At 32.7% G+C, this 144,179-nt stretch overlaps 8 protein-coding genes across 9 annotated transcripts; 4 read left to right on the top strand and 4 right to left on the bottom strand.

The window, feature by feature from the left end:
- Positions 1–9,290: 9,290 nt before the first annotated feature.
- LOC132730100 (potassium voltage-gated channel protein Shab-like) lies at positions 9,291–12,359 on the bottom strand. The gene is made up of 2 exons (XM_060715952.1): positions 12,156–12,359; positions 9,291–10,826 (listed from the first exon to the last, which is right to left on the bottom strand). The coding sequence occupies exons 1-2, from the start codon at positions 12,357–12,359 to the stop codon at positions 9,642–9,644; spliced, it is 1,389 nt and encodes a 462-aa protein (XP_060571935.1). The 3' UTR covers positions 9,291–9,641.
- Positions 12,360–21,086: 8,727 nt separating this feature from the next.
- Positions 21,087–46,175, top strand: LOC132730105 (uncharacterized). The gene is made up of 12 exons (XM_060715959.1): positions 21,087–21,233; positions 21,589–21,712; positions 25,276–25,403; positions 25,932–26,051; positions 27,099–27,178; positions 27,887–28,445; positions 29,300–29,373; positions 30,095–30,178; positions 30,533–30,665; positions 41,471–41,593; positions 42,275–42,405; positions 43,704–46,175. The coding sequence occupies exons 1-12, from the start codon at positions 21,158–21,160 to the stop codon at positions 43,818–43,820; spliced, it is 1,749 nt and encodes a 582-aa protein (XP_060571942.1). The 5' UTR covers positions 21,087–21,157; the 3' UTR covers positions 43,821–46,175.
- A 15,823-nt stretch (positions 46,176–61,998) lies between these two features.
- LOC132730119 (uncharacterized) lies at positions 61,999–67,621 on the bottom strand. The gene is made up of 7 exons (XM_060715974.1): positions 67,060–67,621; positions 65,585–65,749; positions 65,141–65,216; positions 64,658–64,717; positions 64,057–64,116; positions 63,463–63,510; positions 61,999–62,542 (listed from the first exon to the last, which is right to left on the bottom strand). The coding sequence occupies exons 2-7, from the start codon at positions 65,678–65,680 to the stop codon at positions 62,448–62,450; spliced, it is 435 nt and encodes a 144-aa protein (XP_060571957.1). The 5' UTR covers positions 65,681–65,749; positions 67,060–67,621; the 3' UTR covers positions 61,999–62,447.
- A 1,355-nt stretch (positions 67,622–68,976) lies between these two features.
- On the top strand, positions 68,977–71,731 carry LOC132730114 (uncharacterized). Its single transcript, XM_060715969.1, has 2 exons — positions 68,977–70,401; positions 71,151–71,731. The coding sequence occupies exons 1-2, from the start codon at positions 69,530–69,532 to the stop codon at positions 71,428–71,430; spliced, it is 1,152 nt and encodes a 383-aa protein (XP_060571952.1). The 5' UTR covers positions 68,977–69,529; the 3' UTR covers positions 71,431–71,731.
- Positions 71,732–84,592: 12,861 nt separating this feature from the next.
- On the bottom strand, positions 84,593–94,772 carry LOC132730103 (sex peptide receptor-like). Its single transcript, XM_060715956.1, has 2 exons — positions 94,730–94,772; positions 84,593–86,652 (listed from the first exon to the last, which is right to left on the bottom strand). Exon 2 carries the CDS (start codon positions 86,611–86,613, stop codon positions 85,312–85,314), a length of 1,302 nt encoding a protein of 433 aa, XP_060571939.1. The 5' UTR covers positions 86,614–86,652; positions 94,730–94,772; the 3' UTR covers positions 84,593–85,311.
- Positions 94,773–97,249: 2,477 nt separating this feature from the next.
- On the bottom strand, positions 97,250–98,784 carry LOC132730120 (sex peptide receptor-like). The gene has a single exon (XM_060715975.1). It carries the CDS (start codon positions 98,747–98,749, stop codon positions 97,442–97,444), a length of 1,308 nt encoding a protein of 435 aa, XP_060571958.1. The 5' UTR covers positions 98,750–98,784; the 3' UTR covers positions 97,250–97,441.
- Positions 98,785–106,176: 7,392 nt separating this feature from the next.
- On the top strand, positions 106,177–133,382 carry LOC132730104 (uncharacterized). 2 transcript variants are annotated; one of them, XM_060715958.1, is made up of 6 exons: positions 106,177–106,692; positions 108,148–108,277; positions 128,043–128,075; positions 128,586–128,608; positions 129,845–129,937; positions 130,795–133,382. In XM_060715958.1, exons 1-6 carry the CDS (start codon positions 106,543–106,545, stop codon positions 130,855–130,857), a joined length of 492 nt encoding a protein of 163 aa, XP_060571941.1. In that variant the 5' UTR covers positions 106,177–106,542; the 3' UTR covers positions 130,858–133,382. The 2 variants fall into 2 exon arrangements, with proteins under 2 accessions (XP_060571941.1, XP_060571940.1); XM_060715957.1 differs by lacking the exons at positions 106,177–106,692; positions 108,148–108,277 and adding an exon at positions 115,177–115,936.
- A 2,499-nt stretch (positions 133,383–135,881) lies between these two features.
- LOC132730117 (uncharacterized) lies at positions 135,882–140,927 on the top strand. The gene is made up of 3 exons (XM_060715973.1): positions 135,882–136,070; positions 137,292–138,134; positions 138,614–140,927. Exons 2-3 carry the CDS (start codon positions 137,358–137,360, stop codon positions 139,070–139,072), a joined length of 1,236 nt encoding a protein of 411 aa, XP_060571956.1. The 5' UTR covers positions 135,882–136,070; positions 137,292–137,357; the 3' UTR covers positions 139,073–140,927.
- Positions 140,928–144,179: the final 3,252 nt, after the last annotated feature.

Here is a 144,179-nt window from a genome sequence, read left to right as displayed (position 1 = left end):
CAACACACAATTAATACAATTACAGTAATGAACTAACCCAATTCTTTTTCGTGCGCCGGTATTACGTTACTAAGTAAACTTAATGACCACTCTTTTACACGACACGTCGGTTACTCGGCTTTTTCTTTTGTTTTCTTATTTGAGACAAATTTTCCCTTCAAGTGATATATAATTCATTTGTTTTTATTGATAACTCTCACGACAATAACTGAAGTGCACGATTTTTTGGACAACCCTTGTAGAGCTCAAAAATCAAAGAGAGAAAAACAGAATCCTTAAAAAACGTCTAAGACGTCAAAATATAGATATGTTGCAGACTCGGTTTATAATAATAATAATAAAAAAATATCTTTATTTAAAGAAGGTTACACATTAAGAACATACAATAACAATCATATATATCTTATTCGCAAGTTAATAGTCACTAAATAAACGTGTTTTCCATACACTAAAACATCGTACATAAAATGCAATTATATAAAAAATCTTGTCATTTAAAGTAAAGTATGGAGAAATTGGTGCAGAATTTCAAATGATATTTCAGCGCACTGCTTTTCGGAAATGCGTCTGCATAAATTATATATACCAATTTCAACAAGTTACGCAATAGTAGCCTAACCGTCTGACATATATAATTGCGGCATGAACAAGCTTTTTTTATCTTGCAATTTGACAAAACAATGTTGTAAAATGTGTTATTAAAAGCAGTTTTGATAAACGTTTAATAGTTGTTTTCTGATTATTGATATACTTATCTATTGTTTCTATTCATCGTTTTCTTTTGCTTATATTTTTCAATGACATTTTCCGTTTCAGTATGATTATATAGTATTAGAAAGTGATTTGCAAACATTGGTACTGTTATTGCGAGCAGAACAACACCAGCTACGGCGCACAGACAACAAATGAATCTACCAATTTTTGTTTCAGGATAAATGTCACCATAACCAACCGTTGTCATGGTTACAATGGACAAATACCAAGCGTCTGGTATGCTTTCTATTTTTGCGTTATCTTCTGCTATGTAGATACATGTTCCAAAAGTGCACATTCCAGCAAATAGAAACAATATCAAAATTACTAGATCCTTGATATTTCTACGAACAGAATACGCCAAAACGATTCCAGCCTTCATATTCAGAACCAAGCGGAAGAAACGCAAAGATCTTAATGTTTGTAAGTAAGCCAAATAATCAATCCAACTATCGTATCGTAAGTGTGGAAACATCAAATAGAGAAAGAAATAAAGATAAGAACCCAGAAGAGACAGTGCATCTGAACAATCTATCACTGACAAGAAATACACTTTAAAATTTGGACATGTAGATAGGCGTAACACAAATTCAATAGTGAAGAAAATTGTTGTCAAACCCTCAAAAATGATCAGGGTAAACATTTTAATTTTGATATTCGGAACTATGAAATCTTTTTGCGATGTAAATATTTCAGCTACGGGAATAGGCTTTAAAGTTTTTGCGTATGGGTGTTGTGGGTATTCAATTAAGGAGGATGTATTTTTATCTTCTGTACTGTTTTCAAAGTCGTATTCGGCAAGCCAATCTGGGTAAGATATATCGGCCTCTAATTCCTCAACTTTATTCATCGTCATTAATCGTTTATGAATAAATGTAAACACAAAACGTTTCAATTTTCCACCATCATCTTTGCTTTCCCTCAGAAGTATATTTTCGATGTCACTCAAATTAAGCTTTTTAATCAGACTTTCTGAAAGTACAGGGACGTCACCTAGAATACATAATTCCTCAAGATATGGTTTGATAGTCTCATAACCTTCAATACCTCTAGAATCCATGTACTGTAGACGCTCACAGTTCGTCAATTCCCTGTGGAAGGATTGGTCTGTACTATATGCCAGAACAAATATGGACATGAGAACCATAATAAATGCCACTAATAAGTAAATCTGAAATAAAAGACAACAATCTTACAACCGACTTATAGATATCAGTTTATTTGTTATTCGTGAGGAATATATTAAAGTTTTTGGTCATTTATATAGTGATGTTTATCACATGTATCGAATTCCTTGTAAAAAATGGTATTGATCAGTTATTAGATAATTAGAATATGTACATAACGATTGTGAAGTGTTTATCTCGTTCATATATATACATCAATGACAATAATACTCAAGCCACATTTCATTAGTCTGATATGAAGAATAAATGTGTTAAAAGCTTAAAAACTTAACAATTGAGTTTACCTTGCCGGCGACAGAAGGTCTGTTATAGTTAATTGTTTCCCAAATGTTAGTACGGAATCTCTGTAAGCAACCACTTGACGGTGATACTGGCTTACGGATTTCTTTGCTCTTTACATACGTCTGTCTAAACTTACTCAAAGTTTCTTGTTCATCTAGAAATTTCTGTAATCTAAGATGTTTTTATTTGCTAAGAAATGATGCAATACAAGCTATTCTTCAATGATTTCGATTATTTGAAACATTTGAGGTAAGAGAAGTTTGCACAAAAACAGGGAATGGATAGCTTGCCTCTAAACAAATTCAAATTTCAGCATTTGGAATGAGAAGCAAGATATGTCTGGCAATTTGGTGACACTGTAAGACAAATGTTACTTTGGAGAAATAAAACTGTTTTGCGTTTTGTTGATATTAACACAATCATGTTTGACATTATCAAAATATAATAACAGTTATTTTTACTGTATATTATTGAACGGAGAGTGTGTACGTATTACAGTTCTTCTTCTATGTTTAGCAAAGACTTGAAATGCTAGTGTGTTTTATGTGAATTGAAAATAAAAGATAAACGTGTGAAATAAGGTTGTCAAAAAAGACTGTATGTACATAAATGTTTTAAGAAATGAAAATTTGTGTAAATTATGTCTACAGCGAACAATAGAAGAGGAATGTCATCCCGAAGTATAATATCATAAGAATCAAGTATATATCATATAGGTATATAGCAAAACTAAACATAGTTAGACTCATATTTACTTGATGTTTTATTCGTCTAGAAATATACATCTTTTATATAGACTGGCAAGTAATTTAATCTGAGCGTTTGATAAAAGGCTGGTTTTATCAAATGTTAACTTGATATTAGATAGATCAAATATGTTGTCATATTGAATAACCATGCTTATATATCCCAGTCTTATAATCAAACAAGGGAGACTCTCTGACTGATACTTAATTAATATGTTTGTTTTGTTATGTTGTGCTGTTTGCATAAGATTGATTTATAAACTAATGTAATGTTACTTAATTACGAATTTACTTTATTATAAATTATTAAATGCCTGGAATCGGCGTAATATTCCGGACTTTATACTAAGTCTCTCTTATGTGACCAAATATGGCTTTTTTATGGACTTTACAGCAATACATGTAATTGCAATGCAAGAAAGTCTAATTTATTTCTTCAGTTCTTCAGATTACCTGTTGTAACAGCATTCTGACAAGGCTTCCGGTGAAATCTCCCAATACTCCAGTTCCGCCAGGAACGCACCTGGACATGACGTCATCGGTATGTGTAATTCTCCATTTTGATAAAATGCCAAAATGGCGGCAAAACTTTCTGGTGTGCGATTTATCATAAAGCATTCTGAATTTGATTCTGTAGATCCTAAATTGTAGATTCTCTTCAAACGAGATTGGGGTCCAGTTTTTATCATTTGCTTTGGAACATTGTAGATTTGTCCACAGACGTTAATTTTAATTATTTCCATTTTCAACAATTGATCCGATAGTATTGTTTGAAAATATTTAATAAATAGTTGTTTTATTTTAGATTATTTGTGGGCTCTAATATTGTTTCACAGTTACTGTAAACATTCAATTCTTTGCAATGTATCCAAAGGAACGCATTCTGTTCACGTCACCAATTTAAATCTATAACACAAAGTATTTTGTAAATAATATATACTATATTCTTTGCATGTTTTCTGTAAAATGTAAATAGTCGCATATTGACTTACTGTAAAGAACTTATCAACTTGTTGTAGGCAGCTCCTAAAATATCTAAATTGCAAATTTCATGGTTATATTGTTCAAAGCCATATTCTGTTATAAAATAGTGTTTGGTACGAAAAAATGGGACATAGGAATCAGAAAAAATATCAATAAAAAGTATAAAAAAATGGATATTAAATTGCGTATTTTTCGATTATAAGTTATAAGTTTATAATTTTCAAAAACTAGTATTGCTGCATTAGCGAAGAGGCTCGTATGGATAAAATATTTGCATCTAGTGATCAAACAAGGTTTTTTTGGACATTTTTCTCATAAAAAATGAAAACCAAAGAAGCAAGTATGTTACATAAAAATAGGTAGACAACATATAGAACATTTGAATTCAAAGTAATGTATCTAGTCATGATAATGATTAAAACTCCATATAAATTATTATTCAGATGAAATATGATAAATAGGTAGTTTTATTTAAAAAGGACTTAACAGATCCAAATACATTAGTAATGTCTGGTGCAACGTTAAGAATAAGCAGGAAAAACATATAAAAAGTGTTTTATTAAGGACGTAAGATTTACCTAGTAGCTAAATAATTCCATAATTGTTATTATGTTTTCGCGAATAATGTAAATTCATATCATTGTTTTAATTTTATAATGTTAATACGATAAAACCAACAAAACAGTATTTGAATGTGATAAATTATAAAAGTAATTACGTTATGAATATGTGGAAAAAGTAATTACCAATATGAGCATATTCCGTTTAAATATTTGTTCTTATACAATAAAGTCATGTGAATGTCCTAAGAATCAGATTTGATATGGACGATTGTGTTGAAAACGAATCTAACTAATCAGCCAGTACTGATGGAACTCAAGTCAGCTTGAATACATTATAGTTTCAATTAAACCGATCTCACTGTTCTTTGTCTGTTTAATTATCCTATTTAATTATTTACTTAAGAATTAGATGAATGAAATGCTATTATAAACACACGATTACAATCTTAATCACCTCGTTATTCAATTATTCAAAATGTACCTATGTGTTGTACTTTTATATATGATATTCCCAAAGGAGCTTTTAAAATTTGTCATTAATTATGAATATTTTTTTCATATTGGAGGTCCTCTGGAGAATTTCCCATTCTAATAATTTAGGTTTAGAATGTAAATATTGTTACTATGTGTAGTATGTTTGAAATGTGAAACTTTTCATTAATTATGAAATTTGTTTTTCCCATTTGGTGGTCATGGGAGAATTTCAAGTTTTAACAGTTTGATGATAAGTTAGCATTACAATTATTTTCTATATGAACAAATATCTTAGCTTCCTCTTTAATATCTATTCAAATATATCTGTATACAATATGAAAGATTTAATATAAAAATCATGTTCTACGATTGGCGTTGTTGTGGCAATATCCTTATTAATGGTAAAAATTCATTTAAAGTGTACTAAACTAGAAGTTGCAAGGTGAAAATTTTGAAGGCAATGTTTTTTTTCAAAACAAAAGTTGAAAAATTAAGAATAAGAACTCACCTAGCCATATTACAATTTTCCACACTATAGCTAATACTAGATGAAATATGAAAATGAATTTTTTGAAGGGAAATATATTAAAGGCATATTAATGAAAAATATACGATTTCTTAGAATTTTATTTTACAGCACTAATATTTTATCACAAATGTAACAATATTATAATGTTCACCTTGGCGATGACATAAGGTCTTGTATAATTGATGGTTTCCCAAATGATGGATCGGTATCTTTGTAAACAACCAGTAGCTCCTGAAAGAGAAGAACGTTTCGATATATCGTGTTTGTCTAGAAATCTTTGTAATCTATTTGTAGGGAATTATTGTAATGCTTACTTGTCTTCACACCGTAAAAACTTGAAACGGGAGACAAACAAATTATATATCTGAGACTCAAAGACTCGACGGTTTCAAATTAAAGGTCAAAACATATTTATATACGAGTAAATAAGGAACTTGAACATTTTGCACAAATAACAATATGATGGATACTTTTTTCTGGGGTTTCATATTGTGGCAACAGGGAACATGTTTTAATTTTTGCTGATGATACAAAAGAGAAAGAAAATCAAAATACTCGGCAATCTGATTTATACTCGGTGGCTACACCATTCGTACAAATCAGGTAGCCTTATGCTTCGATGTTATAGAAATATGATATTTCACTCTTATTTTGACAATGTTAAGGCTTTAATGCTTTTCATGGAAACATTAAATTAAATGTTTCTTTAATACAAAAAATCTTATTATTTGCTAATATAGATTACCTGCTATCATAAGAACAACACTTTGTAGAGGCTTTCAGTGAGATTTCCTAGAAATCCAAGTCTGACATGAACGCACCAGGACATGCCGTCCTCGGTATGTCTGATTCTACAAAGGTATGCCTATAAACACATTCCGTTTGCTACCTCACCGATTTCAAGGTTAAAAGCTTTCATCTTATTACTCTGTAGCTTTGTAATTGTAAATAGTCCTCTTCGTTAATAAATTGCAACCGGAGAACACAGAAAAAGTGTCAAACATTTTCTGAACTAATTTTATATAGATGGGAGCAATCAAGTTTTGATGTTATACGTTTGATTTTTACCCGAAGACAATATTAATTATGATATTAGTTTATTCCCATGGGATTATCCATTCAAACTGATAGGGCCCTTGAAGATAAGCCAATCAGCGACCGTTATCAGTTCCACGCTTCTATTCATCCGAATTCCGCGTTTTTCATTAAACAAGGTTTATAGCAACATTGCACCGGCATTTGTATGGACTACCATATTACGGATTAAGAAGGGAAATATTGCTTTGCATAAATCAACCTTTACTTGTATCAAAACCTATCATAACATATTATTTTTGATACCAAGATTGAATGAAAATGTGTGGTCCAAATATTCAATTAGATTTTTTTCATGACAAAAGTTTATGGGTTGTGCTTTTCTAGCAGACATCATTCAATCATATTTCTCATTTCAGTCTCTAAAAAGTTTGACATTTAAAGTTCTTGATTATCAACATACATTTTATTCCGCTATTATTTGATCTTAACACCTGTGATTGCTTATTTTATCATAATCGAGAACTTGTTGTGATTTAGAAATCAAAATGATGGTCTTACTTGGCAAAAATAGGTCATCAATACTCACACAATATACTTCATCAACTACTGAAATTATAAAACACAAAAAAAATAGTGAAAAGAATTGCATTAAAATGATACACTATAAGGCTTCAAAAGTCAAATACAAAAAGGAATTAAATTAAAATAATACATGACAAGGCTTCAAAAATAAAATACAAAAACGAATTGAATTGAACTGATACATGACAAGGCTTCAAAGGTCAAATACTAAAATAATTGAATTAAAATGATACACGAGTAGACTTCAAAAATTTAATACTTTAAAGGATTGAATTTAAATGATAGATGACAACACTTCAAAGGTCAAATACTGAAACGAAGTGAATTTAAATGATATATAACAAGGCTTTAAAATTCAAATACTAAATCAAATTGAATTAAAATGATACATATCAAGGCTTCAAAAGTCAAAAACAAAAACGAATTGAATTAATCTTATACACGAGAAGGCTTCAAAAATCAAATATTTAAACGGATTGAATTTAATTGATACACGAGAAGGCTTCAAAGGTCAAATACTAAAACGAATTGAACTAAAATGATTCATGACATGCCTTCAAAATCAAATACTAAAACGAATTGAATTAAAATGATACACCACAAGGCTTCAAAAGTCAAAAACTAAAACGAATTGATCTGAGCTGATACACGAGAAGGCTTCAAAATCAAATACTAAAAGTAATTGAATTGAACTGATACACGAGAAGGCTTCAAAAATCAAACACTTAAACGGATTTAATTTAACTGATTCATGACAAGGCTTTAAAAGTCAAATACCAAAACGAATTAAATTAATATGATACACGAGAAGACTTCAAAAATCAAATATTTAAACGGATTGAATTTAACTGATACACGAGAAGGCGTCAAAAGTCAAACACCAAAACGAATTGAATTAATATGATACACGAGAAGACTTCAAAAATCAAATACTTAAACAGATTGAATTTAACTGATACACGAGAAGGCTTCAAAGGTCAAATAGTAAAACGAATTGAATTAAAATGATATATGACGTGGTTTCAATAATCAAATACTAAATCAAATTGAATTAAAATGATACATGACAGGGCATCAAAGATCAAGTACTAAAACGAATTGAATTAAAAAGATACATGACAAGGCTTCAAAGGTTAAAAACTAAAAATAATTGAATTGAACTGATACATGAGAAGGCTTCAGAAATCAAATACAAAATATAAAATTGAATTAAATTGATACATGACATGGCATCAAAAACTAATACTAAAACGAATTGAATTAAAATGATAAATGACAAGGCTTCAAAAATCAAATACAAAAGCGAATTGAATTAAAATGATACATGACATGGCTATAAAAATCAAAAACTAAAACGAATTGAATTGAACTGATACACTAGAAGGCTTCAAAAATCAAAAACTAAAACGAATTGAGTTGAACTGATACATGAGAAGGCTTCAAAAATCAAATACTAAAACGAATTGAATTAAAATGATACATGACACGGCTTTAAAAATCAAGTACTAAAACGAATTGAATTAAACTGATACGTGAAAAGGTTTCAAAGGTCAAAAAATAAAACGAATTGAATTAAAATGATAGATGACATGTCTATCATAATTTTTTTAAACATCAGTAACATACTTTCTATATGCATGTATTTCATTACGTTCAGTACAAAGTCCGTGTCCGTATCATTCAGGGTTTCCCTGCTATCAACCTTGCTATCAAATTAAAACTATCATGTTGTGAGTTTTCAAAGGGTTTACCATAAACAAGTGTGAGTAGACAGGTTTGAGGAGAAGCAAATTTTAACAAGAAACCATTACATGAAGCCTTCGGAACCGTTTTCATGTTCATCCACTTTTCTGAGGTCGAACATAGGCGAAAATAACTTTACAATTTATTACTTAGGAAACTCAGCATCGCATATTCTTACGAACGTTTTCAGTTTGTAACAGAAAGATGTAAATGCATAAGATAAAACCCCACCGTGCCGGCGATTGGATCTTTAGACTTCCCGGTTATAAGCAAAAGTAACAACGCTCTAGTTTATTGAGCTAAGGATTCGATTTCACGACGTGATTGTCAGAGGTTGTATTTACACCCGAAGTATGTGGGCACTCAATTATGACAATATTAAAAAAAATAATAGTTACATAAAAAAAACCATTGTCTACAAAAATTGATGTTATAAAACAAAAACATCTACCTTTTCCATATAAATATCTTTAATATGTTTATAACAATGGTTGTCTTAAATAGACATTTGTTTATGTATTTGATAAATAAAAACACGCTTTTTGAAATTCTTTTGAATACATTTCTGATGTTTTCGTATCTACCACTTTAATTTACGTTAAATTTAGATGATACCAAATTGAATTAAAATATATATGACCGACAAAAGCACAATATTTACGATTTAATCAACAACTCAGGTTGAACCATACTATAATAAATTCATTTTAAGTAAGTGTTGACTATTATGTGGTTTCCTGTTTCTTCATAAACTTAAGTCTTATTTTGTTTTCGTAGCAAGTGCTTTATTATCATCTTTCTTTTGCTTGTACTTTTCTATGACATTTTCAGTTTCAATATGGTTATATAGCATTTGGAAATGATTTGTAAACATTGGAACAGTCAGAGCAAGCAATATTACGCCAGCGACGGCGCACAGACAACAAATGAATCTACCAACTTTTGTTTCAGGATAAATGTCACCGTAACCAACCGTTGTCATGGTTACGATGGACAAATACCAAGCGTCTGGTATGCTTTCTATTTTTGCGTTATCTTCTGCTATGTAAATGCATGTTCCAAAAGTGCACATTCCAGCAAACACAAACAATAACAAAATGACCAGATCCTTAATATGTCTACGAACAGAATACGCCAGAACGATTCCAGCTCTCATATTCAGAACCAAGCGAAAGAAACGCAAAGACCTTAATGTCTGTAAATAAGCCAAATAATCAATCCAACTTCCGTATCGTAAGTGAGGGACTGTCAAATAAAGACAGAAATAAAGATAGGAACCCAGAAGAGACAATGCGTCTGAGCAATCAATCACTGATAAGAAATATACCTTGATATTTGGACATGTAGAGAGGCGTAACAAAATTTCTAGAGAGAAAAAAATGGTTGTCAAACCCTCTAAAATGATAAGTATATACATTTTAATTTTAACGTTTGGAATTGAAACATCTTTTTGCAGAGTAAAAGCCTCAGCTAGTGGAATCGGTTTTACTTCATGATGGCCAACCTTCAAATGTGGTGGTTCATAAAAATCTTCGAAAGTTGTATCGTTATTAAACCAAAAGTCGTCTAGCCAATCTGGATAAGGTATCTCAGCATTTTCAGATTCATCCCTTTCATTTATCTCAGTTATCTGTTTATGGATAAGGGTGAACATGAAAGTTTTGAAATCACCTTCTACATCTTCATTTTTCTGAACAACTGAAAAATTTCCGACGTCACTCAAGTTCAGTCTTTTGATCAGACTTTGTGACAATTCAGGCACATCACCTAGTGTACATAACCCTTCCAAGTATGGTTTAATAAACTCATAGCCGTCAATGTCGGTTGTGTCGATGTACTGTAGTCTCTCGCAGTTGGTCATTTCCCTGTGGAACGATGAGTGTGTACTATATGCCAGGACAAATATGGATGTTAGGACCATTAGAAATGATACGAATAGGTAAACCTGAAATATGTGATATCAATATAATTATGTATTAAAATATTGTCTAATGCACTTTAAATATAAGTGATATTTACAAAAAATCATTTTGACGTTTGCAATCGTTCCTTTAATGTAAAAGATGATTAAAGTTGCTAAATCATTTGTATAAGCAGATGCTATTATGACAATGTGCTTTAAACTTATTTTCATGTATACAAAAATAGAACTTTACGGACAAGGTAATGTAGATGAACTTCTAGTATAACATAAATGGACAAAAATTACCAACACTAATCAGAATTTAAATCAAAATCGTGAACATTTGGGTGTAAATGTAATAATTATAAGAGAAATATATACTGTAAAATCATTTTTATTCGTGGGGCACGAATTTTCGTGGTTTTTGTGGGTAGGTCAATCCACGAATTTAAGATCCGACGAACTTTAATCCCAACAAATACTTCTTACCCTGTCTCTGTTCTATATATTACAAACATGCGTCGGCTCTTTTCCGGTCGATATTTCATGAAATGGATGAAAGTCCAGACAGATAGCCAGGTTATTGACATATTAAATCCGTTTGCAATATTTAAGAAACTTGAAAGAAACTCGATTATATGTCCTCAATTTACTGTCACAAATGTCGCATATACATACTTGATCGTTGTAGTCTACTAGGACTTGATTGTGTTAACAAGAATACTTGACATAATCGAGTAAATATGGGAACCCAGGCAGTGCAATAATTAGCGCTAATAGAAATTGTCAGTTTGCTCTTATTAATTAAAAAAAAAGTATTTGATGTTAATGTCGTAAGTACACAAAACTATAAAAAATACGATCGCTAAAACAGATTTATTGTTCTTTCTTTTGTTGTTTTTAAATGCTCCAGTTTATATGAATTTTAATCAGTATTTGTGCGAATGCTATTCCGTAAACATCAAAGACGCCACCGACTTTTACAAGATCCACATATACTCGTGTTACTTACCGAGAATAATTTATATGCATGTAAATGTACACAGTCAGTAAAAATGTTCGGCGATTAAGATTACTTTGCATTAGATTACTGAATTTTTTTTAACAAGAAAACGAAAATCCACGAATTTAAGAACCCACGAAAATGCCCGTTTTGATAAAACCACGATCTTTCATGCCCACGAATATAAGTGAATTCGCAGTATATAAAAAATCAAATACTATGATATCTTAAAGAAGTATAAAGAAGTATATTTTTGCTTTTATTTAAATTGTTCATTGAATAAAACAACAACAAAAAAACCATTACGTGAGTTTTTAAAGCTGAAATGATAGAAACATTTCATTCAACTCATTAAATACTTTATATACCTTGCCGAGGACAGAAGGTCTTGTATAGTTGATGGTGTCCCAAATATTAGTTCGGATTCTGTGTAAACAACCAATGGACTTTGGAGATACTGTGGTGCTTTGTTTGCTCCTCACATATTTCTGTTTAAATGTCCTTAGAGTTTCTTGTTTGTCAAGGAATTTCTGTAATCTAGAGTATTTGTACTTGTTATCGATTGTCGTCATGTAAACATAAATTCATACCAAAACTTCGAAATGGCGATACATAAATATTTTAATGTGCTTTAAGCTTTGATAATTCGTGAAGCCTTATCAATTCTTTTATTGAATTGATAATATAGTTAAAAGAGTTTCAGATTTTTATCCGTTATTACTTTAATGCTGAAATCAAAAAGTGTCTCCTTTTAAAGAATTTTATTTGTAAGATATGTGTAGATAAGTTAATTTCTTTCCTTTTTTGAAATTTTTAATGTAAATTCACAAATTTAAATTGCAAGCTAATTATAATTCTATATTCTTATTATGACACGTTTTAGGCATTCTGACTGTATATATCGATACGTACAGATCAAATTTAAAGATTACCTGTTGTAACAACACTCTGACAAGGCGTCCGGTGAAATCTCCCAATACTCCAATTCTGACATGAACGCACCCGGACATGACGTCGTCGGTATGTGTAACTCTCCATTTTGATAAAACGCCAAAATGGCGGCAAAACTTTCTGGCGTGCGATTTATAATGATACAACTCGACTTTGACCCTTTGGATTCTGAATTGTAGATTCTCTTTAAACGAGATTGAGGACCAGTTTCTATTACTTGTTTTGAAACGTTGTAAATTTGTCCACATACATCAATTTTAATTCTTTCCATTTTTAACAGTTGATCCAAATGTAAATATTATTATTTCTTTTTTTAACATTTATTGTTAATAATATATAATGAACGTTTAGCTAGGCAATAGTTGTGTCATATATCTAAAGGTGACCTTAGAAACACAAATGGTTCACGTAATCATCAAATTCAATGTGAAAAGCACCATTTTATATATATTATCTGCATATTTCTGTAAAAAAGAAAATAGACGCTTTATTGATGATACAAAGTATGTCTAAATAGATCGCAATTATTTCTAAAAAAATGTTAATTTTACTGTAAGAATTCTATATTGCATATTTCATCCTCATGATCACCCATTCTTCTTTTGAAATTATCACAATGAATACAAACAAAACTAATATCATAGTCCAAATAATGATTAAAAATGTTAGAAGTAAATTATTTAAGTAAGTTACCTAAGCGCATAACGATGCAAACATTCATTTTAAACTTTTTTTAAAAGAAATGCCTATATTACATGAAAGGACGAATCAGTCTGTCCATTCCCTTTTTGCTATTTTAAGTTTATATTCTATTTTCAAATATCAAAGTTGTATGACAAAAAACAAAAATGAAAGTATTTTAAAAGTTTAAAGTACATAAAATATGATAATGTAATACATGCTTAAAATATGAAAAAGCGAAGAATGACTTATATACCTTGCATTAAAATTCCAAAAAAGCATGTTTATATCAAAACGACGAGAATCAAAATGTGTTAAGAAATATTAAGCCAGAATGCATTGATTTTACTAAAATTATTCAATTTAAGTGCCAACAGTAAAGATTAGAACGTGTTTGTGAGATATAATTGTTCGCATAATAATCCAGAATAGAGTTTTTAGAATTTGTCGTAAATTATTCCGTTTGTTTATTCCCATGACAAAAATATCCATTAATTGTAGCGTGATGCTAAATCGTATTAATAGTTTTAAAAGTACGATCTGAAATCTGGTGTTTGGGTCGATAATTAAGTTTTAATGAGTTAACTTAAATGCGAGAGGTCTCTGTGGCCAAGTGCCTAAGGTTGCTGATTCCGAATCACTGATTAATTAATCACTTCTGTTGGTTTAAATCCAGGCGGTGACTTAAACTCCTTCCTGGCGTGTGAGGAACGTACATGTGTCCAGCTTTCTTACTGCAGCGTAGTGATACAATAAAATTAAAATGTCTTAGCAGATTATCAAATTATTTCCTTTGCAATCTGACCATTTCCCAAGGTGTTCAGAACAGACTTACAAGAGTTTGTCTGGAAAGCAATTCGAAAAAAAATATAATAAGGAAACACACTCTTATCGTCCATACCTCTTGTCCCGGCTTAATTTAGCACGAAATCGTTATATGAAGTTGAATAAATGCATGACTGTAAAATAGTTTTTAAACATTTTCAGGAACAAATACAGGATGTTTACATCATGAACTTCAAAACACTTCAATCATATGATAACTGTAAACCAATTAGCTTGACCGTTAAAAATAAACTTTAATTAACAGTACATAGATATGCTAAACTTACGTGACAAACTTACCTTATAAAAATACAGCAAAAATGTATGAAAATTTCAGACACGGTTTGACTGAGCCGTGAGGGATAATGGAAAAGTGCAACATCCGTCAACCCCACTCCCAGCATCGGCTTAAGCGGTATTCAATTTTCAACACATAATGTGCTTACAAAGACTGGAATAAGTAAAACATTAAAACCTTTTTGATCCAAGAAATTGAAAGAATTTTGAAAAATTCACAAGAGAATGAGGAAAGCTTCGAAGCTTAGTTTTTTTAAGATAAAAAAGACAAAAGGTATATCTTATTATGATTCTATCATAAAAAAATATATTTTGCTTTACACTTAGTTTTATCCTGGTTCATAAACAACTGGTTTAGCTAAGATACAATTTTATATATAAACCATAAAGATATATATATACTCTATTTTCATCGCATCTCTATGTTTCGTTTTCAGAAAGATGTGTATTATTGTGAAAATTATTATCTTCCAATTCTTTATTGCGCTATTATCCTATGGCAACACCTGTGTCTGCGTATTGATATCTTCTTTATTATAAACGAATCATTTTTGTGATTTAATAACCAATATTGCGTAAAAGAAAAAATGACAAAATAGGAAGTTTCGACCTAAATAAACACATCTTTTTTTATATTAATCATCAATTATTCTATGAGATGACTTTTTGACTTTTTTAATAAAAGAACATGTTATAAATTACTTCTTTTAAGAAAACGTTTCTTGCGTACATATATTTGTATTATGTAAGTAAATCGAGATAATTTCAACAATATCATAAAATATGTGGTTTATTCAGATGATATATGATACAATATTAGCGTTTTTTAAGTGATATAATATATCACAGATTTATATTTGCACGTGCATTAAATCAACGTGCCAACCCTAACATACCCACAGAAGATGTTCTTAATATGATGGACACTGTCCTTGAAAATAACACTATTTCATTTGATGGAAGAAAATTTACGCAGACAGAAGGAACAGCGATTGGCTCACGATTAGGGATGAATTACGCATCTACATATCTTGGATCATGGGAATCACAGCTGATGACGATAACAGATAAACTTCCGCTTGAGTATTTCCGGTATGTTGATGACGTTTGGGGCCTTTGGACGCACGGTATCGAGTCGTTAAAAACATTCCATGACCTTGGGAATAACCTTCATCCAAGAATAAAATTAGAATTAAGATATTCAGCTGCAAAACTTGAGTTTCTCGACGTAATGACGAAGATTCAGAATGGCATTTTAATAACAGACCTATACACTAAACCCACAGATAAACCTGTACTTGCATAAAAATTCGTCTCATCCGGAATCGACAAAAAAATCAATACCATATGGACTTGCCCTCCGTGCTAAGCGAATATGTACTAATGAATCGACTTACAAACAACATAGAGAAAATATTAAAACTCAGTTACAGAAACGAGGCTATGAAGATCGACATATTGAAACAGAATTAAATAAAGTAGATAGTAAGAAAAGAAGTGACCTATTACAGTATAATGAAGATAAAGAAAACACTGAAAGAATCCCCTTGGTACTGACATTTTCCAGAGCGCTCCCGAATGTAGGACAAATAGTACGAAAACACCTACCTGAATTACACTCCTCAGATAGAATGAAGGAAATATTCCCGAATCCACCAATTGCGGCATTTAGAAGAGATAATAACCTACAAGACATTCTCGTTCATAAGAAACACAATAAACTATTTTTTCAACAGCCGAATTCCTGTGCTCCTTGCAGATCCAAAAAGTGTGCGATTTGTCCGTACGTTATTGAAGCAGACACATTCATTGGTGTGAACGGGGCCCCGTATAAGGTTCGAAATCAGATCACGTGCAAATCTACGAATGTTGTGTATGCAGTTTATTGTAAGCGTTGCGAACGTTATATTTATGTTGGAGAAACAGGGGATACGTTGTACCAAAGACACCTTCTAAATTTATCCAGAATACGAACCAAGTACAACGATCCGTTAGCGGCGCATTTTTACACGAATGACCACACAGTTAAAGATTTTTCGATAATGGGGCTGGAAAAGCTATACGGTAATGACCAATACAGAAAAACAATAGAAAATTTGTGGAAAAATAAATTAAGAACCTATAGACCGTATGGAGTTAATACAAAAGAATAACGCGGCAGACGGCAACCAACGCCACGGCGGGCGTCGTTCATTGACGTTACGTCACTTCCATTGTTTTGTTTGATATATTTGTATGTGAAATAAATGCTGCTGAAGAAGGCCGCAAGGCCGAAAGCTACGGCAAATTTAAATAGCGTTTTTGCTTATAATATATATGATACAATACTTAATGAATTCTTCTATTCTAAAGCATAATAATGAATGTTATAATACAAGTGTCAATATTTTGCATCAAATACACATAATTTTACTCCTAAAGGCAAGTGAAGTAATTAAGCCTTTGATATAAAACGCTTCTTAATGCGTACGAACATTATAGCAGTCATATTTCTACATTACTTTAGTTATTAAAGATAAATCAAATTGAAAATAAAAAATAAAATGCGCGCAGATGTACATAAACGTGTAAAATCAAGCGGGCGCTCGCCGTTGTTGCACATTTTAATATGCTTGTAGATAGCCTAAGAGCCAGAAGCGATTTAATCAGAAATTTTGGCAATATCCGAAACTTACACCAGAACAAGTATTATAGTCTCTTCTTTACAAAAAATCCGAATCGTACACAATTTTGCTTTCACAACGCTTCAGAATCCAAGATGGCTCCAATATGGCTGCCGATTTTATGCAAAACGGATATACATCTTATATTATGGTAAAAAGGGGCGCCAGGTAAAATGGCTGACAGCAATGACGACCATTTACAAAGTTTTGTTACAGCAAAAGTTTACATTTAAGTTCTGTTAAGTCTTGTGTTAATGTTTATTTTTTATTTATGTTTTTACTTTTTTATTTTAATATTGTACACTCAGAAGTCACTTGGTAAATATTATAGGGAACAAGACACTTCACATCTCGAATTTTGAGGAAACTTCACCCCTCAAGACACATGTGTATATCATTATTTTAAATTTAGTTTGATGACATAGCATAAATTGTTCCCTTTTAGAAAAGTATCCTTATAATGCCCCAAGAAAAAAAGTCCATTTCTCCGGCATACATGTATAATCATTCAAAACATTTTTTTTTTTTTAAAAATGAGGTGTAAAACAAACTTTCATTATTATTGATACTATATTCAATATATATAAATAATTCTTTTTTGTTAAATAATTGTGATATATAAACATTCATTGTGTTTTGTATGCAAAAATAGGCCCTATTTTCCAATTTTTTTCGAATTAAAAAATCTTCCACAGCAGCAAAAAGACCTCTCGCATGCTTCTTCTTGTAGAACAAACTCCTCACAGTGATTACCTCCTTTTACAGAATGCAATCATTGCCTCTTCGCAGACGTCACATGATCATGAAAGTCACATGACGTAACGTCGAAATTCAAATGTAAATATCGACCGTCATATAGAAAGTCTAATGTCATTTTTCTCTTTCTGTTTTATTTTTAACTTTTCGTACTTACGTCCGTTATATAGTTCATCAAAACATTATCAAAAATTGACAAAATAATGAAAATTAAATTCAAAAGCTAAAAGATATAAATTATCAGAAATGCTGATATATCGAACCCAGATAGGCACTCGGTTCCACAACCTTCTGTGATTTTAATTTCTTTTAAAAAGATTTTATATTATGTATATAACGAAGTATTTTATATACATGTACATAATATATATATTTTTGTAAAAAAATTAAAACCATAGAAGGTTGTGTGATCGAACCGTGGTGGCAGAGATATCTGTACTGATAAGGGGAGATCACTGCGTATGAGATTGATTATAGAGATGTGCGCAGGGAACAATCTAATTCACCATATGGTCAGACACTCACATTGATATTCCCATAGACTTGCATTATAAGAAATGGTCCCTAATGATAATCATACCTAAAATTGAGTTTCATGCTAAAGAGGTGATTTTTCTAGCAGAATGAAATGCCTAACACATAAAAAATGTTCCTGTTATATAGGGGTAGCCAACCAAATTTTTTGCAAAATTACTTCTAAGAGGACTACACCCATCCCCCTCCCCCCCCCCATTTCGTTGAAATTTTCTGGTGATTACAGGACTGACATACACTTTTATAAATGCAAATACCCAAGTCAAAATTATCATAGAGACTCATGAAATATTTCATTTACTTCAGAAAACAATTTTAGTGTTACTTTCTATGGTAGCACTGGGAGTAGCACATATAAGGTATATAGCTGTAAAACGCCATTGAATATGTATTCTATATGTAGAAATAGGCGTTAAATCAAGTTTTCAAGTTTCAAGTTTCTAAATTGGTTTTTATACTTAAAAATACCCCATTTTCATCCAATCTCCTCATGTATAAATTGAATATCACACGGTTTTCCCTGCATTTTTTTCAGCCATGTGAAGCATTTTGTTTACGAATGAAATCTTTTAATTGTGTAATTTAACAGACCTTTTGATTGGTTATTTTGTAAGGTTATAGGTTAAATAATATTATGACACGTTAAAGGTTAAATTATATTACTACGCTAGTGCTTAAAAATAGATAGTTTTGGCGCAATTCTTGTTACAGTTTTGTCAGACACGTTTGAGATTAGACGCTTTTTCAAATTTATCAAAATTGTTCGAGACAATATAATTTTTATAGCTCTTGATTTTTCTATTTACAGATGACTGTGCAAGTTCACATTTTATCGGATTCCATCGCTAAGTTTGTAGATGGAATTCAAAAGTTTATGCTCTCCCGGGCATCAATCTGGTTCGCTTGACTTCTAAGATTCAGCGGGATCATTCTTTGGTGAAAAACATTTTACTATTATTCATGTTGGTACTAATGATATAAACTCTAATGATAAATTGTCTGTAGATCAATTATCAGTTATTTCAACAATTTGATCAGAGTCATTCGTGATATTTTTCCTACACACATTATTTTCTCTAGCATTCTGCCCAGGCCTGCCGATTATTCTCAAACAAGTGTTAAAGTCAAATTAGTTAACCAAAGGTTAGAGGCTAAATGTAAGGAACGTAAATGTCAATTTGTTCATTCATTCCGTCCGTTTTTTTCATGTCGGTGAGCCAATTTCTAATTTGTTTGCAGTCAGAGATGGTGAATTACATTAAAATTTTGAAGGAACTCGTCGTTTACGTAACTTCTTCATTCACACTGTTTCACATTTACTTAAGGGTAAATTTGCTATGTAAACCAGGTAAAAAAATTTTGGACAGCAAGTGGTGCAGATGTGTTATTTATACAAAAATATTATATATTTTTCTGTGTTTATTGAATTGATCAATAGCTACTGTTGCTTTTAGGGGTATAACTTGTGTTTTCTTGTGTGTATATATAGTTCATTGATATAATATGTAGTTTGTGGCCTTCCTTTTAAAGGAGGTGTTGTACTTCTTTAAGGGCTTCTGGACAAGTGGTAATGGTAACTATAGACGTTACCCTAGCTTGTTCTTGTTTGGGTTGTTGTTTGTCTGATATCACAATGTTATATTTCAATGTATATTTATTGTACAGTGTTTGTAGTTGCTTTTTTATGTTTGTCTTTTTTTAAATTAAAGCTATACGCCTTCAAATGTTCCATATAACTTTTAAAAATTAATCTTAAGTTTATAGATTGTTGATGGTTATAATTTACCTTTTTCGTGAGTCTTTACGGTGAAGGGTTTTAAATGGCTTGCTGTTTTAATGTTTGTATGTATATATATCTTTTAATTATGGAATTTAACAGACCTTTTGATTGGTTATTTTGTAAGGTTATAGGTTTAATGATATTATGACACGTTAAAGGTATTACTACGCCAGTGCTTATAATTAAATAGATAGTTTTCGCGCCATTCTTGTAACAGTTCTGTCAGACACGTTTGAGATTAGACGCTTTTTCAAAATTTGCCACTCCCACCCACCCTAGTGTTGTTTTTAATTTTTGCTGTTTTGTTATTTTTCATTTGCACTGTTTATAATGTTTTTAATTTGCCTCGATCGATCCTTGTATTGTTAAAGTTTATGTACATAATGTCTGCTCTATCTGTAAAGTGTATACTTGTTATTAACATAGTAATGAGCTTTTCAGTATAAATTGTTATAATATATTATATTTGGAGGGTCTCGTGTTTCTTTCTTCTATGCGGATTTGTTGTATTTCATACTTGTTGTTTAAGCAGTTATAGCTAGGTCACTGTAATATTATTCTGTGAAAGGATTTGATACATCAGGTGACTTTCTGTTCTAATGGAATTATCTTATCTAGTTCAGTTTGATAAGTTATTAATGAAGTGAATAAATTATTATCATTCTTTTGTGTTTAACGTGTCTGCTTGCTCTATCAAAAATATTATTATTTATTATTGTGTTTCTGGCATAATTTTACCATGCGATACCCTGACCAAATAAAAGGTTTTCGGATGTCCGGAATGTGACGACTTTTTAACAGGACCGCCCTGTTCTGGAAATTAGCTACACTTTTCCGGTAAAAGTGTCACATATTTCCGCGTACAGTAAGAATATCAAGAAAAATGGAAAATAAATGGAAGAAGCGTCTTTCCTACATAACACTTGGTTTATTTTACTTTATAGGCGGTGTAGAATATGGTAATTGATATTTAAATGCTGTTGTCATTGAGTTCAACGTCTCCAAAATTACAGATTTTGCATTTTTGTACGCGGAAATTGCACTCTCAGTCTCTTCTTCTCAGTCTCAAAGTCTTTAAAACTGTTGACAGATTTCTAGTTTGCTAAAAAGTAATAAATAGTATTTAACCCCATTAAGAGGTTTTCAGTACTGGTGTTTTAGTAAATTATTTTGAGTCAATTAAATTAATTTGACTTATGCATTGTTATGCCCCTGATATCACAGACGCTCGGGGTTCAGATCCTGTGTGTGCCTGATATTCACACTATTCTCTTTTTTATATTTAATAGCTATTCTCCTTTTTATATTTCATAGCTGTGATTTTACCAACACTGTGGCTGTATTTAAAGACAGACTTTGGTGCCCAAGAATACATGCTTGGTTTACTTCTTTCTGCATACAGTTTTGCTGCAATCATATCTGGACCTATTTTGGGAAGGTATGATTAAATGCTTCCATGATTAAATTCTGCTGATTTTTTTCGGCTGGGTTGCACAGGTGTAAACCGGGGTTATAGTAAGGTGAACGTCCGGCAGTGGACAGGCGGGGAAACATTTTCATAAGAGTTTTCTCAGCAACTACTTATAATTATGACAGCCTCTTGATATTTAATATACAGTAAAAACTGTATACAGTGACCTTCGATGGGAGAAAAGAAAAAAGTTTATTATAGACAGGGAGTCACTGTGGACAGTCTCTACATAATTCGGATATAATCGAGGCTTTAGGGAGAAGTTGGGAGATTTATTAGGTGTCATCTTGAGAATTATAAGCTAGGAATAAACAAGAAAAGAAATAAGAAACACCTCAAATAAAACAATTCTACTATAAATCTACTTTTCATCCATGTATAACAATAGCAAACACAATATTTACATATACTATTTACATATACTGTATACAGGTAGTGAGTATGTTAAGCTGGTAACAATATTCAGGGCAGAGAGAGCAGTGCCACTTGCCATATTGGCAATGAGTCAGGCTGGTCATCGTCTATAATTTTTGTTTAGCAATTTGCGCACAAGCCAGAATGTTAGAGACATTTAATTTTGTATAATCAGTATTTTTACTTGACGAAAATCAATGTATTGATAAAACATTAGATACAAATCTTCACGTAATTTCTACAGATTAATGCTCAAAAAAAAATTTAACAATCGAGTTTTCGAACATAAACACACCTTTAAGACGTTCGGCATTGTTTATTTTTACTCGCCAAAACACCGCAGCAATTATGTATATGTAGGTGTCTTTAATTATGCAATCGGCGAAAATTGATTGAATCTATTGCCATTTTGTGTAATTGTCAACAAACAGCAACAGTGTATTAGTGTGTCGCCGGTTGGTCAATGCAAACTGCCGTAGAAACAACGCGCGTTCTGATTCGTCAATTACATGAATACATAATGAGAGAGATATACATAGTGAACTCTTGTCTTGCGTGTATTAGACTTTGTTTGATGCTGACACGCGTATTAACTAGCGGATTAATGGTAATTGGTTGTAAGTGAGAGGTTAACAAATTGTTAACAGACCTAGTGGCGTAAATAAGTATGACAGATCATTAACAAAAAATCGGGCAACTTCAAAATCGCTTTGAAGTTTGTTTTAGGCGAAGTCCCTGATCCGAAGGCGACTTCTTCGCCCAAGTCGCCCCCTAGCTCAAGCCCTGCTCCCCTTGCAAAAGTTGCATTGCACGGCTCATGGATGACTAAATCATGATCGTTGTACAGACTAGACAGGGAGTCGCTACTTACAGAAAATTTACTGGTTTGGGAGATAAACTCGGCCGAAAATCAGTGTTTTGGGGGTACTTTGCATTTATTTGTTTACGTATTCTGATGAATCTTGCACCATAATAAACTTCAGCTCTTCGATTTTCCGGTATCACCATAAAAGTTATATTTAGAAACATAACGGGTTATTTTGAGAGGCCCTGGAAGAGGTAAGTAAAAAGGATATTTTTAACGCGTGCGAGTAGATAATTCCGGCTCTTTGCTTTTCTTCTTAAATGAGTAAGTGAAAACGTAAAATAACATGTTTAGACATTTTATTATTCCTTTGCTGTTCATTTATGTCAAATAAAAAATATTTGTTACCAAAATTGTTGAGCATTACGTTAGTATAATGAATATCTATGATAACACGATGTTTATATGCAACGTACTATGTAACATATAAACCATTTTAACGTAAAAACACATGCATTATCATTTATTAACGTGTAACGAAATATGTAGTTAAAGAATTTAAAAGTGATTCAAATTTATTTTTGCTCAGCTTAACAGAGTGAAGAAAAAATTAATTTTGTGATATTCAACCTACACATTAATATATAAAAGGAGCATTTGACACCAGTTTTTCAATCCATTCCACTTAAAGATTAAAATTGTGTAATCAGCCTTTTTTCTGAGTTAGCAAGACAAAAGTGAGTCTGAATTTCATCTACATATACAGTAAACGTCGTCTGCTTTACCGGTAGCCGGTCAATATATAAAAGTACCCCTGTGCGGACCTCAAAATGAGCATCTGCTGCACATGCGCACAACAATGGGTTTCCCGTACTTTTTATAGGCATGTTTTGTAAACAAACAGGTAAAAGCACAGGCGCTAGTCACACATATTTTACATAACCGGTCTATATATGTATATAAAGATATCTTTATATACATATATAGACCGGTTATGTAAAATATTTGATTATGTGACTAGCGCCTGTGTATCTTTATATACATATATAGACCGGTTATGTAAAATATTTGATTATGTGACTAGCGCCTATGTATCTTTATATACATATATAGACCGGTTATGTAAAATATTTGATTATGTGACTAGCGCCTGTGGGTAAAAGTCTGTGTTATTTTTTAAATATGTTCCCAAACTTGACAAAATTTCCAGATATTGTCGAATTCCAGCGATAGTATGAGATGGTGAGCTTGATTAAATTAAAAATTCCGATAACTCGATTTAATTATAAAAAGCCGAGTTTATCAACCAGCCGAAGTTATCTCCCCAACCAGTATATATAGTAAAAACTGTTCGGCGCACCTAACTATGGTCACTAAAGACAGAACGTCGCTATATACAAGGGGTCACTAAGACAGTCTTTACTGTACAGCATTAACGCATGGTCTCATACTGTGGGATTCAATTTCACTCGACATCCACTTCCTGTTTACCAACTTTGTTAAATTTTCGAACCAATAGCTGTAGATGATTGTAATGCATTTATAAACGATTGACATACATGCATTATGCAAATCTTATTGGAAGTACATATTATGATGAAGTACTTCACAATTATTTCGGAAAAAATGAAACTAATTTTATATGAAAACACATTCTGAATTTAAAGGCCCGTCAGGCTTACAATCTTTGGATTTTTGCAGGCCCGAATTGGATTTTACCAGCCTCGGGCTTCGGGCCTGTGCCTTATTTCGCAGACTGGTATAAAGCCATTGATTTTGACCTAATTATAAACAAAGGTAAAAAATAAATACTTTTCAACAAAATAATTTAACTGTCACATCCGAAAAATCATGATTAAATCCTCTTATTTAATTAAATTCCTTACACAGCTGTTACTAAACAAATGGCCATCACATGGTGCACGAAATCTGATTGGCTAATTCAAATGCAAGCGTTTAAATGAGACAGATGTTTAATAAAATATTTGCCCATGCACCTCTAGCGTGTAAAAATATTTATTTTTGTTCAATTATTTGGAAACATTACTATCTGTAAAGCGCTTTACTTGACCAGTATGGCCGATAAACAAAAATAGATTGAAGTTTGTATTTTATTTTAAATTGATTAAAGTAATCAACATAAAACTTGAAGTACCTGCTAATGATGGGGAGATGCAATTGTAATTCTGAAAGATTTTTTAAAAGTTTTTTCCCCTTTTTAACTTTGTTTTTTTTAAGACGAGTCTTAACATGGCATGCGGTACTCTTGGTGAAAATTGAAATAATATGAGATATTTTCTATCATATACAGATGGTCGGACAAGAGCAGGAAACCAAAAATTATACTAGCACTGGGAACATTATTTCAAATTGCTGGTAACATAATGTATTTTATGGGCATCTCGGTGTGGTTTCTTCTGGCAAGTCGTCTTGTTGCAGGTAATTTGAAGTTTTAGTGTAGACATACACATATATTTCTTTAACCTATTTCAAAATAACGTTTGTGTTTATTTCATTTTCAAGTCTAAGCTACCATTATAAAGTCGTCCACCCACTTCTCTCAAAACAGTGGAGAGCATTCTATTTGTTATAGAAACAAATTCAGCAAATGAACAGCAAAATTCCATATCATTACTTCACTGCTCTTTTCCGGAATAATTATTTTCATTGTGCAAAATGCCCAAAAAATGAAAAGCAATGCAATACTTCCCACTCAAACGGGGCTAAAATATGTGAAAAAATTAATTTTCAATATAAGTATTGAGTATATTTCTTTAATATCTTTCACAGATATTTCTCTATTTTAAGTGCTTTTATTTTGATCTATGTAAGAATTTCATATTTTATGTTATTAGGGTTCTTAACTACAGTGGAGCTCCTTAGAAATATTCTTTCATTTGCTTACAGTGGCTCCTATCATTTATTGTGTTAATATGATTTAAGAAAGTATGTTTTTTCTTTGGCCAGGTATAGGAGGTGGGGCGGAGGCTGTTATAATGGCGGAGATTACACGATCATCAGAAGAGAGCAAGAGAACTGGAATAATTTCTAAACTGATTGCTATTAGACAAATGGGGCTTCTTGTTGGTAAAATTATTCTTTCTACATAGTGATGTTTGTGCTCAAAGCAGCCTTAAGCTATTATTTTCTTGAGGAAAAACAATTCTGTGTAGTTACAAACTAAGTAATTCAGCAATTTTATCTTTGAAAAGTGCATCATAACACTGTTAGCCTTCCTAAGACATCATCAAGAGAGGTATTAATTTCATTCAAGGCCGCTTTAACAAGTACATGGGATCTTATTTATGTATTATAAATTCAGATTTGAAGACTTTAGTGTGCTAAATATAAAAATTATCATCTTATTTCTTCAAATTATTGAAGTAAATAGTTATGTAAAAGAGTAAGACTTAGTCATATTATTATAAAAATTGGAGAGAAGTTTGATCATGACTAATAAATAATCCCTAATGCTATTTATTGCAAGGTTTGTATATTCCAACTTGCCAGCCTGCATAGCTCAAACGGTTAAAACGTGAGACTTGTCATCTCTACATTGTGGGTTCTATTCCAGGGCTGGCCAATTGAAATTACTAATCAGTCTTTCGGATGAGACTATAAATCAAGGTCCAGTGAATGAGTGCTTAAACACTTGGCATGTTTAAGAACCATGAGAAACTTCTGGACCTGGGTCATTTTTCTGTATCTGTATCTTGCTTTTGTTTTGTTTGTTTGTTTGTTTCATTGTACGCCTTTTTCCAACAGTATTTCAGTCATATGGGTGGGTAGTTTCCTAACCTTCGTTCCTGGAGAGTTACACCAGTACTAGACAACTTTCCTTCGCGATAAACTACCAAAGCATCTCCCGGGGATCGAACCCACACCAGAGAGGTAACTGGATTAGAAGTCATAGACTCTAACCCCTCGACCACCGAGGTGGCACTATCCTCCAAAATCTTAAATGACTAATTCTTTTCTGGAGGACTTGCCCATATGGGCAACTAGTGTCATTTATAAATGAACTCAAATACACATAAATTTCATGTTATGGTGATCTGAACCAAAAAAGAAAAAATAATCAGGTGAATTTGATAAGACAATAGCATATGTGTTAATGAGATCTTATCTTTGCAGGTCCAGGGTTGAACCTGTTTCTCAGGGAAATAGATTTCTATGTTGATGGTTTTAATATTAACAAATACAATGTGCCTGGGGTAAGTTATTTTGTTATTTGTATGGATTTTTTCATTAAGTACAGTGAAACCAACAGCCAAAACTCTGTCCACGGTAGATTTATGTCCAACTTTGTTTGAGAAAGAAGATAATTGATGCCACCTGTTTAATTCAATTGTAACTGTTGTGAAACAATATATACTCCTCAAGAACATTCTCTCATTGTTGGGCAAGTAAAATCCATACTTGTAAATATAAAACAATAAATTGAATTGTCATTCTTTAGTTTTTAGTTAAGTTTCAACAATATTTCATTTCAGTCAAAAATATATACCCAATATAATTACAAATCAGATACAAAAAAGGGTTGAGTAGAAAGCTGCAAGCTAAAGAGCTATTGTACTCACCCAGGTGTTGTTGTGGGTGTCGTCTGCATCACACTTTGGTTGTTTTTTCCGTGCAAGTTGGTATCTCCATAACTACTGAAGGGTATGAGTTGAAACATTAAAGCATAATAGGCCACTGTCGAATGCCCATTGTTCTTACATTGATCTTGGCAGAATATGGCCCTTTTTGAACAGGCTCTAGTTTTACTATCAAGCACTGAGAAAAGTTGAGCAATCAGTCCTACCTATAGCTCTTGTTATTCCAGCAGTCTAAGCATTATTGGTGTAACACATCTTCCCAAAATGATAAAAAAATTTTAAAAAGTTCAGAATGAATACAAATAACGTTTGATTGTATTGCAGGCATTTATGGCATGTGTGTGGACAATACAAGTTTTTATTCTAGCTTTCTTATATACTGAACTGGACAAATTTGCTCAGAAAGAAAAATCTGTAGTGTCACCAGGTCAAGGTCGTATGGTACGACCTCTAGAAGATCAGTATACAACTCTTAATAGAACAGACTATGATGAGGATATATATAAAGAACTTGGATCCGAACGTAATGACAGAAAATCTATAAATAGCAGTGCAAGTTCAAGGTCACATGTAAATGACCCTGACGACCTTATAGAAACTGCTGAGGATTTTATGAGTGAAGGTCGTAGAAAAGTTAGATCTCTTACTCCAAATCTTGGTGCTAGTAGCAGCAAAATTTCATTAAATGGGTCAATAGGTCAAAGAAGTGCTAGTGCTAATGCAATTGTTGGCATGGAGACGGATTATGGGACATTTGATGGAAGCCTGACAACACCAGTTGAAGACCGTTGTCATCTGGGTAGTCAAGAGTATATAAATAGCACAGAAGATAGTCTCGTAGATTACTTAGCTGGAAAATCAAAATTAAAGTTTATTTATCATGGTGAGTGGTACATATTTTGTATTTCTTCATTGATAATGGTGAATCATGTATGTTTAAGTTTTACTTGTAGATGCCAAGTGATACATGGTTAATGATTTTGTCTCTTCATTTATCATGGTGATTGATATATAGTTGTATTTGGTTCTTTTAATGTATTAGAGATATATGATTATTATTAATTTAACCGTTTTATTTATCATGGTGAGATTTATATGGTTAAGTTCTGTATTTTTTTTTTATGTATCACGTTGAGTGATACAAGGTAACCATTGGTCCTTATCAATCTTCATGGTGAAAATATGGTTATAATTAACCGTTTATGTTTATTGTTATATATAGGTAAGATTTATTTTATTAGTTATACAAGTTGCTGACAGGATATATGGTTGAAAATAGCCGGAATAAAAAAAATATAGCCAGAAGCACCTCAGGTCATATTTATCTCGTTCAGGCTATATTCTCATGTATATCCCAAAATTCTTATATGATCTTAAAAGTATCATAATAATTGGGGTCCCAAGCAAAAGCAAATTGAAATAGACAATAATTTAGAATATGAAACTGAGGTGGCTGTGATATATTAGAAATGTGTTAGTTATTTGAGACGCGACACAACAAAACCAATGCAGTGCGTTTGCGACCAGCATGGATCCAGACCAGCCTGCGCATCCGCGCAGTCTGATCAGTATCCATGCTGTTCGCTTACCAACTCTATTACAAGTGGAGAAACTGACAACGAACAGCATGGATCCTGATCAGACTGCGCAGATGCGCAGGCTGAACTGGATCCATGCTGGTCGCAAACGCACTATGTTGGTTTTGTCGTGACGCGGCTCAATTTTGTTATTTTACAGAGTATGTGAGAGAGGAAATAGTTGCAGTTATAGCTGTCCAGTTTAACAGCTACTTTAATCAACTTGCATTAGAGGTATTTATTTTATATGTATGATTGACACCATTCAGATGAATTTCGAGATAGGGTTATTCATGGCCAAGTGGTTAAGGTTGTTTACTTCACAGCACTTGCCCCTCACTGCTGTAGGTTGGAATCCTGGCAGGGACCTTGGATTCTTTCATGTAAGGAAGCTATCTAGCTAGCTAACATAATGTTGTTGGTTCTACTCAGTTGCCCGTTTGTGCTTGAAATAATGCAGAGGGGCACCTGAAGCCTTCCTCCACCAATAAAGCTGGAATTTTAAGGTGTCATGAGCCTCTACTGTGTTTGTACCATGTAAAAAAAAGTTTAAAAGTAGAGATTATTGATAAAAATGTCTGATTATTCTTTTTTTATGTTATAACCTTGAATAATTTTTTCACATCAGGACCGCAAAATTAATCTTAGGGGCATATTCTTTTTGGTCTGTCTGTTTGTTTGTCTGTGCCAGGCCACTAAAAGATTGGAGTAGCGTTTGAGATTTCCTCCCATGTAAACTTGCACATTAGAATATTGAAATTGATATTTCATACCCAGTAAATATGCATATCAAATGATAAGAAGGAGATGTTAAGATCTCTTCCCCTTTCCAGTAAGAGAGCAAAAGGAGAATCTCTTAGGTATTTAACCATTTAACATGAAATGTCAGCCTATATTCTAAGAGTGTCATTCTGACTTTAACTAAATCATAGAATTTTGTTATGTTTGTTTCCAGACTATGGTCACGCCATTATCATTGCGGCTGTTAAACTGGGGAGAGTTGGAAAATAGCATTTTTTACTGTTTAGCCGGTGTAGAGGTAAGAAAAAGCAGGTTTTAATTATTTGTGGTGAGGTGTAGCTTGAAAATAATTGCAGTAACATAACCTACTGATTAACTTACTTTTTTTCTCCCAGTACAGATTGTTGTTTTGTGATATTGGCAAACATGAAAATGTGTGTTCTCTTTGAGAATGCTAGTGATAATGATGACTCCTCTGTACAGTGGTTGGTCAGCTTTAAATTAGTATTCGTAAACTTATTTTATGTATAATGATGATTATTATCTGTTTGATATAACATAATTATTTATACATTTCTGTAGACTTTTTCCATTAACACTTAATAACCTATCATAACAAAATAACATCATACATTATTTTCCCCATTAATAGGTAATAATAGTGTTTGGTCTTGTAACATGGCTTAGTAAAAGATTTCCGGACCGTGTTCTGATGGTTGTTGGCACTGTTACCCTGGTTGTAGCTAATTCCTGGCTAATCTACGTTGTTCCGGTGTCCTTTAATGGTGAGTGTATATTCGGAATTTTATTTGATGCATGGGTGGCAATGTTATTTAGTAAGAACAGACTTTATAAATGAGTTTAGAATGCATTATAATAATTGTGTTAAGTGCAGTTTCTTCAAAGATGTTAATTTTAGCTTTATGTGTTAAGTTTAGTTTTAATGAATATGTTGATTTCAAAATTATGTGCTATTAAATGCAGTTCTAGTAAAGAGTTTTAAGATCCAAGTACATGTAGTTTATGCAAATTCAGTTTAAATAGATGTAAATTTCAACACTACATGGTAAATGCAGTTTTAGTTTAGATGTAAATTTCAACATTATTATGTTAAATATAGTTTTTGTTAAGATGTAAATTTCAATCTTATTATGGGGTAAATGCATGTAACTATACATTAATATACCTGTTTGAAATTTAAATCAGTTAGATCAGTTAGTAGTAAGTATATATATTTTTTGTGGGGAGAGGGGGGTCAAATCAGTCCGCTTAGCTAAATTCATGTAGAAGGTTAGAAATCTAGTGGATGATGGTTCAATTATTAGGCAAGGCATTATTTCTCCATGACAATTGATCATTGACATGGAGTCTTTTATAATGGTCATTTTTTCTCTCACCATGATTCAAAAATCAGGTGACATTAGTAGTTGGTCACATGTGGAGAAATTGGTTAGATATCTCATTGGTTAGGTGAACTTATAGCTGAAGTATGATCAAAACAATGAAACATGCATTAAAATCTGCACAAAAATCAGAAAAACAACTGAAATAAAACAATGTGCTCATTTTGGGTCACTTGATAAAAAAAATATAGTGAAGATATTTCACAAAGTGATTAGTCACATCTAATAGATGACCCCTATTGAATTTTGGGTAACTGGGTCAAAGGTCATGGTCACAGGGGCCTGAACTGTTAGAATGGTTCCCACTCATTATCTTGAAAACTTTTATCACAAAGTCTTCATATTTCACATGCATTGTATTTATTAGTCATAATGGGGTCACTATTTCTAAGGTCAAGGTCTTTTAATTTCACATGTTGATTGGTTATAACAAGTAGGTCTTTATTTTTCTTTTTTCCATTACTGAACACTTCCATGTACCCATTTATGGCAAGTTTCTATAAAAAATTACAAATAATGTGAGTCAAGGACATTCAACATTTCTTGTCTTTTATTTAATCAATAGGTAAGTGTGTACCATATTTAAATAATATGCTATATAGATTTATTGATTGATAATTACATTGTATATAGTGGCAAATAAGAATTTTTTGAGGTGTATATAATTCCTGGTTCATTGTCATGAAAAAATACATTTTATAACTAGATTGTATAGTTCTAGTGTTGTACTGATACAAGAATCAATCACTAGGCTGGTGAGTGCATGTCTGTTGTTTGACAGAGATTTTATCATATGATTTTGTCTTAATAACAATGCCTTAAATTTCTAAACAGTTACAACATTTTTGCATCTATTTCAGTGTCTCTTTTTGTTTATTCTTTAAGAAGATATAGTATCTTTGGGCCCATTTTGTATTCTTTGATTTGACATGACTCCCTTGCAACAATCAATGTAGACTTTTTCTTGTTGAAAAGTACTGCTAGCACAGGTGATGAATCTTCTATTTTAAGTTTTTGTTGCTGTCCCCCATGTAATGATTTCAGAGACATTTCTCCATTCTTGTGTACAAATATGATCTTCTCTGCAGACAGCATACAGACATATCTTGCATCAGAAAAATAGTCATATCTTAAATCATAAGAGCTATAGCTTGTACTGGTTGGTTTTTGTTTCATATTTGTCTTACTAAATGTATATTTGCTAGTATCTGCATCAATTATATCAAAAGTATTTAAACTGCTAAGTATCTTCAATGGCTCACGAAAATGTTGACTTGGAACTTCCTCATTGTTATATATTGATAAACATTCCCCTTTTTTATTGTAAACAATAATATGATATTTGTGTGCCATCCTTTTGGTATGGGAAAGGAGCATTTTCTTTTCTGACAATTTCATTTTGCATTCAACCATACAACAAACATACACTGTATTTTCTGTTGGGCCAGAATCAATCTTGGTGCATTTTCCTTCTACTATAGGAAATGATGACTCTAAAGTAATGTGTTCATTAATGGTTACAAACTGAACCTGTTTTCTTTTCCTTAGTACAATGGCAACCTCATCTGGTTTTGTAACACACATACATTCTGGGGTATCATTTAAATCAATATAATCTTTCACCTCTAAATTATCTCGTAATCTTTTAAGCTTGGAATTATTGGCATCTGTGATTACCACAGTATCATCGGGCAGTTGACATATTTCATTTATACTGCACTTGTTAGTGTCAGTTTGGCATGCAATATAAATTGATTGGTTGAGTTGAAGATGAAATACAGGACTTTTCTTTGTTTCTTCAACAACTTCTCCAAATGCTGTGATTTCTTGAGCTATGACTTTATCATTCATCTTGTAAAAAAGGGAGGTCTGCAGCCAATTGTTAGAAAGATCTGCCACTACTTTCGTCACTTCCTTCAAAGTTATCTGGCAGTTCTTCATCGTTATGAAGGCCTCCACTTCATTCATGTCATCTCTGTTTATGTGATTTAAACTGTTTTTCAATCCTGACATAACTGAGTCTAGTTCCTTAATATCAGCATTGACTGCATCTTGATGTTTTGCATGAGCTTTTAGGATATTTTCTCTGGATATATTAGCCAAATATCTTATCTTCTTAATTAACCACTCTTCATATTTATCGATATCAGCCAAGATTTGTTTTGTTTCCTCTGCCATATCTTTTAAGTTGTTATTTCTGTATGTTTTTTCCTGATTTGCAGACTTGATGGACTTTTCTAAATAAGATTTTAAGTCACAGAAAATTCGACTTCCTTTAGTTCCAGACGCAACTGTTTCTTTCTGGTTTATCTGCTTGCATAACCTGTATAATGTAATACAGTTATATAATGTAGTGTGAATGAATAATTTAAAACCAAACATGAATTTTTGAATATAAAAATTATATGAATTTGCTAGCCTTTTTCTTCTCCAAAATATATTTTGACCTTCTGTGATACTAAAGTGGTACCAATAATTGGACAGCCCATGGGCCGTTTGGTCCATTGGCCGTGGCCAGTAGATGAACCCTATTATTTTTGGATCAAGGGTCAAGGTCACATTCACCTTGTATGTTAAAACAGTATCCAACCAACAACTTTACAATCTATAGTCCCTCATGGTCCCCAAACTTAACAGGTGCATTGGTCTTTGCCAAAAGATGATCCTTTTTATACCCCCAAAAACGAAGTTTGGGGGGGTATATAGGAGTCACTCGGTGGTCGGTCGGTCGGTTGGTCGGTCGGGCGGTCGGTCGGTCGGTCGGTCGGTCGGTCCAGACGTCCGTTGCATTTTCCTTGTCCGGAGCATAACTTGAAAACTAATAGTTGGAATTCAATATAACTACATACAATGGTCAAGCACATTGAGAGGAAGTGCAGTGCACAAGAACCATAACTCTATCATGACTAATTACAGAGTTATTGCCCTTTGTTACTTTTCCTTGTCCTGGGCATAACTTGAAAACTACTGGTTGGAATTCAAAACAACTTCATACAATTGTCAAACACAATAAGGGGAAGTGCAGTGCACAAGAACCATAACTCTATCTAAAGTAATTACAGAGTTATTGCCCTTTGTTGCTTTTCCATTGCTTTTTTTTTTGTCCGTTGCATTTTTCTTGTCCGGAGCATAACTTGAAGACTAATGGTTGGAATTCAATATAACTACATACAATGGTCAAGCACATTGAGAGGAAGTGCAGTGCGTAAGAAACATAACTCTATCTTGACTAATTACAGAGTTATTGCCCTTTGTTACTTTTCTTGTCCGTGGCATAACTTGAAAACTACTGGTTGGAATTCAAAACAACTTCATACAATTGTCAAACACAATAAGGGGAAGTGCAGTGCACAAGAACCATAACTCTATCTCAAGTAATTACAGAGTTATTGCCCTTTGTTGCTTTTCCATTGCCTTCTTTTTTTTGTCCGGACCATAACTTAAAGACTAATGGTTGGAATTCAATATAACTACATACAATGGTCAAGCACATTGAGAGGAAGTGCAGTGCATAAGAACCATAACTCTATCTAAAGTAATTACAGAGTTATTGCCCTTTATTACTTTTCCATTGCTTTCTTTTGTCCGGACCATAACTTGAAGACTAATTGTTGGAATTCATTATAACTTCATACAATGGTCCAGCACATTGAGAGGAAGTGCAGTGCACAAGAACCATAACTCCATTTTGACTTATTACAGAGTTACTGCCCTTTGTTTCTTTTCCTTGTCCAGAGCATGACTTTAAAACTACTGGTTGGAATTCAAAACAACTTCATACAATGGTCAAGCACAATAAGGGGAAGTGCAGTGCACAAGAACCATAACTCCATTTTTGACTAATTACAGAGTTATTGCCCTTTGTTACTTTTTCATTGCTTTCTTTTGTGCGGACTATAACTGGAAAACTTATTGTTGGAATTCATTAAAACTTCATACAATGGTCCAGCACATTGAGAGGAAGTGCAGTGCATAAGAACTATAACTCCATCTTGACTAATTACAGAGTTACTGCCCTTTGTTACTTTTCCTTGTCCAGAGCATGACTTGAAAACTACTGGTTCGAATTCAAAACAACTTCATTCAATGGTCAAGCACAATAAGGGGAAGTGCAGTGCACAAGAACCATAACTTCATCTTGACTAATTACAGAGTTATTGCCCTTTGTTACTTTTCCTTGTCCAGAGCATAACTTGAAAACTACTGTTTGGAATTCAGTACAACTTCATACAGTTGTCAAGGACATTCAAAGGAAGTACAGTGCACAAGAGCCATAACTCCATTTTGACAAAATACAGAGTTACTGCCCTTTGATAATTTTCCTTGTCCGGAGCATAACTTAAAACGTACTGGTTGGAATCCAAAACAACTTCATACAATGGTCAAGCACAATAAGAGGAAGTGCAGTGCACAAGAACTATAACTCTATCTTCAGTATTTATAGAGTTATTGCCCTTTGTTCTTTTTCTTTGTCTTTCTGGACTTATTACAGAGTAATTCAATTAAACTTCATCAATGGCCAACCACATTGAAAGGAAATGCAACATACATGAACCACAATTATCTTTAATTGCCCACAACCATAACTCTATGTTTCAATTCTTTTACAAGGTATTCTGTTACTAGTAACATCCTCATTTCCGAAGCAGACTTGTGGGGGTATTAATCACATTTAGTGATAGTTCTAGTTGATTTTGGGGCAGGAGGCAAAAGGTCAAGGTCACAGTCACCTTGTTTTGTATCATATTACCCTAGAAATAACTATGGTTGTTAAAATTATTGTAAACCTACTTTTTTAAGGTAATTGTGTACTTTTATCAATATTTTTAAATACATATCATAACATGTTACTTATTCTGACTAGCCATTAAACTAATGAAGGGGGCATATGTGTCATTTTGACAAATGTTGTTCATATTTAAGTTGTTGCAAAACATAAGCTGTATCTTTATTAAATATTGTGATATAATTTTTATCAAACAAAGAAATGATCAAACCTGTGTTTAATTGACACACAAACTCTGCAGCACACTTCATCATGGTTTCTGCAATATCTGTCGATGTATTGTCCGTAATGACTTCTACATTCCACTGATCTTTTTCCCTGGACTTGATCTGTGTCACATAGAGGCTCATTAGCTTCAGTGATCTCCACAATTTGATGTTTACGTAAAGCTGCAAACTTGTTGTGGTCATTTAAACAGTCTTGACAAACATATATTGTACAGTCCACACAATATTTGATGGCAACAGTTGTCCTCTCTGCTTCAGAGCATGGTGAACAGTTAATTGACTGCTCAGACCCTGTCATCCCAGGTGTTGTTACCTGTTTCTCTGCCATATCTCTACTGACAGTTGCTACAAACAGAAAATGAACTTAATTTCAGTATTTTAACTTCATTGTCTTTACAAAAGTAATCAATACTTAACCACATAATGAAAAATGACACCTGATTGAACCTTTGAAGTGTATCTGCTATTAACCTCTTTATGTATTAACAATAAATGTTTAAAGCCCCATGTTATAAAAAAAGAACTTGATATATGTTCAATTGGTTAGTTTCATTTAGGGTGAAATAATGTTTGTTTCCCAAACTTTGACTATTTGCATATGAACATTGACCTACAAATGACATAGTGACAATCAGTTTATAAATAGCAGAGAACTTATTGATGGATGATCACCAAACTTTGTCTGTAGCATTCTTGGGTGGTGTTTTATCAAGTTTGCTCATATTAATTTGATTGGCCCCTTTAAGGGGCTGCTAAAGCTAAAAATAGAAAAACCTTTGAATGTCATTTCTACAGAACTAATTGATGGATGATCACCAAACTTTGTCTGTACCATTCTTAGGTAGTCTTTTATCAAATTTGCTCATATTAATTTGATTGACCCCTTTTAGGGGTCTCTAGAGCTAAAAATAGAAAAACCTTTAAACATCCTCCACAGAACTTATTGATGGATGATCTCCAAACCTTGTCTATTGCATTTTTGGGTAGTCTTTTATCAAGTTTGCTCATATTAAATTGATAAGCCCCTTTAAGGGGTCACTAATGCTAAAAATAGAAAAACTTTGTTAGTCATTTCCTACTGTAATAATTGATAGAAGATCGCCAAACTTTGTGGCAGTCTTTGGTAGTCTTTTATCAAGTTTGCTCATATTAATTGGATTGTCCCCATTTAAGCTAAAGCTTAAATACCCCAGGTCATGGCATTTCTTCAAATTATTGTATTATTGTAACTTATTCTATGTTCAAATCTCATATTAGAAAATATTGACAATGGACAATTTCCAACACTGAAAATCAGTTGTTTCTGGTAAGCGACTCAGGGCCATGATGGCCCTCCTTTTTTTCTTTTTTTTATCTTATTTTTAAATTGCCATTCTCTTAAATATTGCAAACTTTTTTGTTGTGTGTACTATCTGTGAAGTATTTTTATGCCCCCTTTGATGGATAGGGGGTATATTGTTCGGTCGGTAGGTCTGTCAGTAGGTCGGTCTGTCCATCGGTAGACCACATGGTTTCTGATCATCTTAAAATTTATTATGCTCCCCAAAAAATTTCGGGGGAGCATATAGTCGGTGCCTTGTCCGTCCGTCAGTCCGTCTGTCTGTCCGTTGTCTTGTCCGGGGCATAACTTGAAAACCCTTGGAGATAATTTGTTGAAACTTCATACAGTGGTAGAGGGCATTGAGGGGGAGTGCAGTGTCAAAGAACCATAACTCTATTTTGCCCGGTTTTTGAATTATCTCCCCTTATAGAAAAATCTTGTCCGGGGCATAGCTCTAAAACTATAAGAGATATCAACATGAAACTTTGTAGGTGAATAGATCTCAATGGGCAGATGTGCAGTGCATAAGAACAATAACTCTTTTTGTCCTAATTTTGGAGTTATTGCCCTTTGTTAATTTTAACACTTTAAACTTTGTCCGGAACATAACTCTAAAACTATAAGAGATATCAAGATGAAACATTGTAGGTAGATAGATCTCATTGAGTAGAGGTGCAGTGCAAAAGAACCATAACTCTGTTAAGCCTAATTTTTGAATTATCTCCCCTTTTAGAAAAATCTTGTCAAGGACATAGCTGTAAAACTATAAGAGATATCAACATGAAACTTTGTTGGTAAATATATCTCAATGGGTACATGTGCAGTGCACAAGACTCATAACTCTGCCTTGTCTAATTCTGGAGTTATTGCCCTTTGTTTATTTTTACATTTTGAAGTTCTCCAGGACATAACTTGGAAATCATAAGGGATATCATCAAGAAACTTTGTAGGTTGATGGATCACATTGATTAGAAGTGCAGAGCAAAGAACAGTAACTCTGCCTTGCCTAATTTTGGAATTATTGCACTTTGAACTTTTTCCAGGGACATAACTCTGAAACTACAAGAGGTGTACTTTCCTGTGTCCAAAACCTATTAGGAGAACTTACCCGGCTCAAACAGGGCTCTTGTTTATCACAGAGGTCTTCATATTACACATACTTATTGTTAATAACAAGTAGATGACCCCTATAGACTTTAGCAGGGTTGCCAGCGGACTTGAAAAGTCAGGAAAATTCGGTATTTTTTCAAGGTCAGGAAATTGTCAGGGAATTCTGAAATTTGGTCAGTGAAAAATGAAAATCCTCAAAAGTCAGTGAAAAGTCAGGGAAAAATTATTTCAAAGGTTGAAAGTATACGCATTGAAGGTCTTTCTCGGCTATGGTAGTCTTTATGCATTTTATATTTGACTTTGTAACTCTCACAGTTAAGCATTAAATTCAAATAACAGTAAACTGTGATATTAAGAAGCATTATATGTTAACTTAGTGATTATAATACCCATTATTTACCTTAGAACATCATTCAGCCTAAAGACTTACTAGCAATATCTAGTCAGTACACTGTCTTCTGTATTGGTCTAGCTATTTCTGTGCATGATATCACTAGAAGGGCTTTTAATTACTCACAAAATCTAGTCAGTATACATGTATACCAAACTACCATATTGGCATATAACCTCTTTTGCTTTTTGCTTTGACACTAAGAAATTGTACAAGAGGATTTGTCTTGCAAACATGATGGAAACTGGTTAAATTATGCAATGCTATGTTTTTCACACTAACTTTTTTTCACACTAACTTACTTCACTCATTCAAAGTCTTTAATTTTATAGTGATTATTTCATGATATGCCAAAATGAGCCCTATGTTCTTGTTTTCACAATCAGTGGAGTTTATCATGATGCCTTATACAAGTAACTGTGTTAAATGTTTATTGTTCTTACAGTTAATAGATGTTTGAATTTTAAGTTTTGTCATACAAGTATTATTATGCCCCCACAATGTGGGAGCATATAGCGTTGCACTTGTCCGTCCGTCATTCCGTCCGTCCCAAAATCTTGTGAACGCAACTCCTCTTTAACCGGATGGCAGATTTTGCTTAAACTTACAGGGATTAACAACCTTAATGTGTAGATGGTAGTAAAGGAAGGAATTTTTGCTGCGACCAAATTTAACAGAATTATGGCCCTTTGTTGATTTTTTCACTAGATACTATGTAGAAATTTTGTGAAGGCAACTCCTCTTAAACAGGATGGCAGATTTTGCTTAAACTTACAGGGATGAACAACCTTAAGGTGTAGATGGTAGTAAAGGAAGGAATTTTCGCTGCGATCAAATTTTACAGAATTATGGCCCTTTGTTGATTTTTTCACTATATACTATGTAGAAATTTTGTGAATGCAACTCCTCTCAAACCAGATGGCAGATTTTGCTTAAACTTCCAGGGATGAACATTCTTAATATGTAGATGGTAGTAAATGAAGGAATATTTGCTGCAACCAAATTTAACAGAATTATGGCCCTTTGTTGATTTTTTCATTATATACTATATAGAAATTTTGTGAACGCAACTCCTCTTAAACCGGATGGCAGATTTTGCTTAAACTTCCAGGGATGAACAACCTTAATGTGTAGATCGTAGTGAAGGAAGGATTTTTTGCTGCGACCAAATTTAACAAAATTATGGCCCTTTGTTGATTTTTAGTTTTCAACTTGTGGCACATGTAGTCCAAAAAATATTTGACCTAGAGTCATAAGATTGACAGAACAGTGGCGTGTGGGGGCATCAGTGTCCTAAGGACACATTTCTAGTTACTCTTATAGTCTTGGTGTTTTATGTTTTACTACTAGGAAGGAAAGAGTGACTTATGTGATTTCTAATACAGATGCTTATATTATGATTCTTCTGATTTTCATGTCATATGTTTCACTGACCAACAGTCACACTGTTTTTGAATAGAAATAGTTAAGAATAGTAGAACACAATGTTTGAATCATTACTTTGATGTAAATGTTTTATATTTTGGAAAATAAATACAAGATTACATGCTAAAATATAATGGGAGGATTGGAGGGCTATAGGGGAGGTCAGGAGGCCGTTTATGTGTTTGACGATTTTGGTCAGTGAAAAACATGAATCGGTCAGTGAAAAGTCAGGGAAAAGTCAGGGAATTTTATTTCACCAAAGTGCTGGCAACCCTGTTTAGGGTCACTAGGTCAAAGGTCTAGGTCACAGGGGCCTAAATGTCAGAATGTTTTTTGCTGATTATCTTGAAAATTATTCAATACAAAATCTTCATATTTCACACAGTGATTTGTCATCACTGGTAGTTTACCCCTGTTGGTTTTTGGGTCACTAGGTCAAAGGTCAATGTCACAGGGGTCTTAAATGACAAAATGGTTTCCCCTGAATATCTTGAAAACTATTCATCACAAAGTCTTCATATTTCACACATTGATTGGTCTTAACTAGTACATAACCCCTATTGATTTTGGGGTCACTAGGTCAAAGGTCAAGGTCACAGGGACCTTAAATGTCAGAATGGTTTTAGCTGATTATCTTGAAAACACTTCCATGTACCCATTTATGGCAAGTTTCTATAACAAAATTACCAATAATGGGACTCAAGGGCTAGAATGAGGGGCATATGTGTTGTTTGTCATTTCTTGTTTCTTCTTTGTTTTATAGTGACAAAATCATTAGGAGTGTTAGAATTGAAAATAATTGTAATTAAATTTAATGATTAAAAATGAATAGAAATGTAACTATGATTTAGTATGAATAGAAGCGTACATCATTCTAATTACTCATGCTTTAATGAAAATTTATAGAAATATTTCTTTTCTTTATAGGTACGTATGATGAAAATATATGGAAGTTCATTATTGGCTCAGCATTAGACTTGTTTGCTTTACCATTTCTTGTGTCAGCAAGTATATCCCTGTACTCAAAAATAACAAAGAAGGAGACCCAGGGTATGTACAAGTCAGGTGCATTGTCCATTAATGTTAGTTGAGCCAACATAGTTATGATGACAATGTAAAATGACCTATTCCAAGGCTTCAGTAAGGTCAATCTGCAAAAATCTTATATATAAATTTGAACCTTTGGTTTCAAATTTATGACAATTGATCAATCCAAATTAATCTGTAGTATGTGACTTAATCAAACTTTTTAATTGTCAAAGTAAAATCAAGCCTTTTTGGTTGTATGGTGAATTTTAGTCCCAGGCTTAAACACGCAAATGAATATACAATGTACTCAGTATTTCCTTTTGTGAGGAGACATATTTCAGGATAATATTTATTATATCTTTACTTGGTGAAATGGTGCTTCATGTGGTGTAGTATATAAGTATCAGGTCAGACTGAGGCTGATGGAATGAAGTATTCACCAAAGACAAGTGATGTCAACTGAGATGTTCCTGGGCCCTCTTATACCTGGAATAATTGTTAGACACAACAACTGAGACCATCCTCCATCAGTAAAACTTGAAACTCATGATATAACCTTTTCTGTGTTAATGTGACAGAAAATCCAATGAAAAAGATTTTTACTAGCTTGAAAGGCAGGTTTTTATAGTGTAGAGAATTTTACAATACACCTTGTCTGTAAAAGGAACATTCATGTATACATGCATAATTAATATGTTTCAGGATTGAGTATGGGTTTGAGGAGAAGTGTTGTTGGTTTAGCCACCATTTTGGGTCCCCTGTGGGCAGGATCCACTATAACCATGCCATATCTTATGTTTGGTGCCATGCTTGGTCTATTAGGAATTTCAATGGTAAGTACTAGGGGGCATGCATGGCTGAATGGTTAAGGTTGTTGACTTCAAACCACTTTGCTCTTCACTGCTGTGAGTTTGATAACCAACAGGGACTTTGGATTCTTTCATGTGAGGAAGCTATCCAGCTAGCTTACAGGAATGTCCATGACTCTACTAAGGTGCCCGTCGAGCCTGAAATAATGCTTGGAATGGCACTTGAGGTCTTCATCCACCAGTAGCTCATTTAAATTCCAAGTGATTTTAGAAACTTAATTCAAAACTTTAAATAACTTGCAGAGAAATTGTTAATTACTGCTAAGTTATTCAGGATGTCGGAATGGTTGACAGTCCACCGAGGTAGGAAATCGGCATGAAAACCGATCAAATAAATTTTCTGTACTGGGCAGGAACCAGTTTCCGGACAATACCAGTTTCCGGACAAGTATTATAACGGCTTAATTTTGGCTTTATCGATGACGATCGGTATATGTCATGAAGATGCTTGGTTTGATTGTTTGAGAAAATAAACTTCCTTCCAAGTTGATACATCATTAAAATTTCGTGAGGATATCTTACCTGTGTTTTAAAAACAGCCTTATATCCCTTTGGGGCATGTAATTTGTTCTGCGCATGCGCAATATTTTGTTTATTTTGGGATATAATTTGGGGTAGCAATTAATGCACAATGTACTTCATTCGAAGTTCATCGGGTGTAATTCCCCAGAGCTAAATCTGTAACGTATCGGAAAACGGTGTTTAGCTAGGTTTACTCCACTTTCACACTTTGTTGCTGCCGTACACACAAAAATATCCGTTTCACTTTTCAGTCATTCCGAGACCCATCACGTGGTCGTTATTTTTCATAAACATTTTTCAGTAAATCAGCTTAATCATATAAGAAAGCTAATATGTGAGAAGAAATTTTTTGTTATATTAGAATAATTATCAGTTAAAAACAGATATGAATAGCAGCTTAATATATGTCCGGAAACTGGTTCTGCAAGAGTGAACAATTTACACTTTTGATGACCTAATTTAACCCTTCAGTTTGTACATTGCTTACGTCACCAGGCAGTATTAATTGTGTTATCGGACGTAGTTAGAACTCAGGTTTTTGGTATGTTAGTTTTATTAATGCATGTTTATTATTAAAAAATAGACAATTAAAAAAACACGAATTCTGTCCGGAAACTGGTTCCTGCCCAGTAAATAATTACCACAAATATTGATAAACCATGGCATATTTTGTTGATTTGTTTGTACATTTTGTCTGTTTGTTTGTTTGTACATTTTGTTTTTATTTTGTTTATTTGCAGGTGTTGCTGTTTTTGTCATACAGTAAACTTACACCAATTAGTGAACTGCCTGTGAATAGAGCCGGTTTAATAACCTCTTCTGATAGTGATGTTTCAACACAACCATTACTTTCCTGACAGTCCTCTATCTTTAGAAATATATAAGTGTTGTTATTTATTTAATTCTTGTACTTAAATATTTTTGTATCTTTTTTATATAAGGCATAGCCAATCTTTATTCTAAATTTTTCATTGTTGTTGATCTGTGTAATGTTCCTGTCTGGTTTATTATATCAATGACAAAATGTTGTGTTCATTATGTCACTTTTTACAAATCAACCACTTGGAAAAGTAATTGTTCATGTCACTTTTTGCAAATCAACCACTTGGAAAAGTAATTGTTCATGTCACTTTTTGCAAATCAACCACTTGGAAAAGTAATTGTTCATGTCACTTTTTGCAAATCAACCACTTGGAAAAGTAATTGTTCATGTCACTTTTTGCAAATCAACCACTTGGAAAAGTAATTGCTTATGTCACTTTCTGCAAACTTGGAAAAGTAATTGTTCATGTCACTTTTTGCAAATCAACCATACCACTAATTTATTTGTTAATCAGTAATTTTGTTTTTCTACCTTCATATGGTATTTATTTATATCATATTTAACGTCTCATTTTGTTAGTATATTGAAGCCATACAAATTTTCACATTGAAATATCATGTAGAGGTGTTTTATCATTCTTATAGTCTAACCCTATTCCTGCTGAAGTTTAATTTAGAGTTCAAAGTTAAAAGACTTTTAAAGGGACTCCACTGAGCTTTTTTTACATGACGGGACTGGAAATAGTTTTTTTCAGATTAATGTTCCATTCGATATAAATCTAAACCAATAACTTGTGTGCAAAATTTCAAATCATTCGCTCACTCCGTTTTTCCTTAATAAATATTCTAATTGTGAAAAATTACCCAAAATTGAAAAGCATTAAAGAATAGCAAAAAAATTTGATTTTCAATTTATTTCCAAGTATATTTTCTAATTTTTCCAAGTATATTTTCTATTTTTTCCAAGTATATTTTCTAATTATCTTTTACATATCTTTCAGTTTTCTGATCTAAGTAAGAAATTCAAATTTTATGATATTATGTTTTTGGATCTAAGTTGAGTTCCTTTAATATAAAAAAAACACAAACACCAATTTGAAAACTCAAGCTACCAGCACTACATGAATGTGAATTCTCTATACTGGTGACAAAGACTTATTTTGCCTTTAGTTCCAGTCCATAAAGGATTTTACCTTTGCTGTGTTGAAGTATTTGTGTATTCTCAATTTTGGACAACAGATTTTTCATCTTCCCTGGTGTAGTATACTGCTTTCAAACCGAAAAAAAAAACTATTTGTAAAATAACACTTAACTTGCTGTAACTAAATGTGATGCAACTTTTACACCCCCCCCCCCCACAGTGCTGTGTACCCAATATACTGTTGATAGCTGATTTTTGTATTTTGATATTCATAACTGGAACCCCTTTAAGCTGCATGCCTCTAGATGAGTAAAAATATTTCAATAAAGTCAAACTTGAGAAATATGTACAAAGATTTTAGGAAAAGTAAAATGATTCAAGATTCAAGTAATATTTTACATGTTATGTGCGATTAATGACTGATTTTCAGTATTTACAACTATATTTCTACTGCGTTACTAACACAGTAAGGGCTATTTATGCATATTTTGACCACTTTTGGGTAATTTACAAGGGATGTAACTGTAAGTGCCATTGATAATGTGTAAATTGCTTCCTTTTGGTTATTTCGCAATATTATACATTCATATGCATTTTCAAAATTTTCATGAAAATTAGCATGAATCTGGAGGCGTGCTGCTTTAGACTTAAAATGCATTGTTCAAATTCAAAACAAGGCAAATGCATTGCAACAAATTCCAGAGTTTAATGGTTCAGTGTTTACAACTTTAAACTAATAAAACGGAATAGCAAACCGTACAGTGTCTAGTTTTTACAGCACAGGTGTGTAGGGCTAGCCAGGCATTATACCTGTAAGATAGGTAGTTTTATTGTAGTATGTTGCTTGTGGAAAGATTATTTAAACACGTAAAAGATTGGGGTAAACCATCATGTGTTGTGTTGACATTATTAAACAGCATAATTTTTATGCTGTGTTAACAAAATTTTACAACCACATTTTGTGTTGACATTATAAACCAACAAATACTGTTTACATATTCAACCACTATGTGTTGTGTTGACATTAATAAACAGCATAATTTTTATGCTGTGTTTACATATTTTACCACTATGTGTTGTGTTGACATTACTAACCAACATATGTATGGTAACTTATTTAACCACCATATGTTGTGTTGACATTAAAGGGACTCCACTGAGGTTTAAAAGCCTAAAAACATAAAATTTGAATTTCTTACATAAATGAGGTGGGGTACTTTAAACAGAAATATATGCAAAGATAGTTGAGAAATATTACTTTGAAATAAATTGAAAAAAATCGTATTTTTATGCCCTTTTTAGCCCGATTTGAGTGGGAAAAGCGTTTAAACGCTTTTCAATTTGGTTCATTTTTTTTTACAATTGGAATAATTATTCTGGAAAAACGAAGTGCTCGATTGATCTGAAATTTTGCACAAAGATTAGTGGGGTCTAAACCTACATCAAATGGAACATTTATCTGGAAAAAATATTTTCAGTCCCATCATGTCAAAAAACCTCAATGGAGCCCCTTTAATAAACAACAAATACTGTTTACTTATTTAACCACCATTTCTTGTTTATGTCATATTCAAAATGTATTGTATATAAAAACAAGGCTCTAACTTAAAGTTTCAAAGGTTTGAAATATATTTAATTTATAAAGCTCCCAAGAAAGGGTTATAAGTGATTAGTTGTAAAACAACCTTGCTTGTAAATAGCAAGACAAGCGTAACAACATTTGAAATAGTGTAACTTACAAGAACCAGGGTAACAAATGGTCATTAATCGGACTGTTGATATTTGACATTTCTGGGTGTTTTTTTGTGTGTGAATAAAATTTACACTAATAAAAATATTTATAAAGGTGCCAGTTACATTCTGTAGGGGGAGGGGTGGCCTAGTGTCTTTTGACCCTTGGATCATGGGTTTGAGTCCTAATAGGCTCACAGATTTTTTTTCTTTATATGACACCAGTACTGGTTATTTCTAGGAAGTTGACTAGAGAGTGATTTATATAAGTTGCAAGAACCTGTTTGGCAATTGAGCTTACATAAATATGTTAAAACCAAATACATAATGTGTTCTCTTTAGTGTTCATTTGAAGTGAAAGTGTTCTATAACACAATATCATCATCATAATTATTGTTTTTATTTCAATTTTTATGTTATGATAGTCCTTGTTATTACTATATCATCATTTTCTGAATGTTAACTAAGTTATCATTGTTATTTTGTAATAAAAAAGTATTACATGTATAGCTTAGCACATAATGTTTCTGCTTTTGTGACTAGTTCTTCGTAAAAATGGTGTTGCAAGGCCGTACATATTTTTTTGATGTGACATCATTTGCATTATACAAACATAGCTTTAAGACATGCTAAATGTTAACATTACAATATAGGCCTGTCAATTACAAAGAAGGATTATTTTCATTGTAAATAGTTCTTATGTTGGTTGTGTGATAAATAGAATATTATATTTGTTTAGATACGTTACTTAATTTATTGAACTTCTTGAATAAAACAATATGATGGTCGCCAGAGGCTCGCATTATATGATTTAATACAACTCGTTGAAAAAATTCAGTATTGAATCTACACTCATATAATATCCTCTCTTTCCATGACAAGTTAATGTTTGTTTGCTTATTTTAGTTGATTTATATTTCGGTTATACCTTCCAGGGGATTGTTGTTTACTGTAATCACAAATTACTGTTTCCAGAAACATACTCTTTGTCAAACAGTCAATTTTAGCCACTTGTTTTAATACTTGACACGCTGAATATGCTGTTGAAAATTCTTAATCAGACTGCTCCAGATATTTACAATTTTGGCAATTTAAAATCACTAGATATTGCTTAATACAGTCTTGCTGTTTAAGCTATGCCTTTAATTAGTACATAATTGTTGTAATACTTAAACCATTTCCATATTTAGTTCATAATTAGTTTATACTGGATCTATTTTAGTCCTAATGTGTAGAAAGCCTTACCTTATAAACACTTTTTCAAATCAATTCCTGAAACTAATAAGTTAGTTCTAAGCAATGATTGAAAGTTTCAAGCCCAAATGAAACAAAAGCTTGGCCCTAATGGGGTTTGAAGCCATAGTGCCAAAAATCCAAAGATTCCTAGTCCTGCTTGTTCATCACTTGGCAACACTGCCATATAGTCCATACTTGTTGTGTTCTTAAAATCATTCCCATAATTAATCAATAATTGTTGTGCTATTTAAAGCATTTCACTAATCAACAATGTTGTGTAATTTAATTTGTAAGTCCACTGTCATTGTAAAACATGTGTTCTTATAAGCTTATCTGTTGTTTTTTTTACAATTTTGGAGAGAGCATGGTTTTAAATTGGCTACGAAAGATTCCTTTACAAGGATCATAAGCTTGTCTGTTGTAAAGAAATAGACATGTTATTATGATCTTTGCAGCATTGCCATTGTCGTTGCAAAAACCTTAGCCCTTGTCGTTGCAAAAACCTTAGCCCATTATTCAAACATTTCAAGAGGTATCGACATGAAACTTTAAAAACTTGCTTATCATGACAAGGCGCAGTTGATAGATTAAGGGCATAACTCTTAAAGGTGTTTGTTTAGAGTTATGCCCCCTTTTTACTTAGAATTTTTATCAGACGAGTATATTAACACAGCATGTGGTGCTATTGTTTTATTTATAGGTATTGCTTAGTATCACAAAAGGTGCATGCAGCCATTCATGTCCTGCCTTTGAATTAGTAAATATACATGTACATGTAGTGCTGATGTTATTTATAGAATGTAGGGAGATGGTTAGTATTTTGGAACTCAGACAATTACATGTACATATAATCCATTATGATTTTGATATGTGTATAAATCATTTATAAATTATAAATTATTTGTATGTCAATTAAGTTGTTGATTAATGTAAATTTAATAATTTATTGAAATAATTTGCCTGTGATAATCAAATAAAATACTCTGTTTTCAAAACGAAGATGTTGTTTTTTGTTTTTAGCTCACCTGATCATTTTTTAGTTATGGCTGGGACTTAAATTTTAAGCCCAAGGTTATGGTGAGCTTTGGCTGTTTCATACAAAAGGAGACAAGTTTTGAAAAAAGATAGTTATTTGAATACAGTTTACAATTATTCCAACGTGCTACGTAGATGTAGTTAATGGAGCGAATCAAACTCCTCACAGTGATTAACTCCCTTGGCAGAATTGTAATCACTGCCTTCAAAGACGTCACATGATGATGAAAGTCACATGACGTAACGTTGAAATTCAAATGTAAATATCGACCGTTACAAAGAAAATCTAACGTTATTTTTCTCTTTCTGTTTTATTTTTTACTTTTAGTGCCTACGTTCCATATAGTTTATTAAAAAAATTATCGAAAGTATACAAAATAACGAAAAATAAATTCAAAAGCTAAAAAATATAAAATAGAATCTATCAAAATATCGTCTCGGTAGAAAATAATCTCATAATTTTTAAAATTATTTCTAAATATTCAAATTATTTATTTATTTATTCATAAACATTGTTAAATAAATGAGAGAAAACTTATCTGATAGATAAAAGCAGTAGATAAAACAATTTTTGAAAAAATATAGTATATCAGAAATTCTGGGGTGCGTTTCATAAAGAAACTTAGGACCGATTTTAGTCGTAAGTGTAAAACTGGCATAAAAATGCGTTTCAAGAAAAGTCCTAAGTGCAAACTTAAGACTAAAGTTATGACTATTCCTATGGGTGCTTTCTGAGCACTCCTAAGTTTTTGTCTTAAGTCATAAGTATAAAAACACGTGCGGAAACAAATATGGCGGCACTGGGCTGTTTTGTTTTGATGATAAAGACGTGCTTTAAGGCGTGAACGTGTCTTTCGGGACCCGTTCACAGGCCCCTAGACGTATATACGGACAAAGAACTTTTGTCTAGATATAGATTTCCTAGGAATGAAATTATTAAGATTGACTAATTTAATTGAGGAGGATATCAAAAATGCCCACAATGAGAGGCAAAAGTATTCCTCCCCATATACAAGGTATATCTTTTTAACGGTCTGTTACTTATTTTTTATTTACAGGCTACTTTTGGTGTTGTACATCCTTAGTAACGGTTACCGAGATGTAATACAGTACACCGCTCTTCAATGGAGATTGGTTTACTTCCGCAAGTTTCCCGTATGAAATTTTTGACGAATTTGACAGCTGATCTTGTTCAAAATCATATCCAAATCTGCTGAAGATTGGTACATTTTTGTCTTCGAGGAAGCAATTGTTGTTTATTGAGTCACTAATAATGGATACCATTGATGAAGATGTCATTTAAGAGTAAAAAATGAATGCAACAAAGACCATGAACCGGAACCGAAGGTATTACTTTCTATACATCATAGTTGACAAGTTGTTACATGCATTAATAATAAAACTAATATAGATCTAGTAATGTTGAACAATATCGAGGTTTTTAATATGTGTTTCTGAATTTATTGAATTATGTTGTAAAACAATGCTGGGATACGTATTACTTTATGTCATCTACATGAGGGAACACGACACCACAATCCCACAGACACTTCATCCCTCATACATAGTTGGGGGACGTTATCAGTATAATATTGACAAATTGTATAAACAGAACTGTTAAAATTATATTCTGTAAGTTTGATACAGTGAACATTTTTTTCAAAAATATACCCCCAGAAAACATTAATATTATCATTTCTTAAATTTGATAACTTTTAGGTTAATAATCTAAATTTAAAGTGGTGCAAATCGTGAGCAAATTAGGGTGAATGGTCAAGAATTGGTAATAGCCTATGAAGTGTGGTGGAATCTTTTAACTTTTTAATGACATGTGTTTTTTTATCCTTCTAGTTAACAAAATGCAGTTTGCTGGACAACCCATACCTTTTTGGTTAACTTAACCATGATGAACAACCCAGCTTATGTATTGGACAATATTCCAGCATGTGTCATAGCCAAGGTAGTATTCTATGCTTCCAAGAATAAATTGTTAGGTTTTATGTCTTGACATTTGCAGACGTCATATCAACACTTTTTGTGATACTACATAATATCAAAGATGTTCATTAAGCTAACTATGATGCATTTTTCAATTGTCCAGATAAGGTTGAAAGGCATGATTAAGGCAACTACCTGAATTCACTCATTTTTTAATGACAATATATATTCACATTGTGACCTCTATTTAACATGTTGATTAAAGGGACTCCACTGAGGTTTAAAAGCCTAAAAACATAACATTTGAATTTTATACATTTTAAATGAGCTAGGGCACTTTCAACAAAATTATATGCAAAGATAGTTAAGAAATATACTTTGAAATTAAACGAAAATCGTATTTTTAGGCTTTTTTTCAGCCAGATTTGAGTGAAAGTTTTTAAACGCTTTTCATTTTGTGTCATTTTTTTACAATTTGAAAAATTAGTCTGGAAAAACAAAGTGCGCAAATGGTCTGATACACATGTATTTAGCACAAAGATTAGAGGTCTAAACCTACATCAAATGTTACATTTATCTGGAACAAATATTTTCTTTTCCCATCAAAAAAACCTCAGTGGAGTCCCTTTAAGAAATAATGTATCCCAAACTGTGATTCTGTCAATAGGTAAAATCACCAAAATTGGATACATTATTTCAATTCTAACCCGACATCAAAAAATAAATGCTGTTTCTGTACCTATTTTCAGTGCGTCACATTTTTAAATGGTAATGTCACATGTATAATGACTACGTTCACATGTCTAAATTTAGAATGTCAACAGTGATTTTGTTGCATAATAACACACACTTTAGGTTTTTCTTTGTTCAAATAGGGTAAAATCCGGGTTTTGTTAGAATTTAAATTTACAAAGAGACAGTCAATCAATTTTTCATTATTTTCTAATAATCAAAATTGAGCATATTGTAACTAAATTTGTCATATTCACAGTTTTAAGTTTTAGTAAACAATTATTTTGATATTTTTTTCTACATTGTATTATATCCAAAGACAGTTGCTGTATACTTGATTCAAGTTATTTGTCTACATTTCCTTTAAAAATAAAATTGATATAAGGCAATCTCTTTTATATTTAATGTAAAAACAAAATTCAAAACTCTGATAATATGATCATTTAGGTCATTGTCATATAAACTCTCCCACTTAAAAAAAAAGAAAAGAAAAAAAAACAACCTTAAAAACTCCCTTTGCATTGCATAAGTTCTCATGATTTATTTGTAATTTATTTCAGAGAGATGCTGCTGCTTATGATATGTAATGGCATAGACATATTTGAAGTACAGGATACAGTACAACAAACAGTTTCAAAAGTTAGCTTACAAGATTTGTGGAAAAACACTAAACATAGGATTGTGAAGAACATTTTAATATTATTTTGAACAATCTGAATATAACATTCACAGTAGATTGGTCATTTCAAAGAAATGCTCATGTGCTCAAATTATGTTGTATTTTGATAACGTTCATACTATGGAAGATAATGAATTTGTGCAAGACAATTAGAATGTGTTTTTGTACATTCTATCAATTCATGATCCATCGAAAATTGAACATTACTTTTTAACAAATTTGAACAATATTTTATATCTTTATAAACTGATTTTTGTTTTGAATTTTAAACATCTATTATTTCTATTGTTGCATGTATAATCAATAAAATAAATGACACAAAAACAAAAAGCTTTAAATAATGTGTTCCAATAGAGGTTTGTTTGAATCCATGCTTTTTTTTACATACAAGTTAAGTATTGCAAGCTTGCATTAGTTTGAAACGTTCTTAGGCGTTTAAAAGCTAGTTTAACACACAAGAGTGGTTTTGTGTCCATATATTCTGAATATTATCCCTTATGTTACTTCACTTACTTAGTTTTTGCATACTATAAATAAATTATTAAGTTCATTATCAGTATTTTCTGACGTTCTACTATCATCGTTACACTAGCTTTTGAATGTGCAGTACTGATACTTTTGATTCAAATGGTAAATCAAGACTTTTAGAATATTGGCCCAATGGTTTATAGAAATCCCCAATCAACTGCTTTATTTCACAGGAATTTATTAACAAGGGAGATCAGTGATTTTACAAGTTTTGCCTCATGTTAGCCAACTGAATGTAGCAAGTACTGTTATAGCAGAAAGCCATATAAAAAAAACTGTAATTAGGCCAAAATTTAAAAATTTAAAAATTTGCGTTAGTTTTAAAAGAGGGGTAGTCTGGGCAAACTTTGAGAATAGAAACCAGTCAAGGGCCAGGGAATATAAATCACCAAAAAGGAAAATTACTACAATATACACAACTGAACTTGATACTGATTATTCCTGTAAAATTTGGATGAAATAGCACCAGTGATTTCTGATTAGTCCAGACAAGTTTTCTGACAGACAGACAAGGGGGGGGGAGTTATCCCTTTTGTCGCTAATACTCTGTAGAGGGGACACAAAAATTGGGGTTTGACATGCTTAAAGAGAGAACTGATTAAGATTTGTGGGAATAACATCAAACTCAGAAATGCATCATTAAAAAGAAACTAACGGTATAACAGTTTTCAGATTTTATTAATCTTCATTTATGAAATGCTCTAATGGAAACTCTGTAAGAATATAAAAACTCAATGTCAAGGAACAAGTAATATTGTAAACTATAACAAAAGCAGATCTATATGAAATCTAAATATTAAACTATTATCACAAAGTACAAGAAAAACAATAAAAGTGGAACATTATTATCACAAAGTTCATATTTATATCTGAAATAGTGCATGTGTAAACATTACTAGTTGCTATTGCGGAGGGAAAATCACATTTTCAAAAGATGTTTAGGTAAATGACCTTCCATTTCATATATTGAGGATTTTTACCAGTTTACATTCAATAATGAATTTTATCACACACCCTTGCTGATTTTGCCACTCCATAAGTATGGTATTGCATGGCCGTGCATATATTTTGACGTGACGTCATAAGCGTTATACAAACATAGTGTAAAGACGCGCTAAATGTTCATTTAGTCTATAGGCGCGTCAATGAAAAATGACTTTTATTTTATTAAAAAGGTTTTGTTTTTGGGTATGTGATAAATAGATCATGTAGAAACATTAAATTTTGTGTAAAAGTTCAAATACTGAATTTATTGCACTCGTTGAATAAAAAAATACTATGCTCGCCAGAGGCTCGCATAAATATAATTTTATTCAACTTGCGCAATAAATTCAGTATTGAAATTACACCTCATTCAATATCCTCTATTAATGACAAAATTCTAATAAAATTATATATTATTTCACATCTTATAAAATTCTAACTTATAAAATTTCCAGCAATTGGACTGCTCTATTTACCAATTCAAATCATTATTGGGTCTAATCTTACCAATTTTAAATCATTTTCTATTCCAGATTACTAAAAATTCTATATTCATATACATATTGGACTTACTTCTCCTTTTAATTATCCGAGTCAAAAAAGTTCATATTTCATAGCTGTATTGTATTCATCGATAGTCTGAAAAAATGATATTTTTATGCATTGTTTGGTTTAAATTTACTGATTAATCATATTTCATTACATGATGCTTTTTAAAACAGTGCGTTGCCTTTTAAATTAAGATTTTTCATTCACCATTATGTTTATCAGATTATACTTTTTAACATTTTAATTTTTCGTACATAATCGAGCTGAGGGACTCTTAACAGACAGAAATGTTTGCCAATATAGTTAATAAAATAAACTTTAAAATAAATTGAAATTGTATTTTATTGCTTTTCTTAGCCAAATTTGTCTAAAAAGTGTTTTTAAACGCTTTTCATTTTGATTACAATTTGAATAATTATTCTGAATAAGGACGTGTGCGAATGATTTCTGAAATTTTGCACTAAGATTTGTGGTCTAAACCTACATCAAATGGTACATTTATCTGGAAAAAATAATTTCAGTCCCATCATGTCAAAAAACCTCAGTAGGGTGAGTCCCTTTAAACTGATAAACTTAAAAAACAAATATCTGTTTTTGTATATTGAATTCTTGACATTTTTTTATTCATTTAAAAATTAAAGAAAGAAATGCATACTAAAATTGAAAACATGATAAACTAGAACTCTCGCTGAATGCGATTCATACCCCCACCAATCTCCTTGACAGAAGACAACTTTGAGAGGTAGTTAAGGGAATGACTTTAGTGGCACAAATACAGTCGGCATCGTACTTGCGGCCACCTTTATTAAGCGACTTTTTTATTAAGCGGCCGCATAAAATCCCTCCCGATGATTTTTACTATTTAATTTAATTCCATTAAACGACTATTTTATATCGCGGCCAGCGGCCACTGAATGTCGGCCCAAATGTACAAAATTAAGTGTTAAAGTATCTATTAAACGGCCGTGACAAACAATCGTCCCTGCGGGCATTCTCACCTGTGTAATTAGCGAGTAGGTTAGATGTGTACAAGCAAACAAACAAATAATTTTCATGGTCATTGGTCACAAATAATTGTCGTTTAAAAACGAAATGAATAACAATTGCAATCGTTTCAAAATCGGATTTTCCGATCGTAATATTTATTGTGACATATTTTGTCAGAGCAATAACGTATCACAACACCGCGTTTGCATAGTTTTGTCATGTGCTGAGAGTGACCTCCCTTATCGAAAATGATGTCGGATCGAGCGAAAAAAAAGACAGACAACTAATAAGACCGGATAAATTGTATGAGGAAATCGTGCATGGAATTGAGTCTGAGTAAATAGCAAATGTCACCGATTGTAGTCGAAATAAAATCGTCAAACCTAGTAGACTAAACATTACAGAGCCGAGCCTTTCATTGCTGATGGTGTAGGTGCTCATCTGATGCTTTACAAAATACATGTAGTATCCCATTAAATATGACCCTTCGACAAAAAAGGCAAACAAATCCTAGATCTCTAAAAATCTTATTGAATTTGAAATCGGGGAGGGGTAGTGTGAAAACAAATTGTTGAAAAAAATCAAGAAGTTTATTAAAACTCATTGCATAAATAATTATTCTGGAGCTCTGGCTGATGATTCTCTAAAGTATGTTCAGCAGGAGATGTGTATGAACATATTAAAAATATAAGACAATATGCTTTGTATCATGGTCAAAATGACCTGTTTACAGTATTATGAGCGTAAAACACATTTGTACACAAATTTCTACTAAAAATCAAAAACAAACAATATTGATGACTTTTTTTTAAAAAAAAGGCATAAATGTAATTATAAAACGGTAATACATACATCAAATTGTATATTTTTTGTTTTTATAAAAAAGATGTTATTATATCTATGACTTGTAATAAAAAGTCTCGAATTTTCCAGAATTCTATTGAGAGACCACTTTATTAAGAGACCACTTTTTGGCAGTCCCTTGAGTGGTCTCTTAATACAATGTCGACTGTACATATACATAAAAAGAAATTATCTCTGGTGAAAAAAAGTCAAATTGTACTTTTAATAGTATAAATATATATTGTCAAATCATGTTCGAAACAGTTACAAATAACATTTCATTTTTCACAAAAATACTAAAACATTTTTTCTAAGTCAATTTTTGACCTTCAAGTGTGACATTGACATTTAGCCGGCACAAAGGTAACATGGATTCTGCACATAACCTTGTTAAGGTGAACATTTGAGTTATTGGATTTATAGAGCGTACACAACATATTTGACTATGTAATTTGAAGACTTAAAAGGGGGCATAACTTTAATTGCAATACAGAATTAATAAAAACTTGACCAACATATCGAAATTGTGACCCTTTATATAGACACTTTTCTAGTTTTCAAAAATATTCAAATACATGTTAAAACTTACGAATATTTTCTAAGTCAATTTTTGACCTTAAAGTGTGACCTTGACCTTTACCCGGCAAAAGGGTGACATGGGTTCTGCACACCCTCTTGTTGAGGGGAACATTTGAGCCACGATTGAAGAAAATCTTTTAATTAGTGTAGGACTTACATAGCGGACATGCCATACTTAAGAAATAATATATCCCAAACTGTGATTTTATTGCTCAATAACATCACTGTTTGGAGTTCGGATGCGGGGAATTATATCACGAGGGCGTAGCCCGAGTGATATAATGATGCGCATCCGAATGACAAACAGTGATGTTATCAAGCAATAAAATCATCGATTTGGATATATTATTTCGATTCTAACACGACATCAACAAATAAATGCTGCCGTACATGATAATTAAGCTAAATTGCGTCTGATTTGTTTCCGTACTTATTGTCAGCGCGTCACATTTTTAGTGGTTACGTCACGTGTATAATGATTACGTCACATGTCTAAATATAGAACGTCAAACAGTGATTTTATTGCATAATAACACACACTTTCGGTTCTTCTATGTTCAATAGGGAAAAATGCGGGTCGTGTTAGAATGTCTAATATTATATTGTTCGATATTTGACGCGACAAAACGAATCCATTATAGCCCCCCCCCCCCACATTTTGTGGCAAGTGTCTTATAACATAAAATTTATCAGGCTAGTCAAGAGTAAAATAACAGGCTTGGAAGAACCTCGACCCTTTTTTTTACTTAGTCATGACTGATCAATTTTGTTATATCAGACACTAGTATATCATTCTGTATCTATACATTACATGATGCTAATGTTTTTGAAGCTAAAATACAGAAAATGTAAATTCACATTTTATTTTATTTATATTTCTGAACATTTAATTTATAAGTACATAATAAATAGTGGCTATTGGGCAAGTGTAGGTTTAATACTGATTTTATTGTACAAGTTGGATAAAATCATATTATGCCAGGCCCTTAGATGCATATTAACTCCAACATTAATACCAGTTAATAAATATACACTCATAACAAGAGCCACCGCCGGGCGGGGTAACGCTCAACTTTTTCTATGAGCAAACAAAGAAATGTTTGCACATCAAGTCAAGGTCATTTATGAGTGAAGGTCAAGGTCTGCCTGCTTATTATAAAGGGCTACCCTTGAAGATTAATAAGTTAAAGTTTGAAGACAATCCATTCATAGATAAAGTTACAGCCAATAATAGCAAAATTTTAGAGACATTTGACCTTCAAGGTCAAGGTCATTTATGGATAAAGGTCAAGGTTAGTGTGGTCTACCAAAAGCTCTTGTCCAAAGGGTTCGTTGTGGCCAAGTATAAAGACAATACCACCACAAACCAAAACAAGAGCGATCAGTAATCACATGTGTCGCCTCATGATGGGGGCCAATTTCATGTTGGGATACAAATTTTGTGGAGAGGGACACGACAGAACGGACAGTGCACAACTAGACTTGGTACTGATCATTCCTGTAAAGTTTGGATTAAATTGCACCAGTAGTTTATGAGGAGTAGTTCCGGAAACAAGCTTTTGCGTAACTGGCAAACACACAGAAAAAGAAAACCTTTTTATCAAAGGGCCATAACTCGGCCAAAAATCATTTCAACCGGAAAACCCGTGCAATATGCGCAAGGACTTGAGCTAACAGATCAATCCTGTAAAGTTTCATTGAAATTGCATTAGTGGTATAAGAGAAGTAGTCGGACAAACTTTAAAAAATTAAAAATTATTTAAAGGGGGCCATAACTCTAACAAAAAATCATGAAAACCGGAAAATGCTGGACAATATGCACAACTAGACTTGGTACTGATCATCTCCTGTAAAGTTTGGATGAAAATTGCACCAAGTAGTTGAGGAGTAGTCCGGGACAACCCAATTTGTGACGGACGGACGGACAGACAGACGACGGAGAAGTGATCCCTATATGTCACCACTACTCCGTAGAGGCAACACAAAAAAGTTATGATCCAGGTACAAGTTTGCGGGATGGCAACGCCGCCAAGACTATTACAATACCTCTACTTTTTTCTTCAAAAAAAAAAGTTGAGGTAAAAAAAAAGTTGAATCTTAACTACAGATTCAATTAGTTCAATTTAAAATTGATAAAAATCAGGACTGTTATGCATTTAGTAAACATATCTTTGATGTATATACATTCTATATTTAGGTGCTGACCACCCTCAGATTTTGTCTGGCGAAAGGGGATTATTTTATCTGAAACAAGTGACCTGGCATGGCATTTCAAAAGTCATAACAGTAGCCGGATTGTTGGAAGAGTAATGTTGAGGCCATTTGTAATAAGGTTAACAACATTAAGATGCCAGGATCACACTCAAGCAGCAATAAACAAACAGAAGGTTCATCAAATTGCCCGCTTCCCCAATGTAATTGGGTGCATTGATGGCACCCTTTTACCCATTATGGCACCACCAGGGGCAGAGGAAGGAAAACCCATATTTGTATGTCGCAAAAGGATTACCATGCCATAAATGTCAAAGCAGTAATGTGATGCAAATATGAGGTAAATAAAAAAAAAAAAAAATTTCTCAATTGGTCTTTCTTAACATTGTAATGTTTTCTCTTAAAGCTCTTTCTACTGTATAATCTAACATGCAAATTTTATCATATTCTTAAATCCAGTTCAAAGATATCTACTGTGCAGTTCTTTTTTCTACAGTGCATCTGTATATAAACGTAACCCACACCTGTAACATGTAAAGCTCTTAAATGGCTGTTCAAAGGCCAATGAACTCACACATATAACATTTATTTAATTAACTTAATATCAGTTACTCAATATTGTTTTAAGGTACATAAATGCAGTTATACGGTGGCCTGGCAGTACACATGACGCTTTTATATTAGCAAATTCAAAACACTGCCAGGCATATTTTGAATCAACTAACAATGGCTGGCTGTTAGGGGACTCCGGCTATCCATTGAAGAAATGGCTGATAACTCCGCTACTGAATGTGAATACCGAACAGGAGAGGCGTTTCAATGAAGCGCACATGGCAACAAGATGCGTTATTGAAAGGTCTTTTGCACTTCTGAAAGCCCGCTTCAGGTAAATTTCACTTTATCTACATGGCATGTTCTTGTGATAAAAAAAGTTATAAATAAAGAAAAAAGAATTATCATTTTTTATATTATGCTTACTAATGAATTATAGAAATTTATCAGTGATTTAAAATTGATAATCCACTGTTTCAAAACAGTGAAATTACCAAAATTTTGGTTAAAGTAAGCATAAAATAAAAAGAAAATTTGTTTATTTCTGTGAAAGATTATAATTTATTTCATCTCGTGAACGCCATATGTCCATATTTTCACTCGTGGCTGCGCCACTCGTGAAAATATGGACATGGCGCTCACTCGATGAAATAAATTATTATCTTCCACAGAAATAAACAAATATCATCTATTACATTCAAGGTTATTATGCCTAATGACATCAAATCAGTAGTGGTCTTCTACTAGTATTGATAAATTAAAATATGAATCACCAAGACTTCATACTTCAAGATAATATAAAGTATAGAAGATAATGAGTGGAAACAATTCTAACTTTAAAGGTCCATTGACCTAAGGACCCTAAAATCAATAGGGCTCATCTACTAGTCATGACCTATCAATATGTGAAATTTAAATACTAAGTGATAAATAATTTTCAAGATATTGAGTGAAAACCGTTTTGACATTACAGTATGTGAAATATGAAAACTTTGTGAAAAATAGTTTTTAAGATAATCAGCAAAAAGCATGTGATCTACCAACGGACAGACAAGACCGACTGCCATTAGCAAAACAATATACCACCTCTTCTTTGATGGTGGGCATATAAAAATCATTCACTTGCTATAAACTGATATATATTATCTACAAATGTGAAACTGTAATAATAAAATTATTCAAATTTCGTTGAAAAATGACTATATTTTTTGCATGATACATTTTGCAGATGTTCTTCACAAAAACTGGAGGTGCACTTCCATACAGACCAAACAAGTGTGTTAAAATTATAGAGTCATGTTTCAAACTGCACAATATGGCGCTGGACTTAAATCTTCCAAATCCTAATACTGACAGCATTGTTGTTGACAACAATCAAGAAATCGTACAGAATTGTAGCAGGGATGCGTTTGAACAGAGGAGGAGACTAACACAACGTTTTTAAATATATATATATATATATGTATAAACAATTTCCAAGAAGTTACTCATTGGGCCCTAGGTGGAATACTCATAATCAGTCACATGACACTAAAAATCACTTGATAACATAGGCAAATTTGTTTCTATACATAGTAGCAAGTGTATTAAAGCTGCACACCTCCACATGAGCCAAATATTTTAAGAAATTCAATCTTTAGAAAAATGTATTAAGATCTTAAGAAAGGTAAAAAGATTCATTCATATTTTTTGAATAAAATAAATAATATCATCGCCATTTAAGGTTGATAGTCTAACTTTTTTTTCAGGTAAAGACTTCTTGTACTTAATGAACAATTTGACTCCCAGGGGGGAAAGCAGATTTTAATAGTAAAGTTAATATTAAAGACATTTCATTTAAACTTGTATTTAAGCATAAAAGAAGAAGAAAATTTGTTTGTTTGTTTACTAAGATGCTATTTTATTTCATCTTGTGAACTTTAAAAAACAGTGTTCTATGGCACTTGTGAGAGTACTGTTTTGAAAGCTCACTCAATGAAATAAAATTAATCTTACACACAAAAAACAAATATCCTCTATCTCTTGAAAATGTTTCAATACAGTCAAATATTATATATATGGGTGTTCAGATAGCTGGTGTCTATTCCATGAAAGTGTTTGCACATTTTTTTTTCCACTTCTGTAAGAACAATAGGAGATGAAAAATGTGTAAAACACTTTCACTAACATTCAAGTAGAGTATTACTTAATAAGCCTTCAATTTGTTTATCACGCATAATATGCAGCATTGACTCTACAGCTTCTGCAGTTCTCTTCTGGAAAGAAACACTCTCCTCCAGAAGCTGTAACTTTTCTTTTCTTCAATTCCAAGGTCTCCCTTGCCAAGGCCAGCTTTTCCTCCTTCAATTTCCAAGAAGCGCCTCTTTCTGTACATCTTCAGCTGAGGTTAAAAATCCATAATTCAACAAGAAGTTTATTGCACAAATCAATTTAGTTCTAATAATTGTCAATATACATTTCAAACTGATGTCTTACATTAAAATTGACTTTTAACCATTAAACTGCTAAACTGAACAGCCCTGTATGACTTTAGGCAAGATGTCTACAGTCTAAGATACGTCATATTAGACTAAATTCATCATGTTTCTCATTTAAAAGAGAAAAGATTTAAAATCACATGTTTCCAATAGGAAGTAATTTATCCTAAACACTTATTTTATTGCTAAATAAAATGAGTGTCTGTCTAATAAATAACAGTTCATAACAATAATGGCAATGAGTGTGACTTCTTGCACAGAAGAATGCAAATGAGCATTTATTGTACTACATACATGGTAGAGTCATGATATCACTGATTGTTTCCTGTTACAAAAAAATGTAATGAGCTAATACTATTTTGCTTAGATTTTAACTTTGCATGCATTACCTTTTCTGATACTGGTTGATTTAAAGAATGCAATAATTATACATTCAAATTTATATAACTGCGATAGATTATTAGAGAATAGAAGATAATTTAATTACAATACATGAGACAGATAAATACTTACTGCTGCAAATACCCCGTCTCTTCTCCCTGCTCATGGTTTTTTCTGTAAATTGATAATTGAAACACATGTAAAAGTTCTGTTAAATGTAGTCTAATTTTGTTACATTTTTAATATGATGTATGGTGACATCGACTTTCTTTTCCTGAAGAAGCAAAATTTATTCATGACAGCATTTATTTCTGCCTGTTATTCCTTTTCGTTATGATTTTCTAATAAAAGTAATTGCATTTTATAGTCTAAGTTTCATGCTTACGCACGTTCACCGACTTTACAGCTATTACTATTATTTTCTATTCATCCGCATTCAGATATAGTCCGACTACTGTGAAAATTATATTTTATAAATTTCACTAGTGGTTTATCAGAATATAATCATCTGATATATTACAATAAAACACTGGAAAGCATGAAATAAACTTTTCAATTCAAAGTTATAGGAAATAATTTAACATGCCATTTGAAAAAATAGCTATTTTGAAATAGGGCAATAAATGTGAGAATAAAGTAGTGACAGTAGATTACATTTCCCATTATTAACTAGACATTTGTTTAAAAGAATATAACTTAAAACTTAGGTTAATTCACCTTTACATTTTCCTATCATTTAATCAATGACTTCAAATCGGTTCATAACATTTTTTGTATTGATTTGTTGTGTAGTTATGTTTGACGTAATCAATCCAATATGTTTAATTGTCTGTGAAGTTCTACTCAAGTTCTGTACTTGTGTTTTGGCTAACCAATTCAATATGTTTTAATGTTTATGAAGTTCAATTCAACAACATTTAAACAGCTTAACAACGGAAGGGTGCAAAGAACCTAAGCTGAAGATTATACATTAGGAAAGTTAAACTATTAAGCACTTATACAATTTAAGCTGATATATTATGTAATAAATGACCATGAGTACAAATACAATTCCAATGGATGATAATGACTTATATACACGTTTACAGTCTCACCTTTGGAGGAAGAGCTTCTTGCAGTAACCTGGTCCCCAACCAATGTATCTTCAAAGTAGAAACCAATACAAACATCTTTATTTAGTTCCAATGTAATCATAAGAAAACCAGCAACATGTAGTTAAAATATGTCAATCAAACATGTATATAGCATCAATTTTTCTAAAATGCCTCACACTTTCATAAGATGATGTTCCAAGCTTGAGGTAAAACTTATGAATGACTGTTCACAGAGACAACAAATGTACAATATAAACCTTAAATATAAGCATATGGTCCAAATTTAAACAGCTTGACATCAAATAACAAGAAAGAAGCTCAAAAGTTAAATCTCTATGTAAGCTGATATCAAAGTTTAATGTTACCTCTAAAAGCAATGGATGTAATCTAGATTTCAAATTAGATGATAAGGTCAAAATCTAGGTCAGCAGATCAACATCTTATTCTGTGGACATGGTATAAACACTAACAGCCTAAAGTTATGATCGAGGTTAGAGTTTGTAGACATCAATGGCAATGGCGATCTGACTATTGCCAATCTGACTGTGACAATAGCTCAATTATTTAAGAAACCACACAAATACTAATAAATACCTTTAACTGTGGTATTACTGGCAACTTCTTCCTCTCTGCCTTCTTCTACGGTAACGTTAACTGAAATGTTGAAAATAATAAAGCAGACATTCAATGAGAGTAGGTTAAATACTGAATTTATTTAATTAACAAGAAGAATAATATTAATCATGCAAGCCTCGGGCGAGCAAAATATTATTTTATTTAACACGTTCAATAAACTTAGTAATGGAAGTTTTATTTATATAATACTGTTTTTATCACATAAATAAAATAAATAAAAAAAGAAATGTGAACAATTAAAAAGAATCACATTTTCATCAATGCCCATTTAGCATGATTCTAACATTAAGCTTGTCTTGAAGCTATGTATTATTATATGACCTAACTTTCTACATTTCTTGTTGGCGAGTTATAAAATGTTTGAAAAATGGGCTGCATTTCAGTTTTTTCATGATAATGGCAAGGACTATGCAGCACTTTTTGTAAAAAACAGATGAGCTAATAATGAATAGAGTACATAATGTGCATGTGTTTATTAATGAATATACAAATGATTACTTTCAAAATTTACGACGAAATTGTCATTGTATTAAATATGACAATGAATGATAAAAATTACCTTCATCCAAGTGTAAACAGGTTGGAGCCTCCCGTTCTGGCAATGTAACATGATCTTCCACTGAAATGTTGGAATTAATGTTAATAATCAAGTGCTTAGAATGTATGTGTCTATGTGCCCTCTTGATTTAATTTGGAATCACAGTTTTGATAAACTTAGTCAGGGGAAAACTCTCAAATGTTTGCTAAATGACGGGTTAAAATTAAAACTCAGTTGTTGAGACATTTGTATTACTGCATTATTTTTGGCTTTCTTCAATGAATTCTTAATGAATGAAAAATAATGAAAACAGTCGATAATAATTTATCATTATGTTATTGCAATTTGACTCACATTAGTTGTGCAATTCATGAAACATCACTTCCAATTAAAACAAAACAAAAGGTGAGAATATTGATGATTAACAAGAATATGGATGCTTAACAACTTAGCATAAAAAGCCCAATGAAGCCATAACTTCATTAAATCATGAAAAATATTTACCTTGTTTCTCTCCTACGCCAGTGTCACAGCCCCCACTAATCCCAACTAAGCCTGTCCTTGGTATGGTAGTCAGTACCTACAGAGGAAACAAACAAGCATTTGAAAATATCAAATTATTTACTACTTTTGTTGCAAGTCACACATACATGTTTATTTACTTGTCAGCAATAATATTGTTGTATGTTAATTGCCTTTTTTATGTTTGTTATAGATACCTTTCATATTTTTACATGTTGAAATATATTTAAGCTCAATTGTTAGTTAAGAGTAAAATGTTTATATTTTAAAAGTTTCAAATTGTTTGGTAACTGTAAGTTATTTGAAATGATATCATAGTGCTTATATGTTATAAATACACTTAAAATTGGAAAGAGTTATTGTTCACTTTGTTTGTTTCATTTGGTTTTACCTCACATTGAAAAAAGGGGAAAAAAAGCTGCTTACAATCTTCTGCCATTCTTTAAGATCTGCCGGCCCAAATCCACCACCAGTCAAAGAACTTGAATTGAGCCGGGCGGCTTCCATTTTCTTGACTGTCATAACAGCCCATTGCCATTTTTTTTTACTTCCTCAACTGTCCTCTTATCTCTTATTGATACTGCATTCACACTGAAATTACAACAATTTTATTAATGCTTATAAATGGATCAACCATAAACAGTAACAGTGGAAAATGTTCATGGGGAATTTAACTCTCTACAATGTGTCAGCAATACCTCCAGATGCTTGCATGAATCATGATCACAAAATTAAAAAAAAATATCGCTTTTTATGCCGATATTTATCTTTTATTCATCTATTTATATTTTATATAAATCCATGTGAAGATATGAATTAAATACTATCATACATGTATTTATATCAAAGTGCATTTTGATGAATGTAAAGGCAAAATTTTAGCATTTAATCATTCAAGCTTGTCCTGAAATTACTTAAATACAGGATATGTCCAAACCATTATTTATGTCTCACTCAATCATGAGTTTGATACAAGGAGTATTCGAAAAAATGTACAATAATTAACATGAGGTACCAAAGTAAGACAGGGCAGTTTTGGTACTGACATTAGAATGAATTTAATAACAGAGGAGCAATGACAAAAATATCATTGAAGTAGTAAAAAAATTGCCAAGTATTTTCTATATCATTCACTTATTCGATAGCAGTGATTTTTATTCCAATTTTCAAAACAACCTGTGGCTCTCTGAAGGGGAAAATATAGCACGATAAATCAGAAAAGTGGGAAACCTGAAATCAAATTCCAACAACTGAAAATGGAATTTACTCACACATTTTATGAAAAAAATTAATTTCAATTCAATTTAACATGCATGGTATATAGCAGAGGCTATCTATAGGGACATATTTCTGTCTTCTAGCTGATGCTGTTAAGTCATGGTTCTGGTAAGGAAGAGCACAAGGAATTTTAGGGGAAAATATATGCATTTTTAGGGGAAAATCCTAGACCTGCATATTGTCAAAACTCGTTACCGGCGTAAACAGTCACCCTCGAGCTAGATATTCCGGTCTGTACCAGCAGCCGGTGTAAGATTCTCATAGAAGATTCTCCTGTTTGATTTTTCTTGTTTTTTTTGCATATATGCAAGAAAAAAAGGCAGTAAAACTTGTTAAAACTTAAATCCATGTTCTTGTGATTATTACCCGTGCTTCGATGTTCTTCACATCTGAAGCAATCAAAGACTAATATTTTCATACAGTAACACTGTATTTTGTCAAGTTATCATAGAGAACATTCATCTGTTCATGGATCAAATATTATATGGGCCGAGTTACCCCGAGTAAATTAAAGGCCGAACAAAATCGGGTGAAATGAATCGGAACGTATCGAGCTATCATTGAATAAAAGGTAAAGCATATTATGATGGGCGACAAATGGCATTTATAAGATAATACAGTACTTCCTAATGTAGTCCCTTTGATCCTTCACAATCTGACGTTGAATTGGTAATAAATAAAGAAGACCATCTAAGCTATTGATGCGTCATAATTAATTCTATTTCCTGTTAATTATACGTTATCTCCCTTCGGTGAAGAAAAGCAAAACGATTATTTTTAAACGGAAAAATGGAAAAGAGACTGCAAAAAAAATTGTTCGATACATACCGCTCTGTGACCGACTCCCAACACTTTTTTTCTCTTATCGTGTGTTAGAAACAAACTAAATTTCCCGTTTATTATTTCAATCACGGACTGAGCTGCTTCCACAAGTGAAAGCAGCTCTCCGTCAGTCCAATTTGCCTTCCTGGTGGCGAGAGCGCTGTCGGACATACTTGATAGCAGACGACGATGACTTATCGCGGGATAAGGCACGAGCGGCAGGCACGAGCGGTTGGGTTTTTTAACTTCATTGGGAAGATTTTGTCTTAAGTAAAAACTTAGGACTATTCCTAAGTACAAGACTTAGGAGAGTTTCTTGAAACGCTCCTAAGTGCAATCTTATTCCAGTCCTAACTTTAGTCTTATGTTTTAGACTTACGATTCTTTATAAATTACAAGTTTACAACCAGTTTCATCTTATATGTATATACTCCTGGTTTGAACCCCGGGGTCTAAACCAGGAGTATATATATACTGTTGAGAAAAATATTTTACCTGTCGTTCATTCCGTGAAGAGTTAACTTCAATGAAACATATTTTGAAATATTATAGATATCGTAAAATGCTTTTATAAATTACATCTTATATATATACTCCTGGTTTGGACCCCGGGGTTTAAACCAGGAGTATAATATTAAGCGAGAGAAATTGTCAATATTTATAATATAAACAAAACAAAATATGCTGGAAAAAAGAGACACGAGTGACTTCACAATAATGAGTTCTGCAGGGGAGGGTATCCCCTGGAATAGGGTTTTCTTAGGGGGTTCATATATATTTAAAAATGGGGCTTGGTTTGTTTTTGGGGGGATATTTGGAAGTGTCCAATTGTTGAATAAATATGCCCCGGGGCGTAAACAAATGAACCCCGGGTGTTAACAAATGTGCCCCGGGGGGGGCTAACAAATAGGCCCCGGACAGAGAGCAAATGTCACTTGCGTACCAATATATCCATTGCAAGGATTAAAATATCACCTAATATTACCTAATGTCGAAGAGAAGCATGCACGTACTGTTTCACAGTGCCATCTAAGTATTCATAACGTCTGTTGGTCGTATTCCAGGCATATAAACTTCTTGAATAACGTCCCTGTTCAAACAATCTGAACAATGCTGTGAAATGCCTTTGGGCTTCAGTATCTCTTCCTAACGACAAAAGACAAGCCCATTCAAAAAACACTTCAGGGGTCAAACCATTAACATAACAAAAAGCTGTAACCAGTATTCTGTCAAAATGCTTCAAATTTTGTGTCCAAAAAAGTCGTCGTATTCTCCTTGGCCACTGTGCAGCATCACCAATTAAGTCCTGTATATTCACCCATTTCTCGTAAATTTCTTTATTTCTGCCAATCCAAGACATATTCATTGGACAGAAAGGTTATATGAAAGGTAAGTGTACTACATGTAAATGCACTCGGTTCACCTTTTTGGGAAACAGTACATTAAATCGGGTGTAATGCCATCATGGCAGTCAATGTGACATGATATTGACACTTTTGATGGTGCCGATGCCAGCATCAGCCAAAAGTTGTGCAATTGAGGCTCTTCAGAGAATATTTCTTCATTGTTATAAAACTATTATCTTTAATTATAAATTATATTATTAGTATTACAAATTTTTACTTTTGTAAAAAAAGCTGTAAAAATGTAGATAGTATTCTACGATGTCTATTATTATTTTGTTTGTTATTATTATTTTGTTTGTTTGTTTGTTTCACAACAAAAAGAAGATATCTTACAAAAGCAGAATATATCGATTTGTTTCCGGTAAGTACACATATATACTCCTGTTTTAAGCCCCGGGGTTTGAACCAGGAGTATATATACAGTGGATAAAATAAAATGTCTATCAACTACAGGGACTAGTTAGTCGCACTCGACGAGCATGGGTTCGAGCCCCATGTTTTTTTTTTTTTTTTTTTTGCTTGTTTTTTTCTGTAAGTACACATATATACACTACAGTTTTGACCAGGAGTATATATACAGGCTCAGCGGATAACATAAAATGTCTACCAACTACAGGGACAAGTAAGTCGCACTTGACGAGCATGGGTTCGAGCCCAATGTGTCTTTTTTTTTCTTCAAACTAATAAAAAATCATTTAAAAATTGAAAGAGGTTATTCTTTCCTACTAAAATATGACGGGCCTCATTTTTTTCAAACTCAAATGAACTTGGGCGGGCCGGTGCTTGTCATGATCTGTCAAAATCCTGGCAGCCCAAGACCACGGTATATAAGGTCCAAGAGCAACAGCCTAGACATCACTTCAGCATGGCTTCAGAGAGGAAACTAAGGGTTGCCGGCAACTACCGGAGCCGTAAAGATGACCCTAGTAACATTGAAATTCAGGACTTTTACAATCCGTGGAATTTTTATCACGTTATGTCGCAAGATGATTCGTTCGTTGTTAACTGGTGCGTTCGTAACGGATTACTGCATGGACCGATGCCTTGCCATAGACCAGGATGCAATGGAACACTTTCCCTTGCAAAACGGTCAAGGAATATTTCAGGGGCTGTGCTAAGATGTAACAAACACCGCGACCACGAGCAAAGTGTTAGGAAGAACTCTTTCTTCGAGAAATCACACCTTACCATACAGGACGTAATGATGTTTTCGAAATCCTACTTGGACGGATTTTCTCTTAGCACATGCGCAAAATTTGGTGGCGTTGCTTACGGCAGTACGGCTGTGGACTGGGGAAGCTTCATAAGAGAGGTTCTTAAGGAATTTTATGAGAGAAAATTAAAAAACAAATTTTTATCTGGAGAAATTGAAATTGATGAAAGTCTTTTTGGACGAAAAGTAAAATATAATAAAGGAAATCCCCACAAAGGACTGCGAGTGTGGGTGTTTGGGATGGTAGAAAGGGCCAGCAACAGTTTGATCCTCTACCCTGTTCATGACCGCCGAGCGAAAACATTGCTGCCGCTAATTGAACGCCATGTACAACCAGGAAGTACAATATACAGTGACGGTTGGTCTGCATACTGTCCACTAAACGAAATGGGGTACAGACACTTCACAGTGCTTCACAAATATACCTTTAAAAAGGTATATGTCAATAAAGAGACAAAAGAGACTATTGCAGTAGATACAAATCGGATAGAGGGGGCGTGGAAACATGCTAAAGATTATTTTCGGTAAGACTTCTTTTTTTTAATGTAAAACTAGTTTATGTATTTACGGAATTAATGACAATTGTAGCTAGTTAATAAACATTGTGTCTGTTTTGACGGAATAAATGCGTCAACAATGTATTTTTTATATATTTACGGAATGATCGAATGACATTTGTGTTTTATAAACATTTTCTTGTCGTATATATCCTGGAATAAACCCCGGGGTCTAAACTAGGAGTATATATAGGGTTCATTCCGTTTTCTTTAGTGCATTATCTACAAGTTTTACTTCTGAAATTTAAATTACTTTTTTATCATGATACAATTTTTTATACTTTTTATGTATTTACGGAATGAATGACATTTGTATTTTATAAACATTGAATTGCCGCTGGAATAGACCCCGGGGTCTAAACTAGGAGTAAATATATAAGGTTCATTCCGTTTTCTTTAGTGCATTATATTCAAGTTTTACTTCTGAAATTTTAATTACTTTTTATCATGATACATTTTTATACTTTTTATGTATTTACGGAATGAATGACATTTGTATTTCATTAACATTGAATTGAAGTTGCGTATAGACTCCGGGGTCTAAACTAGGAGTATATATAAGGTTCATTCCGTTTCCTTTAGTGCACACTTCTGAAATTTACATAGTGGTCAAATCAAGAACAGCAAACATATATTTCAAATGGGGGAAAATGTATGTACTTTATAATAGCTATCGTTACTTAAAAAATTTACGCATATTTCACTTCCTTTTGCAGACGAATGTCGGGTACGACAGCTTCTCAATGGGAGTCTCACATGGCCGAGGTGATGTGGCGCAGTGTTGTTAAAGGAAATGTATATTCCTTTTTTGACTTCATCAAGGAAATATATCCTCTTGACAAGCCAGCAGTATATACCTACAGCACTCCACTGTTTGATTCATGGACAGGTCCAATTACAGAAAACGAGAAAATGGAACCTGCATTTTCAGATGCCAATTCGGAATCCGGTAAGCTAAATATTTACATTGTATATATTTTATCTAAAATTGATTGATTGATTGACTGATTGATTGTTTTCAAATGTCTTATGTCAATCAAGTTGCATAACAATAAAACTAAGGGACAGGCAATAATATCACAATGCACATGTTTTTTACATAAAGTTATTAAATACAAATATAACAACATATTTGTTTATATGATTTTTACGAATCAAAATAAAGCTAATTAACACAACATGACATTAACTGCTAATAATAACAGCTCCGTCCATAGACTAAAATAAAAAGCATTCCAAAAGAAACGTCGCCGATAATTGTGACAAGGGAATTCACTCTTGTCAACCTTAATGCCAATCTCCTACGCAGTGATCTCCCCTTATCAGTACGGAAATTACAAGGCTGTGACTAAAAAAAGGATTGGAGCACCACACTAAATCACACCGTATTACCGGCGGCAGTGATGGCAGATCACTGCAGTGATGGCAGATATCTGAAAATTACCGATCGGTACAGGTAGGTTATAAATTTGGTTGGTTTAATTATATTACACAAATACGGCCCATATCATTGCTATAAAACTATTGTCCATTGAATGGAGATACTGTAAGGTAATTTTGGACTCGTTTTGTCCTGTTTTAGGACTATTTTGAGCAGGTTAAAAGTGAAAGCCTCGGAAAAAATCCGTGAAAATGTCTGTTTTCTGTTCAAAATATCTCAAGTTTTAAGTGAATGGCAGGATTTCCTGTTATCAATGTAGACGTTTATCCATTGGGGTCACGCAAGCCAAATATCTACCCCGTGAGTCTTTTCTTGAAAGTTTTACAGACGCTCAATCTTGTCCGGTCGAAGAAAAAATGCTGCCGTTGTAGGCAGATACATATTATAAATGCTGCCGTCGATGGCAGAAATACCACGAAAGTGGCTAACATTCTGACAGAAAATCAAGTTCAATCTTTTATCAATTCCTCTTTTCTTTGCGTCCTTTTAGTCGGAATTGAGACGTTAAACTATCATTTCTAATATTTTCTCAAGATAAAAAAGTTATTAATGCGGTATCACACCGTATTACCGGCGGCAGTGATGGCTGATCACTGCAGTGATGGCAGATATCTGAAAATTACCGATCGATACAGGTAGGTTATAAATTTGGTTGGTTTAATTATATTACACAAATACGTCCCATTTCATTGCTATAAAACTATTGCCCATTGAATGGAGATACTGTAAGGTAATTTTGGACTCGTTTTGTCCTGTTTTCAGACTATTTTGAGCAGGTTAAAAGTGAAATCCTTAGAAAAATCCGTGAAAATGTCTGTTTTCTGTTTCAAAATATCTCAAGTTTTAAGTAAATGGCAGGATTTCCTGTTATCAATATAGACGTTCATCCATTGGGGTCACGCAAGCCAAATATCTACCCCGTGAGTCTTTTCTTGAAAGTTTTACAGACGCTCAATCTTGTCCGGTCGAAGAAAAAATGCTGCCGTTGTAGGCAGATACATATTATAAATGCTGCCGTCGATGGCAGAAATACCATGAAAGTGGCTAACATTCTGACAGAAAATCAAGTTCAATCTTTTATCAATTCCTCTTTTCTTTGCGTCCTTTTAGTCAGAATTGAGACGTTAAACTATCATTTCTAATATTTTCTCAAGATAGAAAAGTTATTAACCCATTACCCCATGAGCATCTTGAGAAAAATGGCTGTTTTCATTTTAAGGTCTCCCGTTACAAGTTCAAGTTGCTATAAAACTATAAAAACTGCTTCAAACTTGGCACAAATGTTGACTGGACCATTACCTTTGTAACAACATGTTCAGTCTGAAATTTCCTGTTACCATAGCAACTAGGGGACATCTCAAAATTGCCAAAAATCACTATTTTGCGTTGGTTTTTTCCATCAAAATTGATTTCAAAGTGCTGCCACTTCTCAATGGATTGAGATAGAGTCAAAGGCTTTTCAGTATTGGTTACACGTTACCTTATGATCGACCTGGGGCCATTTTTAGCCTCCCACAAGTCCAAAGTTTTCTTGGCGATGAGGGGGACTCAGCCCCCATTCAAACCCCCAAACAGAAGGGGGCACATCCCCCTTCTGGCAACCCCCTGATGTATCTTTTGGATGGGGTGGGGGGGGGGCGCGCCGAAAAAGTGGTCAATGTTTTAAACAACATTTATCAAACAAAAACAAGTGTTTGGGGGCCTAAATAATTAATTTTTACCATTTGAGAAAGCAAAAAAGGAGGGGGGGGGGGTGAAAAAGGCGTAGAAAGGCGTATATATCTGGTAATGGGTTAACAGAAAATGATGAAAAAAACGAAATTACCCAAAAACGCGTTTTTCCATGTTAAAACATGGCCTCACATATAATTTTGAAGAAAAATTGCTGTTTTGTAGATTTTTTGATTTTTTTCATTAATGCGGTATGTGCATCGAAAAAAAGCTTATTAGCAACATGCAGTTACAATACAAAAAGTTATGATTTAGTACCACAAAATTTCACTATAAATAGAGAAATGAACACGAAAAACTTCATTTTTCTATATTCATGCATGTGTGCTTGATCTGTTGTGTCTGTCAGTTACATGCATACAATACTATATGTATCTTAAGTTTAGCAGCGACTCCCTTTTTAAGACATAACGCCAATTGCATATTACAGCAAGTAACTTCTGTAAGTGGATATTCATTTGCTAGCATATGACATTATTTTCTCGAGGTAATAATGTTCATCGCTTTATGACAAATAAAGGCTGAAATTTACTTAATCGGCGCAGATTATAAATTATTAAATTGATGTAATAAAGGGGAGACTATTAACCTCGCAACTGGCATCAGTGTATCATAAAACAATGTATGTTAATGTAAAATGGAAAGATAATATTATTGACAGTTTCAAATATTTTCCTATATTAATCAAGTTCTTGAAAAACACGACAACGTGGATTCATTTCTTTAAATTTTCATGTTTTGTAATAGCCGTTGTAGTTTGCCTTTGAATTACATTTACTATGCTAAACTATTAAACAACAGTTCTAACATCACGTGCTCCCATTTAACTATATATTTTTTCATTCATTTTAGTTGTAACCATTGACAAACTTATAAAGATGAACCTTTCGATGATTCATATCACAAGATGAAAAAAAATCCTGTATTTATAGGAAAAAAACGAGAATTTTTTTATTTGTTATATTCTTTTTTGCTTTTTTTGACCTTTCAATTCATATGAACAGATCAAGCACACATGCATGAATATAGAAAAATGAAGTTTTTCATGTTCACTTCTCTATTTATAGTGAAATTTTGTCGTACTAAATCATCACTTTTTGTATTGTAACTGCATGTTGCTAAAAAGCTTTTTTCGATGCACACACCGCATTAATAACTTTTCTATCTTGAGAAAATATTAGAAATGATAGTTTAACGTCTCAATTCCGACTAAAAGGACGCAAAGAAAAGAGGAATTGATAAAAAGATTGAACTTGATTTTTCTGTCAGAATGTTAGCCACTTTCGTGGTATTTCTGCCAATCGACGGCAGCATTTATGATATGTATCTGCCTACCAACGGCAGCATTTTTTCTTCGACCGGACAAGATTGAGCGTCTGTAAAACTTTACAAGAAAAGACTCACGGGGTAGATATTTGGCTTGCGTGACCCCAATGGATAAACGTCTACATTGATAACAGGAAATCCCTGCCATTCACTTAAAACTTGAGATATTTGAACAGAAAACAGACATTTTCACGGATTTTTTTCCGAGGCTTTCACTTTTAACCCTGCTCAAAATAGTCCTAAAACAGGACAAAACGAGTCCAAAATTACCCTTACAGTATCTCCATTCAATGGGACAATAGTTTTATAGCAATGATATGGGCCGTATTTGTGTGAAATAAAATTTAAAACCCAAACCAAATTTAAAACCCCTACCTTCCCGATGGTTTAATTTTCAGATTTTTCTGCCTCAGCGTGATCTGCCATCACTGCCCCCGGAATGGGGGTTGTAAATCCGTTTTTCCCGGTTTTTCCCGGACAAGGGTTTGGAATGATAAAATCTAAATCCTTTTGCCCTTTTTTCCCCAAACCCGGAATAAACCCTTTTAACAGGTCTAATTCATTTTTCACCCCCAAAATCAATTTAGAAAATCAAGGAAAAAAAAATTTAATTTGGGCCCGAAAAAAACGAAAAATTTGTCTATTTTTTTTGGTTTTAGGGTTTTTCTGAAAGCGTTAGAGGTACTTGCCCAATCCGTTTTGAAAAAACCCAAATTTTAAATTCTCCCCAAGGGGGGTAATTCCTTTTGGGGATTTTGCTTAATCCCCCTGGGAAGAGTTTTTCTCCCTTTTAATCTTTAGGGTATAATTTTAAAATTTTTAAATTAACTTTTTTTCATACGGGTATTTTTCGAAACAAAAATTTGTTTCTGACAGGGAAGTTATGGAAAAAAAGGACTTTTACCTTTTTTGAAAAGGAAATTTGGGAACTTCGGGTGGGGGTGACAAGATAAAAATAATTCGTCTTTAGAAAGAATTTAATTTTAAACATTTTGAAGACCCATTTTAAAAAACCTTTGGACTGTTTTAGTAAACCAATTTGGGTGGTTTTTCGGGGTTTCCAAAAAATGTTGAAAAAAGGAACAATTTAAACTTTATACCCCCAAAAAATTAAAGGGGTTTTAAATTTATAAATAAGAAAAAGAAAAAACTGACAAGGGGGGTCCCCCTTTCTGGCTTGAAAGGTTTGAAGTTGATGGAAAAAAAAAAAAAAAAATTTGTAAAATAAAAAAAACCATCATTTCCCGACTTGGATAGATTTGGTCATCAAAATGACGTTTTTGAAATAAAATTTTTGGGGAAAAAAATTTCCCATAAAAGGAAACCCAAATTTTTAATTATACCCTTCGAAAGTCTATCAGCTAGTCGAAAAAAATTTAAAGTGTTTTAATTTAAAAAACTTTTTTTGGCAAAACGCCGGTTACCCGGCGCGTTTTTTAGGGAAAAACTTTTTTTTTGGGCCCTAGGAAAGGTGTTTTTAAATTAGCATTTAAATTTTTTATGTGTGTTTAATTTTTACTTTTTTTTGTTTTCGTAAAAAATCAAGAAAACCCAATAATTTTTTGTTTATTTTTGTATTTAATAACTTTATAAAAAAAAGATGGGGCCTTGTGAAAATTATTTTCACGAAATTGCAGGCTAAATTTAAACCCGGGTTTGGCCCCTTTTTGTTTTATTGAAAAACAAAAAACCCAAATTTGGAAAATTCAATTTTGTGCCCCCAACTTTGTGTTTCATTTTTTAAATATATTTTCAAAAACGTTTCCTAAAAAGAAGAAATTTCCCCCGGGCAAATGAGTTTTAGGATAGGGAATGGACTGTTGTTAACGATTACCTTTTGATTTTTCCATTTTTACTTTTATTTGTTGAACAAAATTTGGTTTTTTTTTTACAAAGTGTAAAATTTTATCCGGATGTTGAAAGCTATCGATTTCTCCCCAATTACTGTTTGTCACATGGTCTACTTTTTTATGAATACTTTACCATTAATTGCATGGCAAAAATTAAAATGACCCTCCCAATTTTTTATTATTTTTGATGTTTAGGGGGTTTTTTTTTGGGTTTTCATGTTTTCTTTTTTTTCCAAGGGGGAATTTTAACCATTTTTAAAAATTTTATTTTTTTTCTTTTTCTTATATTTATCCCCTTACAATTTTGTTTTTATAAAATCTTACCTGTTGTAAGGCGTCAATCAAAAGCAATAAGGCCCTGGATGATGAATATTGATATATTATTTATACTTTTACTGGCTTATTATATTACCCAATATTTACATATTATTTAATAGAAAAAAGGGGGGGAAAAAAAAAAACCTTGGAAAATTTATTTATTTAAAAATTGTTTTATTTATGGTTTGCCCAAACTTAAAACCAAATTTATATCTTAGTTTATATTGCTATGATGAGACTTATAACTATTTTCTGAATTTTAAAGAGTTAGCAGTTAGCTGTTACATTATTATTAGAGAGATGAGACTTTCATTTTAAAAAGTTATTAAAATGAATAAACATGTATTGTTGAAAATGGTCCTGAAACTTGGAATCAAGAAATTATATTTGATAAAGAATACTTGTTCTGAATAGTTATTTCCAAGTTTTTTTTTTTTTTTTTTTATTTTTTTTTTTTTTTTTTTTTTTTTTTTTTTTCTAACATGTGCTATTTTGAAAAGGACTAGCTTTTTTCCCTTATCTATTGTAATGGGGGGACAGGTCTCAATGTCCGGGTCCCCGGGAGTCAACCCGAAAAAATAGAACTTTTCTTTAGATTTTCCCCAAAAAAATTTGGTACTTTAAAATTTTTTTGAAGTGGGGTAAATTTTTTTGCCACGGGAAAAACCAAAAAAAGTAAAAAAGAAACCGGGGCCGCTAGTTTAAAAAACCATGAAAATACAATCACCCAAAAAGTGGTTCTTTTTGTTGCTTTTTTCATGTTTTTGGGCCCGGGCCCTTTTGTTTAAAAATAAAAATTTCAGGCCTTTCCATAAAATTTTTTATCTTTAGATTTTTGGGGTAATGTTTTAGCACTGTTATATTCTTTTTTTCAAATTGACCTTTTTAAAAAATTAAAAAAAGGGCCCCAAAACTGTCTTACCCCCTTTTTAGTAAAACAAAATTTATCAATAAAAATTATAAAAATTTGGGTTATTTTAATTTAAAGTACTATTTTTTTGAGAATGTAAGGTTTTTTTTCTTATTTATTAATTAAGAATTAATTATCTGTTTAATTAAAATCTTAAATATCTGTCACGGTATTTTAAAAGAACTGTTCCCACATTATTTAGGGGTTGAAAATGTGTAAGCGGCCCAGATACTCAATCGCACTACAAGCCGCGGGTACATTATTTCTGTGGGTCCACAGGTTTGAGTTCTTCAAGCTCAAAGTTTTTCTCATCCTGTTACTGCAAAGATAACCATGAGTTTAAATTCACTATCTCTGAAACAATTCAGAAATTCAAGTTATCACTGAATCAATATAGTGGGGGAAAAAGGTTTAGGTTTAGAACTGTTTCATGATTAAAGAGATTAATGTGTAGGCCGGCCGGATTAGCTCAGTTGGTATCTTCTGAAAGTATGGGTAAGAGTCATGATCAGGCAGTTCAGTCAGGGTTTAGAAGGTGGTTTTTCAAACTGCCACATTTTTTTGTTTCCATTTAAATAGTTTGCTTTTAAATTTGAAAGGGCCCAAAGGCATTTTGTTTTTAAATTTTTTTTAAAAATTACAAAAAGCTTTGGGTAAAAGTTGATCACACAAAACTCACTGAAGAAGTTTTTTTTCTTTTTTCTTCTCTTTTTCAAGCATCGCCTATGAAATAAACATTCTTCCAGGGTTTTAATTTCTTATCTCTGATGCATTTGGTGAATGTGGTTTGTACTTTTTTCCTCTCGGAATACCAAATTGGGGTTCCCCTGATGTTTTTTTAAGGTCCTTTTTTTATTTTATGACATTTTCTGCAACCCAAAAGCAATAAGTTTTTAAAATTATATGAAAGGGGCACAAGTATCAGCCCCCCCTTTTGGGAAAAAAAAAAATTTTACCAGATTGAAAAAAAAAACCCTGTGTTATCTTAAAAAAGTTAAAAACCCAAAAAAAAAAATGTAAATGATTGCCCCCCTTTAAAAAAATATTTTTAAGTTATAGTTTTATATAGGTCATTTTTTACTTTTTTTTTTTGGGTTTTTTTACATTTTTAAAGAAAACCCACGGGTTTTTTTTATTAATCGGGGTAATATTTTTTTTTCCCAGGGGGTGATATTTTGCTGTCTTTTATATGATGAGACAAGGGTTCCTTTGGGTATCTGGAAAAAGTAAATTTTAAAAATTGGGTTTATTGCTTTTAAAATTGTCTTTGCTTTGGGAAGACGAGTCTATTTTTTTTGGTTTAATTTTAACATAAAGGGCCAACCCTCCAGGTCACTGAAAAGGTACTGGCTCTATAAATTACACAATCCTTTTGTTAAGTATTTTTAGGTGCAAACCTGGATCAAATTCTTTTGGCGTCGGCCCTCTTTTGATGCTTTATTGCATCAATTATTTTTTTGTTACATAATTGATATGGAATGTATTTTCAGGCTTTTGATATTAATAATGCACTATGATTGTGAAAAACATTACCTGTTAATTTGTTGAAGTAATTCACATTGAAAATAAAAATATGTGAAAAATTTTACCATCCTCTTAAGTTTGTTTACATTGATATCAGAGGAAAAACTAAAATGACAAAACAAACCCAAAACAATGGGTAATACCAGTGTCTCCTTTCTAATTATAAGTTATATCATCCTGGTTTTAAACCCCGGGGTCTAAACCAGGAGTATATATAATAAAATAGAAGGAGATAAGACCATATTCTGGAAAAATCTCGTGTATAATACTATTAAAAACTACTTGTTATTTGATACGGGGCCAAAAACCGGAGTATTTATAAATAAAAAACGAGAGAGTCTTTTCTTAAATTACGGGTAAATTGGGTTTTAATCTTTTTAAATGTAGGTTGTTTAAAACTGAAAACTTGTTAAAAACCCCGAAAAAGTTTAAACGATTATGCAATAAGATTTCGTAAATTTTTATATGAAGTCTAAAAAACAAAAAACCCCCTCCGGGGCCAAAAACCAGGAATTGCCGATTTTTTGGGAAAAATTTTTATAAAGGTTCCCATTACATGATTTATTTACATGTTGTGTTTCTTTTAGGTTTGGTCCCAATTTGGTTACCACAGTACAGGGTAATTTTACTTTTGTCCTGAAATAAAAGAAAAGGGGAAAAAGGGGGAATTGAATAGTTTTATTTTTTCCCTTGACTTATCAGGTGGTTAAAATTTCACCAAAAAGTGATAAATATTAAGAAAAAAAAATATTCAAATTAATATTGTCAGTCCCCGCAGACGCCCAATTTTCATCATTGTCTTGAAAATGGCCAATTCTTAAACAAGTGCCAGAAATATAATTGTGAACCACGATCACTAACTGAGAGATAAATACATGTACATTGTATAACTTTACTTTGGGATCTGTCAAATGTTTTTAGGCCATAAAAATGCCAGGAAATCAACATACACATTTTAAATCATATATATTCCCTAGTTTTGTATTTAAACATTAATTTTGAGTAAATTATCTTTGATATTTTAACCATTTTTGAAAGGGAATTCCTTAAGTTTGTCAGCAGTAACGTGATAAAAATATGACTTGTGACTACATGTAGTTTGACCTTAAAACTGCAGGAATTTGTTACTTATTAATAAATAAGCATGGCGAATCCCAAGACACATTTTCCAAGATGTCCAATGGAATACCTTATTGTTATATTTAAGCAATGTTGATTTTTTTTCAGTTTTACAGCTAAATGAGCGACATATATAAAATGTAAAGAAAGGTCAATATTGTCTAATAATTCTCTTAATTTTTATTTCAGAACAGCACGAGGACTGTCTTCTTTCATTGGTGACTCAGGAATATAATGAATACAATATTCGAGTTATTCTTGCTGCTCACCTGTTTGGACCATTGGCTGGTGGTGGTTACCAGATTGGACAGAAAGGTTTCCCGAGGGATGCAAGAAGATGTTCTAGATGTAACAAAGATATAAGTGAAGCACTTAAGAATACATCACTTGGTAATTAACTTTTTATGTATTTATTTGATGTACTTGGGAGATTTTAACATGTAAGTAGATAGTCTCATGGTATTTCTTTACCAGTTAACTTATTAAGACAATAAAAGTATATTTCGTGAGATGAAATTTCAGTTAAGCTGCATTTAACTTACTTGAGGCATTGAGTCATCTTGAAACTTCACATTGTTTGACTTGATGACTTCCAGGCTCTTGTTGAGGATGTATCAAGTTTTGGTACTAGGTTCAAACCAGAGGAACACACTAGAGGCTGAACTTTCCCATTTTGAAGCTATCAGATTGTTTGTCTGTATGACTTAGTTTTTTTTAGCTGGATAGCTTCCTCACATGAAATAATCCAATGTCTCTGGTGGGATTTGAGCCCACAGCAGTGAAGTCAAGTGTTTTTTACAAGTAAGCATCAATTTATCATGAGTCATGATAAAATAGTGATGCTCACTTGTAAAAATTTGACACTCCCATTGAACCAATACAGTTGAAGTGTCATTTGTAAATTGTTTACCAGACAATATATGTTTACCTGGCAACTTATGTGATTATCAGATAATATATGTATTTACCAGGTAATATATGTTTACAAGGCAATTTATTCTTACCACGTAAAATATATAATTACCAAGTTACAGTGTATGACTATACATCATACATGTATATGTTTTTACCAAGCAATGTCTGTTCACCAAGTTAGATATGTTTTTAATAAGCAATGTCTGTTCACCAAGTTATAATGTGTTTACCTAGTCAAAATATATTGGCATGCCAAAGCTAGATTCTGAGATATTGTCGTTCTGGGCCAGAATCTCCCTATTGCCCAGACACAAAATAGCACAATATCTTGATGTGCAGTATAATTAGTTGGACTATTATATAAATGTTTACCATGTAATATATGTTTACAAGGTAATATTTTTTACCAGTCAAGTAATAATTATATTTTAAGCAGGTAATATATATTTATGAGGTAATCTATGTTTACCAGGAAATATAAATCCGATTATATGTGTTTACCTGACAATATATTTTTACTAGGTAATAATTATATTTTTAGCAGGTAACATATATTTATGAGGCATATTGTTTAAAGGAAATATTAGTTAACAAGGTTATATATTTACCAGGTAAAATATTGTTTGCAATGAATAGTATTTTATATGTTAACCATTCAATATAAATTATGTTTACCAGGTAATGGAGCTGTATGGCATGGTTACGCAGATATACTTGTCAAAAGAAGTGTAGTCAATATTGAAACTAAAGATGATAAAGAAGATGGAAGTGGTGAATCAGAGGATGTTAATGGAGGACCATTGCGAAAGAAAGTGAAAACTGAGAACATTTCAGATGATGAAAGCTCAAGTTCAGATGAAAGTACTGTCTCTGATAGTGGTGTGGATGTGAAAAAAGACACAATAGGTTGTCGCGCTGTGAACGCGTTTTCAGACGTGAACAAGAATTCAGAGTTGTCCAGTTCCTTCATATCTTCATTTATTGCCACATATAAAGTTATTAGAATAACTATGTACAACTGTGGGTCGGATCGTCTGATTATGTCCCATGATTTGAATCTCTTCATATCAGATGGAAACAAATTTATGTTAAATATTTCGACTATTTTGTGTGTATGGTTTGCCTTGAATTTTGAAAATTATTTGGACAAAGTTGATGAAAATGACGAGCTGTTCCAACAGTTTGAGAGTCTATACAAAAAGACAAATTTCAAAGAACTGGCAGCGAAAATGTATGAGATATACAATGAAAAGTGTACGAAACCTATGACAAAAACAAAAAGGGATCAAAAAGTTGAATTTAAGATATCAAGTAAATGTTTTAGAGGTCCTATAAACTCTTTGATAAATCAGTCAATGTCATCATTAGAAAATTTTAAAAATCAAATTTAGCAGAAGTATGATCATATTGTTACTTGGTTGGTTGTTCATTGATCATGTTGAACCATTTTTATGTCGCCTCTACGGAGTAGTGGCGACATATAGGGATCACTTCTCCCTCGTCTGTCTGTCCGTCTGTCTGTCTGTCCGTCTATATTTTCGTCCGCCACAAAACTTGTTCGGGTTACTCCTCATAAACTACTTGTGCAATTTCATCCAAACTTTCCAGGAATGATCAGTACAAAGTCTAGTTGTGCATATTGTCAGCATTTTTCGGTTCAATGATTTTTTTATGGCCCTTTAATAATTTTTATTTCTAAAGTGTTTCCGGACTACTTCTCTTATACCACTAATGCAATTTCAATGAAACTTTACAGGATTGATCTGTAGCTCAAGTCCTTGGGCATATTGCACAGGTTTTCTAGTTGAATGATTTTTGGCTGAGTTATGGCCCTTTGATAAAAAGCTGTTTTTTCTGTGTGTTGCCAAATACACAAAAGCTTGTCCGGACTACTCCTCATAAACTACTGGTGCAATTTTATCCAAACTTTACAGGAATGATCAGTACCAAGTCTAGTTGTGCACTGTTTGTCTGTCTGTCCATCTGTCTGTCACAAAACTTGTCCCAACATGAAATTGGCCATCATTAGGCGACACATGTGATCACTGATCGTTTTGTATTGATCATCATTGCTCTTTTTTGGCTCACCTGATTTAAGAAGTTTCCTACTTTTCTTCGTCTTTATTTCTTCAAACAATGACTCAAAGTTGAAGGTACTTCACAGGAATGATTATTTTTGTGGTTCTTTACAAAATTTGAAAAACACTGCTATTCCTTATTCCATGCAGAGCTCTGGTTTCTTTCGCAGGAAAAATACTATGTTGATGTTTTGTAATGAATTTGGGAAGACAGACGCAGATTCTTAAAACATGCACATGTATAAGCAAATAAGTCCCAGAAACAAAAGAAGATCAAACAAAAAAACAATGGTTTTTGTATATGTTAAATATTGTATGATTGGCATATATTTAATAATTGATTAAAGTAATTTGCCTTGTTAAAATGACATTTTGTTTATTTTTAGCTTCATTTTTTTCTTCAAAGGTATTGTTACAACCATTATGGCATTGCCGTTGCTGTCCGCAAGCTTTAACCTTAATCATAACTTCAAAGTTCTTTTGTGTTTTGTCTTTATACTTGACCTCAACAAATCTTGGTTCAAGACCTTCAAGTAGATTAGACTAAACTTGACCTTCATTAATAAATGAACTTGACCTTTAAGGTCAATGTCTAAATTTTGTTTGTTTTTTGCTGATTTTTGCTTGTAGTGGCTATAACTTTGTATTTTTGAAATGGAATGTCTTCAAACTTGAACACAACAATATTTTTGGATATACCTTCAAGTTAACTAGAAAGACCATGATCTTCACCCATAAATTACCTTGAACTTACAGGTCAAATTATTGAAATTTTCTATCCAGCTAGCTTACAGAACGTTGGCGGTTCTACTCAGGTGCCAGTTCGTGACTGAAATAATGCACAGCAGAGCACTTGAGGTATTCCTACTCCTGCAAAGCTAGAACGTTGCCAAATGACCTATATTGTGCCGGTGTGACATAAAACCCAATCAAACAAACAATCAAATATTGAAATTTTGGTTATATTGTCATAATTTTGGTATTTATGGACATATTTGATTTATACTTGGACAAAACCATTTTCCAAACAAACATATTGAATAATTCAGATGTTACTTTGACCTTTAATTGACACTGGGCGTAAAGGTCAAATTAATGAAATTCTCTTATTTAGAGATTTGGATTATGTGCACTGTTTTGGATGTAGTATAGAACTTTGTTTTTATCAGCTTACCTAGATTTTGATAGGTAACCTACTTTGAACTTTGAAATCAGATGACCTTTTTTTAAAGATTTGTTAAAACCTTTTATTTATTGTTTTTAGAAAAGGCAAAAAAGTCGAGTGTTGCACCTCCTAGTGGTGGCTCTTGGTTATTTTTTAAATTGATGAATTGAAACATTTTCAATGAGCAATGTTTCTCTAGTGAGCGATCCAGGGCCACAACGACCCTTTTGTTTTTAGTTACCAAGACTGCAGTAGCCTTTATTGTTTAAAATAAATACACAGATCTAGCTTCAGAAGTAAGCCTGTCATTTATATTTACATATTTATTTACATGAAGCACGCATTCATAAGTCATGACTTAACTAGATACAAGTAACAATGCCGAAGCGTCCAGAAATGCGCGGAAGCCTTTTAGTATTGCAAGTCTGTGATTGGTCAATATTCATCCAGCTATATATGGATTGTTGTTTCATTGGTTCGTTTAAAATCTGACGCTCTCATCAATCTCTATCCGCCATACTCATCAAGGCTGTGTCAGAAAAACGCCCACAATGCTTGTCCTCTTGTTTCAGACGACTTTCACACCCACCTTTCGTACACGTTTTGCATTTTTCGAAAAGACAAGTACGAAAGTTCCTATTAAAAATCACATAAATGTAAAAGTTGCACTGGAACGAAATCATCAGTGCTAATTCATATGACATATGAAACATTCTGTTCGTTTTTAAGTCAATGTTCTTTCCGTTGTTAACAGATTTATCTATTCCGTTATAAAGTAGGAAGATGCAATACGGGATTTCTGGTAGCAGCCGACAAATCACAATTGCTGTGACGACAAAAGATATACGTCGATTGTCTTTTATTCTTGTCATAATTTGCTTCCTGCAACTTGACATTTTCACGAACTGTCGTCCTTCTTTTCGTAATTTGCATATAAACATGACAGTAAATAAAATAAGCGCTAAGCATGGTATGAAATGCCGAATAACGAACGCTGCCCATAGATAGATACAATCTGCGCTACATTGGGTATCGGTCATTTCCCATTGGCACATGCCGTTCGTGGCTCTCTCTCCAAATAAATGGTACGAGTGCAATGCCGGTGTAAGCACAAATATCACCACGCAATAAATCACCGTTCTTTTAAAACTGAAAGTCATCTCGGTTGTAAACGGGTTAGCTATTGAACTGTACCTTTGTATTCCAAGGAAAAGCGTCAAATACATTGATATAGTATGAAATGAGCTGGACAAGAAAAACTTTGTGACCATAAAGCAACGGCAAAGATTTTTCGACAGTGTATAACCTTCAATAGGAGCCATATTATATGTTTCGTAATATTGCGTTGTATTTGCTATAGTGAGTGTGACAAAGTCAGTCATTTCTGTATCTTTTATCTCCGCTTGATTATCATGCCCATCAAACTGATCATAGTGAATGTCATAAGACATTAATGTTTCTGGGGTAAGTGCGGACTCGTGTTCTTGGAAAACCAGGATATATGCCGGCAAGGTAACGAGCCCGGTCAGAGAATCCGAAATAGCGATGGCAGATAGTATTAGCATCGTTGGACTGAGCATTTTCATTCGGATAAATACAGATAACACGATGAAGTTCAAAATGAATGTTATGATGACTAGAATCTCCCAAATGAACAAGTAGAACGGCCGTTCAAATGGATATCCTGGGTACATATACTCGTCATATTCGTAGATATAGTCGGATGTTAGAACACTTCCAGCTGTTGTTGTAAATTTCTCCGTGAGCCGAAGACCATCCGTGCTGTGTAAAGTTCCGCTCATCTCTGAGATTTCGTTGTTTTTGTAGAATGTAAACTCGACCTGCAATGATAGATTTTTTTTGTATTCAAAAAACGACTAAGAATGATAATTTTACCTTTGCAGAGAACACTCGTTGTGCGGCGGCCGAAAAAAATAACACCATTGTTCTCCAAAGCGGTTTTTAGCTCGCCTTTTTTTTTGAAAAAAAGATAAACAGCCTACTAACAGTGACATCATGTTGTGTTTAAACGGTATTTGTAAAAGGTTAGATTCAGTGGAGAAAAAACTTTGTGCATTAGACCATCTCGAAAAACAGGTATCAGGATTTGAAAAAGAACTAAAAAGTATTTGGTTAGCTATTGATGAAAGAGCAAAGAAAGTAGAAGAACGTGTGTTAAGTTTAGAGGATAAAATGGAAAATACAGACATAAGTTCAGCTTTACTTGCTAACAAAGTCGATGAATTAGAAAAAGCTCGTGACGTTGCCCGTGATGAAGTAACATACCTTAAGTCGCAATCTATGCGCAATAACCTCATATTTACGAATATACCGGAGGACAATTCAAGTGGAAATGAATCACAGGAAGTTACCGAGCAAAAGTTAAGGAATCATCTTCACGAGGCCCTGAAGATCTCGAAGGAAGCCGTTAACGGAATCCGATTTGAACGTGTACACCGATCACCAGGTCATATATTACCAGGAAAAAAGAGGTCAGTTGTGGCCAAATTCACGTATTTCAAAGACCGGGAACAGTTGCGCAGACAATGGAAAAATTTACAGGGAACGGATTTTCAAATGTACGAACAATTCCCACAGGAAGTGATTTCTAAAAGGAGAAAACTGGTCCCCAAATTAAAAGCAGCTCGAGATGAAGGGAAAAGAGCATGGATAGCGTACGATACGCTATTTATAGACGGACGACCGATCAAAGATTAGGGGTGCGACGGAGATGAACTTTCGATACTTTCATGGAATGTCCACGGACTTACTAATGATAAGAAAGTAAATAAAGATTTTGTTAATATTATAAGTAAACATGATATTTGTTTCTTATATGAATCATGGACAAATTCTCAAAGTAATATTTCTATTAATGGTTACGTCACTCATAACTTTTTTCGAAAGTTTCAAAATAAGAATGCGCGCAGATGCAGTGGCGGAATAGTGCTTTATTATAAAGAACACTTAAAAGAAGGAATTCAAGTTGTTCAGAATCATTTTGATACAATTATATGGTTGAAATTAGATCGTACTTTATTTAATGTTGATGAAGATATATATTTATGTGGTGTGTATATTTGGGGTGAAAATTCACCTGTATATAATACTTTTAATACCGACTTATTTGAAACATTAGAAAATGATGTATTTACTTATGAAAGTCTTGGTTCTATATATCTTTTTGGTGACTTTAACAGTAGGGTAGGCAATAAAAATGATTTCATTGTACATGATAAAGTAAACAAAAACATTGATGACATAGATTATGAACCCGATAGTACCTCATGCAGGGCCACAATAGATAGTAAACATAACAATTATGGTATTAAACTGTTAGATCTTTGTAAATCATCATGTTTACGTATTATTAATGGCCGTATCGGGAACACGAACACTTATACTTTTTTTATCTCATAACGGTTTATCTGTGATAGACTATGTATTATGCAACGAACGCAATTTTTCATTGATCAGTGATTTTACTATACATCCATTTAATGAATGGAGTGATCATTCCCCGTTGACCTTGTCACTTGTATGTAATAATACGCACGATAATAATGCAGGTCATTCTGAGATTAAATTTAAGTGGGACAATGATTTCAGGCAACAATTTCGTTCTGGCATAATTGTAAATTTACCTGTTTTTAATACTATTGTTAATACATTAGATTGTAATAGTAGACAGTCTGTTAATGATGCATTGAATAAATTTACAGATACAATGCGGAATATTGCAGATCCTCTTTTTTCTTATAATTTGCAATATAGAAATGTTCATTATTATGACGCAGAAAAATATATGAAGCACACAGAATGGTTTGATAAGGATTGTATCGATGCACGAAACGTATATTTAGAATCGTTAAAATCATTTAATTGTTGTAAAACGGATGAAAATAGAGCAATTTTGTGTAATCATAAATCTGCTTATAAATCTGTTATTACAAAGAAGAAAAATATGTTCTATAGAAACAAAATGCAAGAAATAGAAAATTTGAAAAAGAGTAAGCCGAAAGATTTTTGGAAATTTTTTAAAAAACAAACAGGAAAGGTTGATAATAAAATAACTTTAGAACAATTTAGAGAATATTTTTCTAGTTAATGATTTTTTTGAGTGTTACAACACTGAAGCTGAGGGATTTTGTGAAAATAATGATTTTACAAATACTAATGACATCTTTCCTGAATTAGACGAGCCTATTACTTGTTCTGAAATTTTATCGGCTGTTAAATCACTGAAGCGTAATAAAGCCTATGGTAATGATTGTTTATTGAACGAATATTTTATAGAAAGTATTGATATTTTATCGTCTCATATTTGTGACTTATTTAATTGTATTTTAAACTCGGGCTGTTTTCCTGATAAATGGACCGATTATATAGGTATAATTATCCCTCTGCATAAAAAAGGGAATCAAAATGACGTTAATAATTACAGAGGCATTACACTTGTAAGTTGCTTGTCAAAATTATTTACTACAGTTATAAATAGACGAATCGAAATTTTTTGTAATGAACACAACACTATTTCTGATGCACAGTTTGGATTTCGTAAGGGAAGATCCACTGTAGACGCTATTTTTATTCTTAATTCATTGGTTCAGAAATTTTTAAATGATAATAAAAGATTGTATGTTATATTTGTCGATATGATGAAATGCTTTGACTCTGTTTATAGAAATGGCCTTTGGTTTAAATTGTACAATTGCGGAATTCAAGGGAAGTTACTCAGTATAATACGTGATATGTATCAAAAAGTAAAATCTTGTGTTAAGTCGTGTTCTAGCTATTCTGATTATTTTCTGTATGCTGTAGGTCTTCGTCAAGGGGAAGTTATGTCCCCTCTTTTATTTTCTCTTTTTGTTGAAGACCTTGAATTATATCTTCAGTCTGAAACTGAAGCAGGTCTTACTTTAGATGACATAGTTTTAATTCTTTTATTATTTGCTGACGATATGGCTATCATAGGTAAAAACCCAGATGAAATACAAACTCTTTTGAATCTCTTATTGTCTTATTGTAATACTTGGGGCCTTAAAGTTAATACCTCAAAAACAAAAATTATGGTATTTCGTAAAAGGGGTGCACTTTTAGCATCTGAGCATTGGACCTATGATGGCCAAGAAATCGAAGCTGTTAATGATTTCAATTATCTAGGTACTATTTTTAACTATACTGGTAAATTTATTCTAAATCAAGAACATTTAATTGGAAAAGCTTTAAAATCAATGAACATACTGTTATGTAAATGTAAAGAGTTTGATCTTAGTCCAAAAACATTATGTCAGTTGTTTGATGCCTTCGTTTCACCAATATTAAATTATTCATGTGAAATTTGGGGTTATTCTAAATCTAAGGAAATTGAAAGAATACATTTAAAATTTTGTAAAAGGTTGTTAAAAGTTAGATTAAATACATGTAATACTAGTGTATATGGTGAACTTGGAAGATATCCATTATATATTCATAGATATGTAAGAATTATTAAATTCTGGTTAAAACTTGTAAATACAGACAATATAATATTAAAAACAGTTTATACTCAAGCACTTGAAGATAGCAATAAGGGGCAGACAAATTGGGTTTCTAATGTTAAAAATATTTTAAATAACTATGGATTTTCATACATTTTTGATAATTGTAACAATATAGACAAGGTTATGTTTTTATCAGAATTTAAATGTCGCCTTATTGATTCCTTCAAGCAAGAATGGTTCAGTAATCTTGAAAAAAGTCCTGTTTTATGTATATATAGAAATGTTAAATCTTGTTTTGAATATGAATGTTATCTTAATATACTACCTAGGTGTTTTAGATTTTATTTTTGTAGATTAAGAATGAATGGTCTTCCGCTTAGAATTCAAACAGGTAGATTTAGTAGAAATAGGATTCCTCGCGAAGAAAGATATTGTTTGTGTTGCAATAATTTAGATATTGAAGATGAATACCATTTTATTTGTATATGTAAATGCTATGACGTTATAAGAAAACAACACTTAAAAACTTACTATTACAGAAATCCATCAGTATACAAATTTACTCAACTGTTAAACTCAAAAAATAAAAATGAGCTTGTACATTTATCAAAATTTGTTAAAGAAGCTCTTTCCATTAGGTATACACTTTTAACTAATAATGTCTGAATTGAATCAATGTTCATTCTCCAAATGATTTGTTTCCATTCCAAAAATATTCATAATTAATCTTATTTATTTATAAAAGTATACAGTAAATGCACATCTTTTTTCATAGCTATATGCATGTTGTTTGTTTGTTTATTAGTTTATCTACTTATATTTTATTATGAAACTATTGAATACGTAAAATGCGATATCCAGATTATGTTTGTAAATTTTCATGCAGCAAAAATATATGTGAATATAATGTATTGTAGATGATGTACTTTGTACAAGTCTTAATAAAATTTCTGTTCTGTTCTGTTCTGTTCTGTTATTTATATAATGATCTAGCTTCCTCAGAATATCAGACAGTAATAAACCTATCTAAATATGGCACAATAAAATATACAAGTATTCTAACAAAATCCGTAATTCATTCCAATTCATTTTACTTACCAATTAAATACACGTATAAGTAATATCCATACAGAATATATTATGGCATTCCATTAATTAATCTCAACTCCTTGCTATTTGTTTATCAGCTATTCAAAGAAACTTTTTTTATTTTACATAATACACAAAATCATTAGCCATAAACAAAATCACAAATTCGTAAATATCAATAGAAAACAATGACGTTTCAATTTTCCCCTACTTAAAACATTTAACATATTACACTTTTATTACAACGGCAGCAATGAGGCAAAATTAAATGAATGTTTAAACAGGTAAACATTTATGGATTTACGTGTAATGTAAAAACTGCACTGCACAAAAGGATTTCTATGACTCATAAAGTCATAATGATAAATCAAAACTTGAATATATTAGATATAGTACATTTAATCATTCTGCAAAAAAAAATCTCATGATGTGAAATAATTAAAAGGTACAAAAAAGCTTTTCCAAAATGTTCTGTGTTCTAAACTTTTAGCAATTAAGATATTTCCAGTAATTTTAAAACCAGTCTTAATTAAAACCTATGTATTTCAGACTGACTTTGATGAGCATTCCCAGCTTATTATAAGACTGCTCTCAAGTTCATTTCCTGGCATAAACCAGTACTGGTGCCATATAAGGAAACATGTAGAGCTTGACCTCACAAACACTGGGTTGAGAGATCAATACCTTTATATAAGGCCATTTATCACCAGTGCCATTAAATAACATTGTAATGTTCAAATGCCAGCTATGATATGATATAGTTTAGTTCCAATTCCCAGCTATTATGTGACATTGTAGGGTTCAAATCCCCAGCTATTATGTGATAAAGTGTGTTCAAACCCTGAGCTATTATATGATATAGTACAGTTTAAAACCCCAGTTATAATGTGATATAGTACAATTTAAAACCCAAGCTATCATGTGATATAGTACAATTTAAAACCCAAGCTATCATGTGATATAGTACAGTTTAAAACCCCAGCTATTATACAAATATGGACATTTTAGCTGTTGAATATGATGTGATATAATATTGACACAGACAAAAAAAGGAGAATTAAACGTAATATCTATCTATTCTTGCAATAAAATCACCAAATAAATATTGACAATCAACTCACAAAGTGCAATACAACCCAATAAAAGAATGTAATTTCAAAAGAGCAAACCTCTGAAAAAGCAAACATACACCCGAATTATATCCGAAGACACTTAACGATTTTCCCTTTTTTTCCCCCTCTTCTCGGTAGATTATTGAAACGAGAGCTTAACGACAGAACAAAGTTCAGGTAGGCTAGCTATATGAGTAAATTACGCCACATAACTTTGACGACAGTTTCAACATTTTCTATTAATTTCTTGCAACCAGACAAATTTATATGAAGTACATGGACCGGAAGTTATTGGGTCATCAATAGGGCTTAATTAAACATTCAAACACTTGAGTAAGGCGTATTAAGCAAACTTCTTAAGTATGTTCTAATGGATGTCTACCAACTTTGTTCAAATAAGAGCCCTGGGGTCAAAATTGGCCCCGCTTCGGGGGTCAATCATTTTCCTTATATGTTTATAACAAAAACTTAAAAGATCTTTTTTGAAAAAAAAATAGCTAGAGTTTAGATACTAAACATGAAACATCTTCTAGTGAGTCTCTACCAAGTTTGTTCAAATAAAGCCCTGGGGTCAAAACTGGCCCCGCCCCGGGGGTCATTCATTTTCCTTATATGTGTATGACAAAAACTTACAAAATCTTCTTTGAAAAAAATCAAATAGCTAGAGTTTAGATATTAAGCACGAAGCATCTTCTAGTGAGTGTCTACAAAGTTTGTTCAAATAAAAGCCCTGGGGTCAAAATTGGCCCCGTCCCAGGGGACATTGATTTTCCTTATATGTGTATAGCAAAAACTTAAAAATCTTCTTTGAAAAAACCTGAATAGCTAGAGTTCAGATATTAAGCATGAAACATTGTCTAGTAAGTGTCTACAAAGATTGTTCAAATAAAAGCCCTGGGGTCAAAACTGGCCCTGCCCCAGGTGTGTCATTGTTTTTAACTATATGTGTAAAGAAAAAAAACTTGAAAAAATCTTCTTTTAAAAAACCCAACAAGCTAAACCTTAGATGTTTAGCATGAAACATCTTCTAATGGGTGTCTACCAAGTTTGTTCAAATAAAAGCCCTGGGGTTTAAACTGGCCCCGCTCCGGGGGCCTATATACAGGTGAGCGACTTTAGGGCCATCATGGCCCTCTTGTTACATAATTATGCCCCTTTTTGACTGAAATTCTTGGTTAAGTTTTGCGTGTAAGCTGGTATCTCCATAACTACTGAAGGGAATGGATTGAAACTTCACACACTTGTTCTCTGTGATTATCTAAGATGACTTGGCACAAGTCCAATAATATGCTTTTTTGCATAATTATGCCCCTTTTTCGACTTAGAAATTCTAAGTAAATTTTTGCTTGTAAGCTGGCATCTCCATAACTACTGAAGGGTTTGTACATTTTCGGACAATTTTATGTATTCATATAGGTAAGCATTATTATACTCAATGAAACACCCTTGTGACAACTTTTCAAATAGTCGAGCGTTGCTGTCCTCCGACAGTTCTTGTTATTATTATTATTATTATTATTATTATTATTATTATTATTATTATTATTATTATTATTATTATTATAGTCTTTAATTTCAGGTTCATTGATTTCAGTAATATTTTTGGGGATTTTATCTTTATACCACTTTTAGAAGGCAGTGCTATTGAGCACAGAGAAGTTGTATAATCATCATTTCTCCTGCATGGACAGACTCAATGAAATTGAACCTGCTATAATAAACTTGTTTGTATTACTAGTGCGTGTGAGTGAGCACCCGGCCTTTCCCTGTTATCAAAAAAACAGTATGTACGTACTAAAACGAAAAAGGAACTTAAGGCTTTTATTTTATTTACGCGGTATTTTTTCACAAAATATTGTTTTAAAAACACTTAATTAGATCGAGCTATTTTCAATTATCAATTAAAAAATATTATTTATTAGAAGAACAACATCTTAACATTTTAAGTGTTTGAAATTATTTTTGTCCAATAGAATTGCAATATTTCAAAGGAATACTAATACAAACTGGCTAAATTTAATCAGTCTAGTTAATCGACAGTTTTATAAAAAAATATTTTCAAACACTTATTAAAATTGGTTGCGCCGTTCTTGACCAATTTAATTTTGTAAATGCTTATTACATTGTAATTAACACTAACATATACGTACAGATTAAAATGTACAAGTTTTTAACGTAAATTCATTTCCAAAATATTATTTCCGAATAAAGTTTATAAATCTCGATGTACATACCTCCGTATCATAGTCCCTTCCCAGACACGATACAAGTAAAATGGTTTCCTGCGGTGAACATTTTAATGATATTAAGATATTTCATTTAACTATTTTCAACATTATTTGGGGGGGGAGGAGATAAATAAACGTTCGTATCAGGAATATAGTTGACAATAATCGATCAATATAGAAGAAGGTCTTTGGAAACTGGTGACCGTTTAAGACCGGAGAAGGTCGAACATAAAACAATTATTTCTTTTTAAGAAAATGATTAAATAGGCCTACCATTTTATGAATAATTCCGAGCAGAAAGTAAATAAAGTAAACACACAAGTTTACGCAGAAAATATCTCTATTTATGATGGCAGATGCCACTACGAATATTTTAATTTTGTAGATTTTCAGTTTAAACAATTTATTGTTTGTAAAATTTGACATAGATATTAAAGAAACATTGATAATTTTCAAACACATCATTCAAGTTTTTCCACCTTAAACGGTAAAATAATTATAGAAAATTAGAAATATCACGTAATAATTTTTTGTTCTCAATTAGGTATAATTCGGACTAATTCCCTACAGGTAAATCCGTAACGTACCGGTAAACGGTATTTAGCTGGGTTTTCGAAAAGGTCAGTTAACCAATCATATACGGTTTACAGATCACATGCTCCTCCATGTACCGAAAACAGGTCACGTGCTCCTCCATGCCTCAAAAGTTAAACGCGTACCAATACCCTGCGGTCTCCAGACCGCAGGGAATGAGGTCTGTTTCACGTGAAACTCAATGATATATATTCTTATCTGTTGTAAACTTTAAATAACATTTACAATAACAGAATAAAAAGGGATCGTGAAGTTGAATTTAGGATATCGAGTGAATGTTTTAGAGGTCCTATAAACTCTTTAATAAATCAGTCAATGTCATCATTAGAAAATTTTAAAAATCAAATTTATCAGAAGTAATTTTGATCATGTGGTTGCTTGGTTGTTCAGTACACTAATCACTTTGTCAATTGATCATGTTGAACCATTTTATTGACCATCATTCTTCATTTTTGGCTCACCTGAGTTTGCTACTTTTCTCTGTCTTTATTTCTTCAAACAACTACTCTTTTTAAATTACTCTGTCAGAGTTGAAGGTGCTTCACAGGAATGATTATCTTAGTGGTGTGTCACAAAAGTTGAAAAACACTTCTATTCCTTATTCCATGCAGTGCTCTGGTTTCTTTGGCAGGAAAAATACCATGTTGATATTTTGTTTAGAATTTGGGGAGACAGACAGACGCAGATACATGTATAAGTAAATAAGTCCCAGAAACAAAAGAAAAACAAACAAAAAACGCATCAGTTTTGTATATGTTTACGTCATTGCAGTTGTATGATTGACATATATTTAATAATTGATTAAAGTAATTTGCCTTGTTAAAATGACATTTTGTTTCTTTCTACAAAAAGAAGCTTAAATTTGTTTCTTCGAAGGTATTGTAACACAATCATTGTGGCATTGCCGTTGCCATCTGCAAACTTTAACCTTGATCATAACTTCAAAGTTCTTTTGTGTATTGTCTTTATACTTGACGTCAACAACCCTTGGTAAAATAACTTCAAGTAGGTCAGACCAAACTTGACCTTCATTAACAAAAGACCTTGACCTTTAAGATCTATGTCGAAATTTTGTTTGTTTTTTGCTGATTTTTGCTTGTAGTGGCTGTATTTTTGAAATGGAATGTCTTCAAACTTGAACACAACAATATTCTTGGATATACCTTCAAGTTATTTAACTAGACAGACCATGATCTTCACCCAATTAATGACATTGAACTTGAAGGTCAAATGATTGTAATTTTCTATCCCGCTAGCTTACAGAACGTCGATGGTTCTACTCAGGTGCCCGTGACTGAAATAATGCACAGCAGGGCACCTGAGGGTTTCCTCCACCAGCTGGAACGTCGCCATATGACCTATACTGTGTCGGTGTGACATAAAACCCAGTCAAACAAACAATCAAATATTAAAATTTTGGTTAAAATGTCATAATTTTGGTATTTATGGACATATTTGATTTTTACTTGGACAAAACCACTTTCCAAACAAACATTGAATAATTCAGATGTTACCTTGACCTTTAATTGACATTGAGCGTAACGGTCAAATTAATAAAATTCTCTTCTTTAGAGATTTGGACTATGCACTGTTTTGGATGTACAATAGAACTTTGTTTTATCAGCTGACCTAGATTTTGATAAACCTAACTTGAACTTTGAAATCAGTTGACCTTTTTTTTATTTTTAAAGATTTGTTTAAACATTTTATTTATTGCTTTTTAGAAAAGGCAAAAAAGTCGAGTGTTAACTTGCCTCTCCTAGCGATGGTTCTTGGTTACTTTTTTAAATTGATGAATTGAAACCTTTTCTAGCAATGTTTCTCAGGTGAGCGATCCAGGGCCAAAATGACCCTTTTGATTTTAGTTATCAAGACTGCAGTAGCCTTTATTGTTTAAAACAAATACACATAGCTTCAGAAATAAGCCTGTCATTTATATTTACTTATTTATTTACATGAAGCACGCATTCATAAATCATGACTTAACTAGATACAAGTAACAATGCCGAAGCGTCCATAATTGCGCGGAGGCCTTTAAGTATTGCAATTCCGTGATTGGTCAATATTCACCCAGCTATATATGGATTGTTGTTTCATTGGTTCGTTTAAAATCAGACGCTCTCGTCAATCTCTATCCGCGATACTTGTCAAGGCTGTGTCAGAAAAACGCCCACAATGCTTGCCCTCTTGTTTCAGACGACTTTCACACCCATCTTTCGTACACGTTTTGCATTTTCCGAAAAGACAACTTCGAAAGTTCCTATTAAAAATCACATATATGTAAAAGTTACACTGGAACGAAATCATCAGTGCTAATTCATAAGACATATGAAACATTCTGTTCGTTTTTAAGTGAATGTTCTTCCCGTTGTTAACAGATTTATCTATTCCGTTATATAGGAGGAAGATACAATACGGGATTTCTGGTAGCAGACGACAAATCACAATTGCTGTGACGACGAAAGATATACGTCGATTATCTTTTATTCTTGTCATAATTTGCCTCTTGCAACTTGACATTTTCACGAACTGTCGTCCGACTTTTCGTAATTTGCATATAAACATGACAGTAAAGAAAATAAGCGCCAAACATGGTATGAAATGCCGAATAACGAACGCTGCCCATAGATAGATACAATCTGCGCTACATTGGGTATCGGTTATTTCCCATTGGCACATGCCGTTAGTGGCTCTCTCTCCAAATAAATGGTACGAGTGCAATGCCGGTGTAAGCACAAATATCACCACGCAATAAATCACCGTTCTTTTAAAACTGAAAGTCATCTCGTTTGTAAACGGGTTAGCTATTGAACTGTACCTTTGTATTCCAAGGAAAAGCGTCAAATACATTGATATAGTATGAAATGAGCTGGACAAGAAAAACTTTGTGACCATAAAGCAACGGCAAAGATTTTTCGACAGTGTATATCCTTCAATAGGAGCCATAGTATATGTTTCGTAATATTGCGTTGTATTTGCTATAGTGAGTGTGACAAAGTCAGTCATTTCTACATCTTTTATCTCCGCTTGATTATCATGCCCATCAAACTGATCATAATGAATGTCATAAGTCATTAATGTTTCTGGGGTAAGTGCGGACTCATGTTCTTGGAAAACCAGGATATATGCCGGCAAGGTCACGAGTCCGGTCAGAGAATCCGAAATAGCGATGGCAGATAGTATGACCATCGTTGGACTGAGCATTTTCCTTCGGATAAACACTGATAGCACGATGAAGTTCAAAATGAATGTTATGATGACTAGAATCTCCCAAATGAACAAGTAGAACGGCCGTTCAAATGGATATCCTGGGTACATATACTCGTCATATTCGTAATTATAGTAGATATAGTCGGATGTTAGAACACTTCCAACTGTTGTAGATTTCTCCGTTAATCGAAGAGTATCCGTGCTTTGTAAAATGCCGCTCATCTCTCAGAATTCGTTGCTTTTGTAGAATGTAAACTCGACCTGCAATGATAGATTTTTTTTCGTATTCAAAAAATGACTAAGAATGATATTTTACCTTTGCAGAGAACACTTGTTGTGCGGCGGCCGTTAAAGTCACCCACCACTGTTTCTAATATTGTGATTCAAAGCGTTTTTTTTTCAGTTGGTTTATTTGATTAGCCATTATCAATTCTCTTCGATCTATGTCATGAAGGCTAAAATAATATGAGATGTTTTATCTCACAACAGCAGGTGCTAAAAGGTTTGTGGCAGTTGAAAATGATTCACCAAACTTCATCTCAGTGCTGATGTTAGAGATATCATCATCATCATAATCATTTATTTATCATCATCATTATTATTATCATCATCATTATTATTATCATCATCATCATCATCATCATTATCATTATAATTATTATTATTATAGTCCTTTAGGTTATTATTTTTATAAGTAGTATTATCATTATCATTATTATTATTATTATTATAGTCCTTTAGGTTCATTGATTTCAATATTACTTTTGAGGATTTTATACCACTTTTATAAAAGCCAATGCTAGTGAGCACGAGTGAGTTTGAATATTTCATCATCTCTCCTTGATGGACAGACTCGATCAAATTGAACCTACTGTAATCAACTTTTTGTTTTTTATTATCAGCGCGTGGGAGTGAGCACCCGGCCCTTCCCTGTTATCAAAGAACATTGTGAACGAAAAATGAACTGAAGGCTTTTATTTTATTTACGCGGTATTTATTCACGAAATACTGTTTTAAAAACACTTAATTAGATAGTGCTATTTTCATTTATCAATTAAGAATTATTATTAATTAGAAGAACAACATCTTAACATTTTAAGTGTTTGAACTTATTTTTTAACCAGTGGAATTGCAATATTTAATTTCGTAAATGTTTATTACATTGTAATATACACTAACCTAAACGTAAAGATTAAAATGTACAAGTTTTAACGTGAATTCATTTCCAAGATATTATTCCGAATAAAGTTTATAAATGTTGATGTACATACCTCCCTATCTTAGTCCCTTCCCAGACACTGAATGAGGTCTGTCTCACGTGAAACTCAATGATATATCTTCTTGTCTGTTGTAAAATTTAAATAACATTAACAATAATGGAATGTAATATCCAAATGGTGACAAGAAAATTGTCCCAGTTTACGTTGTTTTTATCTTTAGCATTTGGAAAAGCGATGAGGCAAAAATTTCCTAAATAATATGCTTATTATTGTTGAATTCAGGCTGAAAATTATTATAATGAGCGGTTTATTGTTTCATGAAATGCATTTTTTTGTATATTAAACGCATTAGATATATAATTTCAAATTATCGCACGGACATTTTTTCATGTGAAACTGCACGTACTGTCCTTGTTTAAAATATATTATGTCCTAGTTTAATATTTGTAAATTACAAGTGTAATGACACATGACTTCTTGAATTTTATTGTAGTGTATATTATACGGAATATTCTGTTGTAGTAGCTTTCTGAGGCTTTGTATTTTGCTACGAGTAGCGTTGGAAAATCAGAACTATAAACAATTCCGGGTTTTAATGGACAATTGCCTGACAAAAGTTTTATGATACCAATTTATGGCACTTAAAATCTACCAATAAAATGTCTTATTTTGTGAAAATAAGTTGACAAAAAAATACACAATTTAAGCATTTATAAAGATGAACGAAAGTCGTGGAGTTTCTGGGGATCATAAATGTCATGCGGGAATCTCGGCGCCATAAATGTCATGCGGGAATCTCTGCGCCATAAATGTCATGCGTGTATCTCGGCGCCATAAATGTCATGCGGGAATCTCGGCGCCATAAATGTCATGCGTGTATCTCGGCGCCATAAATGTCATGCGGGAATCTCGGCGCCATAAATGTCATGCGTGTATCTCGGCGCCATAAATGTCATGCGGGAATCTCGGCCCTATAAATGTCATGCGGGAATCTCGGTGCAAATTCCTTTGGGTTAAAGCTTTGTGCCTTATATCGTTATGTATAAGAACTCCAAACCAATGCAATTGCTAATCCGCAATGAAATCAGACAAATTGTGTTTGCACGGCTGGCACAAGAAAAAAAATTACTTGTTTATTTTTACGAAATTTCATACACTTAATATACAAAAAGAACAAATAGCAGGTCCAGGAAAAACGACCATGTCACACGGGCCTTTTCGGGCTATTTTCCTTGGGTTAAAACTTTGCCTTATATTGCTGTAAAGGAGAATCTCCAAATTCATGAGCTGGGTAAACCTAAAAGGAATAAGATAAATAGCGTGTTAATGCGAAAATTCATACACTTTATATACAAAAATCGACCCTAGCATGCTGCCCTTTTGGCGCAAGTTCTCTTTAGTTAAAGCTTTGTGACATATATTGCTATAAAGAAGAACTACAAATTAATGCAAGGGCTAATCCGCAACGAAAATCAGACAAATTGTGTTTGAACGGCACCCACAAGAAAATAAATGTTTTAGGTTGTTTTTATTTTTTTACGAAATTCATGCATGCGGGCACTTAACGTTGTTTCAACGTTGAAATATGGTCGTGACGTTGTTCAACCAATATTCAACTATGAAGGACCATACGGATCTATTGCCAATGTAAATTCAACGTTGATTATACGTTGTTTATGGTCGAAGTTTTTACTTTAGTTCATTCATTAACTAAAGTTTTATACCACTTATTCAGCGGAAATAATTCCTTTATTGAATTAGTCTGTAAGTGATTTTTGTCTTACAAATCACTAAGTTAATTAAATTAATTATATAGAATTAGAGATTGACTAAGTCACTTTTAACTAGTAACCTCTTATTTTATTTGCAGCCAAAGAAGTATTTAAACACCATCATGAAACACTTTAGACATACCCATAAAGGTATAGAAAAAGTAGTAGATTTGAATAGACTGTAGCTGCTGAAAGGACTTTTTAAAACGTTTGAATTTAAGCTGCACTTGAACTGTACTTTTGAAATAAAATATCTGAAGTATATAATACATGTAATAGTGTCTTGATTTTCTGTTGTTAACACTTTACTTTGCTTTATATCTTAATATCAAAGTTTAGTGGATTTGAACGTTGAAATGACATTGAATATTGCAACGTTATGTCAACGTTGAAATCTGACCATAATTCAACGTTATTACAACGTAGATGTACCGGCAGTGCAGAACCATAAACGACCATGCCATGTGGGTCTCTCGAGACTATTCCCGTTGAGCTAGGGCATCAACGCAGTCTGATCAGGATCCATGCTGTTCGCTTACCAACTCTATTACAAGTAAAGAAACTGATAGCGAACAGCATGGATCCTGATCAGACTGCTGGTCGCAAACGCATTACGTTAGTTTTGTCATGACGCAGCTCTAATGGTGTTTTAACTAACGGCTCCAGAAAATGGTAGTATTTTTTAAAGGAAAAATTTGTATACAGGAAACAACAAATCACTAATCCACAATTAATTGTTTTTATTGGTTGCTTAAGATTTAATTTAATTTCTCTCCAATACCCCCGCCCACATTTTAAAAGGATACGTTCATCAAGGAAGAAACGACCTGTCAACATTACCGTAATGGATAATACATGTACATCCCCATTATGCCAAATGCAAGTTTGCACTTTTACTACGACACTTGGGGTGTGGAGCTTAAAACGTCTTTAAAATCCAAATAAAATGTATTAATGTTTGCACCTGGCAAGACTTAGCAATTTATTTATGTCAAGATAAAGTAGAACAAATACCAATTTGGATGAAAATGTCTGGACTGTTTATTTATTAAACAAGAAAGAAAGGCATATAAAGCTTATACATGTATAAGTAAAAAACATGACATAAATTTGGACAGCAATTCGTCCTGTACATATAAAAGTAACATGTAGTAAAACAAACAACATTAAAACTATGCAAGGAGTGGTGGTTGGGGTGGTGGCGGTAGAGTGGAAAAATTTATTATAAGAATTTTGCGTGCGATACCTAGTGGTGAGAAAATTTCCAGATAAAAATTTTGCGTGCGACACCTAGTGGTGAAAAATTTCCTATGTTCCGAAAGATGGAATTACACCGAAAAGTGTTTAAACACCAGAAATGTCTAAAATATGCTAAGATGTAAGAAAAGATGTAACTGTACAAACATAAATACTTTTATACTGTTCCACTATGTAAAGTATAATTATTTGTCATTCCAAGCACATGTACTGATCATATATATATATAAAACTTAATATAAGCCGTTTTGAAAAAAAAAATCATATATCAACGTCTATAATAATACACAAGATAAAAATGTTCGCCGCAAAAAATCCGCACACCTACCGTCAACATCACATCATATTTTATTCCATTTCCAATATTTTCACATAATCCTTTGGTCCATCGACACAGAAGATATAATTCTTCACAATGATGGTACATTTTAAAATTCAACGGTAATATAAACAACGCAACAGCCGAAATAAACATCAAGATTATCGCCGTTTTACTCACCTAGAACGTGAAATTTTAAAACTTCCTTTTTTTCAAGAATTATTTTATAAGAATATCCGATGGATACATTTTTATTGCGTTTATTAAAATTGAAATACTTAAGGATATTGTGCCCATTGTACACCAATCCGCACCAATCCGCTTTAAAGCTACTAAAGGGCGAAAACTCTTTCATTGCTTGATTAAAGGTTATCTATAGAGTCTATTCGTTGCCAAAAATCCAGCCTTTGAAACTTGGCATGCATACTTCGGTTCTACTAAACAGATTAGTAAAAATCTAATTGTCGATCCGAGAGTAACATACTGCACTGGTATGAAGCATTTTAATTATCTTGATTTGATAAAATGAAGGCTGTTAACATGCAACTTAGATAAATTGCAAACTGTAGTTATAAATGTATAACTTCAAATTTGCGACATGTAGTAATGTAAACGATAGAACGTACACAATACGTTTAATGCTGTGCATCATGACGTTGAGAATGTAACTGCATCAACTTGACACAAGCAGGTTTACAACACCACACTTTCCTTTTTTACATTTTAACGCGATTAACATTTGTAAACGATTTTGCAACTTCCATATATGGAATTATCACGGAAATAGACGAAAATGAATAGGCGGAGACAATATTTCACGAAAGCAGAATATAAAGAGAGGTAACTCTTGCTGGTAAAAACATATTTCAAATTATCTCCATTGGGAGGTATTTTGAGTCATAGGATGTGATTTAGTCTTTTATTGTTAAATATATGTAAGCTGACGTAGGTTAAGGTCTTTTTATGCATTGTGCTGAATCAATAGCAGCTCTAAAATATGTGTATACATGCTGTCATTAGCTGTTACCTAGATTTGCTGTCTATTTGATCAATTGCAGAGAACTATTTTTTTATTTACATGAAATACTACACAGAATATTTATTAAGTTTTGTAAGTGATGGCTTTCTAAGAGATAAAATAAACAAGGTATACATAAATTGATAATCAACATACATACATTTGGACTCATTTCATGCATTTAAATTTTACTTATTGAAAAACAAAATGGGAAAAATGGGAAAATATATGGTAAAAATAAAAAGTTATGTACGAAAGGGTACATACAACTTTGTTTATAATTGTACTATTGTAAAAATGGTCTGTATTAGTAATAAGTCGTATCAAAGTCTTTATCAGATGTTGACTTGAAAATTTGAAAGTGGTAAGGTAGCAGCTTAACTGTAAATGTTACTCATTCCTATGCAAATTGGAATACCATCAGTACAATTTATTTGTCGTTGAATATAGTCTTATCAATAGTTTTCACTTCCTTGAAAAATATTTAACCTCAGACAGTATGTAACCTGGTGTTTTTTTGTTTTTGTTTTTTTTTTTAAGTTTCTTTTTCTAGAAAATGTGGTGTCTACAACGTTTTAAAACTTATATGCCTATAATCCTTTAAAGTCCGCTGATGTTGATTGTAGGCAATCATGCAAGTGAATTATGTGAAGTAACTAAACATCTAAAAGGTATGGTAAGCGGAAACTACACCGCTTCTTGTCGCCGACGGTAAATACCGAAAATGAGCGGATAAATACGTTTATTTACAATGATTTAGTGGGCGGGAAAATGGGCGGAGCTTATTTTAATCTCCTATTGTAAAACGTGTAAAGCTGGATTATGCTGATCCAAATCACGATGGTTCGACAATGTAAAGCTAAGAATGTAACTTCTGTTTTGAGTATTCGAACACTTGGTATTGCTTCTATCAGTTAATGTTTTGTCGTTTAACGAAATGTATTTTGTTGAAATGCATGTTTACAATGTTTACAATGTTAAATCGGCGAACTCAATCCAAGAATGCAACATTGGAGTTTACATACAAAGAAATACAATTGTATTTTTTCCATCAACAAACTGTTCAACTCAGATCAACAAGGCTGGATTTTTGACAACGAATAACCTACATAGTTATCAACCAATGGGAGGAAACTCTCTCATTACTTGTTAATGTCTTACAACAATCGCAACTTTTCGGCCCTTTCCGCTACCAAAGGGAGGAAACTCAATCTGCGTTTGTACAGATATATGACAAATGGGTACCGATAAAAGTTTTGAAAATGGTAGCACTTCGGAGCTTTATTGCCTTAAACGAATCTCTTTGATAAATTTTATTTGGGTAGTAGTAGTACGTTCATGTACATGTAGTAGTAGTAGTAGTGGTGGTGATGCTGGTGCTGCAGACAGTGGTGGTAGTGGTTGTGATGTTGGTGTTTGTAGTAGTAGTAGTAGTGTTGGTGGTGGTGGTGATGGTAGTAGTAGTTGTGGTGGTGGTGGTTGTGGTGGCGGTAGTGGAAGTAGTAGTAGTTGTGGTGATAGCGTTAGTTGTAAAACACCAAAGCAACGGACCCCGCTTTTGTGTACGTAGTCTCATTCGAGAGATTTTCATTTACCCGGTTTTGATATCGGTAGTATCGGTTAATATATCACGATATGTTTGTAACGTTATAAATCACTGGGGAATGTATTCGTTTAATGATCGGAATGTACCTACACGACCTAAAGTTTGATTTTTATCCAAAGTAATCTTAAAATGAATTATGAAATACTACCCATAAATCAAAATGTATTTATCAGTCAATCTGTATATATAATTATATCAACTAGTATACACATTGTTAAATCTATATCTTATTCACCTTCCCATAACATTTTATCTGAAAATGTAGTTTAATGCATTGGAAATTAACAAATTTTAAGTCATATGTATATATTTATGTTCATATGTTTCGCTTGTATGCTGAAAATGTATGTAAATGTGCGTAAATATGACACAAATGTACCAGGAAGAGAAAATAGTCTCGTCGCGTTTAAAACTCCCACTATTAAATTGTATAGCTGTTTTAAAAGATAAATAATATTTAGCTTTACACTTATGTATTGCGTGCTTACTTAACCAGAGTAATCGATTTCTTTTTCGACTGCGTTCACTTTGATGATATATTTATTTTTATAACAAAAAGTAACTTTAATTTAAACATAAATGTGGTGATACTGATAAAGGAATTAAAGGATATGCGAAGAGTGATATCAGATTTCGAGTCGGGTAAAGTTTGCCTGAGTTTAACTTGACCAATTTATTTGTGCGGCTAATTGTCTCGGACCTTACTGAAGATTCGGAATACTGTGGATTTTAAGGTGTTTTTTAAGGGCAGTAACAGTGTCAACCGGATATTAAAAGATTCCATTTTCTTACAAATTGGAAGATTTTTTTCTCTCTAACTAAAATGAGTCAAATCAAGGAGTATGAGAAAAGTTTGAAAGATTCGCTTGCGGATCTAGAAAGGAAAAGCGGAACAATTCAGTCAAGATTAAGAGAAATGAAAGATACAAAAGACTCGGAGGAAATAACGCATCATTTAGCGGAGTTAAAACAGGTAATTTGGTATAGAATTGAACGTTTTTCTCTATATTCTCTTCTCTTTCCGTCTCCTTAAATGAGATGAAAAAGAAATGTTTAAAATAGAAAGAAAGTAAATTATTTTTCATGAGTTATGATGGTTACTTACTTACGTACTTTAGCCCTTCGCTCCTGTTGGTGCATAGGCCATCGACGATAGTTCTCCAGCGCTGCCTGTTCGTTGTTATTAGTTCAAGTTGTCCCCATGTCTGTCCTGTCAGCTTGACATCTGATTCCAGGTCCCTTCTCCAGGTGTTTCTTGGTTGTCCTCGTTTTCTCTTTCCTTGGGGGTCCATATAAGTGCCTGTCTTGTGATGTTACTTCTTGGCTGCAATAGGGTATGTCCTAGCCAACCCCACCTTCTTATCCGAATCTCTTCTTCAACTGGACACTGGTTGGTCCTTCTCCATAACTCCTTGTTACTGATGGTTCCAGCGGATGGAAAGGATTCGATGAAGACAATGGTTGACAAATGTCTGGATAAATGATGCTGTCAGATGGCTAGGTCATTTTGGTTTCCGGCCTATCAGTGCTTTCTGTGCTTCTTTTCCTAGCATGAGCGCCACCCCTTGAGTGTGTGGTGTACCATCTTCCTCATGTCCTGAATAAAGGATAGTTTCACCTGTCACCAGTCGTTGCTGTCCAGATTGGGTCCATCTAGTCTCATAAAGTCCAAGAAGGGTAAGCTTGTAGTTACGCATCTCAGCTGCTATTTGTGCTACTTTCCCTGCCTCGTACATCGTTCTGACATTCCACAAACCAATCTGTAAAATATTCCTGGTTGATAGAAGGGAATTCGGTACATCTCTGCACGTCATGTTACTTTCTGTTGAAGTTCCTTCTTTTCCCTGGTCCTTTTGTGTCTGTTGATTTATCGTGAATATTTCTGTAGCGGTGTTGGTTTTTCCGCGATGGGGGTGCTAACACTATGCCGAACCCTCCTCCTTTTTCATCCGGGCTTGGAACAGGCCATGGCGGAGTTTATCATAATAAACAACATCATAATTATGTGGTATTATTTTGATTATGATTATTATTATTATCATGATTATTATTTATTTATTTATTTTCATTATTTATTATTATTATTATTATTATTATTATTATTATTATTATTATTATTATTATTATTATGAGTAGGAGTAGTAGTAGTGTCATTAATTTTTTTTTCCGTATCATCATCATCATCATCATCATCATGATGATTATCATCAATATCATCATTATTAGTAAAATGGAGTTATTTTAAGTGTAACCTGTGAAAAGCATCAACACATTGGATTAAAAATGTTAAATATCTATTTAGTAACGTTAATTTCAGTTTGAAAATATTTTGATAACTATCTAGAATATTCAATTATCGACTGAATAAAACACTAAATACAACATCGTGTAAAAAAACTGACGTTCCTATATGTTTTGTTTATTGCAGTTAAAATATCGAGTCGAAGAAATGATAAAGTTTCTTGAAAATTTCAAGGGGAAAATAACAGATACAGAGGTTTGCATGTACGAGAATCAAGAAGTTGAAACCCGACACAAGACTGGTCGTTCTGCGAAAGGTTTGTGTTCAAAACTACAAAGTAGTCTTATTAAGTAATATTATACATATTCAGCTATATGTTACACCTCAATTTCGGCCAGTTTTTTTATCTTTGCACATCTAATGTTTAACACATAAAACGTTTAGTTGCAATGATTTGTGTTCTGTTCCTGGTCTTTTAAGTTACGAAATATTCCGAATTTTCACGAACTAACACGGGCTATCTCGTATGACGCATTAGACCGTGAGAATTTCCACGAGACTAGCTATTTTTACATACAATGTACTAGACCATGTTGTTTTACTTAAGTTTGATTTACAAGTCGACCAATCAAAACATATAGATTTTAGTAGCAATGACATGGCTTTCCTTTATAATTAGACTGGCAATTGAAATGAAAACAAGTAGCCGATGTGGGAAAATATATAATTATGTGTGTAGGTCAATTTAATATGGACATGACAGGTATTCAGTCGATTATTAAATGTAATATTATAGTTCATTTCACTTATAATACCGTTTCATTTTACCGGTTCGCGCTTATTGCGTGTGTCCGAAATCGAAAGAAGCGGCCATTTTGGATTAAAACAAGTGGGTTGTTATAGAAAAGGCGGTGGTTTCGGGGCGACATCAATCGATATGAAGCAGATCAACAAATAATGGAATAAGGGAAGCCTCAAATCAGAGACTTATATTAGCCCTGAAATGAAATGATAAAAAAATTTGGCTGTTTCTAGCAATTGATTGGCCGTGCTCGAAACGGGAACTTACGATTTGTTGTATCCTTCTAGTGCAAATATATATTACTACATGTATATAAAACATAATATTTAATTGCCAATTAAGCAGACGACCAGTCAGAGTGATTATGTGGAGAATAAAATTTGGATACTACTTACATATATAGGTTTAAGTGATTTCTAGTGCAAATAGAGCAAACACAGTTGCTAGGAAGTTACTGTTGGGTTGCTATCTGGTATAACTTAAGATTATACCGAGATTTGCATTTTTGTCTTTCATATTTTGTCCTTTATATCAATTATGCGTGCACACATAAAATTGCTTAATGATACGCAATATTTAATATTAATATATCACAGGGTAAAAATAATAAATAATACAAAGAGACCTAAAGTTATTATTTTTAAATTCAAGGTTATTATGCTGTTGTTTTCACTGTCAAGTTGAGTTAAATTAGTATAATAATTATGTAATATATTTTTAAAGTTCGACTTTTATAATGGTGTTTGATTTATGATACAATATAAAAAAACGACATAAATCATAAAAGTACTGCCCCACTTTTTTAAGTATTGAACGTTCAGTTTGTTACGAGGATTATTGATTCTTGGCAAAATTTCAAGTTATTTTGATTTTATCTGTAAAGTGGCCATTTACACTTAAATGGACTGAATGTCACTTCAAACTAATATTTTATTTCTTGAGTTATGCTCCATGCAATGTCATCCACCCAGTTTGATGGAATAGAATAAAATAGAATAGAATGGAATAGAATGGAATGGAATGGAATGGAATAGAATGGAATAGAATAGAATAGAACATGAAATAGAATAAATAAAAACTAAACTCAAATAGGTCAAACACTATATCATAATTTAAATCGCGGTAAATGGTGTAACACTCAAGTTATTGTAAGTTTCACTTAAAATTGCGAAATGTAACATTGCTCAGTTTTAAATATAAAAACTATCTTTACTTTGTAACTCAAAGTGATTTTTTTTCAACAAACAGAAAATGGTGATTGTTTCAGACGTGTGCATACATTTTAAAGGGCTAGTGTGACTTTTTGCAGAAATTAGTAAAATGTTATTCTGTTTGATGGAAAAAAGATCTACAGATTTGAAATATTTTGCACAAAAACTTTGTTGCATTTTGACCAATGTTAACACTGCTCGAATGAATATATATGCCGTTCCCGTGATGACGCGAAACTTGTGATGTTGAGTACATATAAAGAAAATAAAGAATTGAAAGAATTGGGGGAATAATATAAATGTATGTAAATGATTGTTAGCGGCGTATGTTTTATGTGTATGTGTATACATACATACATGTATTTAAATGTCAAGGTTTGCACTTGCCCAAGTATATCATCACACAGATAAAAAAAATAATGTTGATTTACTTTTTCAATAATTTTGATAACGATTTTTAAATCTTTTTTTTTTTGGGGGGGGGGGGGGGGGGGGGGGTTGCTTTGTTTGTTCTTTTTGTTTCATTCTTACTTATATTGAAATTAAATTTATAGTTATTTCAAAAGTTATCTATTAAGTAAATCAGGGCGTATTTTTTAACAATATAGAGCAGATTGTCTGATCGTGTTTGATTGTAACTGGTTGTCATGCATGACATCTTAACGAACAAAATTAGAACGGTTTAACAAAATTACATACATGTACACATGTATTTGTATAAAGAATAACAAAAATTTTATTACTGCCGACATTGGAAACCCATACATGATTGGAATTTTTGTTGTATTTGTTGGTGTATACATGTATATACGTGTATATAAATGTCTGGCTCATATCATTTGTGATTTACTTTTTACTCAATTCTTTTATTTCACCACGTTGATAACGTTCGTTTTGTTGTTCTTGTTATTGTTTGTGTGTGTGTGTTTTTTTTTTTTTTTTTTTTTTTTGTTTTTTTTTTTTTGTGTGTGTTGTTTTTCTTTGTTTGATTCTTTCTTGAAAATTATAGATACTAGTATGTTATATGTTATCTGTTAAGTAAATCAGGGCATATTTCTAAACAATATAGAGCGTCTGATCTTGTTTTTGTCATGAATGACATCCAACCGTACAAATAAGAACGGTTTAACAAAAATACAAATGTATGTAAAGAATTGTAATAAAAACTTAATTGCTGCCGTCATTGGAAACCCATATATGTTCCCATTCCGGATGAATATCAGTTTAATTTTGTTAACTCACCTGTCATGCGGTGACAAGGTGTGATTTTGATATCGTTTGCTGCCCCCTAATTGCCGTCCACAATTCATTTAAGTGGCATCGCTTCTGAAACCGCAAGGGCAAAGATTTAAAAGCTTTTTTTTTTCTTGTTTAGATATTTGGTGTGTAAAATCTGACCAGTCCCTATAGCAAATTAGGAAACGCCTTAAAAATCTTATTCTTCTTAATAACTGCAAGGTCTTGTTTGATGGACCGCTATCAAACGTCTAGTTGACCTTAACCAAGTTTGCTCAAATTATTAGACTGGAATCAAAAATTAACCTTCTCCCAGAGGTCACTTCGAATTACACAAATTAGAGGGAAAACCATTAACCAGAAATTGTTTTTTTTTTTGTAAACGCAATGCTCCGAGCTTAGATACTTTGTATTTTGTGGGTAGCATTGTATTGTAGATCACTACCAAGTTTTTTTTTTTTTTTTTTTAATTATGTCTGTAGTTAAATTTGGCCCCGCGTTAGTGTCTAATTTAAACTGTCTTCATATTTTAAACCATGATGCCTGGATCATAGATAATTGATTTGTATTTTCATAGTGACAATCATGCTATCTATCATGCATATGGAGCTTATCAGTTAACCTTGTCTTTTGACCTACTGACCCACTTTCTTGTTTTTGAAGCAGAAGCTTTAAAATTTGGACTATATACACAATATAGCATGTCGTTTTATTTGGATTTCAACGTTGTCCCAAACCTACTTTTCTGTATAAATAGCCTTTTGTATTATTACAGAAGCAGAATGAAACTGTGATATTAGCTGACATAGATTTTGAGCTAATGACCTACTTTTTGTGATAGGAGACACAGTACATTTCTATTTACAGTCAGACTGAGACCATATACTGAATCTGATATGCCATTGAAGTTAAATACTAGCTGACCTACATTTTGACACTGTGTCCCATCTTTTGTAATCCAAGACATAGAGCTATGAAATCTTGATCATCCTAGACCGTCCGGTTAGCTCATTGGTAGAGCGTTGAACTGGGAATAGGTGACCCAGGTTCGATTGCCGGACTGTCGTTGTGATTGATAAAATGAAATATTTTCTACGGTCATTCGCACTGTACCTATGCTTTGGTATGTACAGAAGTTTCATTTCCTTTCGAAAGTGAAGGCAACTAGTACTGGTTAACTCTGCTTGACGGCCTGCCATAGGAACAATGCGGTGGCTGAAATGTGCTCTGGTAAATTCATTGTGGCTTACTGCCGTAATCCGGAGTGAAAACTACCAACACCACCACAATTTTGACCATATGCGCTGATCCAAAGGCATTATTATGGTATACAAAACTACTTGGTCTTCATTTTGACCTTGTGTCCTTCCTTTTGTAATTCAAGACACAGAGCTATGACATCTTGACGTTATGCATTGTTCCATAGGCATGATTTAACTTTGATATATTTTGACCTATAGATTCTAACATTGTGTCTGCTTTTTTTATTCATATTGATCATTAAAATGAGCCGCGTCACGACAAAACCAACATAGTGGGTTTGCGACCAGCATGGATCCAGACCAGCCTGCGCATCCGTGCAGTCTGATCAGGATCCATGCTGTTCGCTTACCAACTCTATTACAAGTAGAGAAACTGATGGCGAACAGCATGGATCCTGACCAGACTGCGCGGATGCGCAGGCTGGTCTGGATCCATGCTGGTCGCAAACGCTCTATGTTGGTTTTGTCGTGACGCGGCTCAAAACACCTGTTACCGATGCTTCATCATATTTTATAATTATGCACGTTTTGTAACGTCGCTTTTCATTGGACAATCGTGCCGTTTACACGACTGCTGTCAATTTATGAAGAAATCTATTTCTTTTTTCTTAAAAAAGGAAAATTGCTGCATTATAAATTTGCTATAAAGATTCCTGGCAGGTTATATGTTCGTATATAAACGGTTGTGTGCAATATAACCACCTGCCGGTTCGGGTTATATATATATATGCAAACTACCGTTTATATAGGGTCATATGACCGTCAAAATCTTGATAACTAATAGAATGCACGGGAGTAACGGTATGGATTAAAGATTAAAAAAATTACAAAGGAAAAGGAAGTTTAAGTCGATAAAATTTAATACGGCTATATTGATAGGTTTAATGCTTCAACGTCCGGGTAATCTGGTCGGGCATATCTTGACCTGTCTACAGTTTGATCTAATTCCATATATGGTTATCTCCCAAATATGACAAAATAAAAAAAACTGAAGGAGAAGACATCAGGGTAGATTAGCGAAAAAGGTGACGATTAGCGAAAAGGTGACTAAGTTACTCATTAAATAGTACTTGTAAATGTAGTTGGTTTTTCCATTTCGATTTAACACTTCCTCAAATGATGTACGTATGCCGTATAAGTATTTATATTTTCATTTGAACAACTAGAATGCGGTCGTAAATTGATACGGTTTCTAAAAACACCTTGTCATCTATTTATTACGATACATCCTTGTTAGATTAGGGGGAAAACTGAAATGAAGAGTACATGTTGTAGAACTAGCTGAACCTCGAGAAAATTCGATTCTTCTTTTTTTTCTCCCCATTTTTTTCTTATTCTAATAACCTGTGTTTAAATGCTTCTTTCTTTCTTTCTTTCTTTTTCTCTTTTTCTTTCTTTCTTTCTTTCTTTCTTTCTTTCTTTCTTTCTTTCTTTCTTTCTTTTTCTTTCTTTCTTTCTTTCTTTCTTTCTTCTATATTTTCGTTATCTTTATTTTGGTTTGGGTTTGACGTCGCACCAACACAGTAGAGGTCATATGGCGACTGTGGAGAAAGAAAAGATTAAACCATCGACGTTCTATTTTCGTTAATACTAACAACTTGTTTTGTTATACATCTGTCCTCTTTCTTTCTTTCTTCATTTCTTTCTTTCTTTCTTATCGTTAATTTTAACTACCTTTGTAGTAACCTTTAAATCCTTCGGATTGGAATTTCCAAATGATTTAAAAATACAAAAAGGTGAAATATTTATCTTGCAAAACAAAATAAATCTTGTCATGTATTTTGAAAAACAGATCCGGGGATTTCCCTTCTTTTCAGATTACAATCAAATCGTGACATGATTTAAATACAATTTAAAATCGATATATCTTTTATATATACATTGTAGCTGACTGAATATTCAAAACATTTGGTATGAAAACGCTACAGTAACAATATGATAAAACCAACATAATAGGTTTGCGACCAGCATGGATCCAGACCAGCCTGCGCATCCGCGCAGTCTGATAAGGATCCATGATGTTCTCTACTTGTAATAGGGTTTGTAAGCGAACAACATGGATCGCGATCAGACTGCGCGAATGCGCAGGCTGGTCTGGATCCATGCTGGTCGCAAATGCACTATGTTGGTTTTGTGGTGACGCGGCTCATATTATTTAATGAAATTTAAATGCTAACATTTTCTTAGAGCTATGATGTTTAAAAAACACCCACTCAAACTTGTGAAATTTATTAAACGTAGCATAGCTTAGCATACACAATAAGTACATTTTAAATCATTCTGGTACTTTTCCGCAGTTCTAAACTTTGTTTGTTTGTTTGCCTGTTTGTATGTTTCTTTGTTCAAAGTTTCAATTTCAATTTTATTTACAATAACACTCAGTTTGTATAATGTGTATGATGATGGTTTTTATATGTGTATGATAATGGGTTATTCATGTATATAATAATGGGTTATATATGTACATGATAATGGGTTATACATGTGTATGATAATGGGTTATATATGTATATGATAATGGGTTATACATGTATATGATGATGGTGATGCAATTGGCAAAAGGAAGTAGGTGTTTACCGCTTAACGTTATTATGAACATGCTTTTTTAAAAAACCGATATGTATATATTTTTTTTTTTAAATTTGATAAACATTCAAACAACCTGTCACTAGGAAGTGAAAATGTTTTCTTAACCAATGTGTTATAAATAGATGTTTTACCTCACAAATTTACGAAGCTTGAATCAAATTTACCGGTCTCGGATATGTAATTCATTTTCTAACCGTATATGGCTGAGTACAGCAGTTACTGTAACAGTTGATATTTTATCTTTACTCATCGTATGAAAGAACATAAAAGTAATAAACAAAATGAAATATTGCATTTATCAAACGCGACATAAAAATGAAAACGGGCGGGTATATTAAAGATAAACAAAGGCTGAAAGGAAATTTAAAGCATAAAAAGTGGAATCTGTAGTGCTGGATTGTTTTGTCTGCATGAAAAACAAACATTATTTATTTTCCGTGTTATAAAAATGATTCATTAAGAAACGAAAACGTAAATAAAAAACGAAAAAGACATTGTATGAATTTATTAATATAATACAGTTTAAGATAACAGGTTAACCAACGAAGTATTTTCCAAAAAGAATATGGCTGAAAAGTACACTGACGCAGAAACGATTCTTAAATTTGCACGTTATTTACGTGACATTAAATGTGATATTGATAAAGAGTATACCGTTGAAGTAAGTTCGCTTTTATCTGAAATGCGGTATAAACAGCAAAGTACACAGGAGATTGACGAGTGTATTGAAGCTATCGAAGATGTCATTAAAGGCTTGAAAGAAATGTCAGATACTGTTGGCACAATTAAAGAAAAATTTACAGATGCTAAAATCAAAGGACTTCAGAAACAGCTAAGAAAATCTCAGGTACGGGAGACGTCCGGACGTACATTGGGTAAGATATACGTTACAGTTAAATATCGTAAAACTTCGGTAAATTTCGCCTTTTTTCCATGCCTTATAAAAATTGAATGATCTTCGCGATGGAATTCAAGCCGTCCTGTTAGCTGTTGGACTGTGAATCAGGCGACCTTGGTTCCGTTTTCGGACGGTGCATGTCACTTTCGTTTTGATTTATCATGAAATCCTTTCTACGGTCATTCTCACTGTACCTCTGCTCTGGCATGTACAGAAGTTACAATCCCCTGAGAAAGTAAAGGCAACTAGTATGGTAAATTACATGCCAGTCTGCCCAGGAAAGATGCGGTTGCTGAACTGTGTGCTCTACTGTGGTGATCCGGGGTGAAAACTACCAACACCACCACCCCGCGAAAGAATTCATATTACGAGCTGCAACGATATCAAGAAGGACTGCGACAGTTCATATTTATCATATTTATCAAAATATTTATATATTCTTCATAATAAATGCTAAATATATTTCGTTCTTTATGGCATATTCCGTGAACTTTCTTCATGCAACGTCATTTTTCGTTATTTAGAATAATCTAGAAAGCGTTGATATGATCCTGAAGAAGATATCCTGGATATGACGAAAAGAAGATAATAAACAGTTCTTTCAGCGCTTTATTGACATGAATAATACAGGGTTTAAAAGTAAGATAGAGAACAAAAACTTGCTAAATACACTTTAATTAAGTACTGAAAAAATATTCGAATTAAAGTCGAATTAAAGAAACCTTTCGGAAAACGTGAACTCATGAATCCATTTTGGAAAAAGATCGATGTCCTCTCGTGAAATATGTCCCTAACAGAAGTAATAGAAATTCATGCATGTTTCTTTCAATTTTATCTCTCTTTTTATTTTAAGAAAGGTAATTATAAATCAAACAATTTTGTTGATCATATTCAATTTACATTGTACATGTAGTAGCATGCGAGTTTTCTTTTCGAGCTCAATTTTTCAAACAGTCCTTCCTTAAATTATCATATTTTCGTCAATTTCAAGCTCGCTTTTCGAGAAGCAGGTTCTATCTCCCAGTACCGAGCTCGTAGATAAACGAGCAATTGACAGCAATCGGAACGTCCTCGGCTATTATTCATAATCACTTCGGAGTTAATACGGATTGAAAGTAGTTCTAGTTTCAGATTTAAACAGAAACGTGAGTGAAATCTTTGATAATGAAAATTGAATGTACATATTTGACATTCAAAGGAAAATATAGTCTGTTTCGGTACAATTATGCTTGAAAATATGTCTGACAACCATTTTAAATTTAAATATGCCCACTGATGTTCAATTATAAACAAATCCGATTTAAAGTCAACAGGTTGGCATGTTGTACTTGGGTTTCTACAACCATTAATATAAAGGTATAAATAATGTACTATTTACATTTATATCTCTAAATTAACTTATTTTAGAAGGACTTTTACTCGAAACATGTCCATTACTCCTAGCATTAAATCACTCTTTGTTTACATAATTAGTTTCTTGGCGTAGGTTAGACCGAAATATCGTATCCGTTCTATGTATTCTTGCTATTGTGTTCGAGGTCCTCATCCGAAGACCGACGGAAAGGGCCGAAAAGTTGTGATTGAATTGACTTTTGAAAAAGCGTGACTAAGACAGGTTGGTTTTCAGGAACCTTGTTCAATGAGTACACGGATTCATATTTATAAGTTATATACTGTATGTATACCTATAAGTCTTACTGACTTTTTAGATATACAAATAGGAAAACAGTTATTGTATAACTGAATATTTAACTAATTCTTATACAAATCTTGTTTTTTGAGAACATGAATTCATATTTATAAATACTATAATTTACGTAGAACAAAGTCTTACCTGGGACAATATTTTGGGTCCAGGTCTTCCTAATTGTTATATATACATGTCAAAAAAGTATCAAATCACCGATCGCAACTTTTCGGCCCTTTCCGTCAGTCTTCGGATAAGGACATTATAGACATATAGCCGAGGACGTTCCGATTGTCGAAACACCAGATATTTCTATAATGGTAATGTTACCGATGGCAGCCTGATGAGAATATCATGTGCTTTACCATTAATTTGATGCACTAAAGGTCAACGGTACATGTATATATGATTAATACGAACTCATAAAACCAGACATTTTATAAGTCATGGTTTTCTTTTAAAGTCTAAATATATAACTGAAGAAATAAATAAGAAATAGATAAAAGGAATTTTAAACACGATTTTAAGTAAGTGACTGTCATCACAAAACAAAAGTCATCAGTAAAAAAAGCATAATACACTTATAAGTCTCTGTTTCTGCAGTTTAGTTTTTGCCGACCAGGAAATAAACAACACTCCATTTTTCAGTAAATGTTAAACCTAAATTTTGTAGTTGTTAGAAATCTTTAACAGGCCCATGGGACGTGTTTTGATATAATATTGGCCGCCGGACTCGGGAACCGGGCCGAGATTGCGGCGCATATTTTCGATCTTGTAACGGTTCTTAAAAATGTTTCTCCTACATCTAAATATCTTCTAGTATTATTCGAGTGTATGGCCCCTAAGAATATATTGTCCATTGTACACAATCTGTTACTCTTAAAATTGGACAAATTTTATACCGTAAATTTGACTGAATTTTAATCGAGCAGTTTATATTAAATTCAGGATATGTTATTAAAGACCTTTCACTCGGATAATATTAAAAATATTAAAATTAAAACATCGGCTCTTCCCGTATAGACCTTTTTACGACGCGGTCAATCCACCGGAAGTAGTATTTCTTCGTGCATGCGCGATCTGCGTAGGGCAAAATGAGCATCGCCCTACATAGAAATGTAGTAGGTCATAGACAATTCTGAGTTAGGTTAAGGTAAAAATTTGAAAATTATATAAAATAGCTTTTAATAAAAACACAAAAAAATGTCTTTGGATAATGTCTTTTTACGACGCGGTCAATCCACCGGAAGTAGTATTTCTTCGTGCATGCGCGATCTGCGTAGGGCAAAATGAGCATCGCCCTACATAGAAATGTAGTAGGTCATAGACAATTCTGTAGTAGGTCATAGACAACAATATGTTACCATATTATGTCACAGGTCAATTGCGAAGCATAATAGCCGAGGAGATCACATTGTTGTCAAAATGGCAACAAATCCAGACATTGCGAGTTCGATTCCCATGCTTTCGCCTCTTGTGATTGTGCTTTAAACGTTGAAGAACAGCGGTCACACAAATTGTGAAGTCATTCCTTCGTGCTTAAGTAGAATTGGAATAGAATTTATCATTCCTAGACACTATTAGAAAAATACAATGTATATGGACGTGTGAGCCTAAAACGCTTTATATCAGATTGACAATTTGACTAATATAATGTTCATCGACCAGTAATTGATAATGACAACGTTTAAGAAAAATAAATAAAACTACCTTTAATATTAAAAGACTGCAAACTCTTTTTTATAATATTTTGACGTAACCGATAAATTTCGAAGGCTATACATAAAAGCGGTCGCAGTGGTTGTAACCTGAAATTTCCGTGGGTTAAAATTATACATAATTTTTGCGTAGTATGATATAAGAATAAAAAGAACTATGGCATTTTTCTTTTACCTTTACACTCGCAATTTTAAATTGGATGGGCATGTCAAAAAGGCGGTAGTTAATCGCCTGTTTTTTTTTTTTTTTTTTTTTTTTTTTTTTTTTTTTAATTTCTTTATTTTCTAAAGCCAATCTTTAAAGAAGAATCTTTAAAGAAAAGGACGGCAAATAAAAAGTCAAAGGTCTTTCACGAAAAAAGAGAAAACCAAAAATGGAATTAATGTTTGTAGGCATGTACATGTACAATGTGTATGTAGAATACTTCCTGGTTGAACCACGTGGTTATTCGCCCCATTGATATACATTAAACTATCAGTGATTAATTCAAAGTTTGGATATTTGTTTATATAATCATACATGTTTTTACGATTTTTACGATGAACTTTTTTCACAAGCGTCCTTTCGGCTATTGTTATGCATTTTATTATCAATCTTTGAGTTGATTTTTAAATCTGTTGGTTTATAGTTATAATTATATATCTAATTGTGGCCAGTCACCAACGCAGTATCTCTCGGCATTAGAAGTCGGGATATTGGCTTAAATAGTTATTTTTAATATCTGTCCACATGATAACAAAAATGCTGTCTACCCACAAATATTTCAAAAACAAAAATCCGGTTTACACATAAACGCCATAGTTATTTATGTTTCGCACGGGTACTCTCTGGTATGGAAGCTTGAAAAGGCTTCCATAGTATATATATAACATACGGTGGCATAGAGGTGACATTTGCAGTATTATGTGAGTGTTACATGCGTACTTTGTTTCGCAACATGTCCAGTATTTTCATCATGTTATTAGAAAACATTCTTAAAATAGACGAAAAATTCCCCTTATCTATCTCATTTTTATTAAAGATTATTTGTCTTCCTTGTAGAGGACTCTATACATTTTGATAGATGTATCTGTGATTAATAACCACGAATATCATATCTTAGTTTTTTGTTTTGTTTTGTGTGAGGGGTATTTTTTTTTCATTTTACTGTCAAAAGATAAATTTGCATTGTCTTCATTGTCTCATCAATGTACATACATGTACCGTGTACAATTATTAAGATACCCGAATTGTTGGAGGCGGTTTAAAAAACAAAACAAGTGACTTCGTTTTATGTAAAGATAATAATGATAATAGTAAATAGATAATAATAATAATAATAATAATAATAATAATAAAAAATATATAAAAATAATCATGAAATACATCATCATCATCATCATTATCATCATCATCAACAACAACAATATCATGATAGTATTTATAAAACAACAATATTATTTTGTCATGCTTGGATGGACTTTCAGGATGTCGTAAAGCAATGTAACTGTCAGTCTGTCTGCACTCGCTGATGACATCATAATAGCTATTGCATCTGACGTATTTACACATAATTATTATACCCGTCTCAAAATATGTGTATTAGTGTGAAATTGGCCAATTGGGGATGTGGTACATAGAAATTGCTGCTTTTCTCCGAAATGTTGCTGTTCATGCATGGGAAAGACCCATTTTGGTAGAGTGAACCAGGGCTCTTAAGATATGTACGAGTAAAAGTGTGATTATGTGCAGGTGGGCTAGCGGATTAGTATACCAGTTAAACGTACATAGAGTTGGCAATAATTCATAGAAGTATAATGTCTTATATCTACAAATGCATCTTTATGAAAACTCTACCTCTCCTTTCAAACGCACACTTTAAAGAATTAGAAGTATTTTGCGATGATCTGTCATTAAGTCCAGATGAGGATTTTGAAACATTCGACTCGGGAAGTAAAAATCGACTTAGTGTGTCAGTGAATACGGAAGGGTCTTGTTAAAAAGTTATGTAAATTAAGTAGATGGCATTTTATAGTCAATTCCTTTTAAATTCAATGAATATCTTAATAAACCACAAATATTTTATTGCATTAAAACAGCATGTTCCATAGCAATGAATACAATTTTCAATACAAAGACATGTGGTTTACAGAAGAGCACAAAGTATATAATATATGTATCTATATTTATAGCATTACAGTAAACGTGACTAGTTATTTCGCAAGAGTCTATATATTTCACTGTATTATATAAATTATCGATTTTGATCTTGTACATACATGTGTGAGGTTAACAAATTTAGTTGGCCACGTATAAAAATATCTCTTTATATATTTTGATCTCAAGTCCTGAAATTTAAGACATATTAAAGGTCAAGGCAACATCAAAGTCTTGAACTTAGTTTCAGTCTTTAAGTTTAATTGTCTGACCTATAATTTCTGTATGTATTCAATGATTTCATCATTAATTGATACACGTGGTCATCATTATTAAACGACAAGTCTGGCGCAAGAGCAATGTGCCTAGGTCAAAAGTCAAAGTCACTGCAATACTAAACTCAGTACACCGGCATTTCTCATATTTTATTAAATTCAGTTTGTGGCTCCTTTATATACGGTTCATGCAAGTCACAGCATGATTTTGTTCTTGTTGATACTTTGTCCAAATTTTAAAGGTTTTAAAAAAGCAGTTCATTCATCAATGACCCAAAGGTGCCTGAAACAAACTTTTTTATGTTTTATATGGGTTATATACTATATTAAAATATCTTATCATAGTATTTAGCCCTTATAGAACAAAAAAGTTTGTGTCAAGCACATGTGCACTGACCTAATGGAACTAAAAGTGAATGGCCTTTGTCCACCAGCATAGAGTCAGGTCATCCTGCACTGTGGCTGCACATATGTGCAGTTTGACCAGGTTTTATATTGTTGGCTGTTAAACTGTTCAATTTTTATCTTGATATTCACAAAATCGAAATTAGAAAGTGAAAAAAAATGGAAAAAGGAAGTTGTTCAAGTTCATCTATAAAGTTCAACACGTACAAACAAATTTACAATACAGTCAAATATGTGTTTAAGACCACCCTCAATAAAGAATACCCTGCAAACAACGGTCACTATTTGATGACCGTTCATTGATAAAATGGAATAGAATAACCTCCTTATTAAGACCACTTGTATATGAAGACCACTATTTGTCCCTCTCACGGGAGTCATTTGTTCACAGGGTTAACTGTATAAAAAAGAAAACGCCTTTATTTGCCAACTTAAAGCTAATGTTTCCTGGGGAGAGGGTGTTGGGGCGGGGCGGGTTTTTTGTGTTGTATGAACACATGTCTAGTTTTTAGATATAAAACACATGCGATATAGAGATTTAAGTTTATATTTGTAGTATTACTTTGATTTCAGGTGTTTATAAGAAGGACATTGACATGGTAGTTTTAAGTTGAACAAGGAAGCGTGTTACATGCACATATTAAAATAATTATCAATCATCGCATACTGATACGTCACTTACATGTAAATGCATATGGTAAAAACTTTGCCACGAACAACATTATTCATTAAGTAGAATCACTTACGGAACATACTGAGTTTTTTTTTATCAGTTCCCTTTCTGCATTGAAGTACATTTTTTATTATCATATGGTCTGATAAATGGTATTTACTTTGATATTGAGAAATTTAAGACGTTTTCAATACAATAATTCAGGAAGTACGAAATCAGCGGTTAAAAAATATACCTACGTGCGAAAACTAAACAGGAAGATTTTACATATTGCAAAATATAAATAATTTTCTTCTCGTGACTAGATTTTGGGAAACCAAATATTTATATAACTGCAAATATAGGAATGATATCAGAGTGTCCTGGTTTACTTCACATGTATATACATTGTACTTTAACAAGAGCATGTACGACTTATATACGTGGTACGTGTACATATACGTTTTATTTATTTCAATACGGGCGACCTATTCTTGAATACCACTTGTATTTATATTTGAGCCGCGTCATGACAAAACCAACATAATGGGTTTGCGACCAGCATGAATCCAGACCAGCCTGCGCATTCGCGCAGTCTGATCAGGATCCATGCTTCTCTACTTTTTGCGAACAGCATGGATCCTGATCAGACTGCGCGGATTTTGTCATGGCTCGGCTCATTTAGTGTATAAAACAAAATGAAAATTAAACAATTATAAAAAAGTATTAAAAGAAACAATCTATTAAAACATATATTACAAATCATCCTTTTTTGTTGGAGTAACGGGGAATTTAACTCTCGCGATCTCTTGGTATTTTAGTCAGATCTCTTGGATTTAAGTCTGGTCTCTCAGTTGTTATTCAGAACCCTTGGATTTTTAGTCAAATCTCTTGGATTTTAGTCTGGTCTCTTTGTTCTTATTCAGAAACCGATATTTTTAGTCAGATCTCTCTGGTTTTTAGTCAAATCTCTTGTTGTTTCTAAGTTAAATATCTTGTTGCTTTAATCAGATTCTTTGGCTTTAGTTAGATCGTCAGATCCTTTGGCTTTAGTTAGATCGTCATATCTATACCTATTGGCCTCATGTCTACAATTCAACTTCTTTCATGCTTTTTATTTCCGTCGTCTATTTTTTTTTATTGTTCATTTTTTTTTTCACGGTCTCGTTTTCAATGTCTAATTATCAACCTCTTTGCATGATTAATTTTCACTCTTACTTTATAACAACAAAATTTAATATTCTATACTTGTAGTATCGATAAAAATGTTTTGCCTTTTTCTTTTTAAAATTAAATCGCATTAGGGGAAATAGAGTACAATGAACCTGCATGATACATATGTGTCACAGAAAAGTTATTTAGATAAAGATATGCGTTCGCGAAAAAAATATTTCATAACATCATTTCATACCGGAAGCACCCTTTTGTAAGACAATTTCTCTGGTTATAAATAAGAGGTGATGCTCTACAGAGGTGAAATAATTATAGCAAAAAATCTTTAATTTGGGAAGAAATAATCTTGTTATTGTAAAGACGTACTCTGCAGAGAGTCGCTTAACAGAGGTTATACAGTATGTTTAGGGCAATCCGAATCTAAATCATTTAATTTCTCTTTTATTGATCAATAAAAACAAAATGATACGTTCTTAATGTTTCCATTTATATAAACAAAAGAAACAGTTGATATAAGTTTTAAAAAATCAGCACTTGTGTGTAAGGAAATATGTTATGAGTGATCCAGAACTACTTGAATGACAAGTTGTTTATTTTAAATGAAGGTTTTAATATTTTCAAATGAGCTTTTCTGTAGTTACTCTTTAATGTTTGTCTAATGCTTTGAAATAATCAACTTAATTTTTCATGTTGATTTTCTATTTTTTCTTCATCAGTATTTAATGTCAAGAATTCAAGAAAATTTTGGTAAGCAGTTTGACAATTCTGCGATGTTTAGAAAAGAAATGACACCTGTTTCTATTAGATTATGTCATATGAATGTTACAACCTAAAGCACTCCAAAACCATTGCAAAAATAACGCTTTTCATAAGGTGAATCCGATTGCCTATGCTGATTGTACTTTATCTCAAAACTAGAACAATAACAGATACGAAACTAACGTAATAAGGAACATAAATATTCACATGTATATTTATTATTGTTTTGTAAACCGAAACTTTTATTTGATGAAGAAAACATAAACAATGTTCAGTCTTAGTAATCCTTTCTATGATGAGTGTAAAAGGTTTATTGTACTTCAAAACAGCTTACAACGTAAAAAATAATTATTTGATGTATAAAGAAATTATAAGCATATACTATATTTTTGTGTTTAAAAGGAAAGACGTATTTTACTATATAACTTCAAATTGTGAGGCCATATTCAATCTATGCACTTAATTATTTGTCATTAATATTTGTCATTAATTACGATATACTAGTATTAAATTATCTGTGAATTAAACGTTTGGTATTGTATAACAAAACATAATAACATTGTGAATAAATGATGGATATTGCTTTCGTTTTCTGTATATATCCATGCCATTAGTTTCTATTTAAAGATTTCAATATTTTGAGACTATTTTCAAATTAACTTTCTTTATTGTGATATGATGACATAAGCCTAAGCTGAGCTGAGCTGAGCTGAGCTGAATAGAACTGAGATGAGCTACGCTAAAATGTGGCTAAGCTAAGCTGAGCTGAGTTGATTTGAGTTGAGTTGAGTTGAGGTGAGGTGAAGTGAACTACGTTAAAATGACCTGAGCTAAACTTAGCTAAGCTATGGTAAGCTTAGCTAAGCTGAGGTGAGGTGAGGTGAGGTGAGCTACGCTAAAATGACCTGAACTAAACTTAGCTAAGCTATTGTAAGCTAAGCTGAGCTGAGCTGAGGTGAGGTGAGCTACGCTAAAATGACCTGAGCTAAACTTAGCTAAGCTATGTAAGCTAAGTTGAGCTGAGCTGAGCTGAGGTGAGTTACGCTAAAATGACCTGAGCTAAACTTAGCTAAGCTATTGTAAGCTAAGCTAAGCTGAGCTGAGCTGAGCTGAGGTGAGCTACGCTAAAATGACCTGAGCTAACCTTAGCTAAGCTAAGCTAAGCTAAGCTAAACTAAGATAAGAAAAGCTTAACTTAACCAATGACCGACCACCTATCGATTTGTTCAAAAATTACGTACGTAATTTACACCAATAGCATTATTGGCTATAATTTAAAAGATGATGTACTACTGATCAATAATTAGATACATTTCTAGGACTATATTCACAACAGATCTTAAGTTTCAATTTTTTCCCTAAATGATAAGTTTTTTTCTGATATTCTTTTTTTCCCATATATTTAAGACAAAAATCCACACCATAGTTTGCATATAAGTGATTTTACCAGCTGATTTTACTTTAAGATTTTTCTTTAAAGAAATTACTTAAGAGCGGTTGTGGAACCGTGAACGTTCTCTTCTGTTTTTTTTTCTTTCAGGAAGTCACAAGCAATGACTTTTTATATAATTTCAAATACTTTATGTATTTATTCATTTGAGTTTTTTCATTTTCTTTTTTTTTTCTTTCATTATTTTTTGGTATCATGTATCAAGAAACAGTGTGCGTAGTTGTAATTAAATATCTACACCCAAGAAGCAGTGTAGATGTGAAGATGTAATTCAATACAAAAGGTTAATCTAGTTTTAAGTGTATTCAACTTCTTATATAACAAACCATGGCAATATGAAACAAATAAAACAACATTAAGGTGTAATATTTCATAATAACACTTGTAAGATAGGTGTAATATAAGGTTATATTTCATCTTAAATATGACTTATATTTCATTGCACCTGATGATAATATGCATAAATATGTATGTTTATTACATTATGACATTATACTGCACGTTTTTTATGTCGTTTTTCATTGGATTATCATACCGTTTATATAATTTGTATATTTTTATGTTCCTGTATTTTACGTCGCGTCGCACCAACGCAGGACACTAGGTCATATGTATGGCGACTTCCAGCGTAGACATCAGGTGGTGCCCTTCCGTGCATTTCTTCACGCACGAACGGGCACCTAAGTAGAACCACCGATATTCTTTCAGATTTGAATTCCAAATACAACATAATTTATGCAAATCTTTTTCACTTTTATAGAGACAGTGTGGGAAGGGCCAACTCTCTAATGTTGTTAAAACTTGTGGTCCGGTCATTTTGCTTTTTTATTTCAGCATCCATGTAAATACATGTACTGTAAATTTATTCGATAATGTTTTGTCTGATGTATGCACGTGACATTGTATCTGTTTTTTATAGGAAGAAAAAAATGAAATAACTATTAAACTTAATTCCGTAAACTATCTAGCATGAAAGAATCCAAAGTCCTTGTTGGGATCCGAACCAACAGCTGTGAGGTGCAAGTGTTTTGAAGCCAACGACCTTAAAGATCCTGTAACACATTTTTTTTCATGGTTTTATTTCATTAATATGATGCTCAAATTAAGATTTGTCGATATTGTAAGTTAAAATAAGCATTCTTTATAAAGATATTACCCAATTTAACATTTCATGTAAATAAAGGGAGGTAATTAGAAATTTATTTTCTCTAAATTGTGAGTGAAATTTTCCAATAAGAAATAAATGCATGTAATTTATTGATTAAATATAATGTGCACAAATATTTGTAGGTAACATATATACGTTTCGTCAATAAAGATAACAAAACATTTCGAAATGTCTCATATTTCAGTAACGTTTTTTTTCTTACATATGGCTATATTATTTTCATTTTTTTTTTTCGTGATTTCATTAAATCTTAAGTTATCTCCCCTTTTTACTGAATCTTTAAAGGAACTCCGCTTAGGTCCAAAAGCCTTAAAACATAACATCATAACATAGATCAACTGGGGATGTTTGAAACATAAAGATATGGAAAAAAATATATTCTCAGAATTAAATTGGAAATCGTTTTTCCGTGCAACTGTTTGTCCCGATTTATTTCATTTTTGAGTCACTTTTCATATTAAAATTTTGTTTTTCTGCAAAAACGGACAAAACGATGACCTGAAATATTTGCACAAAAGTTATTAGTCGGAACCTACATCTAATGGTACATAAATCTTTAAAAAAAAAATTTTTTAGTCCCATCATATCAAAAAAAAAAAAACCCAAACATTATGACGCCTCCAAAAAAATAACACGTCTTTTTTATTCTATATTTTCAGATTCAAACAATGACAGCGGCTGCTTTTCAACAGGTAAGATTTTTTTGGGGGAAGTTAAATTTGAATAATATTAAAAAGATAAAATAGATATATATTTGTTTAAAGCAACGCCTCGTCATGGCGATTTTCAAGCGTCTCTAGAGGAGAGTCTACACATGCTCCTTTCATGCATTACTTCAAGGGAAAAAAGCGGGCAATGGGTTAATGGAATACCAAAATTTATCTATCACTAGGCATGAAATAAATGAAAGGCTCTTCTTTTTTTCTAAACCTTGCCTAATAGATTTCATATAGCATTCTCTAATTACGAAGTCGCAATTTTAAGCGGCACGTGATAAAAAAATACAAGAAAGAATTAAAGAATTTATTATATTAATATCAAATTTATACTTTACCAATCCGGTAGAAAAAAATGTAGTGCTTTGATAAGCTGCTTGAAATGTGTTTACAATAATTTTGGCATTTGACAACTAAACAAGAAAAATTTATACTTCGAATAAAAGAGCTGTATTAAATAATTATAACTTTTCTTTTGATTTTCAGATTCAAGAGTGCTTTCATTATCTGTAAGTTTCCTTCTGTTTCTTTTGAGAAAAATCTTAGTATATTCATTACATATATGATCAATAAACACTTAAACACAAAATGTGCAGTCACTGTTTAGCTCTGAAATTGTCTTGTTTAGATTGAAATGTATGCAGGCAATATTGAGGATGCAAATGTATGCGCGGTGGGTTCAAGGACATAATATGATATTAGCATCATTAAAGTCGCGGCAAATGAGACACTCTTGTAAGTCCGAATCGATAAGTCTTGGTCTCGTTGGACACTGTACAATCCACGTTCCCTAGAAACAGTTTAACCAATGGACTTGTCCATCTTTCAATCAGGAAAAAAACTATTCATCATTTTTAGGTTTTATTTTACGGTTCCATGCCTTACCATGAAAAACGGCATGTAAACCCCAATTTAACAGGTTACGGTTTTTCACCTAAACGTTAAAAACAACTGGTGAGCCTTATTAAAATATATAAGGAGAACAGAAAATAAGTTTATTTTAGAATTTATATTGACATTTTGCTAAATAGCACTTTTTGCTTCAGAAATAAGTGAATTTACTTTGTATAAAGATCAAAAATGGATGTTATAATCTTTATCATAATGGTTTTGGAGCATGTCAGAAGAATATATGAGCCGCGTCACGACAAAACCAACATAGTTCGTTTGCGACCAGCATGGATCCAGACCAGCCTGCGCATCCGCGCAGTCTGATCAGGATCCATGCTGTTCGATGTCAGTTTCTCCACTTGTAATAGAGTTGGTAAGCGAACAGCATGAATCCTGATCAGACTGTGCGGATGCGCAGGCTGGTCTGGATCCATGCTGGTCGCAAACCCACTATATTGGTTTTGCCGTGACGCGGCTCAATTATCTCTAAAAGTGAAATTATTTGTCACAAAGATAGCATAATGTAAACAAAGTAGTATTAGTATTTTGACTTCCATATAAAATACTTATTCACTATAGCAAAGAAGTTCATTTGAATGGAAAATGTGTATTGTTTGGAAAATAAAACGTTTTTGGGAAATAAAATTGAAAGCATTTCTAAGACATAATGGGTTTTTAAAGTAAGTCAGTCAGCATATTCGATCTGTTTGATCATGCTCTACAGTGTTGAATAGCCAACTTTATATTTTCGTCCTGATTTCCCTAAAATCGATAATGGACAGTCCTCAAACTGTAAGCTCGGTAATTCTATTCAAAATATTCGGCAAGTTAAGGATATTTTTATTTATTAACAGGAATCAACACCCATTGTTCAGGCCAGTGACGATTACCCATCTACAAGCGAGAATGACGTCACATCAACTCGAACAGTGACCTCTTTACACACGGTATTTACTTTTGTTATTTAAAGCGGCCTTCAGCTATTAATTTCTGTTGGAGCTATTTATAGCGCGCCAGTGCCGTTTGTTTCTAAAAATAGAAGATCGGGAAACGAATCTTTACTAATTTCCATATAGAGAGTCGACCAAAAAGATAAGAGGTACCGAGGGGTTTCCTTTTTGTTTATTTATTTTTAAGGCGGCAATTTTCATGTTCCATCTTCATTCTTTTGATTTGACAATAATATGAAACGATTTATCTAAAAATAGCATTGTTTAATCTTTAGAAAAGCTGAAGGTCGCTTTAACCCGTATCCTGCTTTAAACCAAAACCGACTTGCATTTGCCACCAGTATAGAGCCAATTCAGCCTGCACATTCGATCGGCTCTATACTGTTGGTAACTCATTGTATTTTTGTATTTAAATCTCTTAAAATTTGAGTCGATTGTTCCAAATTCAAAGAATAGCAAATTTTAAGAAAAGCAAACTGGACAAAAATTGAACTTCGATTTTAAGAAAAGATTCAAGATTCAAGTAATGATTTACATGCTATTAATGACTGCTTTTGTGTTGTTTGTCACCAAATTCCTAATGCGTGACTAACGCAGTAGGGGCTATTTTTGCTTATTTTGACCTCTTTCCGGTAATTTACGTTGGTTGTACGTGCCGTTTGCTATGTGTAGATTTCTTTCTTTGTTAACCCAACAGCATTTGTACTTTGAAATACATTTTTAGTTTTTTTATTGAAAGTAAGCATGACTCTGAAGGCATGCTGTTTTGACGGGGGGAAAAGCAACAAGAAAGGAAGTAGTCCATTAGTCTGTCAAATATCGAACTTTTAATGCTATTTTTTTCTTATTTTTAGGAGCCGACCCAGCATGAAGACACCAGTGACCCGGATAAGATAGGAGTCGATAGTGCCTGTTAAAATATCCCATCTACGCCAAGTAAAATGTGCAATATACATCTTGAAGTTTATTCTAGTGTAGTTAAATTTAATAACCTGATATTCTATTCAGGTCATGAGAAAAAAATCCTGTTTTTTATCATGTATTATTTGTAAATATTAGTAAAGTATACATTGGTAAAATGGCAAAAATAATAAAAAAAATGTGTGTATATAGATTGCTATTGACCTATTAAAAAGGAGAGAAGCTGTTTGTAGGACAACGGAAACATTGAGCGATTGCAAAAGAAATATACTTAAACCGTTTTCAACGAAATAAATTGTATGTAGGCCAGTGAAAACTTTTAAGCAATTGCAAAAGGAAATACTTGTCTGTAGGGCAATTGAAACTTTGAGCGATTGCCAAAGGAAGTACATTGTATGTAGGGCAATGAAAACTTTGAGCAATTGCAGAAGGAAATACATTGTTGTACATTGTCTGTAGGAGAATGGAAACTTTGAGCGATTGCAAAAGTTTAATAGTTACCATAGGGCAATGAAAACGTTGAGCGATTACAAAGGAAATTCATTGTTTGTAGGACGATGTCAACAAAGGAAAGGAATTGTTTAAAACGGCAATGACAGCGACTGAAAAGGATAGGAGATGAAAATTTTAAGCGGTTGCATAAAAAAAATTGCATTGATTTTGAATATTTTTTTTTATCAAATATGAAGATAACATTGTAATTATATAAAGTAAATGTTCAACCTGATTTGAAATAGCTGCTATGCAGCTAAATATCTAGTACTTGGTGCTAGAAATAAATAAATTTTGATAGATAGATCATGTACAGATGTTGTATTTACAGTCTGGTGCACTTTATTGTGTTCGTTTCCTGCTCAGTACGTGTTGATGTGTTCTCTACCGTTAAGTTCGTATAACTGAGTTCTCGTTCCAATCAATACGTGTAAATGAGTTCTCGTTCCATTGTTCCAATTAGTACGAGTAAATGAGTTCTCGTTTCAATCAATACGTGTAAATGAGTTCTCGTTCCATTGTTCCAAATAGTACGAGTAAATGAGTTCTCTTTCCAATCAATACGTGTCAATGAGTTCTCGTTCCATTGTTCAAATTAATACGAGTAAATGAGTTCTCGTTCCAATCAAAACGTGTAAATGAGTTCTCGTTCCATTGTTCTAATTAGTACGAGTAAATGAGTTCTTGTTCCAATCAATACGTGTAAATGAGTTCTCGTTCCATTGTTCCAATTAGTACGAGTAAATGAGTTCTCTTTCCAATCAATACGTGTCAATGAGCTATCGTTCCATTGTTCCAATTAATACGAGTAAATGAGTTCTCGTTCCAATCAATACGTGTAAATGAGTTCTCGTTCCATTGTTCCAATAAATACGAGTAAATGAGTTCTCGTTCCAATCAATACGTGTAAATGAGTTCTCGATCCATTGTTCCAATTAGTACGAGTAAATGAGTTCTCGTTCCAATCAATACGTGTAAATGAGTTCTCGTTCCATTGTTCCAATAAGTACGAGTAAATGAGTTCTCTTTCCAATCAATACGTGTAAATGAGTTCTCGTTCAATTGTTCCAATTAGTACGAGTAAATGAGTCCGTTCCAATTAGTATGTGTAAAAGTGTTCTCGTTCCAATCAATACGTGTCAATGAGTTCTCGTTCCATTGTTCAAATTAATACGAGTAAATGAGTTCTCGTTCCAATCAAAACGTGTAAATGAGTTCTCGTTCCATTGTTCTAATTAGTACGAGTAAATGAGTTCTCTTTCCAATCAATACGTGTCAATGAGTTATCGTTCCATTGTTCCAATTAATACGAGTAAATGAGTTCTTGTTCCAATCAATACTTGTAAATGAGTTCTCGTTCCATTGTTCCAATAAATACGAGTAAATGAGTTCTCGTTCCAATCAATACGTGTAAATGAGTTCTCGTTCCATTGTTCCAATTAGTACGAGTAAATGAGTTCTCGTTCCAATCAATACGTGTAAATGAGTTCTCGTTCCATTGTTCCAATTAGTACGAGTAAATGAGTTCTCTTTCCAATCAATACGTGTAAATGAGTTCTCGTTCAATTGTTCCAATTAGTACGAGTAAATGAGTTCTCGTTCCAATCAGTATGTGTAAAAGTGTTCTCGTTACAATCAATACGTGTAAAAGTGTTTTCGTTCCAATTAGTACGTGTAAATAGGTTCTCTTTTCGTTTAGTTCGTGTATAGATTATTGCGTCCTTATTTCGTTTAACTCACATTATTTCGGGTATACATTAAGGTTCTATTTAACAGAATAAATGAAACTGAACACGAATTATGAGATACATTGGCTGGACTTTAACAATTTAGTTTTCATGCTTAAAATACCATTTTTGCATTGAACGCATTAACTATGGTGTTTCTTAATTTTGTCATTTCTTTGCAAATATCGTATAACATGTAGATGTTATCATGTATAGAGAATATTCAAGTTTTTTTTTCTATAAATACAGGATTTATTTGCATCGAGTGGTGTGAAAATTAGTTTAAATTATTTCCTGAGTGGCAGTAGTATTTATGGAAAAAAACTTGAATTTTCTGTCTATTGTATACATTTATTTTTTGTTATTCCGACTAGCCAAAGTAACCATCCAACAGTGTAACAATGTACATACATACGAATACAGAGTTCATACATGTACATACCAACGAGAACAATTCAGAATTAAATAGAAATATATAAAAAAATGCATTTAGTGCATTTCATCATTTCATTTATAATTGTCAAGGTGATTGAAATTAAAGGGACGATAATGTTTTTGCTTTTGAAAACAATTGTTACTTACTTCTTTATCATATCATTTTGAATTAAAAAATCCATTGTATATATAATTGTGAGTTTTATTTATTTATATAATAAATATATATAATTATTTGTTCAGTCAACAGTTTACGGAGTCATGAAACTAAAAATATGGTAACGATAGTAGGCGGAGCTTAAATAGCCCTAAGTAAAAATTACTTAAAGCTGCATGCCTCCTAATGAGCCAAAATAGTTATTAAAAATAGATAAACTTGACAAAAATGTAATATATATATATGACGAGACTTGATTTTTTATAAGATTCAAATATAGTTTGATGAAAGTTTGGACCAAAAGTTTGTGTGCAAATTTCAGATCATTCCGTCATCCCCTTTCTCCAAAAAAACTATTTATATAGTGCAAAATGGCCAATAACTAAATAGCGTTGCACCACTTTTCACTAAAATCGGGCTAAAAATCGCCTAATAAAATCAATATTCAATTAAATTCTGTGTACAAGTCATTATTATCTTTTGCAGATTTTTCCATTTTAAGTGTTTCACTTTAAAATTTATCTATGTGTCAAATATAGACACTATTTAAAGCCAAGTGACAAAATTCTTATAAATATCAGACTTGATCAAGGGACATAACTATTTTATACCTGAGTCAAATATAGCTACGGAGTAGTTTAACTTTTCGCAAACTGTGTAAAGTCAAAGGGACACTACTGTGATGTCACTAGTCCCAAATAACAAAGATGTGCACGAAAATATCATATGTTGATAAATATGTTGAACAAATGTTAGAGCGTTTGCAAACTCCAGAATTCATGGTGTCATTAAATATATTAACCAAATTTACAATTTATACAAAATCAATTTTGGGCCTAAAAGAAACGGGCGGATAAACCCTCAGTAAGCAGGACTACGTTCGTACATATTATACCTAGACATGAATGGCAATGAGGGACCATATTGAAGATTCCACTGCCGAACTGTAAACGACCAATCAACTGATATCTGTAGATAATTATTAAACATACATAAAACATTTTTAATTATGTAAAAAGTGCGCATTTTACGAAGCAATTAATGTTACCTCTAAATATAAGTTCGCCACCTCTTCGCCATTCGCGTCCCTCACCCGAAAAGCCATTGTCCGTTGCACTTCCGGGTGGCTTTCCGATGGCCCTACCGTACAATCAAATGGGCAGACAGCGGTTCCAACGTCGACAGCTGTACCAGTATATACATGTCGGCGCACGAAACACAATTGACGGACGGTAAGTATTCATCTGTTTCTAACATATCCCAACTGTGTTGAGTAAATCAATGTGATGGCTTCATAGTCAACATCGAAAGGAGCATACTTACAAATTTCTGGCCCTGTGCAAGCTTTACTTCACGTGAATATTGACTGAAAATAACCAAACTATCCGATGAGATGCGGCATTTTTATTTTTAAGTCACAAAAACTTATAATAAGTCCTTTTATCATACGATTCGTAAACGTCAACATTTCGTCATTAAATATTCCAATTGATATCTTCGAAAATGCTTTTTTGTTAAAGTTATAGGGTATTTAAGTTTGAGTGTAATTAAAATTTTAGTAACGTCATCAGTCGTTTATCTCTTTTAAATGATAACATCGACAGCCATTCATCGGCAAGAATGAATAACGCTGAAAACCGTTCAAGGAAACAATTTTCAGCGCTTAAAATTGTGCTACAGTAACTAGGAAAGAGTAAAACGTTTTTGTTCATTTAAAATATTTTTTTATTCATGATACTTTCTAATAGACGTCAGGCTGTGTGACTGGATGTTGTCATGTCTGCGTTCCGTGAACGTCTTTTTCCCTTGTTGATTTTTTATAAAATAAGGAAAAGTGTAATCCCTCGGCTTGGATCGAAGCACTAATCACAACATATTAACTTGAAAATTGCAGACTCGGTTTGATAATGATTCAGTACTGCAGGAGAAATGAAAAAGTGCAACATCACTCATTATCGCGCTCCCTGAAACAGTGCTTAAATCAATTATCCCAAAACATAGTTAATTGCTTTGTTTTGTAAGGATACTTTTGCATTCCTTGAAAATGCTGTTGGCTGCAAGAAGTTGGTCCATTCTGATAATGTCTTTCATCATTTTATTATGATGTTTGAAATGAAAGAAACAAATGAAAAATAAAAATAGTGTAAATTTGCTTCTTGTCCGGTTTAATGTACGTGATAATACGATTATTAGTGATTATTCAAATCAGAGATTATTTCCCTTTGATAAGAAAACGCCATTTGTACTGAAAGAAAACAAGAATGTAAACCTCGGTTTCATTTGCCATTGAACACTGTTTAAACAAATATTTAGTTTACCTTGTATAATAATTGAAGATATAACGGCCTGAAACAGTATCAGGAACATCGAATTTCATATAAAAAGGTGTTTTGAACGAGTAAGTGTTCAGAAACTGGGTATAATCTTCTTCTTCTTCTTCCGGGTAATGTGCTGGGCCCCTCTACATGTACCTGTTAGATAATATTGCACTTGCACTCTAGCAAGTATTTTTCGTCTCATGCTTTTGAATGACTGGGATATACTGGGATCCTTCATATTTACTGGACAATCAGTTTACCAGACAAAATCTATTCCTGTCCAAAAGTGTTTTTTTGTTTTGTTTCAATTTAAGTCATCCGACCTGACTCTCACACACTTTCCATTTGGAAATAAAAACAACACTTACTGACTCAGGTAAATATTGTTGATTCAGTTGTTTTTTTACTTACATGCCCCTTTGCTAATTATGTCATTTCATGACCTGGCCCCCATGGTTACACGTTTAAATGTATTTGTTACCATTTAAACGATTTGACCTTATTGTCTTACAAAATATCTTAATCAGTGCCTGTAATCAGGAATTCTATCAATTCTAATTGATTTATTCCAAAGTAAAAGCAGAAAATGGATGTTTACAACCCTCCACACAGCATCACCATGCAATAATCTCTCTTGACATAATACATTTTTGGTAAACTTGATTTTCTTTTGATCTTTCAAAAGAGCGAAAGGGGGATACATACAATGCAGAAAATATATGCCGATTCCCTTGCAGTGAACCCTGAACATTATTTATTTGTACATAGAAAGTAAGTAATCATTTGGCAACTCGAGTCATAGTTCCCTAGCTGATTACTAAAGGAATAATTTCAATTCACAACTTCAAAATATTTTGAAAGCCAATTTCTTGTAAATTGAGTTGTCTACACAATTTTTTTCTCCTATAATGCCCTACTTTGAAGATATGTTTTTATGGTCAAAATGTTGAATTTCGTGTTTAATAAAGTAACATTAAAGTGTATTAAGAACCCAAAATCGATTGGATGAAATTTCATTACTTGTAATGGTTTTAAATAAAAGTGACAGTGAATATTAAAAAACAACTTATTGGAAAAACAACTTATCTTGTCCGGAAATACAAAGGATCCCAGTATGCTGGTAAAAACTTTGAATTCCGCTCTAAACTTTATACAGATGCTAAGCATTCATAATTTGTTTTGAATTCTATATGATTAAATTAATTTTAATTAGAAAAAAATATTTTGGATGAAACAAAAAATATCTTTTACCTTCAATGTACCTGCATAAAGCAAGAACTAATTTTTTTTATCTTTATCAGACAGGTAATGTGGATTCATAAAGTTTGTGTATGAAGAGTTAGAGAGTTTAAGACTAATAAAAAAGTATGGATCTAGGCCACTCCCAAGGTAATACATATGACAAATTTAAACAACAAAAATTGATGGACCCAGGTCAACAGAATGATTATGAAACAAAACGACAGAAGGAAAGGGAGAAAAGTTTGCCAGACAGTGATTCTGATATTTCTGAACAGCAGTCAAACATAGGAAACATGACAAATACTTTTTTAGAATCAGCAAGGGAAACTGAATATGTTCAAAATCTGACAGATTCTATGCAAAACCTATTCCCAAGAAATTTTCAAAGTTTGACTGGTACAGCTTTTCGTGACAATGGTAGCCCCCAAAAGTCTCAAAACTCCAGAAGAAGTCTTTCAGCACCAAGGACAAGTGGTCCTGTGTTGTGTGCACAAAATGAATTGGTTCAGGAGGATAGTTCACCCACAAGATCCAATGATAGTGCATGTAAGAATGGTAGAAACCAAAAATCTGAATCTGACAGTGTAAATTTTCCTTCTAATAGTGATAGTTTTGAGAACATTCGAAGACCAACATTCAGAAGAAATTTGCTTGGCCAAGGACAAAGTGAAGATTCACTTACACCAGGTTCACAAAGATTTTCACTGCATGATCAATACAAATATGTTCAGACGCCTACATCGGGAAGAGTTCTACATAGACAAGAACAGTGTGATGATACACTTGGACCTGGTTCCCATAATTTTTTATCTCCACATGAACAATGGAGAGATAGCAAGTCACCTGGTTCCTGGTCTTATAATAATTGTGGTATTGGTGAAAGTATGCAGTCTCATCAAGAGGTAACTTTATTTGTGTTATATTAAGGGGCGTGCATTACCAAGTGGTTATGGTCTTAACTCGTTTACTTCAAACCACTTGTCTCTGACCCCAGTTTGTGAGAAAACTTTTCAGCGAAATGTTGGTGGTTCTACTCCATTGCCTGTTTTTGCCTGAAATAATGCATGGAAAGGCAAACAAGGTCTTAGAGAGTAAAGCTTGAAAGTTACCATATGACCTATACTGTGTTGGTGCAATTTAAAACTCTACAAATTGTTTAAAAAAACACACAAAAAAACAATGTTTAACAAATGAAAGAAATAAAACGCATAATAATGGCAATTGAAATAGTGTTAAATGCAATGATAATTGATGAAATATTTTATGTGTTTATGTCAGTTACTGAGTTAAACTCGCTCTTGTGTTGTTAATGTTATTCTTCTGCTTGTAAGAATTTCACTTCTTGGTGATTGAATATTTTTTTGTTCTTGTTTTGTTCCAGCAAAAAGTTCCATTTCCAGGAACCAAAAAAGAGAAAAAGGAGAAGAAGTCTATAACAACAAAAACATTTGCTCATGGCATGATGGACGTGTCATTGTTGACCAGCAATGCCACACAGTTACGAGCAGTCCTGTCAAATCCGAGTTATGAATTTTACACATTGTTATTATGGCTGATTGGGCTTTCCATAGTTTTACAACTACTTTCTGCCGTGTTGTTGATTAGCTCAGACTTTCTTAAAACTCAGGTGAAAGAAAAGGATCGTAAAAATCAGGGAAAAAGAAAGTTTCTAAATTTTCTGTCATTGACATTAGTCACAATTGTGATGTCATTGAATGTTCTGATCTCAGCATTTTCATCACCAACAACATTCCAGCAGCATGTGCCCTCAGGTGAGGTTCGTCGTGACATTCCAGCTTTCTCATCGCCAGATATTCAAACTGCTCGCTCAGAACTGTAGAATTTATATGGACAAAAATTATTTATGTAAACTTTGATATACTAGCATTTATATGTTAGTTAAGCTATTATATTTGATTTCTGGTTGTAACTATTTTGATATGTTGTGGGTTTAACTTAAACCTTCTTAAAACCAAACCATATCATTCTAGCAGATATTTATTTTTTATATTATTTACATGACTGTACTCATTTTGAATCAAAATTTTATATATATATTTATGAAATGTCTTATATTTTTAGCTCACCTGTCACAAAGTGACAGGGTGAGCTTTTGTGATCGCTTTTCATCCGTCGTCCGTCCGTAAACTTTTACTTTAAATGACATATCCTCATTAACCGCTGAGCCAATTTCATTCAAACTTCACAGGAATGTTCCTTTGGTGGTCACCTTTAAAAATTGTTCAAAGAATTTAATTCCATGCAGAACTCTGGTTGCCATGGCAACCGAAAGAAAAAACTTTAAATATCTTCTTTTAAAAAATCGAAAGAGCTAGAGCTTAGATATTTGACATGAAACATCTTCTAGTGAGTGTCTACCAAGTTTGTTCAAATAAAAGCCCTGGGGTCAAAATTGGCCCCGCCCCGGGGTCATTGATTTGCCTTATATGTGTATAGCAAAAACTTAAAAATCTTCTTTGAAAAAACCCCAAATAGCTAGAGTTTAGATATTAAGCATGAAACATCTTCTGGTAAGTGTCTACAAAGTTTGTTCAAATAAAATCCCTGGGGTCAAAACTGGCCATGCCCCAGGGGTGTCATTGTTTTTAACTATATGTGTATATTAAAAACTTAAAAAATCTTCTTTTAAAAAACCCAATGAGCTAGAGCTTAGAAGTTTAGCATGAAACATCTTCTTATGGGTGTCTACCAAGTTTGTTCAAATAAAAGCCCTTGGGTACAAATTGGCCCTGCCGGGGGAAGAGGGTGGGGGCGGGCAGAGGTCATTGTTTTTCATTATATGTGTGTAGTAAAAACTTAACATCAAGAAACATCTTCTAATGGGTGTCTTAAGTTTGTTCAAATAAAAGCCCTGGGGTTTAAACTGGCCCTGCTCCAGGGGCCTATATACAGGTGAGCGACCTCAGGGCCATCATGGCCCTCTTGTTAAGGTTGTTATTCTTAATGCATATCAGTAAAATATATTTTATCTTGGACATATTATGATACTGCACATTTGTAATTTCGCTTTTCATTTAATAATCATGACGTTTATATTATTAGTTATGAAGATTTTTGACAGGTTATATGGCCATATATAAATGGCTGTTTGGAAATATAACCTGAGCCGTCAGGCGAGGCTTATATTGCAAACAACTGATTACAGATGGTCATATAACCTGTCAGGAATATTTATAACAAAATTATAATACCACAAACATCTTCTTTTTTTTTGAGAAAAAAGTGAGATTTCCTAGAATAATGACAGCAGATGTGTATATAAAAATTATATCAACATTACGATTATCCAATGAAAAGTGATGTTACAAATGTGCAGTTTTATAAAGTTTTATGTACAATGTACATGGCTGCTGTCAATTTATGTAGAAATCTCACTTTTTTTCCTCTAAAAAAGGATACTTGCTAAACACTATTGTTAAATGATCATTTCTGTCAATTAGGGACCACCATGAGATTGCTTATATAGTCGGAACTTGCTTGTCCTGTTTTATTCTGTTCAAGATTCAGTTGATTAATTCAAAAGGTGACAAAATTTTCAAGCCTGGAACAGAGTTTGGCTGTATGAAATGTAACACAGTATAATATAAAAATTTCTTATGTCAGTGACTTGTTATGTCCCTTAAATATTGAATTCCTACTGACTTTTGTCATTTTCTATGAACTTTTTACATAGTAATTTCCACATATCATACAATGTTCTTCTTGTTTTTGAAATAATAATATTTGATTGAGTGTTTGTTCTTTTCCTTTTGAAGAATGAAGATTACATTGTTTGATACAAGTAGAGCTAGGTACTTTATGATAGGTTAGTAATAGTTAGCTTATGGTTGATTAGTATAATATTTATTAAACCACTTTGTATCTGTTAAACTTCTTATGTCAAAGTTTATGGCATGATGAATTATTTAGAGATTGGGCTCTTTGACCATTTTATGGTCTATTTGTTAAGTTCAAGGCTATTTGTCAAAAATTAAGCTCATTCCAGTCTCAATAAAGATAAATGTTTTGGCCTTATAACGGGATATGACAGTTACAGTGAAAGGATTTTTGGTAAAAGAGAATACTCTCTCAGCTTTAGTATACAATAAAGAGTAAGTTCAAGGTCACTGTTTAGACATTTGTGGCATGTCTAACTGTAGAGAGAATTTCTACATACCACAAGCTCTATTAGAACTCATACATGTCTAAAGCTTTGTAAGTCATGCATGCCTTAAACTCTACAGAGAAATCATGCATGTTGTAAGCTCTATATAGAGGTCATTTATACTTTAAATTCTATATCTTGCACATCATATTAAGCTCTTTAGAGAGGTAATGTAAGTCTTAATTAAGCCCTACATACAAGTCATGTATGCCTTTAGCTAAATAGACAGGTCATGTTTGTCTTAAGCTCTATAGACAGGTTATGTATGCCTTAAGCTCTATAGGCAGGCCATGCATGCCTTAGGCTCTACAGACAGCTCATGTATGTCTTTAGCTCTATAGACAGGCCTTGTATGTCTTAAGCTCTATAGACAGGCCATGCATGCCTTAGGCTCTGTAGACAGGTCATGTATGTCTTAAGCTCTAAAGACAGGTCATGTATGCCTTAAGCTCTATAGACAGGTCATGTATGCCTTAAGCTCTATAGGCAGGTCATGTATGCCTTAGGCTCTATAGACAGGTCATGTATGCCTTAGGCTCTATAGACAGGTCATGTATGCCTTAGGCTCTATAGACAGGTCATGTATGCCTTAGGCTCTATAGACAGGTCATGTATGCCTTAAGCTCTATAGGCAGGTCATGCATGCCTTAGGCTCTATAGACAGGTCATGTATGCCTTAGGCTTTATAGGCAGGTCATGTATGCCTTAGGTTCTATAGACAGGTCATGTATGCCTTAAGCTTTATAGGCAGGTCATGTATGCCTTAGGCTCTATAGACAGGTCATGTATGTCTTAAGCTCTATAGACAGGCCATGCATGGCTTAGGCTCTAAGGAAAGGTCATGCATGTCTTAAGCTCTATAGACAGGTCATGCATGCCTTAAGCTCTGCAGAGCACTTGTGCTTACCTAAAGCTCTATTAATGAGTCATATATGCGTAAAGCTCTACAGGGAAGTCATATATGCTTAAAGCTTTACTGGTCGGAGAGATAACTCCGACGCATAGATAACCCCGTCACTTGATAAATATAATTGTTTTAGCTTTGTTTTTCAACAAATATGCACATGATCACCTAACAGTATAGGAACAGGACAGAATGTGATGATTTGTTATAATTTGGTAGACTTTTTAATGTTTTTCAAATAACCTAAACTTTTTGTAGGCAAAAACTGCTTCAAAACGTTCTTTTTACTAAATTACAGTAAGGTAGTTAGAAATGTATTGACCACAGGCCACTGACTTGGGAAAGATTTTTGAAAAATTGTTTAAATATTTACAAAAAATAGATAAACCAAATAAGATGTAAAAATAAATTATTGGTGCTGATTTTCCAGTCATTTTTTACATAAAAATTTAAGTGTCGACTTTATCTACTGTTGTGGGGTAAAAAGACCATTTTTGTATACCTCATTCAAGACCTTCAAGAAGTACCAGATTCCATTTTCATACATAGTTTTTGTGGTGTAATGTAAAGTCTTTGAACTGAACTTTGTTTAGGTGGTTCAATATTTAAACTATACTGGAAGATAATTAAAATATTGCAAAAAATATGTGATTTAGTGTCGGAGTTATCTCTCCAACCAGTATAAGAACTCATAGTATGATTAACATACAGTACACATTATGTAAATGTCACAATGAGAAGATATGAACATACATGCACACTACCCTGTTTTTTTCACATTGAGATTGTATGTACGTACTTACAATAGACTAAAATGTCACGATTAGCATAATTATAATTATTATGTGTATACAGTATGTGTGTACAGTACACTATTTCTCTTTATTGTCACATCGACTATGTATACTATATGTGTGTACAGAACATTGTATTGTTACCAACGTATATAATTTTATACATACAACATTTTTTTGATAGACAGTTTTTTTAGCTCACCTGAGCCAGCTCAGAGTGAGCTTTTAGGATCATTGATTGTCCATTGTCAGTCGTGGACACATTTGTTTCGTTAACACTCAAGTAGTCACATTTTTGCCTCAATTATCATCAAGCTTGTCTAGTAAATTGCTCGGATGAGGTCAAACATGGGTCATCTTGGATTAAAAAGCAGGTCTTGGGAGCTAACAATAGAAAAATCATGTTAGTACTCCAGTGGCTACTGTTTTGATCCAAATATCCTGAAAACTTGTCTATAATGTTTGTTTTGATGATTTTTAGGTCAAGTTTGAATATGGGTCACCTGGGGTCAAAACTAGGTGACACTGCCCAAATATGGAAAAACCTTGTTAACACTATAGTGGTCACATTTTCAACTCAATCATCATTTAACTTGGCCAGGATGCTTGTCTAGTTAATTGCTGGACTGAGTTCGATCATGGGTAATCTCGGATGAAAAAAAAGTCACTGGAGCTAAAAAAAGAAAATATTATTAACACTCTAGTGGCTACTGTTTGGATCAAAATATCCTTGAAATTGATCTGCAAGTTTGTTTTGATGATTCTAGGCAAAGTTGGCATATTGGTCACCTGGCGTCAAAAACTAGGTCACACCACCCAAATATGGAAAAATCTTGTTGATATTCTAGTGGTCACATTTTTGACTCAATTGTAATCAAACTTTGTGAGGATGTTTGTCTAGTTAATTCGAACTTGGGTCATCTCTAATGAAAACTAGATCACAGGAGCTAAAAAATGAAAAATCTTGTGAACTCTCTAGTGTCTACTGTTGTTATACAAATATCCTGGAAATTGGTCTGCAAGTTTGTTTTGATGATTTCTAAGTAATTGCTTGGATGAGTTTGATGGGTCAGGTGAGCGATCT

Source organism: Ruditapes philippinarum, unplaced genomic scaffold (assembly GCF_026571515.1).
Source record: "Ruditapes philippinarum isolate M1 unplaced genomic scaffold, ASM2657151v2 ctg1882_1_1_1_1, whole genome shotgun sequence".
NCBI classification, from domain to species: domain Eukaryota; kingdom Metazoa; phylum Mollusca; class Bivalvia; order Venerida; family Veneridae; genus Ruditapes; species Ruditapes philippinarum.
Note: the sequence above shows the minus strand (reverse complement) of the source record. Positions and strands in the feature narration are given on the sequence as shown.

What these genes read in the sequence shown, in the direction of transcription:
- LOC132730100 (XM_060715952.1), bottom strand. Translation starts at nt 12,359, where the DNA reads ATGACGACAATCGATAACAAGTACAAATACTCTAGATTACAGAAATTC. An exon ending in GACCTTCTGTCCTCGGCAAG is followed by an intron (nt 10,827 to 12,155) that starts GTATATAAAGTA and finishes CACATATTTCAG; the next exon opens with GTTTACCTATTCGTATCATT.
- LOC132730105 (XM_060715959.1), top strand. Translation starts at nt 21,158, where the DNA reads ATGGAAAATAAATGGAAGAAGCGTCTTTCCTACATAACACTTGGTTTA. An exon ending in TTAATCAACTTGCATTAGAG is followed by an intron (nt 29,374 to 30,094) that starts GTATTTATTTTA and finishes GTTTGTTTCCAG; the next exon opens with ACTATGGTCACGCCATTATC. An exon ending in GTCTATTAGGAATTTCAATG is followed by an intron (nt 42,406 to 43,703) that starts GTAAGTACTAGG and finishes GTTTATTTGCAG; the next exon opens with GTGTTGCTGTTTTTGTCATA.
- LOC132730119 (XM_060715974.1), bottom strand. Translation starts at nt 65,680, where the DNA reads ATGACAGTCAAGAAAATGGAAGCCGCCCGGCTCAATTCAAGTTCTTTG. An exon ending in TTAAAGAATGGCAGAAGATT is followed by an intron (nt 65,217 to 65,584) that starts GTAAGCAGCTTT and finishes TTTCCTCTGTAG; the next exon opens with GTACTGACTACCATACCAAG. An exon ending in CAGTAATACCACAGTTAAAG is followed by an intron (nt 63,511 to 64,056) that starts GTATTTATTAGT and finishes TCTACTTTGAAG; the next exon opens with ATACATTGGTTGGGGACCAG.
- LOC132730114 (XM_060715969.1), top strand. Translation starts at nt 69,530, where the DNA reads ATGGCTTCAGAGAGGAAACTAAGGGTTGCCGGCAACTACCGGAGCCGT. An exon ending in CATGCTAAAGATTATTTTCG is followed by an intron (nt 70,402 to 71,150) that starts GTAAGACTTCTT and finishes TTCCTTTTGCAG; the next exon opens with ACGAATGTCGGGTACGACAG.
- LOC132730103 (XM_060715956.1), bottom strand. Translation starts at nt 86,613, where the DNA reads ATGAGCGGAACTTTACACAGCACGGATGGTCTTCGGCTCACGGAGAAA.
- LOC132730120 (XM_060715975.1), bottom strand. Translation starts at nt 98,749, where the DNA reads ATGAGCGGCATTTTACAAAGCACGGATACTCTTCGATTAACGGAGAAA.
- LOC132730104 (XM_060715957.1), top strand. Translation starts at nt 115,627, where the DNA reads ATGGCTGAAAAGTACACTGACGCAGAAACGATTCTTAAATTTGCACGT. An exon ending in CAGCGGCTGCTTTTCAACAG is followed by an intron (nt 128,076 to 128,585) that starts GTAAGATTTTTT and finishes TTTGATTTTCAG; the next exon opens with ATTCAAGAGTGCTTTCATTA. An exon ending in CAGTGACCTCTTTACACACG is followed by an intron (nt 129,938 to 130,794) that starts GTATTTACTTTT and finishes TCTTATTTTTAG; the next exon opens with GAGCCGACCCAGCATGAAGA.
- LOC132730117 (XM_060715973.1), top strand. Translation starts at nt 137,358, where the DNA reads ATGGATCTAGGCCACTCCCAAGGTAATACATATGACAAATTTAAACAA. An exon ending in GTATGCAGTCTCATCAAGAG is followed by an intron (nt 138,135 to 138,613) that starts GTAACTTTATTT and finishes GTTTTGTTCCAG; the next exon opens with CAAAAAGTTCCATTTCCAGG.